Genomic DNA, 144,179 nt, shown 5'->3' on the forward strand with positions numbered 1-144,179 from the left:
TAAGACATCAGGGTTCTCTTTTGTTTTCTGATGTCATCTCCTCTTTTCTTCTTTTGGCTACTCTGCTCTACATTGGCTTCATTTCTACTCTGTGGCATCTAATCTTTTCAGATATGCCACCCCAGGCCTCTGCATTGGACTCTACTCTCAGCCTGGACCAGTTTTCCTTCATTAAGCTATATGACTAATCCTTCGTGAACATAAAACTTTTATTCAAATCTCATGTTCTCTGTGAGGCCTGTCACAGCATTTAATAACATTGCTGTACCCTGACTCTGGCATTCTGATGTTTCTACTCCTCTGGATTTCTATGATGTACTGACCACATCTACTTTTTATTCTTTGTCTCCTTCTAGTAGAATGTAAACTTTGTTTTTGCTGTTTTGGTCTCTGCTCTCTGGTAACCACCTGAAACATTTAATGTGACAAATTCCTAAATAAAGGAGTGACATCATAGGAAGATGATTGAGAAATAATCTCACCTTCAGTGTGATGTTTTGCATGTTTCAATGGAGATGCTTCTGCATAAACTGTGTGCTTGCAAGCTGCATTTCTGTGCTCTTAGTCAGGGATGCCTAGAGCACAGGCTTTGGGGAGACCTATTTGCACTGTTGTTCAATGTAACAAAAAAGCCAATACAGTAACTGTAGTATTTATTCAGTGCTTCTCAAGTTATTTGTGGTGAAGGACAGTGTGCTGTGTTCCACAGAAATATAGCTGCACTGTCAAACTTCCATGACAATTGATGACACGGCTTTTGTTTTCTATTCTGTGTCTTGAATGCCCTAGACTTTCAATGCGCCTCTCAGTTCTGCCTGCTGCTCCAGGTTATCTGAATTCTTTGTACAGTCCCAGCATCCTTCTGGGGAAGGCACCCAGAGGCTACCTGTGGAATCTGCAAAGCTCACCTGTGCAGAGGCCCACTGAGCTGATCGCTGGTATGATGGATAAAGCCTTATATTATCAAGCCCTTCTTTCTACTCTTCCACTGGGGAACAGTAAGGACTCTGCTTTTTAGCTTGTATATTTCTTAAAATGCAACATGGATAAAGTTTGTGAGTATATACCCTGGCACATGTGAAACATAAATCTAAAATTGTATCAATCTGTATGGATACAAGTAGGACTGTTTTCTTTATAGCATATGAGTCTAGTGCCGGGACATAAGAGCAACAAGTGCTGCATTCATAATGCAGATGCCCAAAACCATGGGAGGAAGTTGAAATATGATGTGGAGAATAAGAAAAGCAGAAAACCCCTCTTTCTCATTAAAAAAAAAAAAAAAAAAAAAAGGGCAGTGCACGGACACAGCACAGACTTTGGTGTGCTGCATTTTCCCTGTTTATAGCATCCCGCCTGAGTTTCTGCACTGTTCCCAGGTAGTTGCTTCAGTCTGCCTATGAGATTCTCCATGGAGACACATCCATAACACAAAGGCAACTAGTACAGAAAATGGCATGCAATGCCTTTTTTCTTCCAGTTTAATTAATGCTGTGACAACTGCCTGCCAGGAACTACAGTGGCGGGGAGGCCTCTGTAAGCAAGGCAGGCTACAAGCAGTAAGAAAACAGTCAAGTTGTTCCTGGATTCAGCATAGCAGGACCCAAAGCTGCCTTGAAGCTTCACTGGGGATAAGTTTCAAGGAGAATAGGTAACTCAAACTTGGGTTGCTCAGTGTAAAGAAAGGATGCTGGCCATGGCATGCACTGGAGTATTAACTACAGAGAAAGGATGCTGGCCATGGCAAGCACTGGAGTACTAACTATAGAGAAAGGATGCTGGCCATGGCAAGCACTGGAGTATTAACTACAGAGAAAGGATGCTGGCCATGGCAAGCACTGGAGTACTAACTACAGAGAAAGGATGCTGGCCATGGAATGCACTGGGGTACTAACTATAGAGAAAGGATGCTGGCCATGGCATGCACTGGAGTACTAACTACAGAGAAAGGATGCTGGCCATGGCAAGCATTGGAGTATTAACTATAGAGAAAGGATGCTGGCCATGGAATGCACTGGGGTACTAACTATAGAGAAAGGATGCTGGCCATGGAATGCACTGGGGTACTAACTATAGAGAAAGGATGCTAGCCATGGAATGCACTGGAGTACTAACTATAGAGAAAGGATGCTGGCCATGGAATGCACTGGAGTACTAACTATAGAGAAAGGATGCTGGCCATGGAATGCACTGGGGTACTAACTATAGAGAAAGGATGCTAGCCATGGAATGCACTGGGGTACTAACTATAGAGAAAGGATGCTGGCCATGGCAAGCAGTGGAGTATTAACTATAGAGAAAGAATGCTGGCCATGGCAAGCACTGGAGTACTAACTATAGAGAAAGGATGCTGGCCATAGCAAGCAGTGGAGTATTAACTATAGAGAAAGAATGCTGGCCATGGCATGCACTGGGGTACTAACTATAGAGAAAGGATGCTGGCCATGGCATGCACTGGGGTACTAACTATAGAGAAAGGATGCTGGCCATGGCAAGAACTGGGGTATTAACTATAGAGAAAGGATGCTGGCCATGGCAAGAACTGGAGTATTAACTATAGAGAAAGGATGCTGGCCATGGCAAGAACTGGGGCATTAACTATAGAGAAAGGATGCTGGCCATGGCAAGAACTGGGGCATTAACTATAGAGAAAGGATGCTGGCCATGGCAAGCACTGGGGTACTTAATGTGTCTTACATTCATAAAATGTGTTTCCTTACCTTTAGAGAAAAGCCAGTCTCAGTACCTACCCATGTTATGTGTTCTCAGCATCCTAAGTACGGTGAAGACATCATGATTCTTCCTCATCTGACCAGTGGTTTATTTTTATTCTATTGTATCTTGTGTATGTGTGTGTGTGATGGGGTGCTTCTGTTTGTGATCAGAGGTTGACACTGGGTATATTCCTCAATTGTTCCCTACATGTATTTATTTATTTATTTATATTTAAGAGAAGGTCTTTCACTGAACCCAGATATCTCTGCCTCCCCAGCACTGTAATTGCAGGCACATATTTCCACATGTGGCTTTTATGTGGGTGCTGGAAATCAAACTCAGGTCCTGCATGGCAAACATTTTTTTGTGTGACTGAGTCACTTCTCCAGGCTGAAGCACCTCTGTCTGCACTGGGTCTAATTCTTTGCTGTATAGAGAAAGTAGCCAGGGTGAGAAACCATAAGTGAATCTTCAGACTCAGTGTAGATGGAAGGAGAAAAGCTGGAGGGGAGGATGGGCTGTCCCGGGCTAGAGGATGAAGAGGCATGAGAACTGGGGAAGGTTTCTGATGCCTCCTCATTTTACTGTACATAAAATGACAGTCTTCTGACCTGTCAAGGGAAAGGAGAGAGTGGGACCACCTCTGTGTTCCAGCCTGGGGACAGTGAGCAAATGGGACTGAAAATGGAGCTTGTTTATTTTCTGAGTCTCACAAAGAGTAAAAGCTAGAGAGAAGGGGCAGAGCCAGCAGGTCGAGTTTGGCAGTAGGTGTGAGGGAGGAGGATACCTCAGCAGGGAGCCTCACCAGTGCTCTCTGTTCAGCAGGGCGAGGTCCCTTTGCACCCACAATATTTTCTAGTGGCCCTTTAATTGTCTTGTAACAAAATGCTTATGTGATGTAACCTTCACCAACAGTTTAAATAAAGTAAAATAATGCTCTAATTCTAGGAAAAAATACAAAGGCTATAATATTCACTTTCAGCTGTACAAAAAGTTATTATGGAGTAGTGGATTAGCTGGACTCTTATACTTCCACTGATCACTGTGGGTCAATAACCTGAAACATTAGCAGCAGTTTGAGTGTGTGCCATCATGGTGAATGTCAAATTTCTGAAATGGTGAGTGGCATTTGAAGAGTTCTGAACAGAAAAGTACAAATGTCACATAAGGTCAGAAATAGTTGTATTCTTGGATGATTTAGAATGTAGTAAAAAGACCTGTGAAAATCAGTTTACATGTTAAACAGAGGTAGGATTTAGTCAGACACTATAATTACTAGATTTCTCTTACTACAATTACTAAACTTCAGGACTTTGGAAATCCTTGTTGGACACAGGGTGATCCTGCACCAGGAGAGACTTTGCCCACCCCCAAACACCCTCATAAGCCTTAGGAGACAGCCACTTCCTTACACAGCCAAAGGCATTGACTGTGACCATGAAAGAAGTTGGGCGTTAGGAGTGATGCAGCTCTGAGCATCTCCATTAACCCCATTTTGTTCTACCCACCATGAGACAAGGAAAATGCTTTGCATATACTCTGTCTGGTGAAGTAGCCACTAGTCATGGGCCCTAGTTATCACTTGAAACGTAGCTCGTAAAGCCAGGAAGTGAAGTTTGAATGTAGTTTCCACTACTTAAATTTAAATAACCATACTAGGTAGGACTATACAGATAGACTCCTGCATTCCCTGTGGCTGCCTACCCTCCTCCTTAATTCCATAGCTACATCTTTTTGAGAAACTAAGTTCTTAGAAAAGTTGGACTTGAGGTACTGTGTCAAGACTTAATGACGGCCAAACAAAAGTAGTATGCAGTGGGGTCTTCCCCACAGGCTCTGTGTGGCCACCACTCTGAAGAAGCTCAGTTATGCTGGTCAGTTACCAGAGCACCAGAGGCATGTCACCCACAAGTGGGAGAAGAAACAGCAGTCAAGAAGGTTAGAGGGGCAGAGAGGAGTGACAGAGCAAAGCAAGCGATGCCTTGAAGGTCTCATACAGTAAAATGAGGAGGCATGAGAGACGTGAACCAGGACAAAGAATTCCCAGTCAGGGGATGCTCCCTGCTGAGACCTTTCCCTTGCTCTTTCTGAAAGATATGCTGCCTCTCCACTGCTCCACACTGCTCAGTACAGCTAGATCTGGGGAGATGGCACAGGGGTCAAGAGTTCACGCTGGTGCTGTCCATAGCCCGGTCATTGTTTAGGCAGCCATGTTGGTGAGACTTCATGGGGTGGCTTCTGACAGTTCTCTGGGACTCAGCCTCATGGCTAACTCCTTCTTCCCCTGGCTCTTACAATCCTCCTACCCCTTCTTCTGAAATGATCCCTGAGCTTCAGGAGTAGGAGTTATGTTGTAGATGTGTCAATCAGAGGGAGGAAAGAGAAAATAATGTTGACTATATTATAATCTCAAAAGAGCAGTTTAAAATCAACTAAATAGATATTTTTAGATCATGAAAACATCAGCAAGAATGCACACTGTTTAAAAAAAAGATTCAAGTTCAGATCCCATCACTCCTGTCACCTTCCTGTAACTCCAGACCCAGGGGACCAAGCATATTCGGCCTCCTCGAGTGCCTACACTCAGGTGCACATACCCACATACAGAAATAGACAGACAGGAAGACACACACACACACACACAGACGGGGCGGGGGGGGAGTCGTCTGGTGGCACATGAGGCAAGTGATCTCTGTGAGTTCGAGGCCAGCCTGGTCTGGTCTACAAAGTGAGTCCAGGACAGCCAAGGCTACACAGAGAAACCCTGTTTCAAAAACAACAACAAACAAACAAAAACAAACCCAAACCACCACCACCAACAGACCAAAACAACAGGAAACCTCTTACCTGTACTAAGGCCACATGGCATCATTTCACTATTTTTCCACCCCTGAGCCCTGTGTCCTCTCTCACAGTATCACTCAACCAGAAGCAAGAAAGCCACTCTTGACTCTGGTGGGTATGGCCTGTCTGCCCTTCTCCTGTACCAGTTTCCTTGATGGTGACACAGCACAAGAGTCTGCTTCCTGCATCCATCTCCATCACTGGGAGACACTTGTCAGCAAGGACAAGGGTCACTCACATGGAGGCATCAGATGAGGAGTATCCTACGGTCAGGCTAGGTCCCTGATGACCATGGTATTTTAGACCCTGGCAGCTTTGCTCTTTCACAAAGAGGAAGTCCTTATACAAGACACAAAATGCCTCATCCCAGGCTGTCTCTATCCTATTCCCTGAAACCTGGGGGTTCTCTTTCCCAGACAGACGGACCTTACAGATGAGACTAGATTGCAGCTAGAGAGCTGGGGAGGCTGCTGTGGGTCACTCAGGTGAGCTTAATGCAATCCCAAGTCTTCTCCTAAGGTAGAGGGAGAGGCCAGCGAGGCAGTGAGGAGGACAGACTAGGAGCTCTAAAGATGCTGTGCAGAGCCGGGCGTGGTGGCGCACGCCTTTAATCCCAGCACTCGGGAGGCAGAGGCAGGCGGATCGCTGTGAGTTCGAGGCCAGCCTGGTCTACAAAGTGAGTCCAGGACGGCCAAGGCTACACAGAGAAACCTTGTCTGGAAAACAAAAACAAAAACAAAAACAAAACAAAACAAAAAAAAAGATGCTGTGCAGGTGAGTTCGAAAATATAAAAAAGGACCAGGGCAAGGGACGCAGGGGGCCTCCAGAAGATGGAAAAGGAAACAGATTTTCCCCCAACCTCCAGGGAAGAGCTCAGCTCTAAGGGCATGTTGACATTAGCTACTGGAACAAGGTATGGATGCCTCCCTTCCAGAGCTAGTGTAACTAACTGATGTAACTAAGTACTAAAGAAAGGACAACATGTAACTAGGCTGATGACTAATGCACCCCACCTGCTCAGCAGAAGCCTGGGCTGCTCAGGGCAGCCTCAAGGGGCACTGTTCTCAACATCTTCATTAACCTTTTAAGTAACAGAGTGTTCTGGGTTCTCCAACATGTTTCCATTGGGGTGGAAAGGTTATTTTGGGGAGTGACCACAACCTTATACTTACTTATACTTTTCAAGGAACCCAGAGATAGCTCTTACACTGTGTATTGACAAACACAATTGATTATAACCAGCATTTTCAACTTTGATTTTGTGGCATATATATTACGTTAAATAATAATCTGTATTTTTCTATCAACTTTGCTCTTATTTGATTTGTACTGCAAACAGGAAGAGTAGGTGGAGCTTAATATAAATTATGTATATGTGGAGTGCAGGCAATCATGTTGTAATGTGTTTTTGTGCTGTAAACTGCTATCTGAGCGGAAAAACCCCTGGCTCTGGGGGCTAGAGAGATGGCTCAGAGGTCAAGAACACTTTCTGCCCCGGTGAAGGGCACAGTTGTAAAGTTCCCAGCACCCACACTATAGCCCACAAAACACTCCTAGATATAAAATAAAATGTAAAACCATAAATCAGAAACCCCCTTAACTAAAGCTCATCCCATTCAGCATCTTGTCCCATCTGCCATTCCCGACTTAGGTCCCTATGGCTACTCTGTACTCTTCTCTCATTCTTAAAATGAAAACACATTCAATTTTCAATAATCGCTTTGAAGAGATTTGCATTTCTCAACGCTCCGGTTTTCCAAATACCTTCTGTGCCACCCTATTCATTTCCTAAGGTTTCTGTAGCAAAGCACCATAGACTGGTCAGTTAAAGCAGTGGGGCCTGCATCAGGAGTTGTAGAGGTGGAAGCTGGATGTGGGCACTGACAGGACAGGCAGTCCCTGCTGAGCGCCCATGCCTCCCCCCTGTGTGCTGGCTGCCATCTTCATGATCACACAGCACTCTCCTGAACTTATGTCTGTGTCTTTTTTTTTTTTTTTAAAGATATTTATTTATTATGTATACAGTGCTCTGTCTACATGCCAGAAGAGGGCAGTAGATCACATTATAGATGGTTGTGAGCCACCATGTCATTGCTGGGAATTGAACTCAGGACCTCTAGAAGAGCATTCAGTGCTCTTAACCTCTGAGCCATCTCTCCAGCCCCTATGTCTGTGTCTTAATTCCTCTTTTATGAAGGTGTTAGTGATACTGGGCTACGCCTCACTCTAATGACCTCCTGGTAACTTCTTTTATCTGAATAGCTCTATTTCTAAATAAAGTCATATTCTAAGGTACTAGGGAATTCAGTGTATGACTCGTTCGGATGAGACAGTGGAGCTGATAACAGCTGTTTCCCTCTTGGAGTTAAGATGATCATACTGAATGAGTTAACCCAGAAGCAGAAAGACTCACATGGTATATACTCACTTATAATTGGGCACTAGCCCCAAAGGCATGTCCCACAAAAGTCTTCACTTACCAGGAGATTGGGATAGATGTGAGGACATCGTATTGGGACTCTAAGTAAGAGAAATATAGGAGATGGGGAAATAGAAGGATACAGAGGGTCCTAGAAATCTACAAGAAGAACATTGTGATGGGTGGATCGGGGCCCAGGGGGTCCTGCTAAAACTATTGCACTAACCAAGGACAAATAAAAGTAGTAAACATCAAACTCCTACTCTGATCTACCCAATGGACAGGACATTCTCCACAGTTGTGTGGAGAGTGGGGACTGACTCTGACATGAACTCTGGTGCCCCATATTTGACCACTTCCCCTTGACGGGGAGGCCTAGTGGCACTCAGAGGAAGAATAAGCAGGTGAGACTTGATAGCCTATGATCATATAGTGGGGGAGGAGGTCCCCCGTGGTCTTAGACCTAGGGGAGGGGAATAGGGTGAAAGCGGGAGGGAGGGAGGAACGGGAGGATACAAGTGATGGGATAACAATTGAGTTGTAATCTGAATAAATTAATTAAATAAAAAAATTAAATTAAAATAGCAAAAAAAAAAAAAAAAAAAAAAAAAAAGATTCTGGAATGTGAAACCAATCTTTATTCTTTATTCCCTTATCTGGAATTCATCCTTCAAGTCACTTCAATCTGCCTCTTAATCAACTTAAACTCAGAATGTCCTCAAGTTCCTCTAACCTACTTGTTAGGTTTAATCTATGCATTATATGCACACGCGGACACACACACGCGGACACACACACACACACACACACACACACACACACACACACACACACACGGGAAAAAAGACAGAGAGGGAGACAGAGAAAGCAGAGACTGATGGGGTGTCACTACTTAGCTTAGGCTGGCCTCAAACTCAGAATATTTCTGCCTAAGCCTCCTAAGTGCCTGGATTCCAGGTTCACACCACCTGCACCCACGCCTGCCTTGAGAGACAGATCTCTTCATTGGCATCCACGATGCAAACACCTATGGCTACACTCTGGGCTTCTCTTTATTTTACTACTCCTTTCTGCAGAATATCAGCAATGGCCACGACTTCCCTTATAACGCTTATAACCGCTGGCTCAGAATTTTGTCAAAAATACTAACTTAAAGATGACTCATTGTTGTAAGGGAAAGTTATACACAGAGAGAACTAAACCTGAACGATCCCAGATCATAAATCATGCTGCCCTGCCTGTGTCATTTGACAATGTCAGATTGCTTTCTGGCCCTGTTACCTAATATGACTGATTTTTCTAAACAGTCCTTACTTTTCACCAAAATTGCATGCCATAAATCTGTATTTGGTTTAGGTTTCTATAGGCATTAAAAAATGTAAGTAAGCATCCTCATTTAAATCTTTCATCACTGAGCTTGATGCAATTACCTGGCATGAGATGAGGCCCTGAAGGAAAAGAATTAACTGGAATGATTATACACATGACACTGAAAACCGTGCCCTGAGCTGCCTACTTAGATTGCCAGCTTGCCTCTGGAGGGTGATGTGCAAACTCCCCAATCTCCATCATCTGGCACACACTCTGGCACTTCAGTTTCTGGGTCTCTTTCAGCCAATAATAAATACTTAGTAGAACCTGGTTACAAAGACAATGTCCATAAGTGACACCCCTGAGTTCATCAAGGATACAGCTGAATGATCCTTAAAGAAAATAACTGTCAGACCTAGAAAGACTCGGATGGGTACCACTTTTTCCCAATGGTCTTTGGTTATTATTTGTTTATTTTTATTGTGTATTTTCTGTTATGGATTCTTCTTTCCTTTGTTTATAATTTCACTGCTGCTGCCCCTCTTACAATCAGAATTATCAAATCACAAATGTACTGTTTATCTTGGAAGCATTTACAAAATCTACCTCACTCAAGTCTTGACCTAACTCTCAGCCCCCAGAGCACACCACAATGTTCAGTGCTGCTGCTGGAGATCCTTTTGTGGACTTACTATTTTAATCGGTACGTTTTTAGATGTATGATTTACAAGAGGCTTTTCCCATATGGTTTTATCCTAATATACATATCTAACAATTGCTACTCATTACATCTGTGAGTCTACTGAGATAAGGCTATGACATTCTGGAAATAATTTTCAAAGTCTTGCTGTGTTCTTAATGAGTCCATTATGCCCTCTCAGCATTACGCAGTGCAGGTCTCTATAAGCAGTGCATTATGCTGAATACAGTTGCTTCCCATCTCTATCAGCATCTAACAATCAGATTCCCATGACAACTGACCCCCACGAGCCCCCGCCTGTTGCTCACGCCTTCCTGAGACAGAAGCTAAGCTGAGCTGCACTGCGGGGCCACAGCTTCAGCCGTGTCCCCTGCCTGACCCAAAAGCAAGTCCAGAAAGAGAAACACAGGCCTGGCTCGAACAGGTCAGTGGCCAGTTACTTCCCTTACTCTCTTCTGTCTGGTTGGTTTCGGGTTTTGAGCCCTGAGCTAGCAGTACTCATTGACTCAAGAAGATGGCTCAATATTATGTCAGCCACAGAACCATGGGACAGTTAAGGCTTCTTGTTGGTTTTATTAAGTCCAATGTGGAGTACATTAATTCCACTTAATTTCCAATGGCACCTCTGTAACGAGCACTTACATTATCCAGATAAAGGATGATTGTACCACTCCAGAAAGCTGCCATATCCCCTTTTAGTCACCACTACCACCTTCACAACGAACCACACCTAGAGGATGACCACAGATTAAAGTTTCCAGTTTTTGGCTTCTTTTAATTTTATATAATGTTTTACTTATGTGAAATAACAGTCTTATAGGAACATGTGGTTTTAAAATTCATTCTGTGAATATTTAATTGCTTTTAGTATTGAATATGATGACTAGAGCTGCTATGGACACTCTTTCTTTTTGTGTATGTGGTGGGGAAAGTGTACATATATGTGCATATGTATCACGTGTGTCCCGTGTGTGCAAATGTCGTCAGGAGTCTTCAAAGCTCTCCGCCGTACCAGTTCAAACCCCACTACACAACTTGAGCACTACTGAGCACGATCTGGAGAAACAGCACAATACCCAGGCTCATCATGGGGAAGAAAGGAGTTTGGCAATAAAAATATCCCATGTTAAACCTACTTCGAGGGAAAGTTTACATTTAATGGTAAAATTCACTATTTTTATACTTTAGGAGTGGGAAGAATGTAAATATTCAGAAGTAATTATCATTTGGGGTTTAATTAGCATCTTTAATCTGCGAAGTCAGTATTTAGAAGTCATCTCACTAGGGCTGGGGATGGCTCACACTGATATCTAAGACCATGATCCATTCAGATCTTCGCTGACATTTTCCTTGTTTTTTCACTTCCACAAAAACTACTTAAAGTTATAGTTATTAATAAGTTAATACTTGAAAATTTCATATTTAAAATTTGAATAGTAGTTGAGTCCTATTTTCCCATGGAGAATGACCACAGGTTTCTGACAGAGAGCAGGGGGGTCTACTTCTTAGAACTCCTGCGCCTCCCTGCCCCCTCCCCAGCAAATAGGTGCTGTTTCCTAATCACAGGGGTCAGCCACTATGTATACACTTTCTTCACATGTTTATATTTAAGCAATGGTAACCCCATGAATTTGTCTCTCCTCCTCATCTTCTTCTTCTTCCTTCCTTTCTTTCTTTCTTTTTGGTTTTTCGAGACAAGGTTTCTCTGTGTAACCTTGGCTGTCCTGGACTCGCTTTGTAGACCAGGCTAGCCTCAAACTCACAGTGATCCGCCTGCCTCTGCCTCCCTAGTGCTGGGATTAAAGGCGTGAGCCACCAGCCTGGGTTCCTTTGTTTCCCTTCTTTAGTGCTTCCTTCTAAACTTGACATTTGTTTTGAGGTTCCATTTAGATACTTTGTTAAATCTGTTTGTGCTGCTATAACAAAATACCTGATACAGGGTAGTTACAAATTAGTCTTTTTCTCACCATTTGTGGGCCTGGGCAGTCCAATATCAAGGTCCCAGCAACTGGTCTTTGGTGAGGGTTGCTCTCCACTTCTAGCATGGTATCATATGCTGCATCCTCCAAAAACAAAGTTCTTATGATGTCTCTATAGAAGTGGCAGAGGGCAAAAGAGACGATGCTATGTCCTCACAAGGCTCAAGGGAAAGTCAAAACAGAGTGAGGGTATCCTCTACTCCTTTTCTATGTTATTAATTCACTCACAAGAACTGAACTCTGCATCAACAGGCAGGAGGCAGAGGCAGAGGCAGGAAGATCCGATTTCAGTTTGAGGCCAGCCTGGTCTACAAATTGAGTCCAGGACAGCCATGGCTACACAGAGAAACCCTGTCTTGAAAAAAAACCAAAAGCCAGAAAGCAAACAAACACGCAGTTAAATGGATGGATTTAATATATTTTTCCATATTCTACCCTACTTCTCACTGTGCCTCATGAGCACATGCCACTACTGTAACATGTGTATTCAGGGCAGTTATCAGCAAGTGAGTCAAGTGTTGTTAACTTAAAAGGAAAGACGTCTTTGAGCCTTACTCATTACATTGGTGATGAGTTTCAACACGTGACTTTTGGAAGGCTAAACCACAGTTGACCTCTCTTTGCCCATATTTAACCCTCCTCTACTCAGTCTTCCTCAGCTCAGCAAGGGTCAACTGTCTTTCCAGACAACCTAGCCAAAAACTTGAAGTTACCAATTACTCTGCCCTTCACAATTAACATGCAATTATTTAACAAGTTGCACGGAACTTTCTTTCCAATTATGCCTAGAATCAAGATCTCACCACAACCACTTCTGGCACTTGTATCCGAGGCACTACTATTTCTCTGGTTTTCCTGTTTCCTGTGGCTCTGGAAGGCCTATTCTCTTTGTAGCAGGTAAAACCTACGCCTGATGTTTGAATCCTCTGCTTGTGCTATCTGCCTTCAGCTCACACAGCTGGAACCACGCTATGCAATGCCCACACCCTTCCTCACAGCCCGCTCTCAGCACCTCCACCTTCTCTGACACTCACCGTCCTTGCTTCCCGTGTCCTCCCCACACTGATCTGGATGCCCCTTGTGTTTGGGAAGCAGGGAAGGGAAAACATTTAGTGATCACACAGGGATCCAGCTGCCTCCACCATACTAACTGCAAATTTGACATGACATACTATTTTATGCATTTCTATTTTCAGTATATTATGCTCGGTGTAGTAACTTAATACGTCTACAAATTCTTGTATATGTCTTTCACCAAGTTGGCCTAATTGCTTTCCTTCTATGCAGGGGTAGTCAGTCACGGCCTAGGCAGACAGTGCTGAAAGTGCTGCCTGCTCGGGAAGCACAGCCTCTGACTACCACGCTGGCTCTCCCAGCCCATCGCCCAGCCATAAGAAAGGTGAGGAAACACAGGGAGCAACCATGTGATCCAAGGTTCTCCATGCAGCTGGGTTTGTTGTTTTCCTTTTGGGGCCATACATAAATAAATAGATCTTATTAGCTTCTTATGATAGCTTTGTGAACTGGAGGGAATGGGGGAGTGATATAAATAGTAGAGAGTTATTACTTTAAAAAGTATACATAATTCGCAGTTCTTGAAGAACAGTGGTTTCTCCCATTCATGGCATGGGTTTGAGGACTAAGATGTCTAAGTCATGAAATAACTTCATCTGTCCTGGTGGTGCTTCGCAACCTAGATCCAAGTAGCCACTTCACACAAGGTTCTCAATGCTGACATGTCTAAAACTGAACCCGTAATCTTCTCTGCCCCACAGGCTTAGGGGTCCCCAAGAGGTCCTGTTTCAAAGGCTGGCCCTACCAACACTGGTAGAACCTGTTTTCCACAGATCTGCCTCCAATGCTCACTTCTGTACCCCTTATACGTAAGGCATTATATGGCAAGTAGCTAGTATTTAGTTTTTATGCATGCATGCCGTATTAAGAAAATTATCATTATATCAGAGCCCCAACTTCTTGAAAGGGCAACGAAAGATTACTTTTATCTCAAACCCTAGCAGATCTTTAATGCCTCAAAAGCCCTGGCTCTTCCCACATCCCAAAGCCCCCGCTATTTACTCAAACAGTTGGAATGCCTTTGAAAAGTCCTGTCATTACTGTGCATCAACATGCAGTTAAATGAATGAATTGATTATAATTTTCTCTGCTCTACCAAATCCCTACTCCTCACACTGTGCCTCATGAATGCATGCCACTGCTGGAAAATGAGCTCTAACTGTGTATTCAGGGCAGTTAACGGCAAATTTGAGCAAAATGTTGTTATCTTGATAGGAAAAAAATTTTTGAGCTCTACTAAGCAGTTTTGAAAGCAAATTGTGTCAGCAGACTGAAATTACATGCAAAATTATCGACACTATTCACATATGATGGGCAACGACATGTAAAGATGCAGAATAGGAAGCCAGATTATCAGCTCCTGTCTAGTTGCCTCCAAGCCGGCATTCTGCTCAAGGGGAAGGTGTGAGCTGCAAACAATTACAGTGCACCACAACAAGAGGCTTCAGGTAGCAACGGAGGAAGTGGCACAGCTGACTGCACAGTCTTTCCTGTATTCTGTGTACTATTTTTAAAACATACTGGGTGCTTAATATGATAAAGGATGCATTGTTCCTAGACTTGGTACATTGGTTTTCTCTGTATGGTATGGGCAGAGTGATACATATTGAATGGATTCTTTTACTATGTTAGTTTTTCTCACCTTAGAAAATGTTAATTATATATATCAGCAGTTAGCTAGTTCAGCCGGTTAGACATACATTCTTAGCTTTCCAGTCATTATACTTGATGGCAAACAATGTAAGTCCTAGGCTACCTGTTTTCTGATTTGGTCTCTTTGCTAAACTTTCCACGTTCTCATTGGATCCTGAAAAACAAGTAAAATGGAAAAATTCTTCAGTCCTAAAAATAAAGAGACCCGATACTGTGAGCATGAGTAGCGCCACGTTTTTCAGGGATCATTTCTTGAGGTACAGCACTCCTTTCTGTAAGGACAGCTAACACTTAACACTTGTCACGTGCCTGGTACCCACTTAGGTTAGGACTTCTCAACCTTGGCACAATGCACATTCTTTTCTTTTAAATTGAAAACAATTTTAATCATACAATATGTTCCAGTTCATTTCCCCTCCCTCGACTCTTCAGATCCTATCTCCCTACCCATCCAGACATACGTCTTTTATTGCTCTTCTCATTATTAAACACAGGTCTCTTTAAAAATTAAGAAAAACGATTAAGATAAAATAAAAACAAACCTAAATTGGGGTTGGGGGAGACTAAAAAAAAGCACTAAAAAGACACACTCATATACACAGAAATCTCAAAAAGACATAAAATCTGAAACCATACTATATAAGTAAAAGACCTGTAAGGGGGAAATGGGAGACCAAAGTACTATGAATGAAAAACAAAACAACGACACCCAAAGAACAAAACCTAACCAAACCTAACCCTGCAAAAAACACCACTGGGTTCATCTGGTATTGGCTGTCTAACAGCTACGCTGGGACCTGCCCTGAAGGGTGGTTTCTATACCCAGTGAGACTCCATTGGAGAAAAATTTTTTTTCCTTTGTGAGTGGCTATTAATTGGAGATAGTTTCTGGGTTAGGGATGGAGGCTGTCTGCTTTCCCTTACAGTACTGGCATCCCATATGACTTAGACTTGTGCATGCTGCCAGTCTCTGTGGGTTCATATGTACATCAACCCTGCTGTCTAGAAGGCCTGTCTCCTTGGTGTCTTCCATCCTCACTGGCTCTTTAAAAATCTCTCCATCTCTTCTTCTGCAGAGTTCCCTGAGCCTGAAGGGAGAGATCTGATGAAGATTTTTTAGGACTGAATGTTCCAAGGTCTCTTACTCTCACTTCTCTAATGGTGGGTGGGCACTCCACCGATCTGAGCATAGCAGAATTGACCTTAAATCCAGTCACAGGGTGGTCAGTTACTCCCATAAGCTTTGTATCACTACTGTACCAGTGTATCTTGAAGGCAGGACTTCTCTGTAGACCGTAGGGTTTGTAGCTGGGTTGGTGTCTACATTTCTCCTCTGGTAGTTTGCAGAGTACCTTCCAACACCATGACCACTAGTCAGTAGGAGGGAAGGCTCTAGGTAGGCAACAGCTATGCATCTGTTTATTGAATTATGTGAGTGTTGTGTTCAGGAATAAGGCTTACCATGTGTTAGTGGAGAGCAATGAGTAGCCTTAGCAACAGCCTAGGTTGTAGGGATTTCCATGGAGTCCCTCTGGTCAACAAATCAATTGATTGTAACCCCTTCCTGGTAATGGAGGTTTTATTTGGTGGCAAGAAGTGTCTACTTAGAGCTTTCTCTCACCCATTATTTGGTGACTAATTTTGCTATAGAATATGTATTTTTAATATTTAGCAACATTCCTAGCCTCTCTGCTCCCTACAAGTGATCCAACTGGACAAGCTAAAACATCTCTAGAAATGCTAAATGTTTGCTGGCAGACTAATTTGCCCCCACTTGAAAAAAATCTGCTTTAGCTAATAAAGTTATTTAATCATGTGAACCAACTTCATGAGGTAGACTATATTCTCCAATGACTATCAGTCAGCTTTGCGTTACTGTAACAAAATGCCTTAAATGATCCATTAACAAGAGAAAAGGCTCACAGGTTGAGAGTTTCCGCTCAGAATTCAAGTCATTGGCCCAACTACTTTGGGAATTTGTGGCTGAACAGTATATTATGGAAGGAAATGCTCACTCATGACCACCAAGAAGCAAAGAGGGAGAAGGGGGTAGTCTTGGTACCACCTTCCAGGCTGTACTTTCAGTGACCTAGCTCCCTGTCACCATGCAGTAGTGCTGGAGAATGGTGACTAAGCCTTTAATGCATGATGTGACACTGACCTCAGCCACTGCAATGAAAAGACAAGAGGTGCGAAAGGGTTAACTAACTTGACTGAGGCCACAAACACACTGTAATATAGCTGGTTTGTCCCAAGGCAGTCCGACTCCATGACTTCCGAGCAAGTCACTGCCTTACTAAGGAGACTGATCCTTTGGTGACATTCAGGCTTAATGCAGTGTGGCTAGGTATGCTAGTGCCCTTTCCAGAGCTGCTGAAAAAGAACTTCCACATTTACGAAGGCTGGTCAGGGACTGCAATGACAAGAAAGGAGGGAGAGCGAGGGTGGCCTTTAGCCCTGTGGCCTGGCTCTTGGTAAATTAAGAAATGTGTGAAGTTGAAGAGCTACATATGAAAAGCTAAATATCCAGTCAGTAACTTTCATCATGAACCAACTACAGTACTTTTAGACCAGGCAGAGAAGGTAGAGAAGACAGCGTAAGGTGCCTCCTCTCTTAACAGAAATATCTGCTTACTAGCTAGTAAGACTCTCACTATAAGATTTCTTCCTGTAATTGGAGAAATTTATCTTCCAGAGAGAAGATTTCATTTGCAGATGACCCTTGTTAAAATGCTAATATGCGTATTAAGCTCTATTAGTCTTCATTTAAATAAATTGATCACATTACCGAGACATTTAGCAAAGCTATTAGAAAGTAAATTACAAAACAGCAAACTTCTGAAGGGTTTTACTGCAGAGTAACGTCACTAGGGAAGCATGGAGGGAAGCCACCTCTAGGGCTGGCACTATGCTGTGAGAAGGCTTATAAGACAGGTGACCAGGGGCAGTGAGGAACAGTGGTGTCTGCCACCGGAAACTCTGTCCCCTTCACTTCCTATCTGCCAACAGCTCTCCTTTCTGCTATCTCAGTTTCTACCTCACACTTCAGCTTGAAGCATGACAGGTCACTCAGCATGATTAGCAAAGTTGGAGGAGTCCAAACCACCTGTCCAGGAGGCACTGCTCTGGACCTACAGGACTGTCTACTCACCTGTCCAGGAGCCACTGCTCTGAATGGCCACTTACAGGGCTACCTACTGTCCACAGATCTCTATATTTAGAAACCCAAATGTGACTCTGTTCTGTGCTCAGCTTTTCCCTGGTCCTGCCTTCACCAAACATCCCGGGAAGCAATGAAACAAGTTCCTAGAAGAGAGTGAGGAAGGACACTCATTGGCTGTGGGGCTACCCTTCTGACTGGAAAGTTCCCATCTTACACAGGGAAGCATAACACAACATTATCCCTCCTCTTTCTTCTCCTTCCCTGAAAATAAAAGGAAGAGGAAAATGAGAAAGTGTCAGAAAATCACTACATAAAAAGGCTTCTTACCTAGGAATGCCTATTGTGAGAACTTTTCTTCAAAAAAATGGAATGAAGAAGAAAAATACCACCAGAATTTAAACTAGATTACAATTAAGCACTTTAAACCTGTTCAATTTTCATTTAATGGTAACAGTAAACTATGTAAAAAATATGAACAAGTAAAGTAGTCAGAACAAAGGCACATGACTAATGTTAAGAATTTTATTGTAGAGTGCTCAAAATCCAGCAACTTATAGGAAAGAAGGAAGGAAGGAAGGAAGGAAGGAAGGAAGGAAGGAAGGCAGGAAGGCAGGCAGGCAATATGCTGATAAGAAGCCATGAGCAGGCTGACTGTGAGCGTGAGCAGGAAAGCCTTTCCTTTCTAAGTACTGTCAAGCTAGCACGTGACATTAGACATAATGCTGGTTTGTGTACATAGAGCAAGTTGCCCTGTATTTGAGAAAATTAGGGTAAAAAGGTAAGCAGATACAGCTTAGATTTCAAAAATAGAATATACTTTCCCAACTATGATCTTTTAAAATAATGGCCTTAGGAAATCTGCTTTGGCAAGAGATGGCAGAGGCTCCTGTGGAGAGGAAGTGAAAAGCCTGGGCATATAAACAAGGGCTGCTGGCACATTCAAAGCGCAGGGGAGAGTTCATAGAGCAAAACATAGTCCTAAGTAAATGGGTTTCAGGCAATCTCAGTGTTAAGATAACATCATTAAGAGTAGAACAGATTGTGTTCAAACCCTGCTGTTTATAATTAACACGTTGCTTCCAAATACTCCCGGGCCCCTGGTAAATAGTCTTCTGCTCATATCTACCCAGACCAATCAGAGGATTTTCATCAGATTCCATGCTGGGCCAGCACCTGTTTGGACAAATCCAATAGAGCCAAAGAACTCCTTTCCCCGGCCAGCTGAGTAGTTGGATGAACACAGCTTGGCTTAGTCATTGTCACAGTGTCCATATGGCTTTGAAGCTTGTTTTCATAAGAAATCATACAAGTATTTTATTATGTCAAAGTTCACTGTCCTAGAAACAAAAACAGATAGCATGTTAGCATCCTCCCTCTATACTGATCAGCTCTGCATGACTGTAAGCCATGCAGCAAGCAGTTCACAGCTGGACAATGCTGTCAGATGCACCACAATAGGGACAGCACTAATTTTAAAAATGTAACTTAAATACGAAATTTTTAAACCATTTTTGACCAAACAGAAAGTTACTTTATTGCAAAACAAGTAAGTAAAAAGTTAGAGCTATTCAACATTCTGCATTTGAGCTTTATTGCAGGAAGTTTAGATTCTATTGGAAAGCTACTTGCTTTCTGCCTAATAATCAGAATAACATAATTAGAGATGCAAACATATTTAAATCTTGTTTGCTTCAGAACATTGTTTATCTTCCAAAACACCTGTTTTATCGTCACATAATGCACGGCTCATCTGTCCTCATTTGTAGCTTTCATTATCTCCAGTCTTAGCAGCGGCTGACCTGTATGCACATTTCAACTAAATCTGTATGATCCAAGCATATGATACAACAGACGACGTAGATGTATATTTTTATACTCTGGTGGCAGGCAGAATAAAATAACAGAGGAAGAGACATATAATTATTTTCCTTTCTCCAAACTCATTCTTCACTATAAATATTCAGACTTGGAGGTTTATTATTTGAATAAATGGTCAAAATAATTAGATATAATGATCTAACAATAAGTATAAAATTAAAGCCTTAAGTATTCAGTTCTGCAAAAATAATCATCCATGTGAGAACAGCCTTTTAGAGTCACTAATTGCACATTCTTACTTATTAAACTATCATCAATTACTCTTTTTGTCTATCACTTTGTAATACATTTTCTAAAAAAGTTTCTACACAAATGACTGACATGCCAAATATTTTTTTAAAATATGGATAGGGAGCTATAGATACCGATTTTGAAAACACATTTCAAAATAGCTTGATTTGTGAGATGCTCCGGCTACTGAGATACCCAACGTTGGACTGAAGACCATCTTTCGTTATAACACTGCCTCGCTGAGAGACACTAAACCTTTCTAAGCAAAGAGATACCTACCTGTCAGCATCAGCAGGCATAAGACTACAAAAGTGATCACTTCAACTAAGCCCTCTCTAGCACAGAGACCAGCTGTGGCTGCACCATGGCCCCATTCCCATGGCCTTCCCTCACTTCCCTCTCAATCCTACTGGCAATAAAGTCCCTATAAAGATGATCTTCAAAGAAAATGTCCCTTTCAGCCAGTAATCTTATTTATCAAGGGGCTTGAGAGAAACCAGATATGGCAGGCTACACTTTCTCACCCACACTAAGAGAAAGGTGTATCTATCTGTACATCTCTGAACACTCCTCTCTGATGGCATCAAATCCCCAACAAAGTAGCATGGATTTAATGCCTTGGTGGGTTTTTTGTTTTGTTTTGTTTTTTGGTGATGGTGGGAGATTTTTGGCCCTGAGAAAAAACAAAGAGCACTGAAGAAGTGAAAAACAACTTAAATTCCAACATTAGGAGGATCTCGATATTTCAAAGCATTTACTGGATAACATGATCAGCACAAACGAACATCTATAATACTAAGAATGCATAGAGAGAGCACAAAATCACAACTATGCTGCAGTAACCATTGAAAAATGCTGGGCTAATGGGCTAGGGCTAAAATAATGCAATGAATGAAGGTCACCTCTACAACAGGAAGCTGCCATATCTGCCCAGCCTTAACCTGCTTTCTGGTGGTCTGAACTCTTGTCCTTAAGCTGGTATGGAAATATTTATCTCATTGAGCCATCACCCCAGCCCTCCTACAGCTAATTCTTAAACCAGAATTTAGAACAACAGAACTAAATCATATAACATATATTTAAGGATTTAGTTTTAGCTGTATCTTTTTATTTCACTTTGTCAATTCTTTTACTCACAGAAAAGATTTTCTCATGTTTTCTAGATAGTTTTGAGCTTGGGTTCTGTTTCTTTTGACAAATTTTACCAATAAAAAACTTCATTTTTCAACCCTGAGGCATCTTGCAGGGTCTTTCCATTGATTATGGAGACCTGCAAATGCTTACTTTCCAGCCCGTCATAGAGTATTCCACAGACCACCCCCTCCAGCCCCACAACGGCTCCTTGCTTGTTCGTCTTCTTTACACCTTGCTCCACATTCTGGTTCCTTCCTGCAAGCTGCTTCCTGTGGCGTTCCTAACCAAGCCTTCCCACTGTTGAGGTCCTCTGTGCCTTCACTCAATCCCTCTTCTCTCCCTCTGGGCACTGACTGAAACATGGCTCTCCCTGAACTTCAGGGCACAGGCTTCTCTTCATTTCTCTATTACATGCCAGACAGTTCAGGCAGGGGAGTTTGGTACCCTTGTGTAAGAACCCTGCCCTTGCGACCCAGACCATTCTAGTCACTGCCCTTCTATCTACCTTGCCACCACTTCCTAGCCACTGAATAAAGTTAGCATCTTGTTTGGTTTCCCTTGCATCCGAAGATGTGTAAACTCACTACGTATTTGTCTTTTCATCTCTAAACACTCAGAATAAATATGCTGTGTCTCAAAACGTGCCCTCTGAGATGTTATTTGACCCATTTTGGATATCTGGGATACCTAGGCACAGTTAGATACCAACCCCTTCATTTTCTTCTGACTAGTGTCTATGTGCTAGGCATAAGACTCCTGGTCCTTGGTTGGCTTGCCTTCCTTTCTGCTCAGCTTAGGATCCAGGGTTCATCACACCAAGAGCTTACTTGCTAGCATCTACTGAACTCATCTGGCAAGACTCCAACATTATGTGATTTCAATTATTCTTCTCTGCAGCCCTAGTACCAGCATATGGACTGCTGCTGGAAAAGATCACAAGTCTCACAGACTGACACCACTGTAAACTCAAGGTCAAGAATCCCAAACCCTCTCAGCACGCTGCTCTTCCTGCAAGCACTGGCTCATGTGCCCATGGCCAGTGATTCCAATATTACACATTTTTCTCAATAGGAGCTGCTAATGCTTCTCTCTAGCCACAATTCTGCCTCCTCCTTCATGGAGGAAGCAGAAAGATCACGTGAGAATTTCCTCAACGTTTTGCTACAAGGTCAGTGTCTGGCTCCACCTCATTCAGTTCTAAAGCCACAGCACACTGCTGTCCAACTTGTGCCTTTCCAACTCCTTTTTACATGCCAGGCTGCAAATGTTTTGTGTTTTAAGTTAATTTTGTTTTGTATCAATAACTTTCCTCATTTTTCCCCCTCAGCATTTCTCTAGATTTACATCTTCAGAACAAAATCTAACTACATAGATAAACACATGCTGTAACTATGTCATAGTCTTTCTGTATCTCCTAGAGCCTAGCACAGTGTCTGAATACAGTGGGATTGTGAATGTTAAGTGCATGAAAGAACAGAAGCCAAACCTGTGCTTGCTGCATCGACTGACTTTCTTATCAGTAGTGCCTGAATGGACTGGAATGTGACGTCTGTCCTTTCACACCACTGCAGGTGCTGACATTACAAGTGAGTGCTCCTCACGGAAGCAGGGCCATGACTACTCTCTTCAGGCATGTGAGAGGCCTACATATATGCAATGCTATGCAACTGCTTTACTTACTTATGCTCTACCATGACATCTTCCCTGTGTTTTTTCCTTCAGAAGTAGAATTCCTAATAAATGCACAGTATCGTTCCTAAGAAAAGAAATTATTGATCAACCTAATAATTTATTGTTTGCCACTTTGCTGACAAGCTGTCATTGTCTTGCTCAACTGGGGACATCCCAGAGTGATCTTGAAAGAGGAAATCTCAACTGGTCTACAGATAAGTGTGTAGAGTGGTTTTACTTGTTTTCTTTCTTTCTTTCTTTCTTTTTTCAATTAATGATTGATATGGGTAGGCTCAGCCCACTGTAGATGGTGCTACCCACAGGCAGGTGGTCCTGGCTGGTATAAAAAGCCATAAATGTGTCATGGAAAGCAAGCCAGTAAGCAGAGCTCTGCCATGGTCCCTGCATGAGTTCCTGCCTCCAGGCTCCTGCCCTGCCTGACTTCCTGACTTGGCTCACCCCAATGATGGACTGTGATGAAAAGTGTGAGCCAAATAAACTCTCTCCTAACCAAGTTACTTTTGGCCATGATCTTTCTCACAGCAATTAGAAAGCAAATTAGGACAGCCCCAGATGCCTGAAAGTAAAACCAATAACCTCCCTAATAACTACCATAGTGACCTCTCCCTTCTACCACACCTCAATTTTGAGTAAGACTGTCTTCTCCACTCTATTTTTCTTAATGTCATCTCCAAAACAAATCCATATTATTCCTTTCTACCTAAGATTTTACTGATACTGGAAAGTACAAGGATATCTGTAATATCTGTATAGAACATACTAAGATTAAAGTACTGCACCAGGCATGACGACAGGTATAAGATATTCTGTGCTTTCAATTTCATGGACTAATTTTCAGAAAGATGAACTCTAATTATTCAGCTAACTCTTTAAACTGATAATCAAAATGGCATCCTGCAATTACAGAGGAAGTGGTGAGGATAGCAACATATGTCTGATAAGGCTTAAGAAATAGAAGTTCACACTGAAATACAAAGGCTAAACGATGAGCAGAAGTTTGGAAACATTGCAGTCAAGAAGTGGGGGAAGCAAATGGTGAGCATATAATAAAGGGAAGAGTGAGTCCAAAAGGGCAAAGGCCATATAATGTACAGGAAGATTTGCTACTAGGAGAGTGAAGTTAACTTTCTTTTTTAAAACTTTTTTATGTTTAGTTCTTTATTTCAATCAGATTGTTTAGGTGTGGCTCACTCCTTCTTTCATTGTATGTTGTTGATGCAGTCCCTCTAGTCATTTTTAAATAACCTTTAAAAAACAAACTATTGTTTATGTACCTAAAATATCTGCATTTTCCCCATTCTTATGTGGTAGTTTAGCTGAGTATAAAACCTAATTGAAGGATGACATTGATTACATTACTGCATCTATCATTGGTGATATGGCATCTGTTTATATCTAAATATTCCTTCTTCATATAAAGCTCTTCAGTTGCCCCTTTTGTTTTTTGTTATACTTATTTATTTATTTTATATCCCGATCATAGCCCCCTCCCTCCTCTCCTCCCAGTCCCACCCTCCTATCCTCTCCTCAGAAAAGGGGAGCCCACACCCCAGCACATCAAGTCACCTCAGGACTGAGGGCATCTTCTTCCACTGAGGCTGGGCAAGGCAGCCCGCCTGGAGGAAGTGACCGAAAAGCATGAAGCAGAGCACAGGATACACAAGACACAGCATAGTACTGATCATACAGGATAATCACACTACAATCCACAGACCCAAAGAAGCTGAGTAACAAGGAGGGCCCAAGGGAGGATGCTTGAATCTCATTCAGAAAAGGAAATAAAGTAGACAGGCAAAGTGGATACAGAGAGGGAACAGGGTAGGAGAGGGAGTGGGGAGGGAAATGAGGGCAGGGTCAGGTGGAGAAGAGCAGGGGCAGGAGGACAGAGGGCTTGGAGAGAGGAAGAAAACTGAGGGAGAAGGCATCGCTGAGACAAGCTGGAGACCTGTGACAGGGTGGGCACCTGGGAGGATGTGGGGAGGACTCCAGCTGAGACTCCTAGCAGCAGGGGTCATGCAGTCTGAAGAGGCCACCTTCTAGCTAAACATGATCTCTAGTGGAGGGAGGAGAACATCAACTCACCCACAAAAATCTTTGACCCAAAAATTATCCTGCTTACTATATGTGCAGGGATAAAGATAGAGCAGAGATTGAGGGAATGTCCAACCAATGCTTGGCCCAACCTGAGACCCATCCCATGGGAGAGAGCCACTGTTAATGATACTCTGCTATAGTTGCAGAGCCTTAATAAATGTAGCAGGGGCTTTCTCTGAAGTGAAGTTAAATTTTTATAGATAAGAACAGAGAAAATTAATTAGGAGGCTACTAATGTATGAGGCGTTGTAAAGTGATAAAGTCATGCATGGCTCATGGCTAAATGAGGAGTACAGATCCGACAGGGACAGTGTGGAAGAAGACAGTAACAAGATCACTGTCAAATTCTAGGCCTCTGAGACACGGCAGCCTGCAGGGCTGATTGCTGAAACAGGAAACACTGGAAGGAAAGACGAATCTTTCCTTTCTTATTTTGTGTGTGAAAACAAGTTAGAATTTCTGAGTTCAGTCTTGAGTTACACTATAATGTCCAATAAAGGTCAAAAATATAAAATATGAAAAAGGAATGGCCTTTAACAAGAAGGGGACTAACAACATGGTTGTTGGAGTTGTATGCATAGCTAAAATTGCCTAAGAAAAAAGGTGTATTATGAGGAAAGATGCCAGGATCAAGCCTCAGAGAACACCTCCAGTTAAAGGTCAGGTGTGGAAAGCAGGCTGGCAAGTGAACCTGAGCAAAACCAGCACCACAGAGTCATGGCTTCTAGAAGACGGCTTTAAGAATGAGTGGCCAGTGGTGTTAAGTACCACTGAAAAACAAGCAGCCTGAGGGGAAGGGGCTTTACAGAAATGGAGGAGGAAGAGGAACTTGGAGCACAGGAGAGTAAACCTTGAGGCAGGGATGGTCCCTATCGCCACCGTATACACATACAGGACAGGAAATAAAGATGGCCAGCACCAGCAAGGGCACACTGAAGGGGTTCTAAACCAATGGCTTCCATGAAAAGAGGGACTACAGGGAATAAGATGTGTGATTTAAATAATGTCAAGAATCTGGCAGGCAGGAGAGAATGCTATTAAAAACAAACAAACAAACACCAGCCACCCTCTCTCCCCGCCCCTCCCCCCCGCACACGTTAACACAAAAATTGTCATGGCTGGAAACCAGAAGCAGGGTAATCTTTCCTAAGGAGAACAAGGAAGTAGATGTAGATTACTACTCTTGGAGCTGCGGGCATGCACTACACAAGTCACGGAAATGATCTTGTGAAATGAAAGTCTCTAAGGACTCAGCTTGGAGAGCAGGAATTGCTGCAGGGACAGTAGTATACCCAGTGCTAGGTTTAGTTAAGAAGGAAGAGAATTGGAAGAAAGTTGTAGCTCATGCCATAGAGAGAGAAACAATAGGTTAAGTCAGCACAAAAAAAGCATAAAATGTTATGCAAGAATAGAAGAGGGCAGATGTGGGTAGAGGGTGTTTATGGTCCAAAGTGTCATGTTTTAATACACATGAGCTTTTGGTACCCAGTGATCTCTTATTTGCGCCTTCCCACAGTATTTCCGTAATTCCATTTCTGTCATCTGGCATGTTAGCTACTGCTACTTTAATTTTACATCACTGGTAAGCTTGATTAGAGGACGCTACAACGGAACTTATCCATTCTTGGCACTTAAGTCATCTTTTCTTGTTTAAATTACTTTTTTATTATGTTAGAAAGGATATTTTTTTTATTTAGCATATCATTTGCATAATTGTGTCATTTTTACATTAATAGATAATCTACACTTACCGTGCAATAGCTCTGATGAAATCTAGAGAAGCTGTGCATTTGTATTTTGGTCCATCAAGCTGATCATCATGACCAACTACGGTTAACAGCTGTAGGGTCACTAGGGAGGCAATCTAAAAATGAAAGAGATCTTTATGAGAAAATTCAATGAGACTAAATGATATTTTTATTTATTTATAGTGCTACTAGTAAAGGTGTAAATGAATCTGCAAAGAATACAAGTATTTCAAAACTGGTACACCCAAATTTGTATATACGTTTAAACACCTAGTTTAACATTGAAGGGTGCTCACTAAAAACTCCTAGTTTGTTAACAGATGATTTAAAATATTTATAACATTTCCCCACACAAACGACATTTCTGTGTGAGCATGTTCGTGTGTGTGTGCGTTTGTGTGTGTGTGTGTGTGTGTGTGTGTGTATGTATGTTTGTGTACACTTCAGTGTGTGTGTGTGCATGTGGAGGACAATGAAGAACTCGGGTGTCATTCCTCAGAAGTGACCCACCTTTTTATTTTTTTGAGACATGGTTCCTACTCTTAGGTTAGGCTGGCGGGCTAGCGAGCTCCAGGATCTGCCTGCCTCTGTGTCCAGGCTATGAGGTAACAAAGGTGTGCCATCGCACTCTGCTTTTCATGTGTGCGCTGGTGATCAAATCTGGATCCTCATACTGCAAGCCTTTTACTAAGGAGGCTAACTCCTGTCCTGACTAGAACCTTAGACGAGAGGGAAGAGATAATACAGTCTCCCACGGTGAAATTAAATAACTGTAACCCTTTCTATTTTCTATACAGAATTCATTTCCTAAAACACTTGAAATTTTACCACAAACCCCTTTTATTATTAGGGGCAGATCTCCTCTGTACTTTTTCTTTGAATATAAGAGAAAACATTAATTACCTCTTATTTTGCCACTGACATTTCCTTATATCTTCCTATTTTCCTATAAATTAAACACTATCTCATATTTAATTAGATTCTCATATTGCCTATTATTCTTTGGCCACAATTTTCATAGGCAAACATAATATGTGTCTTAGGTTAAAATTTCAAAAATATTTTCAGATGCCTCGGTTTATGCTGTTAGGATAGTCACAATGACTGTCACAATGACTGTCACAATGACTGTCACAATGACTGTCCAAAGGCTTGGAACAAGTGAACCACTTTGACATCACTCTCAGTTCCACCATTTATAAACTAATCACATAAACTGTGCAAAAGCACATTATCATTTCAAGATTTAACAGCCAAAGTCACTGCTGAAATAAGTACAATGATCAATCAACTCTTAGGGAGATGAGGCCTGATTGGAGAAAGCTAATATTAAAAAATTCCAAAGCTAAGCAAAATAATTCAACTAGATTTGCCTTTGTATACAAAAAGCATAATGTCAGGGGTTATTCATTCCACAACATTGTCATATGAGACCTATTAATACTAATATACAAATACATTGTTCACAAAAACATGTTACATAAAATAGTATATAAATATGCTGACACCTTAAGAGTACCTTCCCAGTTTATTAAAATGTTATTAGAGTAAAATCAGAACACCAAGCACAAAGATAATTTATGAGTTCAACATCTTAAATCTCAAACACATTAATTAAAAATTCTAAATGAAAACTTTTAGAAAAATATCAAAGCCTTTAGAAATTTATTGCTATTTGTGCACAAATATAAAAATATTTACTTTCTCCACTATCCCATCCTTAACTATCTAATTTTTATTTTAAATTGTATGTCCATTAAACTCTTGAGGACTTACTTTAGAATGTAAATATTCAAAGACATTGTCAAAAACTAATACCACAGAAATTATTTTTCTTGCTTAACTTCAAGTATTCGTGACAACCCAAGAAGCCCAGATTTCCATGTTAACACTCCAGCGGCACAGCTTGATGCAGTCGGTGTGCACATGACAGACATTTTTAGACACAGAAGCTCCCCTGACTCCTCAAGCACACAGGTGCAGGCATGCATAAGGCAAGGACAGGACCGTCTTTCCCATCCTGCTCCTCAGAACTCAGTGACAAATAGGAAAGAAAGACACACAAGAGTCATTCCTGTCTTTGTGCTCCTCGGAACAGAGATTCATTTGTACTGTCTCTAGTTCCAGCAAAGAAAAGGAAGATAGCAGAGTATATAGGTAATAAATTAACATCTTAGAGAATTTAATCTTTGTTGGCGAAAAGCTCCCTAAATAATAACAAAACATACTCTTCTTGAACATTAATGTAATCTCTCTTAGTACGTCTACTTTACAGAAGGCTTGCCATCCAATTGAGCTTTGAATTACCCTGAACATATTTCATAGTCAAATACTAACAAAAACTTATATGGTTTGGAAAATGATAACTACAGGAGAAAAAGCATTAGTTCCAGTAAGATGACATAGATTCAGATGCACTGCTTCTTTCTGTTGAACAACTAAAAACCTGGATATAACACAAGGGTCAACAAAGGAGACTGGGAAAAGTGGACAATGCAGGGAGACCCGGCCTCCAGGAGCAGTGCAGAGGTAAAAAGTTGGAAATTCTTTGCCCAACAATAGAGAGTAAGCTGGGCGTAGCATTATCAGTGTACAAGCCAGCAGCACAAGATTTATGGCCAGCCTTATTCTCCCCATGGACGGAAGGCAGTGCTGTGAAAATGAACTGATAAGTCTGTGTCTGGCAAACTATCATCTGCAAATGAAGTGGAAATAGACATTCTTAAACAACAGCAAATTAGAGGATTTACCACTGGCAGACCACCTTTAAATAATAGCCAAGAGCAGAACATTCTCCACAGTTGAGTGGAGAATGGGATGTGACTTTCTCACGTACTCTGGTGCCTCACATTTGACCATGTCCCCTGGAGGGGGAGACCTGGTAGCACTCAGAGGAAGGACAGCAGGTTACCAAGAAGAGACTTGATACCCTATGAGCATATACAGGGGGAGGTAATCCCCCTCAGGAACAGTCATAGGGAGGGGAATAAAGGGAAAATGGGAGGGAGGGAAGAATGGGAGGATACAAGGGATGGGATAACCATTGAGATGTAACAAGAATAAATTAATAAAAAAATTATAAAAAAAAAATAGCCAAGAGAAGTTCTTCAAACAAAAGTTTAAAAGGAGCCCTGAGCATCAAAAAGCAAAAAGAACAACAGAGAGCAGATAGACACTGATAGAAAACTGCCAACGCCTCCTTGTGAGTCTAATATGTGGTTAAGAATTTTAACAGCAACATATATTCAAGGCAATGCTATTTAATAAGTGTAGGCAGCAAGTGAGCAGCTTCATATAAAAGGCTGCACACCAAATTTCAGAGTAACTTCATTTATAAGAGCCAAAACAATAATAACCTCCACCAGCCTCCTCCAACTAAAACACCTGGGGAAACATGTATGTCCAATGGGTTAATGTTTATATTCTGGAACAGTCACACCATAGAGTACTGAGCAACTCTCAGTGGGCAAGTGCTTGCTTGCCAAGCTCACTGGACCCGAGAGCTGGTTAGGATATCCCAGCACCCACATAAAAAGCTGGTATGGTGGTGTGTACCTGCACTCCCATCTCTGGGGAGTGTAAAGACAAGAGGATCCCACGAGTTGGATGGCCATCTAGTCTAGTCAACTGGTGAAAAGAACCTGTCTAAGAAAACAAGGGACGGTGACAGAGAAAGATGCCTAACATTGACTTCTGGCATGCACACCCACACACAGCTGCACATGGCACAAACACACTACTGCTACCATACACAGGGAGGGAAAGGGAGATTTCAGATAATAGGGTTGGTCCTTATGAGGATGAAAATGGTTTGTACTGTGGTTGTGGTGATGAGTATGCAAACCTACAAAGGGAAAATGTTGTTCCTATGACTAAAGACACTGGTGTGCAAAAGGATGAAGAGATGTAGGGGCTGGAGGAGTGCTTCGGTGGCAGTGTCCCCATGGTCTATCCTTAATCCTTAGTACCAAAACCAAACAAACATTTTAAAAAGCAGAGTCCCTATATCCCCCTCCTGCAACAACAACAGCAACAACCCAAAACAACAGAAAATGATTACATGTAAAGTGCAGCATATACCAACTTCCTGACTGGGATACTTTCAGCTGGACTTTTTGCAAAATGTCCTTGCTGGGGTAAACTAGTGACGGGCACACAGGAAGAAAAGTTCTAGGCCACCTTTTATACATTCAACTGTAGGTGAATGCATCATTATCTAGAAAAAAGTTGAATTAAGAAAATACAGAAACACTGATAAGGTGTTCAGAGACCCTAAGACCCTTTATCTTTATTTCAAAAAGTTGACATTGTGTATGAAGCTACAAAAACTTTCTAAAATTAAAACATACTGGGCCCATATTTATCAGGATTTTAAAAAAGCATTCTGATACAATATGGCTGTACGTGGGAATGTCACAGAAGGCAAGCATTGCAATAGTGATATGCCACTGGAGTAGGGCTTTAAACAATACAGAAAGATTTTCTCCTTAAACACATAGTGAATTATGGTGTTGAAGCCTGGCCTTGGCCAACAGGTCAATGCTGTGAACCTGTATTGGTTTTCACAAATTTGCCAGAGTTCTGGAGCTAGTAAAACAGTCATTCATTCTTTTGTTTGTTTTTTGAGACAGGCTTCTCTGTGTAGCCTTAGCTGTCCTAGACCCACTTTATAGGCCAGGCTGGCCTCAAACTCACAGTAATCCTCCTGCCTCTGCCTCCCCACCCCCGAGTGCTGAGATTAAAGGCGTGCGCCACCACACCTGACAAAATATTATTTCTTAATACTGTAGAAGGGTTATGGTACAACCCCACCCCAAGTGTGTGTTTCCCCAATTCTTACCTTTTATTTCTATTCTTCAACACGACAAAGGTTCTGTTTTTGTTTAGGGACTATAAAAACTACTTTTATGTTAAGTATATTAAAGGGAATTTTCTAGCATAAAAATAATTACAAAAGAAAATTGTGAGGGCTGGAGAGAGATGACTTGGAAGTTAAGGGCACTTAACTTGCAGAAGATCCGGGTTCAGTTCCTAGTACCACACTGGGCAGTGCACAACTGGTAACTCCAGTTGCAGGAACAACATTCTCTCTTTTGGTGTCTGCATGCACAGTGGTGTGTATACACACAAAATAACTACACAAGCCTTTAAAAGGAAAATCTAAAGGAGTTCATGGACATGGACATGGGGCATTTTCAGTCCCCAGAAACCACCCGAGGCCGCCTAATAAACTTCCTAATTATTTAATGTGAAAGCCCAATGAAAGAGAATATAGCACATATGCCATCCTGGAGGTTTACTAGAAACATTTTAGAGTTCCTACCACAAAATTTCAAGTTCAGCACTTCAATGCCAGGGTTACTTTACATATTAACAGTGTTTAGCCAAAACAATGTCTGACTTTAGGTGCTGGTGACTACTGAAAAATGGTTTGCTAAGAGAACCACTACTGTTTACAGAAAGACCTCAGTGTTGGCCTCTGTTTTCATCTTTTCTTCTCTTTCACTTTTGCTAGACTAAAGTACATGTAACCGAGTATCACTCACTCCTCAGGCCCCAATCAAGGGCATGCCTACAGACAGCAAAGGAGCTATGAAAACAACCAACTACTATTGGTAACCATGGGACATTAGTGGTGTGGAAACACCTTATGTAGGCATTGTGCTAGGCACCTAAGTTTCTCTAGGACTCACATTCCCTGTAATTAAATACTAAAAATTGCCCCGCTCCCCAATACGGAAACAGCCACGAGTTAGTAAACTGCTGATGCTACTGAGCTAACAGCAGAGGAGCTGGGTTTGGCTGTTACTGGATCTATGACTGACACCTTACTCATCAGTCTCCACCTTATTCCTCTGAGCCAGGATCTCTGAACCTGGAGTTAGGCTGGTGGTGTTGGGGTTATGTGCACTTCTATGACCCCACCCATATTTCTGCATGGGTGCTGAGATCAGAACCCATATCTTCTGTGCTGCTACTGATGGCTTCTCTCAAAATAAAAACTGTCATTTCCCCCTCAGTTAGGGATATACAAAATTATCTATAAATTAGAAGCATCTTGCTAAAAACTGAATAGTATTCACCTAGCTATTTTGGAATTTGGGCATTGTTACTACTTTATTTTACCGTAGCTTAAAATAATATGATTAAAAACTTCAGTTTTTATATGACGTTATTTGCTGTGTCAGGGGTAGAGCCAGTACTCAGATCAGCCATGCACAGAAAGACAAGTTCCTGACCAGATGGAAAAGCTGGATGTATGGTTCTGCAAAAGGAGCATGTAGACTACAGGCCACATGATGCTAGGAAAGAGGGGCAGGACGAAGCCAGAGAGCAAACACCAAGATCCAACTAGACGGGGGATGGTGCCCTCATCACACGGCACAGCGAGTCGTGAGGCGCATGTACACAAAGGTCCTAACACAAACAAATGGTCAGCATGTAAGGAAAATGATGCCCGTTGCCCTGGTTTCACAATTATACCACAGTACACATTCAACTGTCACATGGTATCCCATAATATGCAGAACTGTGTCAACTAAAGTAAAATATTTAATGCAAGAAAACTGATGTATATAATCTTTTTCCTTTAGCTATTATACATTCACAAGGAAAATTTAAAAATGAGAATCTCTCTACTTATATCTCATGGCTTAAGTGGGGCCATATTTGCTTACTTCATCTCCGCTGTGTTATGTTGTGTTCTTTGTTCTCATCCATGAGGGAGAAGAGCTGCTTATTTATAGCTTAACAATAGGACTTCATGTACCACAGGGAGGGTTTTTTTCCTTAATCTGAGAGGCAGTCACTAACAAGCTTCAGCTGGAAATGCTTAATGTAAAAACAGTGTGAACCTCTTTCTGGGCTAATAAACTGCTCTTTCTGCCAACAAAAGAAAATCAATTTACAACTGTAATTAATTTTTAACAGGCTCATTATTTTTATAGTTTTATAGGATGGTATATAGGTCAACTGATTTCGAGAAATACCCCATATTCTAATCGTTCTGGAAAAAGCTTTATGATCTAAAGCACATTAAATTATTTAAATAAACTTAACACATGAGGTGTCAGTGTGTGAGCTCCACACAGCTCTGCAAGTACCATAATTGCTTGGTATCAAAGGTTGTGATGGTTTGTGGCAAAGTTAACTGTTCATCTTAGATTTATACACACACACACACACACACACACAGAGAGAGAGAGAGAGAGAGAGAGAGAGAGAGAGAGAGAGAGAGAGAGAGGGGTAAAGAGAAGTACTAGAAAGGCAGAGAAATGCTATCAGAGTACTTCATTGTGAAACTGCAATTGCCTCCAAAAGGATTACTCAGATAAGAAGAAAAAAAGCTGCACATTTTTTATACTAAGGAACTAAGAGATGATGGTAGTTCCTGGAAACAGTGGGAAACATTGAGTAGCTGGGAAGACCCTAAGTACACATAAGGAGTCATTCACTTACGGACCATGTATGGAAAAGTCTACACATTCAGGAGAGTTGGAGAAAGTAAACAGTAAATGGCAGCATTTAGGCGAGCGTTCTGCTTATGATATGAGTGAACACAACTATTTGATTCTAGAGAAGAGACTGAGGTAAAAGTCAATGGACTTACTGAGCTGTGCGATTAAGGGACAGACCATGATGCATAAGTGAACTGAACAGGAAAGACACTATATGCAGCCATACAAAGACAAGAAAACTTAGTACAAGACCAGAGAGGAAACAGCCTATTGTAAATGGGGTGGTGGAGAACCCAAGTGGCAAATACTGGATCAGACTCATCAAGGCTTCACAAGAAAGGCTATGCGATGGAAGAGTTGGTTCTTTTTTTATTTTTATTTTATATGTAATTAATTTATTCAGATTACATCTCAATTGTTATCCCCTCACTTGTATCCTCCTGTTCTTCTCTCCCCCTCTTTTACCGTATTCTCCACCCCTAGGTCTGTGACAGAAGGGGACCTCTTCCCCCACCATATCAAGTCTCATCTTGGCAGCCTGCTTATCCTTCCTCTGAGTGCCACCAGGCCTCCCCACTAAGGGGAGGTGGTCAAATATGGGGCACCAAAGTTGATGTGAGAGTCAGTCCTCACTCTGCACATAACTGTGGAGAGTGTCCTACCCATTGAGAAGAGTTGGTTCTTTATATAATCTAACTCATTAAAAAGTTTAAGAAGAAAAAAACAAAAACTAGGATTAAATTCAAGTTATACAGTTTATGCTGCTGACTTTATATTACGAGCCTGAGGGAAGCTGGTACAAGTAGCACTAAGAAATGATGGAACTCAGAGCAGCTGCAGTGTGGTGAAAAGAATGAAGTATATTTAATATTTAGGAGGAAAAAACCCATGTGGAATGTGGTCAATTTTAAAAAATCAGGAGTTATTTCTCCATTTGCTAAAGTAAATTAAAAACATTATATTACTTTTTCCAGTAGCAATGTGTCACATTACACACACACACACACACACACACACACACACACACACACCAGCACACACTCAATAAAGGGTAGCTGAATAGAGTACCAGTTTTTTTAATATGCAAATTTGTTTATTTTTATGACAAGTTTTAAAATTTAAGATTGAAACTCAACAAAAACATTTCAGGGAATGATGTGGTTTATCACACCAGTATGAGATATAGCTGGGATATTCAGATCAATTAAAATTCAGTCATTACTGAGGATGGAAATACTGGGTCAGACTCATAAGACTGTTCTTATTCTGAACAATTAGGGCTTGGCTACCTACCATTCTAAGAATTCAAGTCTCCACCAACATGCTGAGTGTCTAAAGGTGAGCGAGCACTTAGGTTCTAAAAGTGAGTTGGGCCCTAGATCTCTAGTTTTCTATCCAGAGGATATGAACGGGAGGAGCAGTCTGTTTATGAAAGTGCATGGTGGTAGCCAATCCCCTCCATGGAAAGAACGCCAATGAGGTGTATACTAAGTTGTCATGGAACCCCCTCAAGCAACACCGATTCTTCTACCATATACAAGTGTTTGAAAATGCAGCCACAGTTCCATAGTGGAGACCATCCTCAATCATTTCTCCCCTCACCAGTACTTATTCAAACCTCCTTTTCTCTTTCAAACAACCTAGCTCTAACACATAGATTTGCCTATGTAGTCACTATAGCAATAGTGTGGGATCTCTTAAATATACATTTTCTCTTTCCTGAACCAGGAGCATAATGGTAATGAACAGTATTAGCCTTCATGACGACAACAGTGCAGCTCTTGAACAATCGTCCGTCAACTCCACCGTCTCTGATCACAGAGCATCCTCAAACTGCCTTACACAGCCCTGAGATGGGAGCCTCCTGCACAGTGGTGGGTGGTACGACAGTACTACACCCACACCAAGGAAGGAGGAGATTTGAGAATCTCATTCGCGGAGGCTGAGCATCATGGTGGTGGTGCTCTTAGCTGCTAGGGAAGAGCCAGCCTCTTTCAAGGAGCATCCCTGCTGACCTATTCATCAGCACTGTGGACACTGAGTGAGCCTCTCCATTACCATATATGGAGTGGAATGCCACACAAACCTCTGTTGTGGCTGAGGGGGTAAAAAGACATAGCAAGAGTAGGAAATGTTAGTATTTATTTTCTGTGGTTTACATGATTTACCTGAATAGCAGCTAGCACTTCAGTTTACTGAGACAGAGGATGGTGGTGCAGGCCAGGCGAAACAGAACAAACAAGAGAAACCCTTCCACCTCATCTCACAGCAGACTACTATAAACAGGGGTACTTTTACACACAAACCCCACTGTAGTCACCAAGTTTAAAGCTGCAAAAGATAACACTATGACTCAAAATAGTTTATATGAGTATCTAATAGCAAGATTTTAGGATGTTACGTTTTATATGTACAAGGTCATATTTCATATCATCAATATATATATTAGCCTCTTAATGAAATATTTCTAGGTAGCCTGACTAGCATTTGATAATTGTAATTACTTTTGTAGAGATAGTCTGAGAACCACTATATAATATGTAAATTAATTTTTTGGGAAAAGTAAACTAATAAAAACATCAATTATTTGGTCAAAGTGCTTTTGATAAAGTTTAGAGACACATGAAATACTGCCAATGAAGTTGAGTCTAATTTTCATCCTAAGTTATGTGAAAGAGCAATGCAGCTTTCTAAAGAAAGCTACCAAATGCATAATAGATTATGTGAAATACGCTGTTTATATTCCCACATTGTCTGAAATTTATATATATATATAATTTAAAAGCTCCAAGTATCAACTGAAATTGTTTAACGATACAATTAAATATATACAAGCATTAATGAACACTTGTTAAACAATTGCTGCCTCAAACACTAAACTGAGGCATGTCAGAGAAAAGCGAACAGATTCATCACTTCCTAAGACACTTGGATGTCTCCGTTATCAACTATCAGGGACTCCTGGAGTGAGAGAAGAAGAGGAGTTTAAATCCACACCAGCACTCAAGCCTGCGAGATGAGTCCTTGGTCTAATGTCTGAGTGCTACATCCTCCAGCACTGTCCTGTTCTCAGAATAAATATGACCATCTCTGCCAGGACAGCTGACAGGCAGAGGAAGCTACAGACATACTTAGTTCCTCTCTTATTTTCTTCATCTAACACAGTGTTTGAAGTGTAGCAGACACAAATACCTACTAGATAAAATTTTAGGCAAACAAAGAAAAATTCAATTATAATCAAGGAAAGTATTGACTTTGAAACCTAACTCGATTAAAATAAATTGTATACGCTTCAGGACAAGAAAAAATATTAAACAACTCCCATCCTTTAAAAACCTGAAAATGAAACAAATACAGTGCACATCTATCTGTATTTGAGGGAAAATGTCCAAACTCTGCCTTGTAGTCATGGTGAACGAGAGACGGAGCACTTGCCTCACACACTGTGGCAGTGAAGAGTAAAACCTCATTTTGCTTTCCGAGCTCCTATTTAGCTAATAAAACAAGTCAGATGAACAGAAATCCTAAGAGTATTTAAATACAATTAATCAAACCTTTGAAGAAAAGATTAAGCTTTTAATACAAAAAAGTAGTGAAGCAAATAAATGCAAATCTACCCTAATAGGTTGGATAATGTCAATTAAAAAGAAAGTAGGAACATCTACATTAAATAAAATTTGTACTGTAAGTCATGCTCTAAAATATTTTCAATAATCACATAAGTAAAAAATAAATATACAGGAAATTCTAAATGTTTTTATTAAATTCTGTATAATTCAATATGAAATCACCCAGAAATTGCATATAATTGAAAATATAACTGCCAGCATGGTGCATGACAGAATGCTGTCTTATAAGAATGTTGTTTCCTTTCTTACCTCTCACTAGTTTCTTGCTATTAATTCCTCATAATATAATAACAAAATAACTGTCATGTTAAATAATTACATGTAAGAGTCACAATAAGTTTTCTTAAATTTATTTTTCAAAAACTAATACAATCGGTAATGTTAGGTAAATACGTACAATTCAATGCCTCTACTTCTTAAAAAAATAATTTTCCTTTTCAAAATCACTTTAATAACTTGGTACCAATGATTTTAGAAATAAACTAGCAATTTCACCCTTTGAGGAAAAATAAAGCTATGCAGCTTAATAATTTAAAGTAAATGAAATTTGACAACTGTAAAAAACTGCACTCGTGTTCTTGCATTGAAAAATGAAGTGTTCAAAATTGTCCAAATAAATTAATCATTGTTTTTTCAAATACGGGGAAAGAAAACACACACACACACACAGACACACAAACACACACAGACATACACAATCATAACGTGGATTTGATATGTTTTCGAAGAAAAGACGAGTCAATATTTTATCTTCGAAGAAGGTCTTCAAAAGTCCTATCTGATCAAAACCAAAATGTGAACGTCACGCCTGTGCTCTTCACCCACTGGCTGCTTGGACATGGTGTGACACACGCATCCACTCATGCAACAGGGAGGAGGAGAGCAGTAAGACAACAGGGTTAGTCCTGTCAGCTGCTCCACTCACACATGGGAAGGCCGCACCCGCCTTAATGAAAACTAAAGAGAATCATAAGAATGATGAAATGGTATGTAAGGATAAAAATTACGCGATTAATATCTAGGAGTCTGAAACATTTCCAATGTTTTAAGGTTTGGTAAATCTGAACATTGCCCCGATTTCAGTGTGCAGTGTGCTACTCCTCTGTCCACTCATCTGACAAGACAGCATTAGTGAGTAAGCGCAGAGCACCCACTACAGTCACCACCATGAATCAGTCTCAGAACTCAGACACTTCAATCTTCCTTAGGATGCTATTTTCAGAGCTTCAATATAGAAGTGATTTAAATGAGATAAAATAAAACAATTTTTCTTTTTGCTAACTCTAAATGTATATACCATAAATAATCAACTGCTATATGAACATTTTATATATAAACTTAAAGTAAGCTACAAAATAGCATGTTACTATAAAATAAATCTTTAAGATAATTGCATGTAGACTGACTGAACAGAAAAATAATACACTATCACCTCATACAGACAAACAACATAACTCTTTACCAATCATACTTTTCTTTCTAAAAATTTTTTATTATTTAATTAATTTATTCAGATTACATCTCAATTGTTTCCCCCTCATTTGTATCCACCCGTCCCTCGCTCCCACACTTTCACCCTATTCCCCTTCCCTAGGTCTACGACCGAGGGGGACCTCCTCCCCCACTATATGGTCACAGCCTATCAAGTCTCATCTTGGTAGCCTGCTTATCCTTTCTCTGAGTGCCACCAGGCCTCCCCACCAAGGGGACGTGGTCAAATATGGGGCAACAGAGTTCATGTCAGAGTCAGTCCCCGCTCTCCACACAACTGTGAGAATGCCCTGCCCATTGGCTAGATCTGGTTAGGGGTTCGATGTTCATACTTACTTTTCATAAGAGGGTTTTCATAAACACAATACACACAGCACACACTAAATTCCTTCAAGTCATTTTGCCTTTACTCAAACAAACCAAATGTGAAAAAATTTTAAAATCACTTTCTTTTTAAATATCAGAGACAATGTTAAGTTAAAGCCGCTTTCTACCCAACTGAACTGTACAACGCAACAACACTGTCATCTAGTGTTCATACCAAATGAGAACATCCAGTAAAAATGTTATGGCTGGTGTGGACACACTGAACAACATAGAAAAAGAGAAACAGAGCTGGGCATGACGAGTGCCTGCTGACCAAAGGCAAATGGACCGAGAGTCAGCCTCCTTTTGGACGTGATTCCCACTTGCCAGCTTTTGCTCCTCAATACTGTGCACATGTTTTTCTTTTCTTGGATGAGTTATTGACCAAGCAAAAGCAAAGGTCAAATCCTTAAGTCTAGGGTTATCTATCGCCTTGCTTTGCCCCATCCTTTATATCCTAATAAATGGAATGACCAATTCCTAAAAGACATTATAAAGAAACATATATGCGTATTCATTCACATGCTTTAAGTATTTGAAACACTGTAAATACCACATGTTAATGAGAAGAGATAACAACAACAACAAAAAAATCAACAACTTTCACTACCAAGAGAGAACAACCTTTTACTTCTTTCCAGATAAAGACACGGCTTGGGCCAAGCTGTTTCTAATACATTAGTGTGTGCACAGAGATTGGCAACACTGGTCACACTGTGCATCACAGTCAGGACCCCAGAACAGTCAGTCAGTCTGTACATCAGAAACTTCTCACTATCTGTGACTGTTTTATTTTTCCTTAGAGAGTAAAAGTGCTGAGTCTATTTCTAAACAAGTAGGATGCCCTAGTAGCCTGAGGCTCGGTGTGTGCTGGGGGGGGGGGGGTAGCACTGTCCACACAACAGTAGCACTGATGTTACAGAGATGGCTGCAGCAACCACTACTATCACGACACAGCCACATCCAATGCCAACCAAGCTCCGAGAACAGTAGGTGACAAAAGGAAAATTGATACTTTTGCTTAGTTCTCTAATTTTGGTCCTTTCCCCCTCTCCCTCGCGCATGGTCATCACTAAACTGTATCCACTCCAAAGGTCAACTGATTTCATCACTTTTCCCTTTTGCGCAATTATTGTCTAAGTAAATTAGATATACTACAGAACAAAACCACTCTGCTCACTCTTTCCAACCAAGCTCCGCTTTCCACCTTAACTGCTGTCTTCCGTACAGCCTGCCCATTGCAAAAGCAATCATTTTCTGCTCGTAGCCTTTCACAAGTGGTGTCAAGCATTCCTTTACAACCTTTTCATACTGTTTTTATGCATTCCCCCCCCAAAATAAGTTGCAAACTCCCAAAAGTAAAGTTTTAAAAAATTATCTTTGTTTGGTTCTCAGAAAGTTAATCTGGGGACCTAAGAATTACAGTCACATGCAATGTGATATTGCTTCTTTTCTGCTCGGCAGTCGCCTTCCTCCTGCTCCTCTTTAAGCCCAGCTGACTGTGTTTAGTGGTAATAGCAGCTGATGTCTACTTCAGTTACTGTGGTAACAAGAAGCATGTATGTTGCATGTAGAAGTTACTACCAGTAGCTGGACATGTGGTGTACACGTAGGTACCAGCACTCAGAAGGAGAAGGCGAAAGGATTGTGACTCAGTGTACATACGAACTTTCTATAAATGTTAATATCAAGTCATCAGTATAGATGCAATGCCAAGTGTTGAGACTACTATCATCTTCTTTAATGAATTAAAAGCTATTATCACATGTTACAAAATGAGCACACTTACCATGAAGTAATTATGATGTAACTTTCATTATTTCCATATTAGCAACTATAAAATAAGCTGCTTACTGCACATTGACATGACTATACTCTGAGATGCCAGCTACACCATTTTTCCTTTTCTATTCATAATGCATGCCAAGTCTTCCTGAACCATTTAAGAAATCTGGCATGACTATACAGAATTTTCTTTAAATGTCAATCAACTACTTAAAAACAAAACCCCAAAACCAAAATACTCCATTTCTACTTCTGGGCTTGTGCTGCCACCTAGTGGAACACTGAAAATTTAAGTTATTCTGGAAAACAGACCAAATGACAAAAGAGTACATCAACCCAAAAGCTGTATCTATGAGAAATAAAAACATTATTTATTACTTTCCTATACATTTAAAATGTTTCCATTTGCTCATGCTTATATAGTATAATTCATCAGTTTAATCATCAAGCCGCTTGTTTAATTAGCAATAATTGTTAAAATTCCTTTATTGAAAAAAAAGAAGAAGAATCAGAAGCATTAAATTGCTTTTGTCATCATTTACACTTATAAATTCTGTGATAACCCCGAAGAGTCTGTGTTTGGGCCTTTCGAGAAAGCTGCCCTCAGCATCCTCTGGCAGCTTGAAGGCCTCACAGACGCCAAGCTGAGGGTGCGTAAGCTCCGTGTATAAGACAGCATGTATTTACATGCAAAGAGCCTCATCGCAGTATATGTTAAAAATCTATTACTTATAGAGCATAAGTTAATGTAAATGCTATATAGATAGCTGTTATATTATATTTATACTTGTATTGAATAATAACAAGAAAAGGCCTGCATGTCCTCAGTACAGAAGCAAGTCACTGTTTTCTTTTTCTGACTATTGTTGGTTGAATCCATGAATCCAAACCTAGCTACACAAAGGGACAGCTGTACTTACTAAGAACAATATTCATTGTACCATTAAATATTAATATTTCTTGAGCAAAAAATCTATACCCAGATCTTTACCTACCACACTCTAAAGAGCTGCCTGGAAATGGCAGAGAAGAAGCCATGATGATGCCTACCTGGGAAAAGATGTTTGCTGTTGGAGCCACTCTGCTGTCCACTATACTATATAGGATTGCTAATAATCTGTCCAGTGGGAATGGCTTTGGTCCAAGAAGATGATTGCTTGTCTGTAGAGAAAAGGGAACATAAGACTTTTTCTTATACCTCGACATATGCTTTCTATACTATAAATTCCTAGTGGTAATATATTTATCGTTTTTTCCCTCAAACACTAACACATTTAACCTACAGACCTTAAAACATTTCCTGATATAATTTATCTTTCAACCTGTTCATAAGCATCTGTTAATTAATCACAACAATGTTTCATTATGACATTTACTACACAAAGCGCATGTAGATCGTACTCACACTTGCCCGTTCCCACTCTCCAGCTCCTGCAGGCCCTCTTCTCACTCTCTCGTCTTCCTTTCTGTCAGTGACTGTGTAAACCCAGTGGGTTTCATTATCATGCCATACAGCGCACAGGCGCATGGTTGCTGGGGCACAGCCACCTACCAGTGGCTATAGCACTGACCAACCGTCTCTCTGTCCTCCAGCACCTATCAACTGCCCACAAATCCTCAGGAAGGGGAGTCAAGATCCCCGCCAACTGCATATTGAAGGGCCCTATCTTCTGCAGATGCCATATCTTTTGTAAGTAATCTAAACATGTCTCTATACCCATAAACACGAAAGAACTCAGCCATTTGCACTCTTGAGCACTGCTATCTGCTGCTGACATTATCAGATGATTTTTCAAGATAATGTATAACCTTAACTACAATTTTTCTTTTTTTTTTTATTTGTGTGTGCATGCGCGTGCCCCTGAATGTATCCATGTGCACCAGAGGCATTCAGGCGCCTGCTGCAGATGCCCTGAACTGAAGTTACACATAGCTGTGAGCACCATGTGGGTTCTGAGGACTGAACCCAAGTGGTCTGCAGGAGCACCAAGTGCTCCTAACTGCTGAGCAACCTCTCTAGCACACGCCCCTCCCCAAACCAGGCTCTTAATACCTGGAGTAGAATATATTACTTAATTCCTACCATTCCTCTTCAGGCCAATTCCTGGAAAATATACTTGTTCAACATTTAGCTGACAACACAGTTACAAAAGAGTTAAACACAGTTTAACACGGTTCAATACAGGTTTTGAAAGGTCAGTAATTACAAATACGGTCTTAATTTAACAAAGTAATAGAACTGTCTAATTAGTGAATAAGCGGACAACCTGGAATAATTTAAAATATTAAAAACAAGACTAAATATTCATGGTTGTGGATATTTATATGGTACAATCGCGTCATTAGAAAAATCACAATACTTGAAATTCTATTCTATTTTAAAAGCAGGTTAAGATTTTAAGAACTTAGAGTTAGCTGTGGAAAATAAATTAGAAAAGTACATGCATGACAGTAAGTATGTACTTAGAAGAATGGCTTGCAAGCAAAAAAAACAAAAGCTGATCAAAGTATAAAAGTTCAGTATTTACTTTGGTTACTTAACTGCTAACACACAGTTAGAGATTACTTTTCTGTTCTTAAACTTTGCATGCTTTTTCTTCCAAATGCTTCAATCACTGGGCAAAGTAAGGGGCCTCGTATAATAAATACCAATGTATTCACCACCCAATTTTATCAAATCCAAATATTATACAATACACGCAGAGAAACAAAAAGTTAGACCGTATCCCTAGTAAGTTGAAAGCCCCTGAACCCTTTCCTAGCTCACTGTCCCTTCCTGTCCCTGGAGAGAATTCCAATCTAAACTGTGATGCTCTTACTCTCACACTGATTTTCACAATACTAGTGCTTACATATCTACTAGCAGTATGTAGCACTATCTGACTTTAAATTTCATATAAATTATATTACTTTGGATGCAATTTTTTTTACCACATTGCCTTTTCCTTTAACATTATGTTTTTTAAGTTTTACCCATAAGATATTTTAAATGGAGCTCTAATCCACTTTTTGTCTTTTCCATTTTTATAACTATATCATAATTAAAGCCATCACTACTATAGGTATGCTGCAACTGGCAATCTTGCACGTTTCTCCTTGTGCACACATGCACTTCTGCAGAAGAACAAAGACAATGCTGGGTGTTTTTCAACAGTGTATTTGTTTTTGTTTTTTTTCTTGGGCACATAGGAAGACTTTGTCTCCATTTTTGCAGGTGGATGGGGGCTACAAAATAGAGCCTGCCTACTCTGTAGGTTAACAGTATCTAATCAAATTAAATATGAAAGAAATTTGTATATTGGTCAAGGCTGAGTCTAGATTGCACTGCAGAAAAAAGGAATCTCAAAACTCTGGCGGCTGACCAGGACAGAGTTTATATCGTTGTCACAGTGAACTGAATGTGAGTTGCATGGCCTCTCCCATCCAACAGTGATGTCAAGTGAAATGCAGTGGCCTCTCAAGTTAACCACAAAGGGAGCAAGGAGAAAATGACCCAGCTTTGAAATGTTTTACACAGCCCAGCTGGCCTGAAACTCTATGTAGACCATGCTGGACTTGATCATGGGGATCTGTCTGTCTCTGGCTTCTGAGTACAAGTGCTGGGATTAAATACATTAAAAAGGTATACAAACCATTCACTTATAGCAATAATAAATAAGTTCATTTAAAAACCATTCTTTGTTGGGATCCTGCCATTTAATAAAGACAAGTTAATTTGTATACTAAAGAGATGTATTTGTTTACATTATAATCAAACCTTTGCGGAACATTTGATGCAGGATGTAAAGCACCTTCAATGTTCTGTAAAATTGGTCAATATTTTGATTTTATACTTGTTGTGTTGGGAACATAACTTTGCAAACACATATCAGCAAAATGGCAGAAGCCTGCTTAAGGGACTTTCAGAAATTACTTGAAATTCTTTTCTAAGCCTCATTTAACTCAAACAAGCAGATCAAACATTAATTTTATTGTTGTTGTTATTATTATTATTATTATTATTATTATTATTATTATTATTATTATTATTATTTTGGTTTTTTGAGACAGAGTTTCTCTGTGTAGCCTTAGCTTTCCTAAATTTGTAGACCAAGCTGGCCGTGAACTCAAGAGATCCACCTGCCTCGGCCTCCCTGAGTGCTGGGATTAAAGGTCTGTGCCACTGTGGCCAGCTTCAAACATTAGCTTTTAAAAAGCAAGTATTCTAAAATGAAACAAACCAAAGATAAAACTAAATTGATACTTATATGCTGAGAAAAAAAAAATGGTAGAAAAATAGCAAAGATTTTTGTTTCCTGTGATTAAGCTATAATATTTTTTAAGAGCAGGAAACTTGTATGTGTAATAAAAACACTGCAAATCCTAACAAATGACTGTCTTAACCCTGAACACATGAGCTTCCCAGAGCATGGTCACATGCCCAGTTCTGTGATGCAGCATGGGCCACCGCTCAGGTCATCGCATGTTTGATTATAAATGAGTTTTGGTTGCCGCACGTTTATAATCCTTTACTATTGACGTGGGGGTCAGGAACCATAGCTTAAACAAGTCTTGTGCTGCTCACTTCTAAGCATCACACTGCAGAACACTCTGACCTCCTACGTGTTTAAGGGTTTCCATTATTTCATCCATGGGTTTTTTTTTTTTTTTTGTGGGTTTGTAAGAGTGGAAAAGAAGAAAGTGACTGAGTTTAATCCATTGTGCTTAACTAAACAATGCAGAAGAGAATTTAAAACATAAATACCTTCTCATGTTTCTTTAGAAAGTTGGTTTTCTTGATTTTTCCATGATGCTGTAATTAGGGAAAATAACTTTTTTAGATTAAGAAGCTTAAACTGAAAAGACAATTTGTTGAAAATATGGAATATATATTCACATATATACACACATACGCATAAACCATTGGTATATATATACACACATATATATTCAGAAATTTTGTTTTACTTTGATATGTTTAGGTTTATCACTTAAAGGAGGATGGTAATTCATATACTACACATTGGTTGCGAATACTTGAGCCTGCAGACTCAGTAGTTGGGGTTATCCTTGCTCTTAAAAGACTAGTAACAAATTACCAAAAATTTTTTAAAAAAAATCAAAACAAACAATACTTAATTACTAAATGTTATAAGTTCAGAGAAAAAAGCAGACTGATGGCTTAGTGCTACATGAAGGCTGGAGTTCAGATGCTAGAAGGTACATAAACACCAGAAGGGCGTGGCACTGTGCCTCATTCCAGCCTTGGAAAGAAGAGGCAGGGGTGTCCAGCGCAAGCCTACTAGCAAAACTCAGCAGACAGGTGAGTTGAGGAATGATGGAGAGACCCGGGATGATTTCCTACATCAAACTCCACATGCATGTGTACACATATGCATGCTCACCTTGCCCCCACACATGTGCACACAAACATGAAAATATGCATACTCCATGAAAATGAGGAGGGGGGAGAATGTTCTAAGGGAGTGAAAAGGTTTTACACTAACAACTCGCACCCGATTTCTTCTCTTCTGTGAACAACCGAGTTCCTCCCAAAGCTCAGACTGTGACTGCAGAGCCATTAGCCAACAGACCCAACTGTGTATTTAGCAATCTCTTAGTCTAATTGCAGCCCATAACAAATTTATAGATACAGAGAACCATCAAAGCAGTCATTCCTTGGTCTCCACAGAGGACTGAAGACCATTCAGACAACACCACGCTCCATGGATGTTCAAGTTCCTTATGTAAAAATAAGTATGCTGGTTGTATATATAATTTGTTCTTTCAATCATCTTTAGAGTACTTAATATAATTTAAATATGCTAAAAACAGTTAATATTTTATACTGCTCATGGAATAATGACAAGAAATGTCTATCCATGTTCAATACACACACACACACACACACACACACACACACACACACACACACACACAATATTTTTGAAGCTTGTGTGTTTGAATCTGCAAGACCAACTTTACTCCTCGGATTTAAAAAAAAAAAAAAAACAGAAGTATGTTATAACTACCTTAAGGAAGAACCTCCTGTCAGTTCTTGCTGGGTTATAAGAAGCAAGGTATGCAGCAATAAGAATAAACTTGGAGTAATATGGAAGTTCCACATGGGTGTATGCCGAGAGACCTACGTAACAGAACATGACAGCACTCATCAGGCACCATCAGTGTTAGGCGTCCTCCCCAGCCTCCCTCTGCCTGTACTCTGCCACTGCTGCTGACACTGTACCACAGCATTGAATGTTGTCAATTCTGTTTGATATATGTGCTTGGCTCCTCCCAATTAGGAATGTAAGCTCTGTTATTTTTTCCTTTTAAGATTATTTTCTCCATTAAACTTTCCTTCAAGACCTTATATGACCACAAAACAGGAAACTTGAGCCCTACTCTAATTCCCCCACACACCATGTAGTATTATGTCATAGTTAAAAGCTACTTAGATAAAAATAATAAACCCTACTGAGACACTTTCCACTGAAGAAGCCAAATCTAGTTTGCTACTCCTGTGTGCCTACAATCCCATGTACATAAGAAAGGATTGGATCCTCACTATGTGTCACACACTGTGGGGGCCTCACATGAGTATCACTTAGAATCTTTGTAATAGTTTAAAGCTAGCTAGTCCTCTTGTTTTTAAAATGAACAAACAGCCCAGCTTGAAGCTACACAGGAAATAGTACAGATAAATTATAGCAGTTTTTTCTAACTCTAGTCATTTATTTTTCTCTCCTACAATGTGCTACTAGAAGTCACTTGAAAATCAGCTTAAGTGCTCAGAAACCAAGAGGAAAAAAACAATCTCAACACCATGACATCATGATCTTTCCTGAAGAGAAATCCTTACATTTTTGAAAAATAAAAGAATATTTTTGATATTTTTAAAATTAAAATATTTTCAGTTTGATAAAAATGCAAAATAATCTTAAAGAAAAACCAAAACATTTGAAAATATAAGCACTGAAGAGTATTCCTAATCTGTATCATATGCCGCATCATATAATTAAATTATTTAGGTGAAAACATCAAAAGAAATATTAATTGATTTTTCATATAATAGAATCCAATACTGAAAAAACACAAAATTGGTATTCAGTTGAAGGAAAATCACTAAGGAAAATACTGTAACTTGAAAAGTGATCTCTTTTCAAGCTCCACTTGCTACCAGAGGACCCTTTAATGTGGACCACCATATTTATGACAGTTTATACAGTGCCCTTGGTAACTGTCTCCTTTTTTTTTTTTTTTTTTTTTGGTACCTTTTAGCTGTCCTGGGTCTGTGCCATCTTCCTGTAACTTCTTCCACTGGGAACTGAAATAAAATAAAAGAACAAAGACGGACTGAAAATTTTAAGAAATCATTTGAGTCTTTCTGCTTCTGGGTTAACTCAGTATGATCATTTCTAGCTCCATCCATTTGTCCACAAATTTCGGGAATTCCTTGTTTTTAATAGCTGAGTAGTATTCCATAGTGTAAATATACACAGTTTCTTTATCCATTCTTCTACTGAAGGACATTTAAGTTGTTTCCATGTGCTGGCTATTATGAATAAGGCCGCTATGAACACGGTTGAGCATATGTCCCTGTTGTGTGCTGGAGCATCTTCTGAGTATATTCCAAGGAGTGGAATAGCTGGGTCCCCTTGAAGGGGAGGCCCGGTGACACTCAGAGGAAGGATAACAGGCTATCAACAAGAGATTTGATACCCTATGATTATATAGAGGAGGAGGAGGTCCCCCTTAGTCATAGACATAGGGGAGGGGAATAGGCTTCTTTTATCCCCAGGATGTTTTCTTTTCTCCAGAGTTAGGGTTTGCAAACAACCCATTGTTACTTATGTGAAGAAGGAAAGGAAGCATGTATACTTTGGTGCTACTGAAAAATTGGCTCAGATATGAAGTTTAAATAGGTTAGAAAGCTGAAGTATACTGGAGCTTAGATTTTGAAGCTTAAATAAGTAAATACAAATATCTTAAAAACAAAACTGAAAAACCTGATGCCTGTAACATTTTTAGCTCTAGGCACTTTGGATAAGTGATATGTAACATGTAAAACAAATATAATTACCTTGATACCTCCCTGAGATAAACAGTCTGCATTGCTTTTTTCAAGTGAGGTTCAATATTTCTCCACAGTTTGCGAGTATCACGCTCACCTGCTACTCCCAAGAGAAAAATTCAATAATTCAAATCTTGTAAGATTTTTCTCCAATGAAATTTTAATAATTATAGTTAGTTACCTTCTCCTTTAACTACAGGTTCACAGTACTTGGGGAAATTGAGCACTGCCTATGAATTTAAAAGAAGAGAAGACAAAAAAGCAGGATACAATTATTGTTAGGGACTTACAATTCACATAAAATGTTTATTACATACTACGTAACTTTATTTAAATTCAACTTTTAAAAGGTGTAATTTTAGCTTATTACTGCAATTAACAACAAAAATATGAATAATGGTAATACAATAGAATACACACTATTCGCTAAGTCCTACCTAATACATTAGGCTCATATAAACTAACAAGGCATAATTTGTACTCTTAGTCATAATGATGTTTAATAAAATGATCAAGGCCCGACAACTAACTGCTATTTTCCAGCATGTGAATACCATCATAAATTAAGCATCACCTAATTAAGGGTGATTTAAAGTGTGCGAGTGTGTGCACCAGTCGTTGCACATATGAGTTCTTAGCCCTATCCCAGGCATACTAGATCAGTCAGAGGAGAAGATGCAAGAATCTACTACATGTTATAGCAATTTCTGCAGACACCCTGTACGTTAGGAAGCATGAGAAGGACTAATCATGGCTATCTAATAGTTTTCCACACTAGAATTGTACTGAAATGTAATTTTATTGAATTGGTAAAAATGTGTGTCCGTGTATGATTCCATACAGAAGTGGCATTATTAACTTGATCTCAAATATTTTATGATGAAATGATTTAATAATGGAGCCTAGAGAAGAGACAGTTATAATGACTTAGCTGTGTAAATTCAAATTCAGAGGACAACGTAAAGAACTAAAATGACCTGCTGAGAAAGGAGTGAAAGAGAACTGTTCATTCCAGCTGATGTCGTGCCCTAGCTTTAGACTTCTGGCCCTAGGCACTGAACATAGTACTAAGGGATCACATTAACAAAGCCAGTTAGCAGCAGCCAAAGTCTGCACTGCTCTCCAGCATATCATGCCCACTCCTCCTACACTTAGTTCTCAAATATCAACACATTTCTCCCACTTTGTATTAGGATTTTGATGTATGAAGTTTATTGTATACATGTATAATAACACAGATTCATACATAAAGGGGGCTTTTATTAGACTAAAAGGGGAATAGTGAAGGAATGTCTTGTGTGAATATAGCGCTGTTAATAAAGAGATGATTGGCCAATCAGCTGGGCAGAAGGACAGGAAGGGGAGGGTGGGACTTCCTGGTAGGGAGAAAGGAACTCTGGGAAAGAAAAGTCTTTAAGCAGGAGGCAGGAAGACAGATGTGTTTGTGGATTCAGGGAGGTTAGCTAGCTATGTGGCTGAGTGAGGCAAGGTGGCCTGGTTAACTTGGGTGACATACATTAGAGTTTGACCAGCTAAGGCCTCTCTTTTGAAAATGTAAAAGGTCTTAGTGTCTTTAAAGGCCACCCTGGGACCTAGGTTTTTTCCTTTACTGGGAGATACAGCCTGTCATCTACAGGATTTTGTTTTAGTTAATTTTCTATTAATGTGACAAAGCACCACAATCAAGGCAATCATTAAAGAAAGCATTTAACTTGGGGCTCATATCTGCAGAGGGTTAGTCTGTGACCATCTCAGTGGCGGAGCATGGCAGCAGGCTAGGCAGGTGCTGGAGCAGTGGCTGAGAGCCATGCTCTCATCTGCAAGTAGAAGGCAGAAAGAGCTAACTGGGAATGACATGAGCCTTTCAGACCCTCAAAGTCCCAGTGATGCACGTCTTCTAACAAGACCTCACCTCCTAATCTTTTCCAAATCGGTCCACTAACTGGGAACTAAATATTCTAACATGTGAGCCTATGGGGACCATCCTCTCTCAAACCACCTCAGACTCTCTACAGCATAACAGAGATTCAAACTCACTAGTACCTTAAGCAGTATTGCTAGTTCCTAAGAAAAACAACATAAGGATGCTAATAAAAACCACAAAACTATTCCAAAATCAAGCAGAAACAATATCAGATAGGTTTTTATATTACAAATTTTTACACATCTTATGGCCCCTTGCCAGTTATCAAGTTTAAAATAAATTCTTACTGGTCTCATTAATAAACAGGAATGATGCAGAGCACAAGTGCGGCTTTATTAAACCCTGACAGCACGCTCACAACAGTAAGCGAAGCACACTCATTGGAAGCACAGCTGTCATGCTGCTGTTCACTCAACGCACTCATGTGCGTCATATGCCACCTGGCAGCTGAGGGAACAGAAGCAGAGGACAGGCTGCCTGCAAGCATGCAGGATTTGATTTACCTAGATTTTAGCTGTGAATCTGTGAGGTGATCAGAAAATTTATTTCTAGATCAACAAAGAACACATTTATTAAAGCCCAATTCAGGCAAAAAGAATATTTTCCAGAGTTTCAAAGGAGAGACTTGCATTACTTTAAGGAGTAAACCAATCTGTTATGAATACCGACAAGGACGCAAAGGGAGGGCTGGCAAATTAAGAAGCCTTCCTAACTCTTACTCATGAGATTTCATTATGATAGCAGGATTATTTGCTGGACGGTAGTCTGATACATGTTACCTGTAGTAAGAATTCTAAAGCAAAACCCTCAGACTCTGTCCTAACTTAGCATGACCACATAGTCTCCCAGCTCAATAAAATACTGATGTAGGTATTGCTGTGCAAAGATGCTGCAGATGAAATGAAGGTCCCAGAGACCATGCTACTGGGGAGCTACGACAGGGAGACTGTCAAGAGACCATGCTACTGGAGAGCTACGACAGGGAGACTGTCAAGAGACCATGCTACTGGAGAGCTACGACAGGGAGACTGTCAAGAGACCATGCTACTGGAGAGCTACGACAGGGAGATTGTCAAGAGACCATGCTACTGGGGAGCTACGACAGGGAGATTGTCAAGAGACCATGCTACTGGGGAGCTACGACAGGGAGATTGTCAAGAGACCATGCTACTGGAGAGCTACGACAGGGAGATTGTCAAGAGACCATGCTACTGGAGAGCTACGACAGGGAGACTGTCAAGAGACCATGCTACTGGAGAGCTACGACAGGGAGACTGTCAAGAGACCATGCTACTGGAGAGCTACGACAGGGAGACTGTCAAGAGACCATGCTACTGGAGAGCTACGACAGGGAGATTGTCAAGAGACCATGCTACTGGGGAGCTACGACAGGGAGATTGTCAAGAGACCATGCTACTGGGGAGCTACGACAGGGAGATTGTCAAGAGACCATGCTACTGGAGAGCTACGACAGGGAGATTGTCAAGAGACCATGCTACTGGGGAGCTACGACAGGGAGACTGTCAAGAGACCATGCTACTGGGGAGCTACGACAGGGAGACTGTCAAGAGACCATGCTACTGGGGAGCTACGACAGGGAGACTGTCAAGAGACCATGCTACTGGGGAGCTACGACAGGGAGATTGTCAAGAGACCATGCTACTGGGGAGCTACGACAGGGAGATTGTCAAGAGACCATGCTACTGGGGAGCTACGACAGGGAGACTGTCAAGAGACCATGCTACTGGGGAGCTACGACAGGGAGACTGTCAAGAGGATCAGAGCTAATCATAAGAGAAACTGGTTGGTCACAGAAGTCAGCGATCGCAGGGGAATCAAGCACTGTCACTGGCTTGTAGATGGGGCTGACCAATGCACCTTCTCTAGGAGGCCTGAGGGAGACAAATACCATCAGCCACCATGGCCACGAAATGTTATTCTCACAAGGCAAAGGAACAGACGAGTGCACCTAGAAGCGGATGTGCCACAGAACCTCAAGATGAAAATTCATTCCAGCAGAATTTTGGTTTCAGCTTTATAAACACTGAACAGAGAACCTAGCAACACAGTGCCTGGTTACAACCTACAGAATAGTGAGAAATATGTGTTGGTTAAGATACTGAATATGACAATTTTATATGTAGCAATAGAAAACCAATGTATACAATGAAGGATAAAGCCAAGCAAACACAATTTGAATTACTCTGCCTGTTTAGAATCTCTGTATCTATTTCTCAAATACTGAAGGGGAAGAATCAGAACAACACCTGAATCAACACTCACTGACTCACAGGAACTTGAGCCGAGCCGTGAGGGCTTTCCATGTCCCACAGCTCCCCACTCTAAGTGCTCCATGCATATTAGCTCGCTCAGTTCTTCAGAACACCCTATGTGATAGATGTAACCACTGCGCCCACTTTAGGGATGCTTTAAGTCTGCAGTAACCACAGAAAACTCTGCTTTCTAACCATCAGGGGTTAGGACAGATCCAGCCTTTCTGTCATAATCAACTTATCTTAAAATGGATATCCAAAGACAGCCTGAAAGGAGAAAATAAGCCTAAAGTAACCAAGTGTAAAACTGCTTCCCCAACTAAATACATATTAATTACAAGGGAAAATAGACATCATCCTAATTGAGTAGTAAAAGCGAATGGGATTGACCATCAGTACATGACAATACAGGACAAAATAGTGTGAGAAAAACTGACTTCCTGTGCCCCTTGACAGGAAGCAAGGAAAACACCAGGACATTAATGTGACATTCTTGTCAAATGTACAGAAGGAAGCACAGCAGATGCAAGCAGAATTCTACAGATCAAGTAGATTTTAATCTCTAACAGTTTCATAATCATGAAAATTAAAAACAAGAATTGTTTTCAGGTCAAAATAAATTAAGAGACTGAACAATTAAACGCAACGTATAACTCTGTATTGGATTCTTTTATTTTAAAACATATTCATTGGGGCAACTAACATATATGCAACTAGTCTGTGGTAAAAAAAAATGTTCTTTTGTATGTACATGTGTGTGACACACATGCAAGCGTACACCTGCAGACCAGAGGACAATCTGGAATATCATCCCTCAGGTGCTCTTGACACTTCTTTGAGCTGTGGCACTGGCCAAGCAGGCTACACTGGCTGATCAGGGAGCCCGGGGATCTTGCTGTCTCTGTCTCAACTCTGGGATAACAAGCATTTGTCGATTATAGTCGCGCCCCCCCCCCACACACACAGCGGGGGTGGAGGGTGGTCCTGAGGATCAAATTCAGGTCTTCATGCTTAAAAGTCATGCACTTTACCAGCTGAGCCATCTTGCCAGTTCTCCCGCATCTCTTAACCACAATCCTGGTTTTTGACGGGAGTACTGTAGTTAGGTAGGAGTGTGTTCTGGTAAGAAAGACATGCTAAAGTATTCTGAGATAGTACAGTGTCAGGGAACTGCTTACTCTCAAGTGATTTGAGAAATCAAGGGGTGAGTTCTTTTTCTAAACTTGCAACTTTTCTAAAAATTAAAACCTGGTTTCAAATTTGTAAAATAAAAAATTTTATTACTGAATACTTTCATTATCTTGTAAAGTAATTACAGCAAATGTCAACACCATCAAATATAGTAGTGAACTACATTTTAGTAGCTGGTCATTTTACGAATTATCCTTGTGACACCCGCTCAGTCACTAAGCCACTGGCTCTCTCCATTATTTAACGAGACAAAGAAAATGAGGCAGCCTAAGCAGACACTACTATTGCATTGGAACAGACTGCCAACAATTCAGTCATCTCTGAGTGATTTCTCATCATTCTAATTCTCATTTTGGTATTTTGGAGGAATTTAAATATAGGACATGTTTTAAAACTATGCAAAACTAAGGTTAAGCAAAAGGCTATTCTGTGTTCGGTGTTTAGAAGAATATAAAAATAACCTGTTTGGCTGGGTTTTCTAGCAATTATAATTACTTTGCACTACCAAATGTATTGTCAGAGAAAGCAAAGCTAAATGAATATTCAAAATATCACTTTATTTTCTCCTGTCTTTGCTGCCTATATAGGCCACCTATGAAATATAATTACACAAATAGCAGCTCCTACCGCAGATTTAAAAGCACACACAGAAAAGATGCTGGAAGAGGCCTTGTGTAGGCTATTTATATCATCTTCAAGAAATACGCCATCTATAAGCTTTGAAACAAGTAACAGCACACATCTGATGGAGAATAAATGTCTTGACTCCTCTATGTCGTAGACATGGAAAAACATAGAACACTTTGTGCAGTATTTTCTTCAATACATAAAGACTTTTTAAATTTGTTGGGATCACACACGGTATAAAGATTTAAAGCATACTTCAAACTGATGAATACGATGTTCAGAAAAACTGTACTGTTATTCTTAAAATTTAGCCCTCAGGAAAGCCCAAAGGAATATTAAAACTTCCGTATTTAAGTAGGTACTTTCTTTTCCTAAAGATGTTTTCCTTGATTTATCCCTCTTGCACAGATTCCTAGGAACTGTGTGGCACACAGGTTACTTCCCAGGAGACGGAGGAGCAGCGTCTGCCTCACAGGGCAAGCGTCTTCTACTTCCCTACTGCCTCTCTGAATGTCTCTCTACCGTCATTTCCTCGAGGGGCCCTAACAACACCCAGCTTCTGGGGGGCTGCTGATGGCCTTGTCTCAACTAAGATGCTTAGAATCTACATGAAAACAAGAAGGACCCGGAAACCTAAAGCTTCCAAAGCCACAGGAAAGGTGAACACAGTTTTAAGTGGTCATCTTTCCCTGTAGATTCAAATGCATACCAAATTCTTGTAAGTACTACTTTTCAAAGCAAAGAAAGGAAAAGAAGAAAAGACACTAAGTAATTTACTAATTGAAAGTAACGGTTTTTCAGCCTTGAATATACTATTTTTTTAATCACATGAACACAAAAACACAGCTCTTACCGCAAAGGAAATAAGAGACAGTTTATTCTGGAGACAAATTCTAGTGGCCAGTTACCCCAGATGCCATGTGCAATGTGTAATCAATGTCATAAACAACGTACTTTGAGAACGCACTGGTAGAAACACAAAGTGGCCACTAGAGTACAGGTAGCAGGTCTCAGCTACCGGCAGCAAATGCTACCTGATGACTCTTCACTTTTTGAGTGGCAGAATAAAGGTTTTGATCTGTAGTCAGGATGTTAGGCCCGAGACAGTCAGGGGAAGGGAGTCAAGGAATGACCGCTGGATGAGCTGAAGGCAGCCCAAGGTAAGTTGTGATTAGGTCTGGGCCTGCAACTTTGCAAACTCGCCATAGCTGCTGAGATTTCAGCCAGCCAATGAGTACCCACAGCTTCTTTCCAGGAATTTTATCTGCAGAGATAAAGTCTTAAGTATTAACTGAAATGTTTTGTTTGTTTGTTGGCCAGGGTCTCTCAATGAACCTGGGGCTCACCGTTTAGACTGCTCGACTATAGAGCCCTACGATCTGCCTGTCTCCACTCCCAGCATTAGATACAAATGTATATGGTGTCACACAGCTTACCCACTGCGTCATCTCCCGCAGCCCCTTAACTGAAGGCTTACGGAGGAAACCAGATATTCTTGTAGCCTTCCTTTCACAAAACTAAGTAATGGATAAAAAGCATGGTCGTTTCCCAAAATTCTAGCAAAATACAAACAACTATTCTAGTCTTTTCTCAAAGTTAAAGCCTTTTATACAAAATCACCAACCCCAGATAAGTGGCCAATGAAGTTCTATAATTACAGCTTCTCACTACATACAAATGGTATTCTTACATATATATGTGGTGTGTGTGGTGTGATGTGTGTGCACACGCACGAAGTGCTCACTCACCAGATGCCTGAGCTCATTCAGATCTCGACAGACCGTGTAGAAGACTCCAAGGAGAATATTAATGTAGGCAGCATAAAAGTCAGCTGAGTACTCAGGAGGATGATCATGGGACAGGATCTTCTGAAGGCTCCCTGGTCATGAGACACAAACTTAAATGATCAGGACAGAATCAACAGTCATTTTGTCCCAGAATTTTATAAATGTTTTTAGAAAAACAAATACTCAGATCCAACAATAATTAAGGAAAATAAAGTGGCTACCAGTTAGAACAGTGTAATTTCGTGATAGAATTATTTGTGTTTCTTTTTTTTTTTCCCCCATGGCATAAAACTTCAGCTGGGTTAAGCATCTCCCACTAAGTCCCTTCTAAACACACTGAGCTTGCACCAATGAGGTGACCCACTGGCAGCTCTAGATGGCTTACTGGTGCGAACAGCTGCTGGAGCTCCTACTTGCTGGCCTTCAGAGAAGAGAAAGGCTAAAGGCCAAATTCTTCCCCAATGGGCAATGACGCAGTCAAGTGTACCTATGTGGAAGAAGCTCCATGAACATCCCGAAGTGATGGAGTTCAGATGCAGTGCAGTCTGGTAAGTGAATCCACATGCTGGGTGGTAACACCTCAACTCCACTGGGGCAGGGCTTCTGGGCATGGGACCTCCCTGAACCTGTTCTGTAGCTCTTCATCAAACTGTTCATATCTGTTTTGCTTTCTTTTAATCTTTTAATCTTGAGTAGTAAGTGTAGTTGTAAGAAAGGCCAGTGCTTCCTTGAATTCTGTGAGCCCTACAGGCAAACTGTAAAACCAAAAGAGAGGACCATGGGAGCCCAAAGCAGCCGGTTTTCAGACGTCAGCTCTGCCCTTGGAGCTGGCACCTGCAGAAGCAGCTCCAGGAGATTTAACCTGTGTTTCCACACCAACTCCTGGAAGACAATTCCAACGGAATTGACAAGCAACTTTCAGACTGGATCAAGGTATTGAAGAATTGATTACAGTATGGAAAAAACAAAACCCACAGTACTTGTTACCAGAAAGTGTTTTTAGTAGAAATAATTCAGAAAAAGTGATAAGTAAAGCTAAAAAAAACCCCCACAAATGTTCTAAAAAGAAGCATTAAATGATGACAACAAATATAAAACAATGGCACTCATAGAGGAGCTCAGCATTCTTACTACTGACAAAGTAAAGATCAAAGTGGAAAAGTAATATGGGTTTTAGTTTAATTGTTTGTGCTTATTAAGTATTATCAACTAGAAAAAGAATGAATAACACACATAAGCCCCCAACAAACCAGGAAATGCTCTTCATTACATAGAAAATCAAAATACTTCATTAAATATATTTTTAGAACAATTACCACCTAATGTCAACTTTCTCATTACTCCTTTTATAAGATGTGTGGTAAAGATAACAAAATTGCTTCTTCCACAATTTCCTCATATATTACATGTTTAAGGTCTTAACCTTATTTCCCACCATGCTGAAAATATCAAGAAGCACAGTTAGCTGGGCGGGGGTGGTACACGCCTTTAATCCCAGCACCTGGGAGGCAGAGACAGGCAGACATCTGAGTTCAAGGCCAGCCTGGTCTACACCGTAGGCCCCAGGACAGCCAGGGACACAGAGTGAAACCCTGTTTCAAAAATATCAAATAAATAAGTAAAACTGAAAAGAAATAAGCAGTTATCATTCAAAATTTCCTAGCCAGAGCACATGAGCAGTAATGCACTCATCACTGCAGCACCCTCTGCCTTCACTCTGCCATCTCCCCTCACACGTGTTGGTTAGAACGTCTGAAGTACAGTGAAAACCTTACGCTGTTCTCCAAAGGGGCAGGTCTTCTCCATAACTTCAGGTATAAAGGAATCTGGGGTTTTCTGATTTTGTTAATTTCATTTTAATTAGTTGTCATTAGTCAAATATTTTTACCATGCTACCTACCAGCAGATCTGGATTAGCTACTCTCTCACTTGTGACATTATTTAATATAGCTACAGAATCAAACAAGGAATTAACAATGCACACTCAGCTAAAGTTAAATATTATACCAACGGGATGTGCTAAATATAGCAGGCTCACTCTTACAGCACTGCCTACAGCAGGCTCACTGTTACAGCACTGCCTACAGCAGGCTCACTCTTACAGCACTGCCTACAGCAGGCTCACTCTTACAGCACTGCCTACAGCAGGCTCACTGTTACAGCACTGCCTACAGCAGGCTCACTCTTACAGCACTGCCTACAGCAGGCTCACTCTTACAGCACTGCCTACAGCAGGCTCACTGTTACAGCACTGCCTACAGCAGGCTCACTGTTACAGCACTGCCTACAGCAGGCTCACTGTTACGGCACTGCCTACAGCAGGCTCACTGTTACAGCACTGCCTACAGCAGGCTCACTCTTACAGCACTGCCTACAGCAGGCTCACTCTTACAGCACTGCCTACAGCAGGCTCACTGTTACGGCACTGCCTACAGCAGGCTCACTGTTACAGCACTGCCTACAGCAGGCTCACTCTTACAGCACTGCCTACAGCAGGCTCACTCTTACAGCACTGCCTACAGCAGGCTCACTGTTACAGCACTGCCTACAGCAGGCTCACTGTTACAGCACTGCCTACAGCAGGCTCACTGTTACAGCACTGCCTACAGCAGGCTCACTGTTACAGCACTGCCTACAGCAGGCTCACTCTTACAGCACTGCCTACAGCAGGCTCACTCTTACAGCACTGCCTACAGCAGGCTCACTCTTACAGCACTGCCTACAGCAGGCTCACTGTTACGGCACTGCCTACAGCAGGCTCACTGTTACAGCACTGCCTACAGCAGGCTCACTCTTACAGCACTGCCTACAGCAGGCTCACTCTTACAGCACTGCCTACAGCAGGCTCACTCTTACAGCACTGCCTACAGCAGGCTCACTCTTACAGCACTGCCTACAGCAGGCTCACTGTTACAGCACTGCCTACAGCAGGCTCACTCTTACAGCACTGCCTACAGCAGGCTCACTGTTACAGCACTGCCTACAGCAGGCTCACTCTTACAGCACTGCCTACAGCAGGCTCACTCTTACAGCACTGCCTACAGCAGGCTCACTGTTACAGCACTGCCTACAGCAGGCTCACTGTTACAGCACTGCCTACAGCAGGCTCACTGTTACAGCACTGCCTACAGCAGGCTCACTGTTACAGCACTGCCTACAGCAGGCTCACTCTTACAGCACTGCCTACAGCAGGCTCACTCTTACAGCACTGCCTACAGCAGGCTCACTCTTACAGCACTGCCTACAGCAGGCTCACTGTTACGGCACTGCCTACAGCAGGCTCACTGTTACAGCACTGCCTACAGCAGGCTCACTCTTACAGCACTGCCTACAGCAGGCTCACTGTTACGGCACTGCCTACAGCAGGCTCACTGTTACGGCACTGCCTACAGCAGGCTCACTCTTACAGCACTGCCTACAGCAGGCTCACTGTTACAGCACTGCCTACAGCAGGCTCACTCTTACAGCACTGCCTACAGCAGGCTCACTCTTACAGCACTGCCTACAGCAGGCTCACTCTTACAGCACTGCCTACAGCAGGCTCACTGTTACAGCACTGCCTACAGCAGGCTCACTGTTACAGCACTGCCTACAGCAGGCTCACTGTTACAGCACTGCCTACAGCAGGCTCACTGTTACAGCACTGCCTACAGCAGGCTCACTCTTACAGCACTGCCTACAGCAGGCTCACTGTTACAGCACAGCCTACAGCAGGCTCACTCTTACAGCACTGCCTACAGCAGGCTCACTGTTACAGCACTGCCTACAGCAGGCTCACTGTTACAGCACTGCCTACAGCAGGCTCACTGTTACAGCACTGCCTACAGCAGGCTCACTCTTACAGCACTGCCTACAGCAGGCTCACTCTTACAGCACTGCCTACAGCAGGCTCACTCTTACAGCACTGCCTACAGCAGGCTCACTGTTACAGCACAGCCTACAGCAGGCTCACTGTTACAGCACTGCCTACAGCAGGCTCACTCTTACAGCACTGCCTACAGCAGGCTCACTGTTACAGCACTGCCTACAGCAGGCTCACTCTTACAGCACTACCTAAGGGGATAATAATAGATGGAAGATTTTCCTTTTCACAACAAAACTACTAAGAAAAAAAAAATCCACAAAGTTAAAACTTGACTTTGAAGCCCATATACTTTCATATTCTACTCGCAAACTTTAAATATAATGAATTTCACTATGCCTTTTATAAAACTATGCTTAGAAAATATTTGGTACTGAAAAAAATTTCCAATTACAAATAAAGATATTTATGTATAAAAGCTACCAAATAACTGGATGGATAGAAAGAAGAGCAAAAAGGAGGAGACAGGTGGTTGGATTAACACAGAAAAGCTGGTGTATAAATGCACGGATGAGACAGTGGTGTTTCCAATTCAAGCCTGCACTCCGGGAGCACCATGGACACTGCAGGACATATCCCTCCCATAACTCTGGCTTCACATAACAGAGTTCATTAGATATCACCCTTGGCCCATTTCAGGCAGGAGGAACACTCTTGGTGGATTACTATACAACTGCTATAAAAACAAGCTATCTGCTTGAGTACAGACTACATACATACAAGGAGCAAGGTCTACTGTACCCAAATCATGTCTAATCTACTAGCCTAGGCCTTCTCAAAGTAATGGGGAAAAATAAATCATCTCATTCCTAACAAATGCTGAACTACCAGGTAGCAAACAAAGGGAAAGGAGAATCTTTTGGTCTAAGTCTTTTACAATTTTGCTTCTAGGGCATGATCTACCACAGAAAGAGCCACCCTAACAGACAGAACTTCACTGTAATGAACAATTAACAGTGGGTGGATACAATCAAAGTTAGAGCAGCAAGCAATAAAGGACCATGGTGCCTGAAAAGCTAAATTTAGCCCTGGAATAATAAAACAGGCTGACTCCTACCATCAACCAGTTCCCGTGTGTTTCTTCTCTCTCTCCTCTCTCCTCTCCTCTCCTCTCCTCTCTTCCCTCCCTCCCTCTCTCTCTCCCTGTCCTCCCTCCCTCTCTCAGGTCTCTTTATGTAGCCTTGGCTATCCTGAAACTCTATATAGAGCAGACTGGTATTGCGCTCAGAGAGCCACCTGACTCTGTCTCCCAAGTGCGGAAATTAAAGTCATGTACCAACCACTACACCTGGCTCAACCAGGTTTTCCAACCAGAGTGCAGTACAAAAAGAGGCCCAAAGGAGCTCCATAATCTCACCAAGTTGAGGAGAAAGAGGATGGAAAAGAGTTAACACACTTGAATTTACAGGCAGTGCGTGTATCCAAGGGCATAGGACTATGCTAGAGTGATGAAAAAGGGGCGGAGCATGACAGAAACCTGCCAAAGGGTCTTAAGATTATATAAATTTGCATATGTACAGAGTCAAACATCATAAGGCCAAAGAAGAACAATTTCTGGGCATCAGAGAAAAGGACGACGACCAATTATTGAGAACTAAAGATCAGACAATTCCCAGCTCACATAGATTTATTAATATTTCATGTTACTTTAGTCAAAATGCATAGACCATAATGAATACATGGGGCACTCAGTAAAGATTCCAAAGGTGTGAAGTTTTAGAGAAAAAAAGCTAAAAGTTAGCCCTGAAATAGAAAATATTCTAGATCCCGTCTCCCAGAATACAAACATAGCCTAAAAATGTTCAAATCACATGTCTAGAATTCAGCTTTAGATAGCAGCTGAATGAAGCATGACACTCAGGAGAAACAGGGTCAACAGAGAGACAGTGAAGGAGCGAATGGGTTGGAGTGTTATAAATATGTCCATGTGCTCAACAATATAAAGGGAAAGCAAAAGAGCTCTGTCATGAGAAAGCCCAGAGGACAGCAGGGTCAACTGCAGGGAGGAAAGGACACTGAATTTAAAGACAGAGAAATAAAACCTAAGCCAAAAAAAAAATGAAAAGAAACGTGATTTTAAGAATAAATAAACTGCAATGGGACAATGTCACATGACATAAACAAATAATACAGTCCTAGGAAAAATTTAAGTTGTAAGTGGGGACAAAGCATATAAAGAAATGGCTGAGTCTTGCGTAGATTAGTGGTTTTAACCTGTGGGTTGTGGCCTCTTTGGGAGCTGAACGGTCCTTTCACAGGGGTCACCTAAGACCACCAGAAAACATAGATATTTACATTGCAACTCATAACAGTAGCAAAATTATCTTAGCTATGAAGTAGCAACAAAAATATAGTGCCAGAGCATAAGGAACTATGTTAAAGGATCACAGAATTAGGAAGGCTGAGAGCCCCAGCTTAGATGAAGCTACACACTTATAGATCTAGAATAACAAAAACATACTAGAACATACGATAAAAGGTATTTTCTTTCTCATATTTATATCTAATTAGAGCCAAAAGAATATTATGGGATTCTAATAAATAGTGCCAAGGGGCTTATAATAAGGAAGGAAAACATAGGATGTAGATGGAACACAGTTGTGACGAGGAAAATTGTAAGTCACTGAATATTTCAAATTGTTATAGAGCAGGACTTAACCTACACTGACAATAACTAAACGGAATCCAATCAACCTTATTCCAATCTCTTCAAGGAAAGAACAAAACAAACCCATTGCTAAAAGACAGTTATCTCTTCCATGCAGCAAAGACCAGAAAACAAGACTGTGAAATTGGAGCCGTGGAAAGAAGGTATCCTTAAAACCAAAACCATAAAAATGACAGGCCTATCAAGTTAGCACGACAGGCCACCATTAACCAGTAATCCCTTTGCCTGATTCCATGCTTCCAATAACTTAGTTTATATCCAATTATGCTATAAGCCTAGATATGATTAAATATAGTTGTATTATATTATATTTAAACACTATATATGATTGTAGTGTTTAAAAGGTCCTAAAACTTAATAACATGGCTCCATTTATCAGTTAATAGCTCTCGCTTTTGTACACTACAACCCTAGAAAGATTGTTATATTTAATTTTGTCTTGACATTTCATCCATGCTATTTTATATCTTAAAAAACAAAACAATACAGAGTTTAAGATTATATCACACTTGTACGTTCTTGATGTAGAAAAACCAATACAATGTCATAACTTCTTAACTTTGAAATAGCTTTAGTCATTTCAGTGATGACACAGATCCAAAGCAACTGTTTAATGAAATCCTTTGATTAAAGCTTTCTTTCCTATTCTTTCCTCTCCCCTCACCCATTCTATGATTTCTATAGATGAGAAGCTATTAAAAAATAAGGTCTTTGTCTATTTTGAGTTCCTTTAAATTAAAAAAAAAAAAACAGTTAATTAAAACAAGAGGTGTTATTTGGCATCTGTTCTTGTGAAAACAGGCAAAAATGTGTTGCTCTTGGCAATAAGTGTTTATAGCTCCTTAGCTGAGAGGGACAGTGCTGACGAGGCCAAGACCACAGGATGCTATTTTCTCACAGCCTGCTACTCCATCTTATGCTTCACAGCTATAATCTGAATCAGAGGTATCATTTCTGTACAGTGACAGCACGAAATTCAACAATACAGAAGGAAAATATTAGAATCTATAAAATTTAAAATTAAATATAAGCCCCAAGAAAATAGACAAGAGAAGTAGCCACTGGCACAGTAAGAGTTACAGCAATGACAAATAAAATCAAGACATATTCCGCATGGCACTTGACCCACGTATGTGATGATAAAGCTTTCCCTAAGACTCTGTTACCAATCTAGTGTGAGTCTTACTTGTGTGGATATTATAATCACAGTACACATACACATTCATGAGTCAAAGCTGTTTAAGTACACCATTAACAAGCACATGAAACCTGCTCATTTAATGAGTATGAGATAGTCCCTTCACAGTTGAAAAATATAATTTCTGTATATGCAGAAATACAAGCATTTCATTTGAAGACGGGCAACAAACAGTTGGGGATACCAAAGTATTTCACTGTAAACATGCTATAGCTTAACATTTTGAACAAAAACACTTCATAAGGATTATTTCTTCAAACAATTAAAACTCACCTATGCTATAATCAGGAAAATATAAGACAAATGGCTCAAAGCATCCAGTATTTGGACGAAATTTTTCCCAAATAATCTCACTGAGAAGGATGACAGTCACGTTTCTGTCAGCCTGTAAAGGAAAAGGGAAAGAAGTAACTTAGTATTTAGGGATCTGAGGGCAGAAACTCCCTTTGGAGGTATCTTCAACAAAATTCAAAAGCTTAATATATATAACAAGTTATTTTCATATTAATAAACCATATTAGAAAACCTAATCAGAAAACAACCATTGCACATTTTCATACATAATTGCTTGGAATACCCATAAAACTGTAGGATAATCAACATTTCAGTTATTCATGAACACTACAGCAGCCACACGAGAGTTTATTTTATAGAATTAAAAGCCATGACTGCTTGTAAAAATTAAGACAAAATCTTTTTATGATAATTTTTTAAAGCACAGGCTGTTAATCAATTAACAACAACAAAAGAAAATTTCGCATTTCCTATCATTAAAATAGTTATAGCAACTCAGAGGGAAAAAAACCATGGAGTTGGGTAAAGTAGATCTGCCACACTGTGTATCTTCATATTATTAAAAAATATTAAAGTTTTCTGTTTGTTTTCAAATTATTGAGAAAAACCAATGGCTGCCATATAGTAAAAATACAAATAACTACGGTTAATATCCCCCAAGTCACCAATGCTAAGTAAGAGAGGTAGGTTTTGAAATTTACTTAAATATTACATTTAGTAAATGAAAGCTAAACATGTTCATTATCCTTTAAGAGACTTATCACGAATGCCTGTACAGGCCATGTGGAGTTATCAGCAAACGCCTTTGCATTTCCCATGCAGTTTTATTTCCCTGTATTCTTTTCGGCACCCTGTGGCCAACGGTGCAGGTATGGTATATGCTCCTGTCTACACTGCATTTCTTTTGTGATGATTAGCTATTTGACTCCTAGCCAAGCATGCTTCATGCCTGCTGTTTTGCATTGCTTAGAAAAGTTAATTCCTTTGACTAACAAAAAACACTTGAATTAATGAATGAATCAGTCCATAAAAAAATTGATCATCTTTATAAGAGAAAGGAAGATGTTGGGGCACAAAGTTTCTTGTACAGAAAATCACTGCTTATCATGCAGGAGGTGTCTCCTCAATGGAGGAGACTAGATCAAACACCTACACTCGATCCAAAGAGCTGAGAGTGGATTTTGTTAGTGACCTGATCATCTTTTTGCTATCTGTAGAGAAAGACCTCACCCACCTTTTGCTACAGAGCTAGACCTCACCCAAATTCCCCAGAATAACTAGCCCAGACGCTTCCCGCCCTAAACTGTTACTCATCTTAGGGGAGATGTCACATTCACTTACTTTATGGCCTGCTGACCTCTCTGCTATTGGTCACTCTAGGCCTTTTAGCTATAGAATCCACCCCGATGGTCACATGTACTTTGTAAAGGAGTTTTTATGTAGTCACACCTTAAGCTTCATTGTGTACCTGGAATTGCACTAACTGGAGTGACTGTTGCCTGGAAACCCTTTTCCAAATTATATTGTGTTCTATAATGCTGGCGACAAAGCCCCTGGCAGTAGCCCCCTAGGTCTGACCCAGGCTGCTGAAGTCAATCTGCACCAGGTGCTCATTTCCATCTCTTCACAGGACTTGCTCCCTTGCCTCAGTCCCTGCAGGGAACCCCCCGGGAAGACTGCATTTCTCGCAAATCTAATGCCAAGGATCTGCCACTGAGCTGTACATCAGCCCCAAAGGAAAGACTTCTCAAATGCCTTTAGCTTAGAAACTCACTGTTTGTTTTTATAACTCTGAATTTATTTAGGCTTTAAAAGGATGTTCTATCTACACTCTTGATAATAAAACTCATGGGAAACCAACAGACTTTTTTTTACGTATTTAGTGTGTTCACATGTGTAGCCCCACTTGAGCACCACGGCATGACTGTGGAAGTCAGAGAACAAGTTGCTGGAGTTGGATCTCTTCTTGGACCACATAATGAACTTGGACACCAGGCTTGACAGCAAGTACTCTTAACACTGAGCCATCTTGCCAGTTCAAAAGGCATTTATCAAATTAAACAAACAAACAAACAAAATCAATGATTTTTAAATTAGTAATGTTTTCAACTGTTCATCTTAAAATACTTCCAGTACACAACAAGTTTCATCATAATTTCAATTTCCTTTGACTCAGATACTTACTGTAAAAAACAGAAAATGTTTTTATTACGTTACTCTGAAATGACATGCAATTGAGAATCAAGTATCTTTTCAGAAATGTTAAGCTAGTAGTCCTTTTCCCAGCAGAGATTACAGTAAAGCATACATTTCCTCCAAACTGTTTCTATGATTAAACTAAAACCAGAGTAAAAGGCCTAATTACGGCCACGGCTGCAGAGAAATGTGACAACACAACCTACTGCACAGGGAACAGAGCGTCTGATCTATGATGAGGGAAACCACTCTCATATGTTTATTCCTTACCAATTCCTGCAGCCTGAGGAACCCAGGCAGAAGATTTGCTTCCATATCTCTTAGATATTCCGCTTTATCTAGAACCTGTAAGAAGAGATGCCTATGTCAAAATCAATTCATAACGTATTTTATAAAGCATGACACACTGTAAGGTTTTTTAAAACTTTCCATACTATAAAGAAAAAATTGTAAATTTATTTATTTGCAAAAATATATTTCAAACATATTTAGCTAAAAACCAGACTATTAATAGCATATTTTATTCCAAATATTCAAAGAGAACACAAAAATGTCTCATTAGTATCATAATGAGTCAAGATTCATGAATGTGTAAGTTCATATAGGACCAAAGGAAAAATACTTGATTCCCTAATTATCAATTTTTCTGAGTTTGTGCTCCCCCCTTTTTAAATAATATTACTACAGACCTAATGCTTAAAATACTTAAAATTTGTTTTCTCAGGTTCTTGAAAGTCAAGAACCTTAAGACAGTTTCATTGCGCATTAAGGCATAAGCAGAACAGTGGTAACTCCAGTGGCTGCTGGGGAGATTCATTTCCTGCCTTTTCCAGCTTCTGCTAGCCTGGCCCAGAGACATGGCTGCTGTGCTGGAAGGATGACGCTTGCTACCCACATCATTCCAATCTTTCGGACTGAGCTCCTTCAGCTTTCCTGTCCTGTCTGTCTGTGCAGTGCACTTATGTATACTTCTGTTCCTCCTGTCCTCCTTCAGATGTGAAGACCATTTTTCCAAGTAAAGTATATTTTCAAATGTTAGGACCTGCTATCCTCATGGGGCTATTACTTGCCTAAGTGCAGTGCAAGAAACTACGTTCTCAAGGTAACGAACAAAATGGTGTTTTGTGATTTTGAACCATTTAATATGTTTCTATTCATTTAACTCATTAAACATTTTTAAGTTAATTCTTTGAGAACGTCATATGTGTAGGCAATATATTTCAACCATGTACATCTCACATTTCTCAAACTCCTATTCCTGAACTGCCTTCTACCCACGTCCTGCTGCTAACGTCATGCCTTTTTTCCCCTGGTTCCTTTTAAATAACGCAATGAGTCCAGGTAGTGCTGCCTGATGAGCATGGGGTCACTCACTGGAAAATAACCATATTTAAAAATATTTAAATATTTAATTACTATTTAGTTTAAACCAACTAAAGCTACAACTTACTGCAATAAAGATATACATTAGTTTTTCCACTACACATTCATATTAGGAAATTTCCCATCAATGTCCATTTAAATAACTCTCTAATCTAGAACTCAGACTAACTCAAAAGAAATCAATCCACTTTAATGAAAATAACATAAAACAGAAACAGCAAACATCCATTCTTTTCATCTGATAAGGATTAACTGCTATAATTTATGATTTCATTATTCTAATTAATGATCCTTCTTTAAAAGCTATTATCAGATAACTATGATTCAAAAGGAAGACTGTGGTGAAAATACTTTTCTTAACGATTACAGTAATGTATTCTAATAGATTCTCAATTATTTGTAAGCCATTTTCGCAAGCAGAAAAATTCGTAGGCAACTTTCTGAATTATATCCTAAGTAGTAAAGCCTACAGATCTATAGCTACAGCTCACTCTATAAACTTACTCTGAAAACTGTTCCACACCAAACACCAGTACACTTTTCTACCCTTAATGTTTAGCCAAGTAACAAATGCTTGCTGTGTACTTCCTTTGCTCTATGGGATATGAAAAATGAATATTTTCCCATGCTCACCTTGGCTCGCTCTCTTTTCTAATCTCCCTAGCCCTGCAAATTCTATTTACTAAAGCCAGCCATATACTCTGGGGCCAATCCTCCTTAAAGTCTATCAATTACATCTCTTAATCATCCCTCTCTAAGCCAACGTCTATGTATTTAGATATTTCAAGTTTTACAGAGATGGCCCTCTGGGTCTTAAACTGGGTTCTTACATTATGAAACTATTTTCATAACACTAAAATGGAATTTGCTTTTTCATCATGTTGAAAATGTGCACTATTGTTATAAAAGCAACAGTGAGTTACACAAGAGTCATCTTAGCATGCATCAAAATGATGGTAATTGTTAGTAGTCATTGCATTCTTTACTCTGCATTTGCATTAACAATTTAAAAATTTATTTCGGGCTGGAGATATGGCTCAGAGGTTAAGAGCAATTGCTGCTCTTCCAGATGAACAGGGTTGGATCTCCACCACCCACATGGAAGCATTCAACCATCTATAACTCCAGTTCCTGGGGATCCAATGCTCTCTTCTGCCCTCTGCAGGCTTCAGGCAGGCAGGCAAAATACCCATACACATAAAATAAATAAATTTTTTAATTAAAATAAATTGACTTCCACTTCTTTTTTGTTTTTTTAAGACAGGGTTTCTCTGTGTAGCCTTGGCTGTCCTGGACTTGCTTTGTAGACCAGGCTGGCCTCGAACTCACAGCCACATGCCTGCTTCTGCCTCCTTGAGTGCTGGGATTAAAGGCTTATGCCACCACACCCAGCTAGCTGACTCCCACTTCTTACAAAAAAGAAAAGATGTGTTTTGTCCTAATTGCCTGCTAAGTCAAACAGGGACACTGAATATTGTATAAAACAAATCTCTGAAAGATACAGTGACACATTAGGGATTTTCTCATGACGTAGTTTGTGTTTTTGTCTCACATACTTCAGACATGTTCTGAATATGCCAGCAATGAAGGAAAACCAGTGGGAACAGACCAGAAGAGCCCCAAGAAGAAAGTGTGGGAAAGGGAAAGCCTGCAAGGCTTCTAAGACGCTGCACACTAAGCATATTTAGCACATTGCTACCGTCTCATTCGTCACGTTTGTTCTTCCTGAGCACTGGCACGTTCACTAACACACGGCACGCCATGTGACTCAGGCCCAAGACTCGTCTGTGTTACAGCTAGCTGTACTAGTGACTTAACCGAGTCTCATAGCTTTACATAGTGCCCATATGTTCACCACTCCAAAATCAAATCCCCAAGCTGGACCACTAAGCAAAATCAGCCTGTTCTCCTGAAGAGGCTTTTTTGTTACGTACTTGATTCCAACAAGGAGAAAAGTAACTAACATCCCTACTCACTCCTTTTGGTCAATCTCAGATCGTATCACCTCATGAAGCTGTGCCAGATCACTAACATCGTCCTTGCCCTCATGCCAGGGCTAGCACTTCCTATACTCCACAGTTGTCTTACATGCATGGCTGTTATAACTCTTCTACTAAGCAAAGCTCCCTTTTGATAGCAGCTCTGACACAAAAGCACCGTCCACAGAGCACTATACAAAATAAGACTCAAAATAAATATATGGAAATGTATCTACTGCACAATTAGTTTCAGATTAAATTACTTACAATATATACAGTCTGATCCTTGAGTTGTTCAGCACTCGTCACTTGTTTAAATAGTCGAACAAAATCATTAAATGTTTCACAGGTCATTTCTGTAGGACATCTGGCCTCTGAAGAATTAAGATGACTCAGCTTGTTTAAAATTTGTTCCAAAAGTAGCCTCAAAGTAAAGCATTCAACACAATTCACATAGGCATGCGGGAGCTGAAAACCAAAACCAAAACAGGATAAACATACGCATGATAAAGTTTGTTGGACAGCCTCTAATTCCCTCACTGAATCTACACCCTACTGCTCTCCATGTACCCTGTGCCCCAGGAACCTCACCATGTAGATGACATCATCAGGCCTGGCTGGAGAAGTCCACAGGAAGCGACAGCCAGGGCCTGAGCAGAGCTGTGGGGGGAAGCAGCTCACTGTCTCTTCCCTTCACACTCCACTTGGGCAGAGTCTACAGGCGGCAGGCACACCTTTTTCTAAGGCTACTGGTCTTGCTGGGCCTGGCACCCTTGATTCTGAGGTTCCCTGAGGTCTGGGGTGATAAAAGCCATGATGAATTACTGTCCCTTTTTGACTCCCTTAAAAGTGCTGCAGCCTTTATAAACAGTCCCTTCACTAAATTGCTTCAGTAATTTGAGTTTGTTACTTGTCCTCTAGGACACAAAGTAAACTTGTATTTCTTTTTTTTTAAAATATATTTTATTAATTTATTCATATTACATCTCAATGGTTATCCAATCCCTTGTATCCTCCCATTCTTCCCTCCCTCCCATTTTCCCCTTACTCCCCTCCCCTATGACTGTGACTGAGGCGGACCTCCTCCCCCTGTATATGCTCATAGGGTATCAAGTCTCTCCTTGGTAGCCTGCTATCCTTCCTCTGAGTGACACCAGGTCTCCCCATCCAAGGGATGTGGTCAAATATGAGGCACCAGAGTACGTGTGAAAGTCATACCCCACTCTCCACTCAACTGTGGAGAATGTCCTGTCCATTGGGTAGATCTGGGTAGGAGTTCAAAGTTTACTGCACATATTGTCCTTGGCTGGTGCCATAGTTTGAGCAGGACCCCTAAGCCCAGATCCGCCCGTCATAATGTTCTTGTAGGTTTCTAGGACCCTCTGAATCCTTCTATTTCCCCATTCTCCCTTGCTTATCTCACCTAGAGTCCCAATAGGATGTCCTCCCCTCTGTCCCACTTTCCTGATAAGTGAAGACTTTCATGGGACATGCCCCTTGGGCTAGTGTCCAGATATAAGTGAGTATATACCATTTGAATCTTTCTGCTTCTGGGTTAACTCACTCATTATGATCACTTCTAGTTCAATCCATTTGTCCACAAATTTCGGGAATTCCTTGTTTTTAATAGCTGAATAGTATCCCATAGTGTAAATGTACCACAGTTTCTTTATCCATTCTTCTATCGAGGGACACTTAGGCTCCAACAGCCCAGGCCTTAAGGTCAACAATTAATAAATGGGACCTCATGAGGCTGAGAAGCTTCTGTAAGGTAGGAGACACTGTCAAGAGAACAAAGCGACAGCCTACAGACTGGGAAAAGATCTTCACCAACCCTACATCTGACAAAGGTCTAATATCCAAAATATATAAAGAACACAAGAAATTAAACACCACCAAACCAAATAACCCAATTGAGAAATGGGGCTTGGAACTAAACAGAGAATTCTCAACAGAGGAATATCAAATGGCTGAGAAACACTTAAAGAAATGCTCAACCTCCTTAGTCATCAGGGAAATGCAAATCAAAACAACTCTGAGAGTCCATCTTACACCCATCAGAATGGCCAAGATCAAAAATTCAAGCGACACCACATGCTGGCGAGGATGTGGGGAGAGAGGAACACTCCTTCATTGCTGGTGGGAATGCAAACTAGTACAGCCACTTTGGAAATCTATCTGGTGCTATCTCAGAAAACTGGGAATAGGGCTTCCTCAAGACCCAGCTATTCCACTCCTTGGAATATACCCAGAAGATGCTCCAGCACACAACAAGAACATTTGCTCAACCATGTTCATAGCAGCCTTATTCATAATAGCCAGAACATGCAAACGTATATTTCATCTAAAAGTATTATTGTAAAGAAGCCAAATAGCTTCTGAATGCTGACATTCCTGGTGAGACGTCTAGTCACTGGAGACTTTACTCACTAGTTACACTCATTGACTAGAGAGGTGTCTTCAATATTTGCTGACCCGACACTCACAATGTCTTCTAAGAATAAATATCTTCATTACTTTTGTGTTATTCTTGACTCAAATAATACCGTGTTTTCTAAGCATGTGTTTGAGTATCTATAACAGAAGCTGTAATAATCCTATCATATATTAATTAAGTTGTTGCAAAAACACCACAATGTTAAAAATGCAATACATCCCTTAAATGTAAAACTTCCTTACTGGACTTCCAGGCTTTTCCTCAACATGTATCACCTGGATACTTCATACACAAGCTTGCAAGTGCTAACCAGGGACCAAAGCCCTTCTACACTCAGATTCTGAAGTCAGATATGAAACCCAGGCACCTGTGCCTAAAATGCCACTTGATCTTTGGGATCAAAGACTAGGGTCTAAAACATTACCTGTGTTAGATACTGTGCTTGTGGGAACAATATATTTTTAAAAAATTACATCCAGGAAGCACACACACACATACACACACACATACATACACACACACATACACATACACACACACACACACACACACACACAGAGAGAGAGAAACAGCTGAGAAGACTAAATATTATGATGCAAGAAGGAGAAGTGTTAAAGCCACAACACAGGGTGCATCTTATCACAGCATTACAAGTCAGGAAGCACCTTCAGGAAGAGAAGTAGAAAAAAAAAGGCTAAATAAGCACTTGTCAAAAAAGAGGATAGTACAAGGAGAGCTGGTAAGTAGCGGAAAGCCATTCCCAGGAGTAGAAGCGACAAAGACCTTAGTTTGAAACAGAAGTATGTGTAATTCGGCAGGCCGTCCTAACCATGCATCCGTGGAGCCAAGGCAGGACTGGAGACAGCAAACTGAAGCTTGTGGCCTGCACATCAGTTTCTGTGTGTGCAGTTGCTGCAGATCATAGCTGTGCCCATTCAAATAGGACATAAACAGGTGCATGGTAATGTTCATAAATAGCACTAAACTTTAATAACTACTTCTAATACTATACTGTAATGCACTTTTCATGTGTTAACATTTACTTATCATAACAATCCCAAAGGTTGACTACTTGTCCCAGTCTGCAGATAGAGAAGGCATTAAGTGGGGAATCCAGAAGAGGGAAATGAGTCTACCAGACGCTACATCGGGCAAATCACCTGAATACTGCCCTGAAGGGGTTAAGGAATATTTGCATGAGTAGATTACAGGATGAAGGATAGATAATGATTAGAAGACATATAGACATACTAGGAAAAAACAATGCTATGTGAAACTGAGATAGCAATGGCCAAGAGTAAATACAGATAAAGTCATGACTTTACAATGGAATACATTATTAGGTTGGTTTAGTACAAACGGTATATACTCACTTATATCAAAACACTAGTCCAAGGGATTCGTACCATGAAAAACTTTACTTACCAAGAAAGTGGGTCAGAGGAGAGGACATCCTATTGAGACTTTAGGCGAGAGTAGCATGGAAGAATGGGGAAATAGTAGGACCCACAGGGTCCTGGAAACCTACAAGAAGAACTTTATGACAGGCAGATCTGGGTCCTGGGGTCCTCCTCAAACTAAGGCACCAGCCAAGGAGAATATAGGCAGTAAGCTTTGAACCCCTACCAACACCTAGCCGACGAACAGGATATTCTCCACCGTTGAGTGGAGAGTGAGATCTGACTCTCACATGAACTCTGGTGCCCCTTTTCTGACCACGCCCCCTGGATGGGGAGACCTGGCAGCACTCAGAGGAAGGATAGCAAGTTACCAAGAAGAGACTCGATATTCTAAGAGCATATATGGGGGAGGAGGTCTCCCTCAATCACAGACATAGGGGAAGGGAGAAGGGGGGAAGTGGGAGGGAGGGAAGAATGGGAGGAAACAGGGGAAGGGCTAATAATCGAGATGTAATATGAATAAAATAATAAAATGGAAAAAAAAAGAGTATATTTAAAAAATTCAGCCAATTATACTAATGGTGAAGATTATTCAAATAGGAACTATGGAAAGAACAAGACAAAAGGATGTGCAGTTTTATGTATGGAAAAGAAAATTATCAGAATCAATATTACAAGTGGAAAGTGAAAAAAGAAACATTTTATCATGTTAAAAAGCAAATTCTAGTTTTTTTTAAAAGAAGCTATTACTTGTGTGTCCAACTATCAGGCAACAAGAGAGAGAAAAATTTGGCTCAACTTAAAACTTTTTAACGTCCGAGTTCAAGTTATTTAGGATTTGAAGTTTATACCCACTGAAAATATTCCAACAAAATCTGGGCTTTACGTAGAGGATACTGCAGAGAAAGGTAAGCTGGAATCAATCGTCCAGATTCACCTGTCTGCAGCAACTCGGGAAACAGGTCCTATACACCGGCTCAGAGCTGTTCTCACCTCTAAGGTCTTCAGCAAGGTCTGCGTCACGTAGGTCTTCCCACTGGCAGTGTGTCCATAGATAAAGATGGATGGGAAGCTGAAATGATGTCGCTAGGAAAGAAAAGACACAGCTGCCTGTATGAAACCATAAATGAACATTTACCAACTGTAAGAAAGTTTTATTGATACAGTGTCACACAAAATCCAATTTCAGTGTGCATACATATAAATTCTTAATATTCTGAACTTAAATTCAACTCGAAGTGTTTTCCCTCATAAAATTATCTTGTAAAACTATGTGTGGCCATTATTTGCTATATATTATATAACCATGTTTTTACTATTTAATATGTTTCCATATGCAAACTCTTGTATTCTCAGCTTTCTAAGAGACTTAAGGGAATTTTCAAGGATAATTTTGTCTATATTACATTTTACCTTCCTCTTTCTCAAAGAATCTACAAAACATTTTAATGTTTGAGAGTAAAACAATGCAACACATGAGACATTTTTAAGATCTTATTCTTAGGAAATCTTAAAGAGTACTTCTGAATTATGCATAGTCATTTGCCTTGGCATACATAAGTGTACATATTTCATCAAACCAAACCCTGATGAATTTATACAGCAATATATATGTATATGTATATATATGTATATAGGCTATAGGGTGTATATGTGTGTGTGTGTGTGTGTGTGTGTGTGTGTGTATCTATTGGCTATAGGGTATTATTCAGTGGTAAATCACATACTAAGAATGTGCAAAGACCAGATTTGATCCCTATAGCAAGATGAAAAAGTTAACCAAAATGCGTATGCACAACATGTTTTGTAATACATTAAGCCAGAAGCAAACTGTCAAGGTATCACTGGCCTAGCCAATAATGCCGCTATGCATTATTTATTTGATGAACATCAACATTTATGAGTTAGCCATTAAACACACAAAATTAAGATACTGAGCAGCACAGACACCAGTTTAAGACAGGTTAGATTCTGAGGGATTCATAATCTACTGCAGAGACATAAACTTTAAGAATAATTTCAGATATCATTTTATAACCAACAAAGAAGCTTATGACAACCTTCAACAGTTTTGTTTTTTGTTTTTTTCTTCAAAGCTACATGAGATCTGCTTTTCTGGAATGCTATCACACTTGTCTACATCTACTATTGGGTAGTCCCAGCCCTAACAGGCTTCTATCGCTGTGATAAACAGCGTGACTGGAAGCAGCTTGGGGGAGAAGAGGGATTACTGCTGCCTACAGTTATAGATCATCATGCAGGGAAGTTGGGACAGGAATTCAAGGCAAGAACTTAGAAACAGAAACTGAAGCCAAGGCCATGGAGGAAGGCCTCCTACTGACTTGCTTCCTAAGGCTTGCTCAGCTTGCTTCAGTTACCGCCCAGACCGCCTTCCCAGGGGTGGCACCATCCCCAGTGGGCAAGCCCTCTCACATCACCCAACCAAGGAAATGCCCTACAGACTTGCCTGCACTCTCTCTGTTGGAGGTCTTTTTTTCAATCGCAGTTCTCTTCTCAGATACTTTAAGGGTGTCAAACTGACAACAAAACCAACCAGCACACCCCCCTTAACAGTAGCAGCTTTTATATTGTTACCTAGAGTTAAAATGGACTCTTACACTGTTGCTTAACTTTTCCCCTTCATAAGCCTCGCCAACATCTACAACAAGACAGAATCTCGCACAATACCATACACAGAGAAGGTGCTCACCAAATACATGCTTGCTAAACATACGAACAAATCATCTAAGAAAAATGCACTGGGCCTCTCTCGGCCTCTTCTCGCCCCCCTTGCCCCCCTCCGTGTGTGTGTGTGTGTGTGTCTGTGTGTGTGTGTGTTTTGTAATTGTTTGCCATAGTGGGTATTTTCAACATGCAAACTTTCTTGAAGAAAAATATTTTTGCTAAATATAATTTAAAGTAAGAGCAAATGTGAAAACCTGTCCTGTGATCCACTACTAAATCTGCAGTCCCTTATTTGATAATAAAGTACTCCTCTTTTTCAGGATTTTTTGCTCGAAGTAATCTGGTTCTAGCAAGTTCAATGAAGGAATATATAGAGCATATATTTCAATAATCTAGATAAGTATAAACGAAAGCACTATAGAAAACTACACATGCAGTTAGTTGCCCTCTACCTTAATAGAGGAAGGTACTTCCTCATTAATAGTTCACCGATGGCCTCAGACCCACGCCCAACACTCAGCTGGATTAAAGTACGTCTATAAAATGGAAACTAAATGCTATTTGTAGTTATTCGCCTTCCAGGAAAGAGCCAAGTGCAATTAATTCTAATTAATGAGTGCAGTGCAAAAAGGCGAATGAGGAAATGAATGCTACCCCGCCTACGAAAAGGAATCTCAGTAGCTTTCATTTCGGAGCACGACCTCTCCCGCCTAAAGCATCTCATCCGCCAGGCGGGGAGAGAAACCCAGCTGAGACCTCTCTCCCGACTGTTACAATTCTGGGAAAGCTGCAGGATTTTACAGGCTAAAGCACAGCGTCATCCCTAAGTGGCCTTGAAGCCAACCACCTCTCCGTGTCTGACTTAACCTGTACCTCACTTCAACGGGTGAGCTTGCATTTAGTAAACACGCTGCAAACAAACTTACTTAACTCCCGCTCAGTAGGAACTTGGCAGTAGCTATTTGGAGCTCACATAATCTCCAAAGTATGGTCCAAGTAAAAGGACCACTTCCTAGCCAATGCCCTGTAGAGCGGACCAGCCCTTACTTCGCAGTCTCCTTTGAAATGGACTGGGAAGTTTCTTTGGGTAAGTGTGGGACAAGCCTACAGCACTACCATCTTAAGATGACAGCCTACCACCTCGGCAATCCACACACTACTCCCCCAAACTGGAACAGACCAAGAACACGTTCGCCTCTGGAATTTGAAAACCGTCTGACCACAATACCTCTCCAAACAGGGACTGCAAGATGGATACTTGGGCCTCTCGACAGAGCACTATGCTCTCCAAATGAGACATTTTGGCGGGTACCAGCCGAAACTGCGTAGCAGCTGACCGCCAGTCAGCCGGTCTCCTCTGTATAGTTCACGCTATCCAACTGCAAGCTTTGCTGCCGGAAGCCTGGGCTGCGGGGGAGGAGGGGGTGGGCCGGCGCGGTCTAGTGACGTCACGAACCCGCGCACTTTGGGCGCCGCTCTAGTCTCTCACGACGCTAGCTCTCGGTGGTCGGCGCCGCTCTAGTCTCTTAGCCAGCTCTTCGTGGCTAAGCCCGCCAGCCCTGTGCTTCCAGTCCTACATGAAGGGCGGCGAGGCGTTCTTGGGGTGTCTCACCGTCCACTTTCGGTAATTTCAGTTCCCTCCAGGAAGCTGCACATGTCAAAGTACCGAAGAACGAGTGTTCTTAAAAAACAAACAAACAAACAAAACAAAAAACGAGACTTTAAACTCTGGCCAGAAGGTGGGCAGTGGGAACTCATTGAGCGCGAAAGGGAACTCTGTGAGACTGAATAAGCTTAGAGTAATTTTTTCTTTGACGTCGCAAGCTAGATGTGGAAGTGAGAACAATAGGAGTAAAAGTAACGCTGTCCTTACACGTGTATTTACTTGTAGGACACCTAGAAGCAAGATGTTAAAAGAGCCTTGAAATTAAAGAATGTATATAAATAAGAAAATTCGTGTTAAAAGAGGGCTTTGGGGTCCTGAAAAATTTGGTCTAGGGGACATTCACTAAACTGTTTCAGAACGTGGAGACGTTGGGAGAATCTTTGTACGATTTATTTAAACTTCCTTATATACAAAACAAGGACGATGGTAGATTATTGCTAGCAATAAAAGACGAAGCACGTTGGAGCTTGAGAGATTTCTTAGAGGTTGAGAGCACTAACTACTCTTCCAAGAGTTCATTTCTCAGCAACCACGCAGTGGCTTACAACCATCTATAATGAGATCTGGTGCCCTCTTCTGGTGGGTGTACATGCAAACAAAACACTGTATACATAATAAAAAAATAGATAACACAGCTACACATAGATTTCATAACCAATGCAAAAAATACAAAGAAAAAACGCACCCAGATTAGAAAGAGTCCAACTACGTAAAGCAATACAGCTGTGGATGACATCTAATTGCTTGTCCAAAAAACCAAAACAAAACCCACTAACTGTTGACAAGTAAGCTTATGAAGGGTTCCAGGCTTAAGACAACTCTGTAGACATCAACAACAAAGCAACTATCATGTACTTAGGAACAAAATGGACCAAACATGTATAAGACATGCACACTAAAAAAAAAAAAAAATTACTGAAAGGAATTAGAGAAGATATTTTAAAAACAATTATACTGCATTGTAAGAATTATGTTTTAAAAAAATTAACCTGGTTTTTTTCAAATCAATACATAGATTCAATGAAAACAAACAAATAAAAAACAACAAAAATGTTTTGTATTTTGTTCTTGCTTATAGTGGCTTGAGTGAGAATGGCCCCCATCACTAATAGAGAGAATGGAACTATTAGGGAGTGTGGCCTTGGAACAGAAGGTGTGGCCATTTTTGGAGGAAGTGTGTCACGGTGGTAGGGGTGGGCTTTGATGTTTCAAATGTTCAAGCCTGGCCCAGTCTCTCCACTGCCTGCCCATCCAAGTGTAGAAATCTAAGCTCCCCGAGCACCATGTCTGCTTGCATGTCACCATGCTTCCCACCATGGTAATAATGAACTACATCTCTGAACCTGTAAGCCAGTTCCAATTAAGTGTTTTTACTGATAAGAGTTGACATGATCTGGTATCTCTTCACAGCAATAGAAACTCTAAGACATTGCTTGTTTGTTTGTTTGCTTGTTTGTTTTGGTACAAATTGATACAGATGTGCTAAAGATTCAACAGCTATTTCAGGAAGAAAAGTTGCGCCGATCACAAGCACATTAAAAATGTTCCGGAACTGGGGATATGCTTGAAATAGGTAGCCCTGCGGGTTCGAGGACACTCATGTCAGATGCCTAATGTAGGTGGCTCAATGCTAGCCCAGGCTATCTCTGGGGAGGTAGAAACAGAAGCATACCTGAGGTTTGTTGGCCAGTCTAGCTAAATCATGAGTTCCAGAGTCAGTGAGAGACCTGGCTGTAAAAACTAAGGTAACAATCCATTGAAAAAGACACCCAGTGTCAGCAGCTGCATCACCCATACACATATAAACACACAGAACACTTAACACATACACCACATACATATGCCAAAAAAGTCAGCTTTTTAGTTATCAGGGAAATGCATTCTAAAGCTACCACTACTTAATTATGAGAAAACCTAAAATTAGAAAGATTATCCTAAGGGTTGGCTGGAATGCAAAACGACTGGAATTTTCATATTGTGTTGAAAAGAATATAAAATGGTTGCAACTATTGTTAGGAAACTGGCAGTTTCTTAAAAAAAAATTTACGCACATGCCATGTGACTGAGCCATTTCACTTCTAGATTTCTAAAAGATATATTTTAAATTATCTGTATATGTATGACTTTGTATAAGGGTATATACAAGTCAGTGCAGATGCCATAGGGCCCAGGGGAATTGGATCTCTGTAGCTAGGTACAGGTGGTTGCGAATAGCTCTCCGTGGGTGCTGGAAACTAAACTTGGGTCTTCTGGAAGAGCAGTAATATTAGCTCTTAATTGCTGGACCATCCTCCAGTCTCCAATTTTAATTTTTTAAAAAAATATTTGTTTACTTTTATATATGTGTATTCCATCTGCGTGTATATCTGCACACTGGAAGACAGAATCAGACAGCTGTGAGCTGCCATGCGGATGCTGGGAATTGAACTCAGGACCTTCAGAAGACCATGAGGGCTTTTTAACCACTGAGCCATTTCTCCAGCCCCCACCTCGCTAGATTTTAAAGAAAAACTAACATATGTACAAAGACCGTATCTGCATTATCTATTGTAGTTTTATTTAAAATAGTCCCAAACTAGAAACATCCCGAACTTTATTAGGTTAAATGTTAGTTTACTCATGCAGTCGAATGATTTTTCAGCAATAAAAAGGAATGCACTAAGTGGAAGAAGTCAGCAGCACTCCGCCATGAGAGTACAGTTGTTGCTCCACATGTGCAAGTTCATGCGGACTCTGCCCACCTCAAACCAAATACTTGGAGTGTGTTGCAGTTCCAGCTCCAGTAGTTGGCATGTGGCTAGCATGTAGGAGCCTCTAGATTCCATCTCCAGCATTTACACACATTGTACTGAGATACAGACGTAAACAATATATTCTAACAACTATTTACAGAGTGTTTACATTTTTATATTAGTGTTATTAATGTAGAAATATTTAAAGTACATACGATGAAGTGGTGGGGTTATGTACAAGTACTAAGGCCCTTTTGCATAAAAGACTTTAATAATCACAGGTATAGTGTTTACGGAAGTGGTCCTGAGCCAAACCCTCAGGAATTGAGGGGTGACTGTTTTCATTGTATGCTTCCATTTTTTTAAATAAATCTTAGAAACATAACCTATAATTAAAGTATGAGCTGATTTCCTGGTGTGATGATTTGAAAAAGATATGTCCCGTCCCTCATTGTCTCAGGTATTTGAAAACTTGGCCACCAACTGGTGGTGATATTTTGGAGGCTTACTGGATGTAGCTTTGTTGAAGTAAATATGTCACTATTTCCAGCTTTCTGTCTGTTTCAGGCTCATGGCTTTAGATGTGAGCTCCCAGCTTCCTGCTCCAGCTTCCAGCTTTCTGTCTGTTTCAGGCTCATGGCTTAAGATGTGAGCTCCCAGCTTCCTGCTCCAGGCACCATGCTTCCAAGCTGTCACTCTTCTCCGCTCAGGTGATGGACTCATTCCTCCAGAAACCTAAGCCCAATAAACCCTTTCTTCTAGAAATGTCTTAGGTCATGGTGTTATAGCACAGCAATAGAAATGTCAATATGCAAATGGTGATGGGGAAAAGGACCAAGAAAGGAAGATCAGGAAGACGTTTGTGAACACCCAGGAAACGGTGACTATTATAGGAAACAAGGTCTTACAAACCTAAGACCAATCTGATCCTGTACATTATTCCAGTGGCACTGGGGTTTTTATAAGAGACCACAGGAAGGTACAGAGACAGGAGGATGCCAAGTGGGATGTGGAGATAGGAGTGGCATGGAGGCATGCTAAGGGTTGTACAGCTTCATCAGAAACTAGGTTGTAGCCATGAGCAGCACCACCCTCAGAGATCTCAGAGATCAACACTCAACACCCTAGGCTTGCACTTCCAGCCTGTGCAACAGCTGGACAACACATTTTGTGTGCTCCAAATCACCCTGTTTATGGTATGTTGTAGCCTAGGAAATGACAATAGATACATTAATCATTGTAATGGATTTATGTGTGTATATTATCAAAGTCTATACTTTGAATATGTGCAGTTACTTGCATGACAATCATACCTCAAAACTTTACATTAAAATTGTGCTACTGGTGATCATGTGTAGTGGCTGTAATACCAAATAATTCTATTCCTATGGGGATTTATTTAAAAATCATTCATTTAGATTAATGTTTGTCTTATTTACTGTCTCTAGTATGTAACTGCTTTATCACCTACAATCACTCTTTTTGATATTTACTATCCATACCCAAATTTAATTAGGTATTTACTTGTCAAATGAATGGAGTCCTGCCTTCAAATAAAAGGATTCTCACAGGCTTATGTTCTTAGCTACCTATGCCTTCAGACAACTTGAACCTGTCCAGCTCTGCCTCTAAAACTGTTTATAATTAACATTAAGCTAGGCTGTTCTAGACATTTTTAATGAAAAAAAAAGTTGTTTTCATACAAAATATTCTGATCATGAGTCTCCCCTCTCCCACTTCCCTGCCCACCCAACTCCGTGTGCTTTTTTTCTCTCTCTCTTTTTAAAAAACAAACAATAAACAAAACCAAGAAACAAATACAAAATCCACAAAACCAAAACTTGAAAACCAATACATATATGTATATATATACACATATCTATGTATATGTATATATGTATATGTGTGTGTATATACATACACACACACACATTGGTGAGACAAGAAATATTCAAACAAAACTATCTGAGACAGCAAGTTGACAAAAACCTTCTACTGTCCTGGGCTTGGGAGCTACTGATCAGGACTTCCTTATCCACAAGTTTTGGTCCTTTTATCCCTCAGTTGGGAAAAGTGCTGTAGCACAGGAAGCAGCTTTAACGTTTCCCAGAGTTGAAAAACGATCAAGGTTTTGATCTTACTGGTTGTCGATGCTGGGAATGCCACTTCACATATATATGTAGTTTAAACTGGCCGAAGCGTAAGCCCCCTACACAGATGTAGCCAATGGGCAGCTCGGTCTTCATGTGGGTCCTCCAGAAAGGGGAGTGGGGGCTTCTGAGGAGGACTCTATTGCCTGCTTTTTGATCACTTCCTACTGGTGAGGCTGCCTCACCAGGCCACAGGGGAAGAGGATGTGCTCAGTCTTGATGGCACTTGATGTCCTAAGGTGGGTGGGTGGAGGGGGGGCCTCCCTTTTTCTGAGGAGTAGGGGAAGGGGGATGGGGGAAAGATGGAGGGAGAGTAGGACTGGGAGGAGAGGAGGGAGGGGCTGCAATCAAGATGTTAATTAATTAATTAACTAAGTAATTAATTTAAAAAACGAAAATCGCAGAAGTGTACCTAGGGACATTTCAAAAATTGTTAATTGTGATCTTGTCCCAAGCAAAAATGAATTGTACAAATTTTTTAAAAATAAAAATGAAATTATTAGCTCATATGGTAATTTTAAAAATAAAGTCTCTAATGCAAAGTTATGTTAATTTGATATTTTCATATCAAGAAACAGCAGGAAAAACCATTTTTAGTATATATATGTTATTTTTCGTAATTAAACCATTATGTTTCTGTAAGAGCAGAAAATTTTGTATGCACAGCAAAAGCATTGTAATACATAAAATGAAGTGTGTCAATTATGAGTGGAAGCAGTGTTGTTGATATTGCCCAGTGCTGTGTGTCTGGAACCAAGTCTGCAGTGAGGTGAATTATACAACATGTGTGAGTGCTGACAGAAATGTCTCAGGCTCATTGCATATTTGATTTTGAATGACATTTTGGTCATTCCACATTCACAAAACTTAGAATCAAGAGTTGCTTATGTGGTCACATACGGGTCACGACCTATAGTTTAAGTTGATGAATTCTAGGAAACCAAACCTAAGAAGTCCATACTACTTTTCAGTCCAAGCTCCAACACCATGACACGTCTCCAATTTTCTAAAAAAACCAAAATCTCCTAAGTTCCAACACTTGATTGTTTATACTCACATCGCACCTAAAATCTTGACCTTGTATCCTGCTTGTATTTTGGGTCTCCAACTAAATTCAAACATTCTGATTTGTTTACAAATCACATCACTCATTAATGTGGCATCTACTGAGGAACAAGCATGTATTGCACCAGGGATGCTTTATAGCCAAGGAAGAGACTGTCACTGCTCTCGTGGGACCTCCAGTCTGCGGGCAGACAGCCTGAAGATGGAGAAATGCTTATTGAGGACAACTCATCTTGAACCTCAGAAAACAGCAACTGTTAGAGAAGTTTAACAAGTGTGTGGGAAATCCACTTTGCATAATCACTTTCCTCTTTACATTACATTTGGCTTAAAACATTTTGGATTTTCATTCAATATGGTCCCACAAAACATTTGTTTTTTTGTTTTGTTTTTTGTTTTTTTTTTTTTTTTGGATAAATTGTCAAATGTAGCTTTAAGTGTTGTATCCTTATTGCAGGACCACAGTTTCCATACATTGTATTTTCTGAGAAGTACTAGGATTCTCTAAAAGTCTTACATCCCATTGGATAGAGAAAATATGTTTCAGTTCATCTTAACTCTAAAATTATTTCACTTATTTAAGTACTCTAGTTCTTTAAAAAAAAAAAGAATCTCAAAATATAAATAAAGGATGCAATAAAAAGAAAGTCAAAAGATTTATTATTATAAGTAAATTTATAAAACTCCAGCATCAGAGTGAAAATAAATCAAATTAAACTGAAAAGGGAAGTTTAGTTAACTTTTCCACTGCAAAGCCAGATCAATTTTTAATATAGCTTCTTCTAAAAGCATTTAATATTGCATGTGTAAGGACAGCTTGGCAGGCTAACTCAGCACATTAAAATTCTGTATTTAGTTTTACTAGCAAATATACATGAATATATTATTCAGAAGATAAATAATAAAGCATAGCCTTTAGGCTACAAGAGATTTAGGTCACAATCTTGTCTCAATAGCCAGGCAACTCATGTCCAGTATCTTTATTTTCTAAAGCTTGGCTTCCTCATCTGTAATGTGTGTGTGTGTGTGTGTGTGTGTGTGTCTGTGTGTGTGCACATATGTGCTTAAAACTAATAATAATATCTCACAAAGTAGAAATCTCAGAGTCCTCCGAATGAGTTTATTTCTGTCCCAAGGGACGTCCCTCCAATGCAAGTACTTCAAAAGATGGCCGGGTTTGTGTGTTTTTGCTCGTACTGGATCTCCTGAGCCTGCAACAGCAACTAGCACACAGGACACTCTCAGTTTGTGGAAAGGGAATGTGTATGGTCTGCTTTACATAAAGCCCATCCCCTGTGGCAATATACAATAAGCATTATTATTATTTTATTGATTCATTACCCTGGCCTAACTCAGACGTTGACTCTTGATCTTCTGCTCCCACAGTCTTTCCATTTCACTAAATTAACACTATGTTTTTCCTAGTGGCTCAAAGAAAGTAGAGATCTTGTATTCATTCATCTTGTTTAATACCTACCAAGTCCTTCATAAGTCCTGGATTTTTCCTTAAAATACAGTTGAAAGACACTGTTGTAGAGGGCTCTACTTGAAAGCAAGGCATCAATGACTCTTTGCCCTGGGTTTTGCTTTCCAGGCTGCTTATCTAACAGACAGCTTTAGAAGACAGATAAAGTGCCTCCGCTGGGAACAAGGAGATAAACATGCACTCTGTCTCGCATGGAAAGACAATGCCTTCCTCAGAAGCAAGGAGTAGGTCTGTTACCATTAAATATATATGTATGTATGCATATATGTATTCCCAGCACCCACATAAAACCTGGGTATGGGAGAGAGGCCCTGTAACCATGGAGCAGGGGTTGATGGGTAGAGAGGTGTGGATCTCTGGTACAATGATGTTATATCACAGCAACAGACAACTAACTAATACACCAAGCGTATGCTGCCCATCAAATCTAGCTAAAACACCAAACTCCAGGTGGGGTGTGGTAGAGGAAGACATTTGCATTGACTTCTAGCCTTCACCCACCCACTCACCCACCCACCCACACAAGCACACATACACACATATATCAAATGCCACACACACACACAATAATCAGGCATCACCTGTGCAGTGGCTTCTTCATTTCTTAAACAGGCAAATTGGCTTTGTTTGAACCCATTTCACAGCTCTAAATTGTAGGGTACAAGGTCTGAGCCCACTTCCAGGTTGGAAAACCTACCAAACCCCACCAATCCCTGGGCTTGGCTTGAAATCTCACCAATTCCCGATGTGGAATTCTCCACCCTGGAAAGCTCCTCCCCAAAGAAACACTATATAATCCTCTACTGCTCAGATCTCTGCTTCTTCTCGCCCAAGCAGAGAGCCCGATCTTGTGTGAGGTTTGTTGTGTGGCTTGCCTCTGTGCTACTTATTCCTTGGCTTCTGTCACTGACTTTCCCTTCACAGCTGTAACGCTGCCTTGGGGAAACCTTTCCCCTCAGAGCTGTAACACATTGGTTCCGTGACACGGATAGGCTCTCCAGGTTCCTGTGCTCCCCTTCGGAGTCTGAGCCCCACTGGGACCCTATCCCTCATCTCTAATACACCTGCAACAGACTCTGCTTCCATTTCACTGACCACTCGGCACCCCATGCATCAGCGGCAGTCCAGTAAGTTTTCCTTTGGTCAGTGTTAGTAATCAGGCAACTCCGTGGACCAAATTATTTGCCTTTTATTTCTTTCTCTGCTCCAGCTGAATCTTCTTCATCTCTCCTGCACCTCTGCCTAACTGAATCACCTACTGAATCCCACACTTCCTCTTCTAATTCCTCCTCTCCTACCTGGCCGGAAGTCCCATCCTATTCTCTCTCTCTCTCTCTCTCTCATCCATCCTCCTCTCTCCCTCTCTCTCTCTCTCTCTCTCTCTCTCTCTCTCTCTCTCTCTCTCTCTCTCTCTCTGCTCAGTGATTGGCTGTAAACTGCTTTACATCAGGGGACAATTGAGGAGCAGGGTTTACCAACATTTAGGCAAGAGTTTCTCAGACCGAGGATTGCAACCAGATTTGGGGGACACAGAAATCAGTATTTGAATTATACAATAACCTTATGCCAACACAGGGGTTTCCAAACACTGTCCCGCTTCTAAAGTTCTCTCTCTTCAGGTACAGTTTCTGACCTCCGATTAAGAGCGCATTGATAGAGGACCCTATACTTACGTTCTAGCCATACCTACCTCTTAACATTTCAGAGCTCCTCCCCTTACCAATCCCAGGATGGAGACCCTGAATGACTTACTACCTCATTCCATAATTATACATGAGGGAGCACTATCTCAAGCCACCTACACTTGATACACAGATGATATCTTTGTGTAGGAAGCTCTGTGACGGAGACCAAAAAGTAGGATATGCCATTGTCTCCGAAAAGCAGGCCCTTACAGCATGAACTGCAATTCAAAAAGGCCAAAATAATAGCTCTTACTTGTGCCTTGCAACTAGCAAAGGGACAATCCGTGATCCTTTATACAGACTCCAAGTGAGCTTTTCACATTCTCTCGTCACATGCAGTTGCTTGGAAGGAGCATGGATTACTAACAAGAGGAGGGTCCATAGCCAATCCAGATGAAGGAAAGGACCTGACAGTGGCCTCTCATCTTCCCCTGGCCACAGGAATCGTCCACTCCTGATCACAACAAGTGAACAATTCCATTGTCTCCAAGGGAAATAACTGAGATGGTGAGATGGCTGGAACCACATCCCTCAGAAGCCTACATCCCTCTCACATACAGGACAACTAACTTCACGCTACATCACCTGTACTATTACTCCCCAGACGCTTGAGAAATTCTATCTTATCTGCACCAGTTCTTTCACCCCAACAGCCAGGCTCATTTCATTGAAATCTATTTGCACCCCGCCTCTGAGGACATATCTTTTCTAACAGCTATTACTGCTTCCTGTAAAAAATTGTCAAACTCATTAAGCTTAGGAATCCCTCCCTGGGTCAGACTGCAGCTTGAACTCACCCACCTGGCCAGATAACTTTTGGTCCTGTAGACACATTCTCTGGATGGGTGGAAGCTTTCCCCACCATTAACAAAAAATCACAGGCAATCTCTGATCCTCTTCCTGCTTTGGAGGTCCAAATTCCCTTTGATCAGACAATGACCCTGAGTTTATTTCTCAAATCTCTCAAACTTTACAGCTCTCAACGTCTCACGGCATTTGCATATCACCCATCATTCCCAGGCTCCAGGCAAGGTCAAGTGAAACAACTTCTCTCTCAAAAACTTATCAAACTCTCCCAAGACCTTCATCCTGATTGGAGAAAACTCCCACCACTGGCTCTCCTTCAACTAAGAGCCCTCCCAGAGAAACATTTTCAAGCTCATGTGAGGACTGCCAGTGCTGCCTGGTGGCCTCATGTCTCGGATGTCACCTCCCCCTTTGTTACACTGTCTTCGCTTTCTCCTTTGGAACTTCACACACCACTGTTGGCCCCAGCCCCATCCTGATCCCCTTTCCTCTTTAATCAACACTGAAGACTTGTTCCTCCTCTCAAGATAGTCTCCCTTTTTACACTTTGATCCCAACGGGACCTTGCTCCTTTAAATTTCATAAGATGCCAACTTGCTTCCAGTCTCAGAAGAGTGAGGTCTCACACATCTGCCGAGACCTGAGTCTGACCCTATTGGGCCATGCCCTATCTTTGTATCTCTTCCTACTTACTCCAGTGAGTAACAAGGCTTCTGTATGGAGATTTGAGGTTTAAGGAACTTCCACTCAGCAATTCTTCCAGACCACCTGTGCGGAGATTGCTCACCAGCTGGTTACCAAAAGGAGATACTTATCCCTATAATGCCTAACTCGTTTTCTAAAGCACCTGCCCACTAGGCTTGCTTTCTCTATGACCAGGCGAGAGATTCCTGTGGACACTGGCCAGAGACTTATGGAGGCTGTCCTTATTGGTCCTGTAGGAGCTATAATGTATATTCAGAAAGACATTCTACCTTTTATGCAGAATGGGGGAATTTTTATATCCTAATGAAGGACTGAATGGCACGCAGATGAGGGATGGGAGTCATGGGTAAGTTTTCTAAAGCATCTATCACAGCCTTCCATCAGGCATGATCAAATACAAAGGGTGTGGCCCAATTCTCTCAAGCCTTAGGTATAGACAAGGTAGGAAGTTGTCTAGCGCTCCTCAAAGGTCCTTACATCCCTACCATCACTCCTCTTAGGTGATATCAATCCTACCTCTGCATATCAACTACTAAACAACACTCTGTCTGGCTGCTTTGGAGAAATGTTAGTGTGTTCACTGGTAGGTTGTCTTTGTCAATGAAATGAGCCAATTCAAACCAAGTTAAAGCATAACCCTTGGTTGAGTGCCCAGTCCCAAAGAAAGAGGCCAATGAAGTCACCAAGCAGAGACAGAGGGAAGGAGGAAGAGAAAGAGTGCATGCAAAGAGAAAGAGAGAGAAATGCAGAAAGAGGGAGCACGCAAGGTGTCTCGATTATACAGTGAAGAGTTTCTAGGGAAGAGGAGAAAGAGAGAGAGAGAGAGACAGAGAGAGAGAGAGAGAGAGAGAGAGAGAGAGAGAGAGAGAGAGAGAGAGAGAGAGAGAGAGAGAGAGAGAGAGAGAGAGACAGAGACAGAGAGACAGAGAGAGCGCTAAAATGTCTGAATTATATAGTGAAGAGTTTCCAGGGAAGAGGAAGCCCAGCTCCTGGTCTGGAAAGTTCAAGGTAGAGAGCAGGGTATGACAGTCATGCCCTGTCACAGGTATGGACTGAGGAATGCTGGGATAACCTGAAAGCCCAGTCCATTTTAGTATGTTAAATAGGTATCTCAGCTACTTGTCCTGGGTCTGAAACCCCACGTTCCTCCTAGGTCAAACTTGCCACCACCATTCATAGCCTCACCCATTGGACTACTAGACTCACTCCACCACTCATTAATTGCTCGGAGACAAATTCACTTCCACTCATCATCTCTCCTACAAATCTCTCTTCTGTATGTCAAACTATATAAACTCCTCAGGAGCACACTTTCTGGGCACACTGGATTCCTCACACTGTAATAATACTTTGCCCCTGAGCACTGCCATCCAGCTCCTATGTCTGAACAATCACAACGCTTAGATTCTCTACCACTGCCTACCCTCTGGGTGGTATGGGACTTGTGTCCTGGTGTTTCTTTCCCCAAAATTAGGACTGATACCTGGCAAGAAACTCTTGCCACTTCCTATCACAGGGCTTATACTGGCATGACATGACAAAGGAGTGGTTCAGGTCTTATTCCCCTTTGTGGTCCTGGGAATAACTGCTGGTGTTGCCCCAGTAACAGTATGTCTCACTACTACTTCCTTTTCTATTATCAGTTTTCCTGCCAATTTATCCAGCATCTCCAATGGGTGGCTGAGACCATCCTCACCCTCCAGGACCAAACAGACTCACTGGCTACTGTAGTGTTACCAAATTGGCGAGGCTAACATATACCAACAGCAGGGAGAGGTGGCCTTTGCCTCTTCCTCAGGGAGGAATGTTGCTTTCATGTTAACCAATCAGATGCAGTAAAAGACAAGGTCCAACAACTCCAGATGGAGCTTTGGAAATGTAGGCAAGAGTTTGATGCCTCTGGCCAATGGATCCTTTGGCAGGCCAGTATGGAATTGGATCCTGCCTTTCTTAACTGCCTTCTCTTCCTTTTCTTAATGCTACTAGTCACACCCTGCCTTATTCTTGCCTTGTCTAGAGTTCTTCAACCACAGAAGATTTCTGATGAGATGTTTAATCAGTTGTTTTTGCAGGATTACTGGCCCCTAGCTACAGAGCTGGAGGCAGTGACTCCCAGTTCTACCTTGATGGTGAAGGTCAAGTTCTCCCCAAGGACGTTGATGACCCCAGTTAGCAGGGAGCACTCTAATGACAAGACTGCCCCCTTTCCCAACCCGAAGTAATTTATCAATAGTAAACAAAAAAAAGGAGAGAATGTAGTGGTCCTAGACCACTTCCGGGTTTGAAAATCTGCTAACCCCCACCAATCTAAGGGCTGGAAAGTCCAGCAGTCCCTGGGCTTGGCTTGAAATCTCACCAATCCCTATCCTGGAAAACTCCTCCCCCAAAGAAACCCTATCTAAGCATGTCTCCTGCTCAGTCCCCTACTGCTTCTCACCCTAGCAGAGACAACCACCTTCTTGTGTCCCCCAGTAAATCTCTTGTGTGTGATTTGTTGTGTGGTGTGACCTGATGGTATTCCTTGGCTCCAGACTGCAGGGTACCTTTCCTGTCAGAGCAGTAATACTTACACTGTTAATGAATGTCTCCCGCTGTGAGTGGTTGATGGAAATATCTGTATGGAGAGTCAGACTCTGTGGACATGACCTAGCTCTTGCTTCTTTGGGGTGTGGGATGGTGACTGTGTAACCCACACCTCTCTTTTTATACCTTTTGCATGTGAGACTGACAGAAAGACTGAATATACATGTTCACTTCCTATATGGGACACTAAGTGGTGCTTCTTTCCACCCTTTTTAAAAATCAGAAATGAAATACAGAAGTCTGCAAAAAGTCCCATGACTAAGCAAGTTAAAAAGAGTCTGAAGAACACATATCTTTACAAAATTCTTTTGGCTGGGTGAGATGAGGTGGTGGCACATGCCTTTAACCCCAGCACTCCGAAGGCAGAGGCAGAGCCAAATTCTATGAGTTTAAGGCCAGCCTGGTCTACAGAGTGAGTTCCAGGACAGCCAGGGTTACACAGAGAAACCCTGTCTTGAAAAAAATAACAAAAAGAAGTTCTTCTGAACCAGGCATGGTAGTGTACATCTTTAGTTCCAGCACTCAGGAGGTAGAGGCAGGTGGATCTCTGTGAGTTGGACGCCAGCCTGGTCTACAAATTGAGTGCAGGACAGCCAGGTCTACCACACAGAGAAACCCTGTCTCGAAAAACCAAACCAAACCAAAACCAAAACCAAACAAAACAACAAAAAATGAAAACAAACAAAAAAGTCAAACAAACAAAACCAAAAGTTCTATTTACATTTATTTATCAATTATTTCTTGAGAACAGGATAATGCAGATACTTCAGCATTTTGCTCTTAGATGTCTGTTTAAGTTACTTTTCTGTCAGATGTAAGTAAAATTCTTTATTTTAATTTAAATTACATTTGTTTATTGTGTGTATACATGTGTGCATATGTTTGTGTGTGTGTATGTGTGTGTGTGTGTGTGTGTGTGTGTGTGTGTGTGTGTACACAAGAATGTAACACACAGTGCTTCGGGATGTCAGAGGACAGCTCATAGGAATTGGTCTCTTCTTCCACCAAGTGGGTTCTGACATGGGGTACTTGGGATTGTCGGGTTTGGCAGTATGCACTCTTACTTCCTGAGCCCTCCTGAGGGCCTCACAAGAAGGTAAAATTCATTACATGACAACAGGCAAAGCAGTGGGAGTCTGAGGGCTCTGCACTCCACCAGTCACAACTTACCCATTAGTAGACAATCCAGCACCAGGAAGAGATTTGAAATGAAGACAAGAACACACATTAGAAAGCTCCTTAGAAGGCAGAATTGACAGGTTCATTTAAGGAGGAGACAAGAATGATGTCCAGGGTTCTGAGAGAAGCAGGAGATGCCAAGAAAACACTTTACGGAGGATGGAGATGGAGGAGTTCAGTTTCCAGCAGGCAGAACTTTAGGGACCTGGAAGACATCCAAATGGTGATGCTTCCTTGACTAAATGGTTCTGGAGCTCAGCGAAAGCCATTTAAGCTAAACATTTCAGATTTGAGTCATTAACATTTAGATAGTTGTTAAATCATGCAGGCTAGACCACTCAAGGAGAGCGGATACAAAGGGAAGTTAGGACAGTATGGGAAGAAATGTGACAGTTAGCTGAACAGGGGACTTCTGCTTTGAACCAGGCAGTGCGGCAAGTGGTCACAGGTCATTCATGCTGCCTGGTTCCAGGTAAGTAAGGGGACAGCCCCTGTAGAGAGAGGCCTGCAAGATAGCCCAGCAGGTAAAAGCATTTGCTGCATAAGCCTCATGACCTGAATTAGGTCCCTAGAACCTACACATCGTGAACACACATGCAATAATAATGTTCTTTTTACTAATCTGACAAGGACTCAATAGATTAAATTCAACCAATTACAGAGCCTGCCTTTGCAACACAAATCGTTAGACTGACCAATGAGGATGGGCGGGCATGCCCTCCTAGTTCCCAAGCTAAAGTGCTTCAGCCTGAGGCTGCACCATCTGAAGCAGCTTGTGAAGAAGTAATGTCCCTGTTAGTTTCCTTAATTCTCTATTTAATTTCTATCTCAGTGATCTGCCCATTGGTGAAGTGGGGGTGTTGAAGTCTCCTACTATTAATATGTGAGGTTCAATATGTGGTTTAAGGTTTAATACTTTTTAATACTTTTTTTTTTTTTTAACAAAGCAGGTGCCCTTGTGTTTGGGGCATAGACAGATGTTCAGGATTGAGATGTCCTCATGGTGGATTTTTCCTTTGATGATAATGAAGTATCCTTCTTTATTAATTTTGGTTAAAAGTCTATTTTATTAGATATTAGGATGTGTACCCCAGCTTGCTTCTTGGGTCTCTTTGTTTGGAAAACCTTTTTTCAGCACTTTACTCTGAAGCAATGTCTATCTTTGCTGCTGAGGTGTGTTTCTTACCCAGACTACAAGATATGCAGGGATAGAGATGGAGCAGAGATGGAGGTAATGTCCAACCAATGCCTGTCCCAACCTGAGACCCACCCCACGGGAGAGACCCAACCCTTGACACTATTAACTATACCCTGTTATGCTTGTAGACAGGAGCCTCGCATAGCTGTTCCCTGAGAGGCTCCACCCAGAAGTGGATCAAACCAGATGCTGAGACTCACAGCCAAACACTGGGCGATACGTAGGGAGTCTTGTGCAAAAGTGAGGGGAAGGATAGAAGGACTTGGAGCTGACAGGAGCTGACCAGAAGGTCAACAGAGACAACTAACCAGGGCCCAGAGGGGTTTTCTGAGATTGAAGCACCAACCAAGGACCAAGCATAGACTGGACCTACATGTATGTGGCGGATGGGCAGCTCAGGCTTCATGCGGGTCCCCTAGTAAGGGGAGCAGTGGCTGTCTCTGACAGATTCTTTTGGCTGCTTTTTGATCACTTCCCTCTGGCAGGCTGCATGGCCAGGCAGGGGAAGAGGATGTGCTCAGTCCAGATTAGACTTGATGAGCTGAGTTGGTGGGGGGTGGGGCTCCCTTCTCTGAGGAACAGGAGGGGTGATGGGAGAGGAGGGAGGGAGGGAGGGTGAGACCAGGAGGAGAGGAGTGAGGGAGGGTGGGACTAGGAGGAGAGGAGGGAGGGAGGGTAGGACCAGGAGGAAAGGAGGGAGGGGGTGTAGGACCTGGAGGAGAGGAGGGAGGAGCCTATGGTGGGAATGTCAACTGAATAAACAAATTAATCAATTTAAAAAAAAAAAAAAAAGAAGTAACATCCTTCAATCAAGCGGAGGGGCTGTTGAGACTCGTGAGTTCTTGCACCTGGACTGAGATCCCCCGAATATTCCTAGGCTACCATGGCTGTAGCAAGGAGAAAGAAAGTACAAAAAGATCCAAGGATCTCTGAGCAGAACCACAAGTGTTGCTGGCCCGGAGAGAAACGAGAAACACGAAAGTTGGTTTTCAGAGTGAAAACCCCGCAACCTTTTGGAAGGCCAGTGAGGAGGGAAGAAAAGCCATGAGAAAGACCATCACAAAGGATGTTGAAGAGACTTGGCAATTCTGTTTCCTTTAAGATGAGGAAACATTGTTCGGGCCTTCCAAGGACTTGCGCCCTGGTCCAGGAAGATGACAGTAACTCGCTCAGCGGTAGCTTTGCTTTGCAGGCACCTGAGGAGACTAGTGAAGGAAAAGGGCGGGGCTCAGTTGCCTTCCCTCACCACCCCTGTACCCCTGCGATGCCTAAGCTTTCTTCCTTGAGGTAATACTGACTCAACTCAGCAGGCTTAAGCTTGGAGCCTTTGGCTGAACTGTGAGAGTTTACCGAGGTTCCCAAAGAATGACGTTTAGCACGGAGGCCTGTCTGTATAGACTGTGGTCTGTAAAGTGAAGAGGTAGCCAGAAGCTGGCCCTGTGCCCCACCAGGAGTCCCTGTCACCTGGCAAAGGGGACTTCAGCTGTTGGCTTCAGGAACCGGGCCAGGGAGGGAGCCTCACAGCTGTACTTTTCTGCCTCTAGATGTCACTCTTGGAATCAAAATAACAATCCCTGGATCCAGGAAAAAATCCTTAACTCTTAAGAGAAGGCAGCAGAAGCTTGCTGCTGGACAATAAGAAAACATTAACTACAGATGACTCCTTACTTTCTTCTTAAGTCAGATATGTGACAAGAAAGATTAGCGAGTGGAGATGCAGCTCATCAGTAAATCAGCTGTGACTCTGGAAGTCTGTCTCTCTCACGTGTTCCAGTTTGGTGGGGAGCTGCTCTGACTTCCGGTAAAGAACTTCCAAAACAGTGTCTCAGAAAACTTCTGTAAATAGCCAGTGTGTGAATTAACATTTCCAGAAGCCAAAGAGCCTATTGGCTCACCCAACAGCCCAGGAGGAAAAAGCTAAAGCTAAGAGCCAGAAATCTAAAGAGCCGCTTCTTCTTCTTCTTCTTCTTCTTCTTCTTCTTCTTCTTCTTCTTCTTCTTCTTCTTCTTCTTCTTCTTCTTCTCTTCTCCATGTTGTCTGAAATACCCTTCTCTCAAAGTCTCTCCTATCTACTTAATCCCTGCCAGCTGGTTTCTTGCTCTGCCTCTTGACCTAGGGTTGACTTTATTAAATCCTATGTACAGAAAGCTTTTGGATGAAAGGTGTGTGCTAGAGCTGAGCCACAGCATAATCACCTCTTTACAATAAGCAGAAAGTTCTAGGATTAAAGGTGTGTAATCGGGCTGAACCACGCCAAACAAGAAGCTTGTTTTTATAGTTCACAGTCTTGAGGTTCACAATGGAATCAAATATTCTCCAACTATGTAGTATTATTTGCTACAATAAACATTAGGATACATATATTTGTGCCCTTTTTGTGATTATTCCTACAGGATAGATTCTTAGAAATGTATCAAATAATATATGCAATTTAAATTTTCATAGGTACAAATGAGTTTTCCTTCAACTCACAATTATACAGAATATATATTTCCTTCATACTCCTCAACAATAAATATTAAATATCTCTTGGCATTTTAAGCTGATAAGCAAAATGAATTTTAAAATTCATCATTTTGGATTATTAAGGAAGTACCTTCTTGTAATTTATTGCCTATTGACTTATTTTTTTGTGAATTTGCTATGCATATCTTTTATTTACTTTTATTTGTGTTTAGACCTGTTTGAGCTAATATAATATGTTTTTGAATGTAGAGCTCACATATTTGCAGTATATAATTGGATAAATTTTGAAGAGTATCTGTGAACTGTAGGCTTTGAACTTTCACAAACCTACTTTATTTGGTGTTTTTTAATGCTTATACCTCCCTTCCAACCCACCTACCCTAGATAGGAGAGAAAAGAGGTTAAAGGGGACAGGAGAAGTAGACCTTTTTAGACTCAGTTACTTGGCTGGATTCCACTCTTTGCCCTCAGGATTCCATCAGACCCATTAAACAGCAAACCAGGAGTTCATCATAAGTGACCACAACTGGCAGCAGCTGGAACCCAGAGCAATAGCTGACATCAGGAACCTCGAAGCTTTCTCTGGAGCATTTCTCTCTGGGAGCATCTCAAAGTGGCGTGATGAATAGCCAAACAGTAGAAAGAGATGCAAGAACCAAAAGCCAAGCCTCTGGTTTGGGGCTCATATATACTCCTCTCAGAGTCTGTACCAGGATGTTTATTGGCTGACAAATGCGATGCCCACACAAGAGGCAGTTCCTCTTCTAGAGAACAAATGCCATGTGTCCTCTCACAAGTCTGATTCCAGAGGGCAAACAGCGCAAACCCTCGCACAAATCTGTTTCACATCCCACATTTGTGATCAAAACAAAACCATATTTCCATCCGCTACAGTGAAGTTGCTACCACAGTCATCATAATGACTATACCTATCACCTCTTGAAGATTTATTATGACTTTTCTTTATTGCCCCTCCTGTGCTCTGCTCCAGCTCACACTGATCTGTTTCTGTTACTGAAAATTAGATTGTAGTTTCTAGAGTTTCATATAAGTGAGCTTATACTTGTTTTATGTAGATGGACCTGGATTATTTACAAAAATTGTATCTTTAAAATTTTATTTTTATTTATTTTACCTTTTTACTGATTCTTTGTGAGTTTCACATCATGCACCCCAGTCCCATTCATTCTCCCATCCCCTCATATCCGCCCTCTGTTCTTCCAACTTCCCCTCCAAAAGAAAATTTAAAAATACCTAAACAACAACAACATCGACAAAATAAACAAAACAAAACATAGAAAGCATCTCATCATGGAAGCTGCAGTGTGTCACAGTGTGTCCCACAGTGCACCTCTCTGTCCACGTATCTTCACTTGCAGACATCCACTGCAATGAATCATTGGTCTGGTTCGAGGCCTCTGGCTTCTGTGACACCCTCCATGTTGGATCCTCACCAGGACTCCTCCCATTGTCCTGTTGTTGCCCTGTCCCATGGAGATCCTGTGGCTTTGGATCAACAGGGATGGCTATTTCACAAGGTCCAACAGTTCGTAGATGATGTAAATTTTGGAGTGGGTCAACTCTAAGGCCTGAATGGGCCTGGGTGGTAGCCAAGCTGGACAGCCTGCAGGCTCTCCAGCATCCTCGACACCAGGGCGAGATCTCCAGCGCTGCTCCAGTTAGGCCGCCCACAGGCATAGTTTCTTTTGATTTGGCCTTTTGCGCTTAGCATAATTATTTTAAAATACATTTGTGTTACTGCTGATGAAGAGTGTTCTTCCTATATTATTAATAAATAATAGTCTTTTTCTGTTACATATAAAACAAAGATGTTCTTATGATTCTGTTGGATCTTTTTGTGGTTTGGGAAAGTAGATTTTTCAATTGCAAGAGATTAATTTTTAAATAGAAATCTCTATTAGTATTTTGTTTTATGACTTGAATTTTGGGTTTAGGTTCATAATTAAAACGAATACTTCACTCCAAATTTAAAAATGAAGAGCCTAGAATTTCCTAATTTGTTTAAATTGGAGTTATAGAATCTATGTTAATGATGAACGCACAATCACCAGTCATGAACAGACACAGAAAGCAGTCATGTGGTTGATCGCTGATCATGATGCTCAGCTTGTGGACTGTGCACTGCATGCACTCACCGTTAACACTCCCCAATGACTGAAACGGGAGACAAAGTGTTGGGAAACTTGCTTTTAAATACTGTGTGTAACTGATACTTATGCAGATTAGAACTATCCAAAGTGAGGACTGGTTAGTGTATTGTAGTGTTGCTGATATCTATGAAAACACAGAGCAGCAATAAAATGTACATCACAATATAATTATTAAGTTGGTAAAAGAAACACAGGAAGATTGTAATTCATGTAAATAGAGTAAAAATGAAAAGAAAAATGTTTATTAAAAATTATATATTAGTGAAAGACATAATGAGAGATATGAAGAAATGGTGACAGCAAAATCCAATATTCTACAAGTATTAATTCTCCCTCCAAATATAAATTCTATGTAATTCCAATTTAAACAAATTAGGAAATTCTAGGCTCTTCATTCGCAGGAAGCTCGCTTTCTCTAGAGGACAGGAAGTAGTAGGCTGAGAAGTCCTAGTATAAATCTGGACTTTTTTCCTCTGGGGAAGACTGACAACTATGCACTGTTCCTTGTTAACAACAATTCCTGTTTAAATCCTGTGGCCCATTAGGGATGTGGAATGCTGGCTGGTTGATATGCTGATGGTGCCTTCATGGGTTACACCTGTGAAGTCCTGGGAACATTGTTCTGTCTCCAGCCTTCATATATGACTACTAAGGCTCACTCTTCATCTACCTTTTCCCTGAAAAGCTCTAACACTACCTAGTAATGTTGAACATGGGTTATCTCTTGGGATATGGATTGATTGAAGAAAATTCACCCTTATTCTCACATCTCCCAGTGTTATTTGTTGTCAGCCCAACATCACAGAGAGTATAGACCCATCAATTGCCCGTTCCCAAACTGGATTCTGGAAGCCACACCCTAGGCCAAGCCTGAGCCCCTTGTGGGAGAGGAAAGAGTAGTCAGTGTCCTCCAGTAGAAGCATAAACAATGTGCTTTACTGGTTTGTTTGGTTTACTGTTTCATCTTATTTATTTGTTTGTTTGTTTGTTTAATATATATGAGTGCTCTATCTGCATGTACACCTGTATTCCAGAAGAGGGCATCAGATCCACCATGTGGATGCTGGGAATTGAACTCAGGACCTCTGGAAGAGCAGCCAGTGCTCTTAGCTGCTGAGCCATCTCTCCAGCCCTACTGTTTCATCTTATATACAGTCAATTCTGGCTTTCAAATGTTCATCTAGTTTTGTCTTATTGGGTCATATCATACGTTGTGAGAAAGATTGTTCTTCATCAAGAAACAAGACTAGTATAACGGAGGACATAAAAGGAAGTGGGAAATATGAGAGGTAAAAATACACATCACTTGTAGATTTTGAAAGTACGACGATGATATGTCTATAAAAAGTAGCCAAAATACGTGTAGAAGGCAAGAGCTAGAGTTTGATAAATTAATAATAACAAATACGAATCTACACATTGAAATGTGAAAAATTATTACCTCACTTGATTTTTAACCTAATTAAATACAAGTTTATCCCCAGTTAACAGATGATTTAATCTCAGTCATAGTGAAATGCCTCATCCTCTTCATCCCTAAAGTGCATGTGGGACCTTGAAAGATAAGGATAGGGGGCCCCTCCTTCCTTTACTTAGCCCAGGTCACAACTGCTAGTCCTATCGTCCTTGCTGGGCTTTTGCAAGACTCTTCTAATTCTTTTTTGTCTGTTTAATTTAACGTTTAAAATGTTTATTCGTTTATGTTTATGAGTGTTTGTTTGCACATCTGCGCAGCATGTTTGTGCAGTGCCCGTGGAGGCCAGAAGACGGCCTGAGTTCCTTGGAACTGGAGTGAAAGATGGTAGTGAGCACCCAGACTGGTGCTGGGAACTGAGCCTGGATCTCTGCAAGGGCAGCAAGTGTCTTAACTTGCTGAGCCATCTTATCCTCTTTTCTGATTCTTTGCACGTGTGAATCTCTGCCAAAGCTAGACGGTAAGGCGGAGAGACTCCCTCCCAACTTCTGTTACTGCCATAATCGAAACTCAGGTCGCAGTTCTGTGGAGCCCGTTGGCTTCCGAATTCTCTCCTGGCTTTGAACAATCTACTCTATTTGCTTCCCTTGCTCAGTCACCAAACTGTCACTTTTCATTCATTTCCAATTCAAGCTTTTGGAAAACAAATATAAGTGACGCAGGTTGTCTACACAGAAGAGAGGAACATATGGGGATTGACAACCTTCTTGGAACTGGAGTGGAGAGATCCCTGAGTGAAGTTATAAGTCAACATTAAAAAAAAAAAAAAAAAAGCCAAGCTATCATTTACATTAAATTCAAAGAAATCTTGCATAACCCATCCAAACTCATCACCATAAAAAAGCCACACACGGTGACATAGGAATAGGTACTTAGGTTCCTCGGACACTGCAGGGCAAGTGAAGATCCTGGCTGTAGATTCCCAATAAGTGGTGTAAAGAGCTTGGCAGACTTTTAGCCAACCCTAGTTAAATCACTAACCAGGGCAACCAGCACTGGTCAGCAGCTCATCAGTGGCTACTGTCTTTAATACAGCCCCACAGTTTAAAAAAAAAAAAAAAAAAAAAAAAAAAAAAAAAGAATAGAGGAAGATCTGAAAAACCGAAACTTTCTATATCTTGCAAGAAGTTGTTAATCTGACTTGAAGCAATGGAAGCTCTTTGATTATGCCATGTGACTATCTTTCTATCCTGCTGGAAAAAAAGAGCGGTGTGTTTGTTTATCCGGTGTTGTTCTAGACTTGCTGGGAGTATTAAATCATGCATGGTCTATATACTACACTTCTTTATAAAATCTCCAAAATTATGAATTCCAAGATTTAACTAGAAAGATTTTAGAAAGAGGACTGTAGACCATACTTTTGTCTTATTGGCTCACATACAGAACAACTGTCCCAGATAAACTTAAGTCATTATTCTCAACCAGAGGGAAACAAAACATTCAAGCAGAGGCTAGGGGCAATCACTCTGGAGGTTGGTTAGCTTGAAATCCTGGAGCAGAGACTCATGAGGGTGGGTGTTATGTGGCTGGGAATCCTGTGCTCTCTACAGAGGAAAGAAACCTACTAGCCAAGGAGACGATATATGCCTGTTGGCTGGATGTGCTCAGGCGTTGGAGACTGAAGTGGAGAAAGAGGTTATACTCTGTAACTTAATGGAAACGTAATTTGCATATTGTATGCTGGCAGAAACTTAAAATCATTTTGTTTGATATTTATTTAATGTATTATACATGGACAGCTTATTTGAAAAGGTGAACTTGTTCAGGATGGTCAAAAATAGAAATTGGTAGTTGGTCACTTATAAATCTTACTAGATACTGAATTACTTAATTATAGAATAAGCTTCATTTAGTTTTTTGTATATGTTTTCAAATGAATAGATAGATGATAGATAGAATAGACAGATAGATGGTCTTCAAACACTTCAGAGATCCACAGAAAATGGCATTTAATAATAAAGGGCTTTTATGACAGAGAGACTAATGATGTGGGCATCAAGAAATGATAGTAACAGATAGCCACTGGACTGAGGACCTCTGCGTATCTCTACTGCTGATGACAGAATGACCATGCACTATGATCAAGTCTGATACTGAGAAACTGGCTGCCTAACCTCGCAGAGACCAGGTGGACTAGTCCTTCAAGATTCCTGTTTCAGAGCAGTCTGTGAGGTGCATTGGGCTGGCTGGCTGAAGGTGGGATGCACCTATGATGGAGAGAAACTTGTGACTGTCCAGACAGTCAGCTCTCTGTCCTTTTGGAAGTTGCTTGCCTACGCTTTCTTCATATTAGATAGTTTTTCCTTCTGGGGCCTCTGAGGGGGTTGAAGACTAGATAGCCACAGTATTAAAATAAGTTTAGTTAAAAGAATCAGTAGCATAGGATAGTGGAATAATTTCTTAAAAATAGTTAACTACAAATGGACTGGTCCTTGCAAATGGTTGACTTAATGGATAATTCTTATTTTGTTGTATATAGCTTATTTTACTAAATAGAAAGGGGGAGTAGAAGGAGAGATAAACTTGTTTTATATGATCCCAAGTGTGGGATCGGAACGGTCTTGTGAGAGAACAGGTGAGGTTAATCCACTAGAATACCAACCTCGTGCAGGAGCTTGATTGTTGCCAGCTGAAAAGATCCTGTGAACAGCCTCTGGGAGGAGATATATAAATGAGCCCAGAACCGGAGGCGGGGCTTTTGGAGACTTGGGATAGTTTTGGCTGTTCATGGCTGCTCTTCAAGACACTCCTAGAGAGAACCGTTCGAGGGAAGGCTTCGGGGCTCCGGTTCCTGCTGAGGTTCCGGCAGAAGAAATCCTGCTGATTACGCCAGTAGAATCGTTCCTCGGAACTGATATCCTTACAGTTTTGTTATTGTGTTCATTAATTCTCTTTCTCTTATTGGTTTGGTTAGTCGGATTATAAGTGACATATACTCTGTTAATAAGTGGTAATAAAATATATTGGTTAAGAAAACTGAGCCTACAGTGACTTTTCAGAGAAAGGCAAGGGGTAGGAAAAGCGAGGATCCAGTCATGTGACCCAGCCTGCAGCTTATTAGTCAAAAGCAATATTTCAGGATTTGGAACAAATATCTAGGTCTCTCAGCCACCCACACGGCTGCTTAGAGAGACAGGCCACACTGTTGCTATATATGAAAAAAAAGTAGTCTTTGGGAAAAAGAAATCAGTGAAGAAAATTGAGTAGGACTGCACTTCTGTCAGAAATGGTTTTTGTTTTTTGTTTTTGTTTTTGTTTTTTTGTTTGTTTGTTTTGTTTTTAAGTAGAGGAGACCAGAGCTGAGATTTAAAGAGATGTTCCAAAAAGATGTAGACAAGAATCTGAGAAAAGCAAGGAGAGAGATGCCGGCGAAGAGGCCCTTCTTACAGCTAGTTCACAGCATGGAGCGACGTCTAGGGCTTAGTTTCACAGCTTGAAAACACATGTACAACGTGGGGGCTATTTTATGAGAAAGTTTTAATTTCATTGCTGCCAGTGCTCTGGTGCGCAGGGTAGATATAAATACACAACACACGTAATTTAAAATGTTTACTGTAATATACATGGGCTTTTCTTATTTTGGAAATTTTCGGTATGCTCCTTACGTAACAGCGTTCCTTCGATCTGTAAAAATTCACCACAGCGTTGGCTAGCTAAGACTCTTGCATCACCTGTCTACCGTGTACAGATTCTTGTTAACGCTACACACTGGACTAGCGTTGGCTCCCTGACGCCCAGTCACATGACCCAGGCAGAGAAGGAAGTGGAATCATTACAGGCTTACTTGCTAAACATATCGAGTGAGATTTAGGCAGTTTCCAGTTTCCTACCTCAGATGTGTCTCCCCTAGCACCTCCCCACCCCAAGAGGCCCAGTGGCAGGTTTCCAGGACAAGCTGTGGAAAGGGCCCTTGACCTACTTTCACATGCTGCTAGGCTCTTAGCTGACATTACTCCCAGCATCTTGCTAATGTCGTTACTTTCTGCTTCTGGCTGTTTTCTCACTCTTGCTTGGCTGCCTCCTGAGGTTGCCGTCTGTTCACCCTTGCTTTGTGTTTTGTTCTCTGGCTGTGGAATTCCATACCTCTTGCAAGCCTGGTTCTCATCAGGGGCCTCTAGGCATCCTGACCATCCTTCTGAGCGATATGGCGTTTCAGAGTTTGCTTTGGTTAGCGTTCTGTGCTGTGCTGGCCTATCCAGCGTCTCCTTACTTATATATATGACAGAGACTGCCATACAAGTCCCTTAGAGCCCGTATAATACATACTACACAACTCAGTGAACTTTTTGCCAAATTAAAAACCAAACCAGCCAAATCAGTTTTTCCATTGTTCCCAACCAGTCCATTCCCAGGTATTGAAAATAAAATAAGTGAGGGCTATGATTTTTATTTTATTTTATTTTATTTTTACAAAATGAAGTAGGATGTGACAGAGTGGAAAATATCACCCTGTGTCACGAAACCAGAATGCTATTTTGTGAAACTGATGCTTCACAGAAGTTGAGAGTCATAGAATGCAACTGTGTTAATAGTGTAGGTTATAAGTGGAACTTTTGAAGCCTGTGGTGGTTAATTCTGGTTGTCAGCCTGATGGGATCGGGATTCAACTGAGGGGCATGCCTCTGGGTGGTGGCATAGGGGTATTTGTAGAAAGGGTTAACTACATGGAGAACATCCCCTGGGAAATGAATAGCTCTAAATGGATACCATGGTGAAAAGAGCAGCACTGCTTACCCAAAGCAGGATTATTAGGGGTGTGGGGGGGGTTGCTATGCCTCCTTTCACTTCTAATAATCTATTAGGGGTTTCTACCCTCCTTTAGACCAGTTAGTTCCAGAATAAAAGTCACAGAGACTTGCTAGATTTATAATAAGCTTTAAAGCACAGAGCTAGGCAGCTTTCAACCCTCTAAACTATGTCCCCTAATGTGTTACTTGCCATCTTAGTCCTGTGTGGGCTGCTTCTGCTCCTCCAGGCCAGCCCTCATGGCCTTGTGCTCAGGGTCCATACTCTGCCCCTGGTGACTTCCTTCTCTGCCTCCTCCTCCTCCTCCTCTTCCTCCTCCTCCCCAGCCTTGTGGACCCTACCTGGGAATTGAAGTCCTCTCTAGCTCTCTTCTTCCTAGTTACAGGCTGCCCAGCTTTTCTTTATTACCCAGTCACAGATAATTGAGGAACAAAGTGTACACAACATTGTTTGGCAGGGCCCAGATTTTAGCACTTGAATGCACAGAGCACAGGACCTGCATTTCTTTCTTTCTTTCTTTCTATTTATTTATTTGTTTGTTTATTTGTTTATTTTCGTTGGTGAGTGCGTCTGTGCCTGTTGCTGCTGCTGCTTTCCTTTGCTGACATCACACTCCAGCCTCTTCTGTATTCACATGTGAGCCAAAGACTAGCAGCTTCACTGGCCTCTCCCAAGTCTTTAGCCTAAGGTTGGCATTGCTGAGACATCCAGCTTTTACACATAAGCAGCTCTCAGGTTTTCAGGTCCTTTAGCATGTAGATGGATATTGCTAGGCTTTCTGGTCTCTAACATGCCAGCCCATCTAATGCCTCCCCACCCCCTTATAAACAAGTGTGTGCACACGTTATCCATTTCATTTGTCTGGAAAACCTTACTAATATAAAGGCATGAATTAGACTGCAGAGTAGGTTAGTTATTAAGAAGACATTTGTTCATTTTGTATATCTACTTTATTTCTGGCAATAGAACCATTTCTGAGCATAGTTCCTTGGGCCGTCCTCATCATTTGAAGACACGTGTGAGACAGCAGTCAATGCAGGAAGAATCCTCCTTGGGATTTCATAAGCTTCATGTTCCAGACGAGTAGGACCAAACCATCCCTTCCATCAGAGTGCATTAAGTAGTCAAATTAAAGGCTAGCCATGGATATATTAAAGAGACTTGGCAGAAGGGTGATGCTCCCAGTTCTAAGTATTATTTGGAGCCTTTCTACTGTATTAAGAAAGCCTTCCTTCCTTCCTTCCTTCCTTTCTGTCTTTCACTTTAAATGGTTTACTCTGTATATTTTCCCCTCTGCAGCCCAGAGGATCCTAGCTAATATAAGAGATCATGGAGGAGGAGTTAGAAAAATATGTATTTGGGCCTACCAGTGCCACACACTGGATAAGATTCATGGGAAATCTCAAAAACTTCTACCACCCTCAGTTTATTTCTTGTCTAAAATAAGGGAAGTGGCTCAGGTTGGTAGTTCACTGTCCTTGACTATTCTCACAGTTCCAGGATATACCAAAATGAAGATGGGAAGACCAGAGATGCCTAAGCTCCATGCAAGCCTTTTCTGAATCAGAAGCTAGGTAAGTGTAGCTAAAGCTGGTACTTGCAATTATTTTTAGTTTATGTATGTGGGTGTGTGGCTTACATGTGTATCTGTACTACATGCGCCCTTTTTGCTCTTGGAGGCCAGAAGAAGGTCTTGGATCTCCTAGAACTGTAGTTGTCAATTGACAACAGGTGGTTGTCAGTTCCTGTGTAGGGTGCTGGAAAATGAACTTGGGTTCTCTGGAAGAGAAGCCAGCGCTTTTAACTACTGGGTCATTTTTCCAGCACCAGGCAGTGGTAAATATTAAAATGACCCTAGATGATTCTGACCAATAACCAAGCTGGATAAGTCTGAACTATATCACTTCTATAGAGCTTCCACATTTAATAATGCTCACTTCCTGTGTTCCCAAGGTTGTGAGTTTCACTAAAGTCTTAGCAATTGATACAGCAGGAAATGTAGAACACAAACTCTATTTTTGTCTGTCTTAAGATAAGTGGTGCAATCCAGATGACCGTGATGATGATGACGATGACTAATGAGGACATGTGCTATCGCTATTCCAAATTTGGCTTCTAGAAAAGTAACACCAAAAAAGGAATTAAGAGTTTTCAGTGCACCCAAGCTGCAGGGTGGTCTGCGCAGTAACAAGCTTTCATTCAAGTAGTAAGGGTGTTTAAGGAGGATGATGTGGAAACAAGGGAGGAGCGTGCAGGGAAATTGGATGATTACATTTGCGTTGTGTCATTATGAAGATTAATAATATCCAGGAGCTCCACATTCACGGTGTCAGAGCATGAATGTAAATTAGAGATGTGACACAAGTGGTAACACAAAGCCTCATGATCTTTCCTAAGCAATTTTCTCCTGCCCCAAGTTTTTACTCTGTATGAAAAAAAAATCACATATTTCTGTCATTAGTTTAAGAAAACCCACAGAGAAAAGTCTCATTACCCCTACGGATTTGTGTCTATTTTCCTCTTTAATATGCTTCAGGATAATTTATTAGTCTGTTCATTGTTTTTCACAAGAACACTAAGCTGACAGGCAGACTTGGACCCCTTTGTCTGGGAGGGGGTGCCTCAATCTATTTTCACTCTTCTTCTTTCACTGCTCCCTTAGGGACAACTGCAGTGAGCTATGGGACAGCTGTAGAGACACACTGTCATCAACTGCGTACACGTACCTCTTCTGTGTCCTGGGGGTGCTGAGGCAGTGGCCACAGAGGCGAGAAGAATATGTAGTCTCCATTTGTGAAGAGTTAGAAAGACCTTTTGGGAGAAGAGAGTCAGGCGCATTGGGGCCGTCAAGCAGGCAGAATACAGCAAAGGAAGTAAGAGACAATTTTTGCACCTAAGGAAATAACTATTTTTGAAACATTAGAGTAACTTGTCAGCCTTGACTATTTTTTTTTTCAGATTCCCAGGAAACTAAGATGAGTAATTATAGGCAGTGACTGTCATTGTCAAGATAGCTCCATAATTAGAGAAATACAAACTATGCCTCACTTAGAGGCACCTCAAATAGAGCTGCTTGGGCAGCTGTCAATTAGGAAAGGTTAATAAAGTCAGAGCAGCCAGATGGTGGGGAAATTGAAGACCGTAGATGCTCTGTCCTCCTCCAAACACAGGGACTCTTTGCTTCAGCAAACTTAGATGGAGAAATGGGTCCTGAATGCTACAATAAATCTGATGGCATGGCTGTGGGGTATCTGCCAGTGAAGATTGCTCCGATATGGGTTTAAGCCAATAGCAAGTCTTTATTAGCCAGCAGGCAACTACACTGGGTGTTCAGAATCCCAGTATAGCACTGAGCTATACTGGGTGAGATTTTACACACATAATTCATGTTCTGGGTTGACATAACTTCAGTTAACAAGAACAGTTAGCCAGAAGCAGAACTACAGAAGCTAAAAAGCAAGGGTAGTATGTTTTGAGACTTTCTCAGAACTATGAACTTTGATAGATTAGGTTTTTATTTTAGTTTTGGCAGGTGATGCTGTCAGCTTGCTGAGTTTTACACACCTGAATGGTACTTCCATCATGGAGTCAGCTGTGCTATGGTCTGGGGCCCTGTTACAGGTTAAAGTTTTTCCTATAGACTCATGATGCATTTGGACACCATCTTCACTTGTATAAATGTCATGAACTGGCTTTGACAAGGTACCCTGCTATCTTAGCTGATTTTCCTGATGTCGTGATAAAATCTCCCAACAAAAGCAACTGCAGGCAGGAAGGGTTTATTTTGGTTCACATTTCCAGGTGAAGTCTATCTCTGCAGGGAAGTCTTAGCCCTCCAAATTCCTCCAAGGAGGTCAGGGAAGCTGGATGTAATGCATCTACAATCAGGAAGCAGAGAGCGATGGGTGCTGGTACTCAGTTAGTTTTTTTTTTTTTTTTTTTTTTTTTTTTTTTTTTAAGCAACCGAGGAATCAAGCTGCAGAATGTGTTGCCCACTGTTTGGATGGGTCCTCCCACCTCAACTAACTTAGTGAGATGATCTACCACAGTCATGGCCAGAGACTGATGTAATCTAGATAATCTCTCATTGTTTACCCAACAGCTTGTCACCTAGGAAATTGTCATGCCTGTCTAGCTGATAATTAATGTTAACCACCATGTTGTCTAAACAGTTCTAATAAGCTGGATATAAAACAAAAAGTCTGTCCCACGATCTGAAATATAAACCAGAGATCTTCATCCAAAAAAGTAAATATATTGAACCAAGGTGCTGTTTGGAGTTATGTAATTGTTTACTTCAGAAACAGGAGAAGCATGTGAATACAGTTGCCTTTAGGCATTAGGCCCATCTTCACTGATGCCCAAATAGACATCCTATATGCTAGTAAACAGACATGATCAGGTTGCACACTCTATGTGTGGTTTTGCTTTATTTCAAAACCTAGAAAAATCTCTTATTTTTACCACACAAATATAGACGCTTAAAATAACATATACTCCTATGCTTAAAACTTTCATAATATTTGGAAAGTCCACAGTAGCTGAAGTTTGCTGCAAAACCTGGTGTGATCGTTTCTTCTTCCCTTCTTCCTTTCCTGTGTGTTGTATATTTAGGATCTGAAGTCTGTATAAGTAAAATGTGAGAACTATGTGAAAATTAGATTAAAATAAATTTTTGCTCAAGACGGCTTTATTCATCAGCTACAAATAGATGTGATATTTAGATGCTAACAATCATATCGTAGTTTGCACATCAGAATAATTTTAGAAGGTAGGCTTAAAAAGGAAACCACATTGTTAAGTTGATGAGAGGCATCTGCCCACGTGCAACTGTTTCCATTCTCTTTCATATGCATGCAACAGTGTCCACTTTGATTCTGTGCTGAAGTCGATGACAACGGCATCAGCCTTAGCAGATGACTGTGTTATCTGCCAGGAGGTCCCCACGGAGCAAGGTGAATATCACTAAAGGTCAATATGTAATTGTAGTTGTGATTTTCAAAAACAGAAGTAGCTAGCATTTAAATTGTTGTGGCCTAGTACATTGATTAAGTTTAACATCTCTGGTTCAAACAGAAATGTTAATTACTTTTTTAAAAAAAAAAAAAAGAAAGAAAGTGAAAATGGTGTACTTCATAATTACAACCTTGTATTTGAAAGCCTTTGGCATAAAGTACCTTTGGATATGTTCTATTTCTGCTGATTGACCTTCTCCACTCAGAAGCTGGAAAATTACCTCTATAGATAGCTAAATATAGTTTCAAGGCTTTTCTAGCTGCAAACACGTGGGAGCTGCTTTTTTATTCCTCAGATGTATATTGAGATTCTGGGGGAGAGGAAGGAAGAAAACACAATGGTCTCTCTTGTCAAGAAGCCCATTTAGTCAAGAAAAACATTTACAAACACAGTTGTGTAAAATTCTTACATGGAAACAGACATGAGTGCTGAAGAAGTCCAGTTCTGAGTAGGGGAGCAGGGTGTGGTTAGAAGTCTCAGCACAGGTAGAAGTGTCCCAGAAACATGGAGGGTTTGAATAAAGACATGAGTATTTGAAAGCATCAAGCAGTTGAGTTTGGCTACTAAAAACAAAGAAATCATGAAATTTGCAGGCAAATGGATCGATCTAGGAACAATCAGCCTGAGTGAGGGACCCAGACCCAGACCCAGAAAGACACACATGGTATGTACTCACTTATAAGTGGACTGCAGCCATATAATACAGGATAAACATCCTACAGTGCACAGACCCAAAGAAGATAAGTAGCAAGGGGGAACCAAGGAAGGATGCACAAATACCACTCAGGAGGGGAAATAGACAAGACAGAGAGAGTGGTAGAAGAGAGGGAAGAAGGTAGGAAAGGGAACACAGAGAGATATGAGGGTGAAGTTCAACCTGAGGAGGGACTCCTAGTAAAGGGAGGGGAATACCAGCCCACCCACAAAAAACTTTGACCCAAAATTTACCTTGTCTATACAATGTGCAAGGATAAAGATAGAGCAGAATTTGAGGGAATGGCCATTGCCTGGTCCAGCCCAAGACCCACCCTGAGGGAGAGAGCCAACCCTTGACACTACTAATAAGACTCTGCTATGCTTGCAGACAAGAGCCTAGCAGAGTTCTTCTCTGAGAGGCTCCACCCAGCAGCGGTTTGAAACAGATGCTGAGACTCACAGCCAAATATTGGGTGATGCATAGGAAGTCTTATAGAAAAGTGGAGAAAAGGAAAAAAGGACCTACAGGTGACAGGAGCTCCACCAGAAGACCAACAGAGCCAACTAACCAGGGCCCATAGGGGCTTGCTGAGACTGAAATACCAACCATGGTCCATGCATGGCCTGGACCTAGGCCCCCTACACAGATGTAGCCAGCAGGCAGATCTGGCTTTGTGTGAATCCTCTAGTAAGGGGAGTGACATGCTATCTCTGACATGGACTCTAATGCTAGCTTTTTTATCACTCCTCTCTGGTAGGACTGCCTTGCCATGCCACAGCAGAAGAGGACATGCTCAGCTCTGATGTGACTTGATAAGCTGGGGTGGATAGGAAGGGGAGGTGCCCTTTTCTGAGGACTAAGGGAGGGGAGAGGATGGTGAGACTGGGAGGAGAGGAGAAATGGGGCTATGACCAGGATGTAAAATGAATAAAAAATAAATTAATTAAAAAAAAAAAAAGAAGTTGAGTTTGGTTAGAATGTGGTTGAAAGATTAGAGAGTAACCAAAGAGGAAAAGGGACAGATGGATGGAAACCAGGTCCCTTGGCCCCGATGCTCAGCCTCAGCCAGTATGCCAAATGTCATACCACACACAGAAAATCAATACTATTCACAGACTCCCATCACACTCCTCACCTTCCGCCAAAGTCTTCAGGTATCAACTGTTAGAGGCAGTGGAGGCTGTTCCTATGGCAGTGTGGAGACGGTTACATGGTAAGCTCTTGTGTATCAGGTTTGGAGAGGGACTGACTAGAGACTTCAGATGGGCTCCCATACTGCACCAGTTCAGTATTTTAAAATCTGCCCCCTCCCCCCCGTTTCCACGGGTAATCAGAACGTTTAGCTGACAGGCGGCACGTGTGTATCTTTGGTTCCTAGCACAGTTTCTTCAACCTCCTGTCCTACCAATTGACTGTCCTCCTGACCCCTGACCTTTTGACTCACTGCCACTCCAATTAGGATTTCTCATTTGGCAGGGAGCTGCGGAGTAGTAATCAGTTACACGCTTCGCTTTGGCACAGCCTCGAGGCTTTTCACATCAATGGGTATTTTTCATGGATGGCACATACGAGATTTCTCTAGTCCCTTGATCTGGTCCCAGACAGTAAGGAGGTGAATTTACTGTAGGTAAAGCTGACAGAAGAATAAGAAGACAGCAGTGCTGTAGGCTTCACCTGCAGAACAGGTAGAGTACGGCTCAGCCACCGATTGGATGCAGAGTACGAAGGTGACAATGGCGAGGCTTGATGACTTCCAGGTTTCCAACATGAGAGACTGAGACGCTTGAAAATGATCAGAAGGAAAGTTTCCCTCAGCTCATCAGGGTCAGGAGGCATGTCTGCTTGTCTGCTCAATACGGATGAGTGCTACAGTCAGGTTTGCTTGCCTTACCTCACCTTTATATCTAGACTCCGTGCAATAGCATCCATTCTTGTAGCTCCAGCCACCACCTGCTTGCGTGCCCGTCTCTCTGCTGCTGGGATTTCCTCACTCCATCTAGGTAGGAGGAGCTCAATGAGCCTTCACTGAGTAAATGAATTGTGCTTGAGTGGCTCCTTATTACATGCTTTTCCAATAGTTATTTTTCTAATACTTATATACGTTAGCCTATTTTTTTCTAACACGGAGGCATTTATGAGTCTGACATTCAAGATTATAGTCATTTTTTGAGTTGAGATTCATTGTTGGCTAATTGAAGCGTATAATATCAGCAATGGATTAGTTGACTCATGGAGAATATCTGCAGAAGCAAGGCAGTAATGTGTCAGTAATACTGAAGGCTTAAAGACAGGAAAGTGAGATAGGGCAAGTTCTCGAGAAAAGAATAAAGGGGATGGTGAGGTAAAATCAGGGTATAAGGACAGAGGCAATTTAGATGAAAGGCCTATGTTTGGCCAGCACTTTAGCCACTGAGCTGTCCCCAAACCTTGGAGTGTTACAGCTTGAATATGAAACATAGGCTTAGGTGCTTGAGCACGTAGTCTACAACCTGATGGTACTTCTTGAGGTGCTTCTAAGAGGTGGAAGTGCATTGGAAAAGGATAGCCATTGGGGGCACTGCTTGAATCCTTATAGCATATCGACTCTTCCTGTGTGTGCTCTGTCTGCTCTGGTACAGTGTGACAAGCCACCTCGTAGTCACCTCTAAATCACGCCCTCCTTGTCATGGCAGACTGTATACCTTCTCAAACCATAAGATCAAATAACCCGCAGCTTCCCTAAGTTGCTGTTGCCTGGTACTTTGTAACAGCGATGAGAAAAGTAACTAATAAGAAGCATGGCCGGCATGTATACTTACAGACAGTGTTTTACAATGATTCAGTGCAGAAGAGAATTCAGTAGGGTGCTGTGTTCCCAGAAGGAAGGACAGATGGTTCCAACAATCAAACAGTGTGAGCAGGAGTGGAGTGACTGTATTTGGTAACTGTAACCTGAGTGACTGCCACCACTTTACATGGGAGGAATTTAAAAATATATATATATTTTATTAATTTATTCATATTACATCTCTATGGTTATCCCATCTCTTGTATCCTCTCATTACTCCCTCCCTCCCATTTCCCCCTTACTCCCCTCCCCTATGACTGTGACTGAGGGGGACTTCCTCCCCCTGTATATGCTCATAGCGTATCAAGTCTCTTCTTGGTAGCCTGCTATCCTTCCTCTGAGTGCCACCAGGTCTCCCCATCCAGGGGACGTGGTCAAATATGAGGCACCAGCATTCGTGTGAAAGTCAGACCCCACTCTCCACTCAACTGTCCATTGGCTAGATCTGGGTAGGGGTTAGAAGTTTACTGAACGTATTATCCTTGGCTGGTGCCATAGTTTGAGCAGGACCCCTGGGCCCAGATCCGCCCATCATAATGTTCTTCTTGTGGTTTCTAGGGCCCTCTGGATCTTTCTATTTCCCTATTCTTCCATGGGAGGAATTTGGTGTGTCGTATCTTTACAGTGGTAATCTTGTAGACATAGAAGTAATGATTCTGAGAGGGGAAAATATGCACACTGCAAAACAAAGAGGAAGTCTGTTTTACTTCAAACTATGACTGCTGTCTTGGCACCTCTGAGAGTGCCTATGATGGAGAATCACCACATCACCACTGGCAGTTGACTCTGATTTTTTTTTTAAAGAAAAGGCAATGCTGAAGGTTGGAGCAGGAAGGGGTGTATTCTAAATGTAGATGACCAGCTCTGATATCAGCTGGTGCGTTCTTGTCCTCAGAGTGATATGATGCCAAGGCCAGCAGAATCACACACCGAGGATGAGGAACTCGAATGGAAAGTGAGGGCAGACTGTGATGGTATCCTTTGCCTCTTTGAGATCGTAGTTCATCCTGTGTCCTGTTATGTTTTCCCATGTGGCATAGTCCAGAAGAACCCAAGGGCTGATTCTAAAACACATGAGGAAAGATGTCCAACTGCACCAATTGTCCACCCAACTAGATACCGGGGGACACTCTCCAGATCCCTCTTTGCTGATGGTTTGTTGACCTACTGTTTGCAGACAGCCTTCACTTCAAGGTCCCCTCAAGGATTGGCTCAGCAGCCTGCTCTCATGGCCGGCCATGACTCTTCCAGGCCAGTTAATACTAATTGACGTAGGCATATAAAGGCCTGGGCATCTTGACCCAATCCAGGTCACGTTGCAGGTCTGTGTTCACCTCAGTATTTCCTCTTGGTTGTCCAGAGTTGGCACTAGGGCTTCTCCTTCAATCCAGACCTGCTTTCTGCCTCTCCCTTCCACAGCGACTAATATCAAGGATTCTTCTTCTTACTTACGTGGTAAACTCAGAGTCTGCCCTGAGGATCTCAACTCATGACATTTCATTTCAGGTCTTCACATATAATACACTTCCATCCCTCAGGAGCCCAACTTCTGGTGTTAGTTTCAGAAACAACATTCAGAAGGGATGACTGAACATGTCCCAGCCCATCTGTCCCTCACCCCCCACAACTGCAGAAGAAGACTCCTGTCATACTTTCCTAAAAGTGCTTCATTCTTGAGTCTAGATGCAGAATAACATTTATTATCCCCTGGGCTAGTCTCAGAGCCTGGTGTATGAGGATGATTGTGCCAACCAATATATTCAAGGACAAGCACTAGTCCCAGGAATAATCCTATATGTTGTGGGCGCCCTTGAGGGCGAGTGATGCTCAGAGGCCATTTTCCCTGGCCCATATCTCATCAGGATGTGACGAAGGAAAATCAGAAATCTGACCCTAGATAAGCAAGGTCATATTTGACATTTTACGTTGTCACATGAATATTACTCTAAGCGGTCAAACTTTGCAGGGTGTCTATTTTTTAAAGTTTTACTTTATTATAATTTATTCAGATTGCATGCTGATTGTTATTCACTCACTTAGTTTATTTTATGAGAATAATAGTTTCAATTCCTCCCTGGTTAATAGGAGGATTCTAGAACCTGTCGACTTGTTGATAAAATAAGTATGTGAATACAGTTTCTCGAGCTGGTCGACTGAAAGCTCATGAGTTCATTTCATTAAAATAAAGCCAAAATAATTAAACTAATGATCTCAGCCACATAGCCCACAGACACGGTTGGTTTTTGACACAACTATGGTTTAAACTTTAAATGAATGACAGTCCTCTACGGACCTAATGCCTGTCAGACTTTATTAATTTCCTTAAGCTGCTCAGCTCTGAGGACTTTTGAGTTTGTAGTCTTGCTTAGGGAAATATAAATTGCTGTTATTAGTAATGTTTTAAAAGAAATATGCAATGTGATTCACAATGATACATGCAACATTACAAATGTCTAATAAAGTATATGTAAATCTCTCTGTGTATTGACTACAGATGCTTGCTGTTTGTTGGTGAGCTTACAGGGTCAATGTAGTGTGTCTGTATTGTGCTCATTGCTTTTTCTCCAAAGCCCAAGAAAGTGTCTGGGACAATGTCAATGTTCTATAAGGATTTGTTGGGCCTAATTTAACCAGCTCGGGAAGAAAGTAGGTCGTTAAGATAGGTAGATATTCAGGAGAAGCAGATACAGACCTGAAGAGAATACTAGAAGTAAAACAAATGTGGAGATAAGTTGCCAAGAGGAACTTGTAATTAATCTCAATAAGAGAACATAGAGGCATTAAAGCAGCAAAGACTCGGCACCAATCTTACACAGCACTCAGTCCCCAGGGCAGCTGGGCCTCCAGCTTGTGAGGCTCTAGGAAGAGAAAATAGAATACGTTTCTTAACACCCCAAGCAACAAATCACAGAGGGCCCATGTTAACAAAGCAGAGCCGCTGGGCATTAATCTTTATCAAGCACTACCTGGGAGTATTAGAAAAGCTGGCATCGGGCTAACTGGAAGCCACCTGCTACATGTGTGCACCAGATTAAGAATTATGGCATCAGCTACCTGGCTGCTGGCATGAGATGCCTGTCGAGAAATGGCAGCTTTCGGTCCATTTGTGCACTGTAAATGAATTGCCTAAATGAGATTATGTCACCCAACGCAGCCTGTCCTGGTGTGGGCACACTAGGCAGACTGGCCACCTTTATCAGCTTCTAAACTTTCACTTTCTTGTCTGTAATTCATGAGGCTATTTGAGTACCCTGTGTGGTAAGCCACAACCTTGATTGGAGCATTGCTTTCCTCAAGCCATGCCTAGGCTACTGATTTAGCAATCTCTTGCCTTTAAGACCCAAACTGCTTCCTGCCTCATACATATGTATTTATTTATTTTTGAGACAGGGTTTCTCTGTGCAGTCACTCTGTAGACCAGGCTGTCTCTGAACTGAAGAATGGATAAAGAAACTGTGGTACATTTACACAATGGAATACTACTCAGCTATTAGAAACAAGGAAATCTTGTAACTTGCAGGCAAATAGATGGAACTAGAAAAGATCATCCTGAGTGAGGTAACACAGAGCCAGAAAGACAAGCATGGTATGTACTCATTTATAAAGTGGATATTAGCCACATAATACAGGATAACCACACTACTAAACACAGACTGAAAGAAGCTAAATAACAAGGAGGAGCCTAGGGAGGATGCTTAATTCTCACATAGAAGGGAAAATAGAATAGACACCAGAAGTGGTTGAAGAGAAGGAAAAGGATGGGAGCCTACCACAGAGATCCTCAGAAAGACTCCACCCAGCAGAGAGCAGATGCTGAGACTCACAGTCAAACTTTGAGGTGGAGCACAGGATGCCTTATAGAAGACTTGGGGGATAGAAGGAACTGGAAGGGACAAGAGCTTCACAAGGAGAACGACAGAGCCAATAAATCTGGGCCATTGGGGTGTGTGTGAAGGGGGCTGCAGAGACTGATGCACCAACCAAGGACCATACATGGTGAGGTCCTAGACCTCCTGCTCAGATGTAGTAGATAGGCAGCTCAGTCTCCTTGTGGGTCCCATAATATGGGAAGTAGGGGCTACTTCTGACATGGATTCTGGTGCTCACTTGTTGATCAGATCCCCCTGGCGGGGTGGCCTTGCCAGGCAACAGAGGAAGAGGATGTAGGTAATCTTGATGAGACTTGATAAGCTGGGATCAAATGATAAGGGAGGAGGGCTCCCACTTTCTGAAGATTAGGGGAGGTAGGATGAGGGAGGGTGGGACTGGGAGGAGATGAAGGAGAGGACTACAGTCCAGATGTAAAGTGAATAAATTAAAAACAACAAAAAATAGGATTTTAAAAAATGGAGGCTGCTCAAGAGCCATGGACTTCCCTCACTGCAAGCCCACACAGAGAAGATGTAGGATTTCTGATAGAATGACAGGCATTCATCCAAGAAACATTTTTAAGTGCACCAGATGAGCAGCGAAATCTAGACATGATTTATATTTTATGTGATGGAAAGGGTATTTCGATGTCTCTTCTCCTCAACATGCTGATTCTTATTTAAAGTTTTACTCTACAAGGGTACTGTCAAAAAACGCTCGTCAAACTTTCTTGAAGAGGTTTTAAGGAGATGTGGCCTCTTTAGGGAAAGCCACAGCTCCTGTCCTGCTGCAGGGCTCGGCATGGAGCTGTTGCTAGACAGTAGTAGGGAAGTGAGTGCTGAATGAATGAGCTTTCTTCTCTGGTAGCAGAAAATTTTATTTAAAATATGTTGTCTGAAAACATATGCAAACTTGAATTTCACAATGTTCATAGCTTCATGGCTAATGAAATAACAGCCAGGGGGCATGTTTGTTTAGAGAGCACTCTTGTATTTTCAGGGAGATTATTGAAAAGCAGGAACTGATACAGGGGCTCATTGGAGCCATTCTGGTATACTGCAAAAAGTGGCCTGCCCCAGAGCAGAGAAGAGCACCAGAGTCCAGGGAAGCAGAAGCAGCCTTGACGTAGAACACAATCTATGCTGAGACATTTCCTTTGATCTACTTTTTTCTTCTCTTTTTTCATTTCTTTTAAAGACGGGTTTGGCTGTCCTAGAACTTGCTCTGTAGACCAGGTTAACCCTGAACTGAGAGATTTGCCTGACTCAGCCTCTAGAGTAGTTGGGTATGGTAGAGATTGCTTTTTGGAGTATCTCTGTGAGTTGACCAACCTGGTCTGCTAAGCAAGTTCACACACACACACACACACACACACACACACACACACTGGCCTCTCTGTTTCTCACTTCAGTTCAGTGTGAGATTCCCTAGTAGGGGAGGTTGCTGCTCAGATCTACACTTGAGTTTTTGTGGAGACAGCCTGATCTGCTTATGAAGAATCAGGAGTGTACTTTTCTGGAGAGAGGTCATCAGCTCCCATCAGGCCTCCCAAGAGTGGTACTCCATCACTCCACCATGGCTGTGAACCCAGATCTTGGATGTAGACCTGTCTATGCTGCACACTCTTAGATCTGCTCAGTGCTCCCCCGCTATCATCACCGCGCACTAGAGCACTTTCAGGGAGCACTAGCAGCACAGGGTAAGCACTTTCTAGTTCTCAGGGAATTGCTTAAAATGTAATGTTTCCATAAAAGAGGTATAAACTGTCACTGGAGAAAATTTAGAAACTGAGGAGAAATAGGAAGATCAAACAGGAAAATGTGTATGTGCCATTTTAGTAGTGGGGTGCCATGGTTAAAAGGCAGTTTCCTCACTTTCAAAATGGGCACGCTCACAGCATCTATACCATATGGCACTGCCTCCACACTTGGCAGATTCAGCTACATGGTTGGCACCAAGTATATTAACTATGCTCTTACTTACATGCCTGGGTTCCTTTTTCTACGAAGTTGGGACAATTTCCCACAATCTGAATGCCATGTATTACATAGTACCTTTTCCCATGGTAGGTCTCTGGTAGGGTTTTAAACATGAAAGATACCCAATCTAAAGCTTTATAGCCCATGATCCGATGCCCAGATACATGAAGAATTAGGCAAATCTAAGCACTAACAGTGCTTGGCCATGGCGACGGCCTCTTTGCAGCAAAGCAGTAAGCTGGCTTTTCTGAGAGGTATCAGATTCAGAGGGCAGGATTTCTCATTATCTTCCCTAGGTGAACAATAAGTAAGATAGATCCTTTCCATAACATCTAGGCATAGTTTTACACCAGAAAAGCAAAGAAATGTTCATGCTCAGAGATGAAGGGTTTTCCTAGTCAGGATGCCCAGGATCGTATTTCTTACCAACAGCACAGAACCTGAGCTGGCTGGAGAGCTCTATCCATGGAGTCTGTAGGTCTCTGTGGCCGACACCTCTAACCTCCACCCTCCGCCTCCACTTTCCAATCCCATCAACCTCCTAGAAGCTGAGAAGACTGTGAGCACTGAGTTTTTCACTCATGGGTCAGAGTCTCAGGGGAATTCAGACTCAGTGGCAAAGGGTCATGTGGAAATGCTTTTCCAGTCCAACTGGTTGGTGCATCAGACCCGACATGAAAGAGAAAACTGTGAAGAATGCGCAGGCCAGTCACCCTGTGGCCTTGCTGTCTCTGGAGGGTTATTTACTCACTTGACCTTATTGGTCTTTCAATACTTGAAATATTTCCTTGCACTCTTCCTGCCCCTCCCTCCCTGTCTCTCTTCCTTCTGTGCCAGGGTAGTTCTTACTTTAGTCTTCTCTAATTAAGGTGTTTTTCTTTCCTCTTTAGCTTCTTTAATGTTTTACTTGCCTACAGTACCTGTCTGTTCGTGCATGTCGTCAACTTTCTCTAGTTGAGTCCTTATCATACTAGCGTGAAAGTCTGTGATCTCACAATTCTAGAAGAAATCTTACACAATTCTGGTTCCGATTCTTGCTTTACTCTTTTAGGTTGTTTTTTACCCTTATCTTTTAGCTTTCATTATAATTTTTTTCCTTGAAGTCCAGACACGATGTATCAGTTAGAAAGACCTTCAGTGTGAGATTTTATGTCAGTCTGGCTAGAAACTGGGCTGTGTTTAGTGGCTTATTAATTTGTTGTTGTTGTTGTTTTTTGAAACAGAGTTTCTCTGTGTAGCCTTGGCTATCTTGGAACTCATTCCCTGGGTCCGCCTACCTTTGCCTCCTGAGCGCTGGAATTAAAGGCGTGTGCCACTGTTGCCTGGCATTTAACGGTTTCTTAATTATATATGCCAAGCTTACATTTATTTTCATCCTGTGGGTTTTTCTTTTTTGTTGTTGTCTGATTTCTTCCATGGTTGTCTTTTGGACTTCTTAAGAACTAGTGTGTGTGTGTGTGTGTGTGTGTGTGTGTGTGTGTGTGTGCAGGTGCATGTGCACATGTGTCTGTGTCTGTATGTGTCTCTGTGTGTAGTGTACATGGTAGATGTGCACATGTTTTGTGGGTGCATGTGACTAGATGCACACAGCGGCCAGAGGAGGACATCAGGAGTCCTGCTCGATCATCCTCTTCCTTCCTCACTTGATACAGAGTCTCTCCTTCAACCTAGAGGTAGGCTGGAAGCCAACAAGCCTGGGGATTCCCACCCCCCACAGCTCTGTGATTACACATGTGGGCACCCACATGGGACTTTTTTCTATTTTAATATTTTTGTTTCCATGAACTATATTCTGATCACAGTTTGCCTTCCCTCACCTCCTCCCAGATCCATCCCCATCTTCTCACCTATTTGGCTCCATCGTTTTTTCTCTCTTTTTACAAAACAAACAGGCCAATAAAAACAAACAAACAAGTCAGAATAAAACAAGGCAAGCAGAAAAAAACAAAGAAAAAGCACAAGACACACACACCTATAAAAACACAAAATTGGAAACCATTATACATAAGCAAAAGACAAGCAAGGTTTAAAAATTGTCCAAACAAGGCATTATGAGAAATTGCATCCCAAAATGCCATTGAGTTGATTTTGTGTTGGCTGTCTACTGCTGGGTAAGGGGCCTGGCCATAAGTGTGGCTTGTACACCCAGTGAGACTCCACTGGAGACAACTATTTTGTCCCTTGTGAGAAGTTGTCAATTGCAGGTAGCTTCTGGGCTAGGGATGGAGGCTTGTGTCCACTTCCTCCCTCAGTGCTGGGACCCCATCTGGCTTGGACACACACCTGATTTTTTACACAAGTGTTTGGAATCTGAACTCGGGTCCTTATTATTTGCCCATGGAGCCGCCTTTGCAGCTCCAAGAACTACTTTAGAAATAAAATGCAAACCTTGCGTTCTTTTTTCCCATTTTAATCCCCATTTATGGTGTGAATGCCAGTTTCTAACATGGTAAGCTGAGAGTACAGGGAGCAGGCTAATAGCCTGGAACTTACCTTTGTCTTTTATTGAGCCAGAGTCCCTGGACTATGTCAAACGGAAGTGTTTCTGCTCCTCTGCAGTCCCCTTTCTTGAGAATGAAAGGCTCAAAGAGGCTGCAGTTGCCCAGTTTCTGGCTGGGTGTTTTAAAGGATACTCTTGGCATCTGATAAAGAGGCCATTTCCCCATCCCTTATGTTGAAATAGGAGGAGTTTTCTCAGGTGATGTGAACACTGTGAGGTTCCTATAGGCATGACGCGTGGAAGTATGGGATTACTCCATCATTGGTTTCTAGCAGTTTCTCATTTCAGGCCAATTCATGATTATTCTCCTGCAATTTGTAAAACTTGACATTTAGCATTCCTGTTGGCTTTGGCCCCAACTGATCCTGGTCTACAACATATCTGCTTCTTAACTGTTACCGTCTGGACTTGCCCTTTCCTAGATTTCAAGGTGTCACTTTGCTCTATGACTTCAGCTCTCTGTGGGGTTAAGAAAGGCGCACCTCTTCTTGGTCAGGATGGGAGTCATGACTTTCAAGGTCTTTTGGCATTGGGGCCTGAGTTCTCCCCGATCTAGTCATTATTAACTTAGCGCATGTCCTCAAGCAGCCTCATGCTGCTCTGACTCCCTGGGTTCTGTCCTTCAGAGGAACATAGTTTAGACCGCCATTCTGTAATTTCTATCTATTCTTTGTCTGCTTGTTTGCTGAGATAGGAATTTTTCAGATTAAACGTGGCATTCAGGCTTTCTACTGCGTCTTCAGTACCTGTGATTCTCTCTCCCATAGCCCGTGCACTGTTGGTGAAGTTTGCTTCTGGGTTTCCCATTTGAGTTCAATTTTTATTTCCAGACTTCCCTCAGTTTGGGTTTTCTTTGTTGACTCCATTTCTACTTTCAGGTCTTGAGCTGTGTTACTCACTTCCTGCCACTGTTTATATTCTCATAGTTTTCTTTAAGGGATTTATTTATTTCCTCTTTAAGGGCCACAATACTATTAATCGAAGCTATTTTTAAGGCCTTTGTCTTGTGCTTCAACTATGCTGCTTTTCTCAGGGCCTCCTGTGCTAGAGTTGCTGGGCTCTAAGGAGCCATCGTTTCCTGGCCGTTATTGATTATGTGTTTATGCTGGCCTCTAGGCATCTGTGTTTAGAGAGACTGTAATTCTAGGTGCTGCTACCTGGCCTTGTCTTTATGGGGTGGGTATTTTGTTCCTTGGTTTCTGCTGTCTTCTCTGGCTCTCCACAAAGTGCAGCAGCTGTGTGTTGCCTGGTAGGGAATGTTTCTGAGATCCTGCCAGTTGTGGCCACTGGGGGTTCCAGGCAAAAAGTGTTTCTGGTTATTGGGGGCTGACACCCAAGCTATAAGGAGGACCTAGGGGTCCCTCCCAGGAGGGAAGAAAGCAGAGTGTTCCACCGGGATCTGGTTAGGCCATTGGAATGGGGTCATAGATTGAGGCGAGGCCCCTGCAGGTGGTCTGCTATAGAGCTGCGGGGGTTGGACTTGGAAGAAGGTTGAGTGAAGATCTACACTTAACCCACCTGCTTTGCAGTTAGTGTGGGCTGTAAGTTCTCAGGGAATGCATGCTGGATTTAGGACCTGACATAAAGTATTAAGTATGAAAGTGAGTTGGGGGGTGCATAGGTCTTTGTGGTGTATTGGAAAAGGGAATGGGGGAGAAAAGGAGACTGCAGCAGGTGGTCTGTTACAGAGCTGGGGTGAGAATGGAGAGCTGGATTTGGAGAAGCTGAGGGAGAGGTAAAAATCTGCCCTTACTCTACCTGCTTCCTGGCCCAAGTAGCCTATGAGTTTCAGGTGAGTATCTCAGGTCTAAATATTTTTCAAATCCACTTATACTACAAGGAATGCTCAGCAAACGTTGTTAAGGGCGCCTTAACTAAGCAGTTCTTATACTCCTATTGATCTTAAACACAATAATATTACTTTGAAAATTTCATAATTGTCCAGACTTTTCTGGTCAGCTGTTTTACATGTTAACTCTTTATCCCTAATAGGATTTCTTTTTTCCTCTCAGCAGAATAGCTAGAAATAACATATTCTACATAGATGGAGAAGTACTGTCTAAAATTAAGTGAGTAATAGAAGAGAAAAATCAGGACTCCAAATGCAAAATAATCTACTTCTCTGATTTTTATTCATGAAAATTAGAAAGAATCGAAGTATTTTAAATTACTTTACATACATAGTAATAAGTATATTTAAGTATGGAATGTCCCCATGAAACCAAAAGAATCACAAATAAATGTTGATAGTCAAGGAACAGTTAATAATAGCAATTAATATTTATAGTAACTGTCATATAGCTATAAACTATTACTGATTGTTATGGCTAGTAAATAAAACCCAATGTACTTCCTCAGGACTAGTGCAATACTGTCATATTCTGAAAATTATGTTATAAAACTGTAATCACTCTGTCCTAAATAGAGAATTCTGAATCATATAGTCCTATCAGAATTGTATGAATAGAAATAGAAAATGGGAACATCAGAGGCAGGTGGATATGTGAGCTCCAGGTCAACTAGTTCTACATAGTGAGACTCTGTCTTGGGAGAAAGAAAGAAAGAAAGAAAGAAGGAAAGAAAGAAAGAAAGAAAAGAAAGAGGAAAGGGAAAGATGACTACAGGTGCCATCTATAGGTTATGATAGACTGTACAAGGGTTAGTACTACGAGTGTCTAGTTAACAAGGAACTAACAGATTTGTGACTTTCTGGAACCTTCGACATGTAAAGAGCAAGGTCTCAAAACGTAAAGCAAAGCACAGAATTACAGATCTAGTTAATCATTATTTTTGTGTGTTGACTGAATAATTTATTCCAATTAGTCAGCTTCCACATTCACTTACATTTGATAAGTTTTCTGCGTGCCAAACCAAATGAAAACTTACTGAATATAAAACTTTCATGTTTGTTACCATTTCCAGGAATCATTTGAATGAAATGAAGGCTTCTCAAAACATGGACTTAAAATAGACCTAGCGTCAAGCCCGACTATTGCATATTATTTTATAATATTGGATGACTATGGTTAAGAGTATGGCAGTATAGTTGAATTTTCTCCTTCCCCCCAGTTCTTTCCCTCGCCTTTATGGTCAGAGCCTACCCTCCAGCTTCTCTATTGTCTGTCTTTTGTCTTCTGTCTCCCTCTGCCTCTTCTCTTCAACTCCTCCCTTCACTTCCCACAGTCAATGTTCACCTTCATCCTACTGCTGTAAGACATTCACAAACCATGCACTTCTCAACCTCAATGAGATGTTAACACAATGACACACAGTTTCAAATCTTTCATTATTATTATTTCCATGATTGTGATTGGGATCTTTCATGCTTTCCGTTTGCCCAACATAAAGACTCTTGACAACCTTGATACTTAACTAATTTTCAGTTATTCACTCATTGGCTCACCAGTCAAAAGACTCCCATGTGGTTTAGATTTACAAGAGAGCAGCTGTAAGTATGGGCAACACCTAGCGGGCATGGTAATTTAGCATATACCCACCCATTTTTTCCCTCCCTTCCTTGTTGAATTTTACTAGAGAACTGATGGCTCTCCCTATTCCACCAAACTCCAAGTTTCTCAAACATATTTCCTTTAAAATCCTTACATATTTAACTCTCCCTTTGTACCTGCTTCTAAAAAGACCCAGATTAACACAAGAGTTGTTGAGCTCTGAGGGGAGACAGTGGCTACAAGGCTGAGCATCTACAGCAGAGGTAGCAACACCATTACGGTGCGGTTCTGGCAAGGCTGGATGAGAGCTGTGCAGACATTTCTTTACCCTGAAGAATAGATCAAGGCAGCTTCTCCAGAGGATTAGCATCAAACCACATTTGCCAGCCTTTCAATACCCTAATATATAACAGTGCATCCTAATGAGTAAGAACTCTTTATACAGAAATCAGTTTAAAAGGCTCAAGCAACCAAACCACAAACCAAACAAACAGAATATCTGGAGTGGCTTGTATGAACCAGTTGGGCCAGTGACCCTGAAAGTCTAGCTCATTCTAGACGCAAGACTCTGCTGTCACATGACACAAACGTAGCCATAAAAGAGATAGTTCAATTAGCAAGTGGAATTCACACCTACAGCCAGTTAGAATAAAGTGCTCATCTTAAAAACTAGCATTTAACCTTATTTATTTATTTATTTATTTGTGAGGGTGGGGATTGAACCCAGGGACTCTAGAATATAGTAACCTCTTTATTACTGAGTCACATCATATCCACCTTTCGGTAACTAAGAAAAAGCATGAAACCCAGTTGAAATTATCTATGGATAATTTCAGATGCTTCAGATGCACACACTCTCTAAGTCTTCCTCCAGGAGAAGGATCATCTGCTCTGTGTGAGCACTACCCCTGCCTTGAAGGGAGAGGGTGACCCATGATCTCATGATTGCTTCCTCTAGGAGAAGCTAACGGTTCTTTGGCCATGCCTGTACTATTCCTGTTGCTCCCACGATTTTCCTTTGATCCTGAGCTAAGGATCCTGAGCTAATTAAATGTAAACTCAACCCCAAGCATTAGAGTGTCACGTACCAAAAGAAGTAAAACATGTCACTAATCTGTGAGAGAGGAAGGGAAGACAGAAGGGAGGGAGAGAAGGACAGAAAGAGGGAAGGGGCTTCTAAATGAGATAAAGAGGGAATGTGTAATTTTTATTGACCTAAGCTTATCAATATGGGAATATCTACCAGAGTTTCTGGGTTGTTTGAAGATGTTAAACTGCTATCATCTGCTGTGAATTCTTAGCACATCCCCCAGTAAAGAGCCTCTGGATGAGCAGGAAGGCAAGGCGGCACACGTTCCTCTGCAAGTTCATAACTTATTGGCTCATAGAAGACAACCAAGTCAGTCAGAGTGGGATTCTATCACTGGAGGTTGAGAAATCCTGGCTCCTACAGCATACATCTTTAATCGCAAAGGCCAGCCGCCAGGTGTGCTAGTCAGAGCCTTCGAGAAGAGCAACCACCAGGACACGTGCACATGCAGGGATGCTTGCTTTGTAAGTTGACTTATGTACTTATGAACTTTGGCAAGCCCAGAAACTGCAGTATGCACTAAGAGGCCAGAGACTGAGGGAAACTCAGTCCTGCAGTTCAGCTCCAAAGGCTGTTGACTGCAGAATGCCCCCTGGGCAGAGCCTCCTCCTGCTCCTCCTCTTCCTTGTGCTCCTCCTCTTGCCCCTCCTCCTCCTCCTCCTGCTCCTCTTCCTCCTCCTCCTGTTCCTCTTCCTCCTTCTCTAGTATGGCCTCCAGATGATTGTGTGAAGCCCACTAACATAATGCAGGCTACAACATGCCATACTGAAAGCCCACCATTTTAAATATGTCTCTGATCAAGGAACATCCTTACAACAGGATCAAATTCATGTTTAACTGCACATATTTGAGCACATCCTGTCAAGCTGATAAAGTTAACTCTCGCAGCAAGTAAATAAAGTTTCTTTTTTTTTTCTTTTTTTTTTTAATTAATTTATTCTTGTTACATCTCAATGTTTATCCCATCCCTTGTATCCTCCCATTCCTCCCCCCCCCCCCATTTTCCCATTATTCCCCTCCCCTATGACTGTTCCTGAGGGGGATTACGTCCCCCTATATATTCTCATAGGGTATCAAGTCTCTTCTTGGCTACTTGCTGTCCTTCCTCTGAGTGCCACCAGGTCTCCCCCTCCAGGGGACATGGTCAAATGTGAGGCACCAGAGTACGTGAGAAAGTCGTATCACACTCTCCACTCAACTGTGGAGAATATTCTGACCATTGTCTAGATCTGGGAAGGGGTTTAAAGTTTACCGCCTGTATTGTCCTTGGCTGGTGCCTTAGTTTGAGCGGGACCCCTGGGCCCAAATCTGCCTATCATATTGTTCTACTTGTAGATTTCTAGGACCCTCTGGATCCTTTTATTTTGCTGTTCTCCCATGCGTCTCTCATTTAGAGTCCCAATAGGATGCCTTCCCCTCTGTCCCAGTTTCCTGGTAAGTGAAGGCTTTCGTGGGACATGCCCCTTGGGCTAGTATGCAGATATAAGTGAGTATATACCATTTGATTCTTTCTGCTTCTGGGTTAACTCACTCATTATGATCCTTTCTAGCTCAATCCATTTATCCACAAATTTCGGGAATTCCTTCTTTTTAATAGCTGAGTAGTATTCCATAGTGTATATGTACCACAGTTTCTTTATCCACTCTTCTACTGAGGGACACTTAGGCTGTTTCCATGTTCTGGCTATTATGAATAAGGCTGCTATGAACATGGTTGAGCAAATTTTCTTGTTGTGTGCTGGAGCATCTTCTGGGTATATTCCAAGGAGTGGGATAGCTGGGTCTTGAGGAAGCCCTATTCCCATTTTTCTGAGATAGCACCAGATAGATTTCCAAAGGGGCTGTACTAGTTTGCATTCCCACCAGCAATGAAGGAGTGTTCCTCTCTCCCCACATCCTCGCCAGCATGTGGTGTCACTTGAGTTTTTGATCTTTGCCATTCTGATGGGTGTAAGATGGAATCTCAGAGTTGTTTTGATTTGCATTTCCCTGATGACTAAGGAGGTTGAGCATTTCTTTAAGTGTTTCTCAGCCATTTGATACTCCTCTGTTGAGAATTCTCTGTTTAGTTCCAAGCCCCATTTCTCAATTGGGTTATTCGGTTTGGTGGTGTTTAATTTCTTGAGTTCTTTATATATTTTGGATATTAGACCTTTGTCAGATGTAGGGTTGGTGAAGATCTTTTCCCAGTCTGTAGGCTATCGCTTTGTTTTCTTGACAGTGTCTCCTGCCTTACAGAAGCTTCTCAGCCTCATGAGGTCCCATTTATTAATGGTTAACATTAAGGCCTGGGCCGTTGGTGTTCTGTTCAGGAAGTTGTCTCCTGTGCCAATATGTTCCAGGCTCTTTCCCACTTTTTCTTCTAAGTGGCTTAGTGTCTCTGGTTTTATGTTGAGGTCTTTAATCCACTTGGATTTGAGTTTTGTGCAAGGTGACAAATATGGGTCCAGTTTCATTTTTTTACACACAGACCTCCAGTTAGACCAGCACCATTTGTTGAAGATGCTATCCTTTTTCCATTGAATGGATTTGGCTTCTTTGTCAAAAATCAAGTGACCATATGTGTGTGGATTCATATCTGGGTCTTCGATTCGATTCCACTGATCAACCAGCCTGTTGCTGTGCCAGTACCATGCTGTTTTAATTACTATTGCTTTATAGTACAGTTTGAGATCAGGTATGGAGATTCCTCCGGAGCACCTTTTATTGTACAAGATTGTTTTAGCTATTCTGGGTTTTTTGTTTTTCCATATGAAGTTCAGAATTGAACTTTCAATGTCTTTAAAAAATTGTGTAGGTATTTTGATAGGGATTGCATTGAATCTGTAGATTGCTTTTGGTAGGATGGCCATTTTTACTATGTTAATTCTCCCGATCCATGAGCAAGGAAGATCATGCCATCTTCTCAGGTCATCTTCAATCTCTTTCTTCAGAGTTTTGAAATTTTTTTCATACAAGTCCTTCACTTGCTTAGTTAAGGTAACTCCTAGATATTTTATATTGCTTGTGGCTAATGTGAAGGGTGTGGTTTTCCTAATTTCTTCCTCTGCAAGCTTGTCATTTGTGTATAGGAAGGCTACAGACTTTTTTGAGTTACTTTTGTATCCAGCCAATTTGCTGAAGGTGTTTATCAGCTGTAGGACTTCTCTGGTGGAATTTTGAGGGTCACTTATGTACACTATCATATCATCTGCAAATAGGGATAATTTGACTTCCTCCTTTCCCATTTGGATACCATTGATCTCCTTTTGTTGTCTTATTGCTCTGGCTAGAACTTCGAGTACTATATTGAAGAGATATGGAGAGAGTGGGCAGCCTTGCCTTGTTCCCGATTTTAGAGGAATTTCCTTGAGTATCTCACCATTTACTTTGATTTTGGCCATTGGCTTGCTGTATATAGCCTTTATTATGTTGAGGAAAGTGCCTTGTATCCCCGATCTCTCTAAAACTTTAAACATGAATGGGTGTTGAATTTTATCAAATGCTTTCTCTGCATCCAAGGAGATGATCATGTGGTTTTTTATTTTCAGTTTGTTTATATGGTGGATTACATTGATGGATTTCCGTATATTAAACCATCCCTGCATGCCTGGAATGAAGCCTACTTGGTCATGATGAATGATATCTTTGATGTGCTCCTGTATTCGTTTTGCAAGTATTTTATTTAGTATTTTTGCATCTATGTTCATAAGAGAAATTGGTCTGAAATTCTCTTTCTTTGTTGAGTCTTTGTGAGGTTTAGGTATCAATGAGACTATGGCCTCATAGAATGAATTTGGTAATTTTCCATCCATTTCTATCTTTTGGAGTAGTTTGAAGAGTATCGGTATTAGCTCGCCTTTAAAGGTCTGGTAGAATTCTGTACTGAAACCATCTGGCCCTGGGCTTTTTTTGGTTGGGAGACCATCGATGATTGCTTCTATTTCTGTAGGGGAAATGGGACTATTTAGCTTGTTTATCTGTTCTTCATTCAACTTTGGCAAGTGAAATTGTTCAAGAAAATTGTCCATTTCCTTTAGATTTTCAAATTTTGTGGCATATATGCCTTCAAAGTAGGATCTTATGATTCTTTGAATTTCTTCAGTGTCTGTTGTTATGTCTCCCTTTTCATTTCTGATTTTGTTGATTTCAATACTGTCTCTCTGCCTTTTAGTTAGTTTGGCTAATGGTCTGTCTATCTTGTTGATTTTCTCAAAGAACCAGCTTTTGGTTTTGTTGATTCTTTGGACTGTTTTCTTAGTTTCTAACTTGTTAATTTCAGCCCTGAGTTTGATTATTTCCAGGCGTCTACTCCTCTTGGGTGTTTCTGCTTCTTTTTTTTCTAGGGCTTCCAGTTGTGTTGTTAAGATGCCTATGTGCGATGTTTCCAATTTCTTTTTAAAGGCACTTAGTGCTATGAATTTTCCTCTTAGCACTGCTTTCAATGTATCCCACAAATTTGGGTATGTTGTTTCTTCATTTTCATTGAATTTCAGAAACTCCTTGATTTCTTTCTTTATTTCTTCCCTGACCCATGTGTCATTTAGCAGGGAGTTGTTTAGTTTCCACGTACGTGTAGGCTTTTTGTTATTTCTGTTGTTGTTGAATTGCAGCCTAAGAGCATGGTGATCTGATAGGATACAAGGTATTATTTCAATCCTCTTGTATCTATTGAGACTTGCTTTGTGACCTACGATGTGATCAATTTTGGAGAAGGTTCCATGGGGTGCAGAGAAGAAGGTGTATTCTTTCTTGTTTGGGTGAAAGGTTCTATAGATATCTGTTAGATCCATTTGACCCATGGCATTGGTTAATGATGTTATTTCTCGGCTTAGTTTCTGTTTCAATGACTTATCCTTCAGTGAGAGTGGGGTGTTGAAGTCTCCCACTATTATTGTGTGGGGATCGATGTGTGGTTTAAGCTTTTTTAGGAGATCTTTTACAAATGTGGGTGCCCTTGTATTGGGAGCATAGATGTTCAGAATTGTGATGTCATCTTGGTTGACTTTACCTTTGATGAGTATGAAGTGTCCTTCCTCATCCCTTTTGATTAATTTTGGTTGAAAGTCTATTTTGTTCGATACTAAAATGGCTACACCTGCTTGCTTCTTGTGACCATTTGCTTGGAATATTTTTTTCCAACCTTTTACCCTGAGGTAATGCCTTTCATTATGGGTGAGATGTGTTTCTTGGATGCAGAAGAATGTTGGATCTTGTTTATGTACCCATTCAGTTAGTCTGTGTCTTTTTATTGGAGAATTGAGGCCATTGATGTTGAGAGATATTAATGACCAGTGACTGTTAAGAGTCTTAATTTTGATGCTGTTTCCAGTCAAGCGTTTGTGTAGTTGTGTTTTTGCCATGGGATAGTTATCTATTTCCTGGGTAGTTTTGGTTGTAGCTTGACCCTTTGGGATGGAGTTTTCCTTCTAGTACCTTCTGTAAAGCTGGATTTGTGGATAGGTACTGTTTGAATTTGTTTTTGTCATGGAATATTTTGTTTTCTCCATCAATGGTTATTGATAATTTTGCTGGGTAAAGTAGTCTGGCCTGGCATCTGTGTTCTCTTAGGGTTTGCAGGATCTCTGTCCAGGCCCTCTGGCTTTTATGGTCTCTGCTGAGAAGTCGGGTGTAATTCTGATAGGTTTACCATTAAATGTTATTTGGCCCTTTTCCCTTGCAGCTTTTAATATTTTTTCTTTGTTCTGCATGTTTTGTGTTTTGATTATTATGTAGCGGGCAGTTTTTCTTTTCTGGTCAATTCTATTTGGTGTTCTGTAGGCCTCTTATATGTTTATAGGCATTTCTTTCTTTAGATTGGGGAAATTTTCTTCTATGATTTTGTTGAGAATAGTTTCTGGGCCCTGGAGTCTGATGTCTTCTCTTTCTTCAATGCCTATTATCCTCAGATTTCTTCTTTTCATGGTGTCCTTAATTTCTTGGATGTTTTGTGTCAGGAGTTTTCCAGATTTGGCATTTTCTTTAATGGTTGATTCAATATCTGTGATTGTATCTTCTAGCCCTGAGATTCGTTCTTCCATCTCTTGGATTCTGTTAGAAAAGCTCACCTCTGTGTTGCTTGCCTTCTTCTCTGAGGTCTCACGTTCTCGTTTTTCTTCTGTCTGTGTGTTTATCATTGAATCCATTTTCATTTTCAGATCTTGAACTGATTTTTTGATTTCTTTCATCTGATTTTTTGTATATTCCTGAGTTTCTTCCATTGCCTCTTTATAGGTCTTCAGAGCTTGAACCGTTTTATCTATTTCCTTCATCTGGTTGTTTGCATTTTCCTGCAATTTTTCCAGTTCCACTCTATGTGCTTCTTTTATATCTCTCACCTGTTTGTCTGCGTCTTCCTGCATTTGATTACGAATTTTATTTGTTTCCTCCATTATCATCCTCATTACTAAGGATTTGAGGTCATTTTCTTGTATTTCCGTTGTATTTGAGTTCTCTGGGTTGTTTTCTTTGGGATAGCTGGAAACTGGAGACGCCATGTTGTTTTGGGGTTTTTTGCGTATGCTTTTTCGTTGTCCTTTAGACATCTTGCCGTCTTTGTTTTTGTTGGGTAGCTTCCAGAGTTGAATGGAGGGTGTCTGACGATAGATTCACTTGTTATCACACGATTTTCCTAGGCTGGGAGCTCAAAGCTTCACTGGTGTGGATGTTAGGAGGTTAGCCCTGTTGTTCTGGTCTCTCACAGCCAGTGATCCTCAGCCCCCCTCTTCCGTGGATCCTGCAATTGATCTGGGTCTCTGAATGAGCGTTGGGTCAGGCCAAGGTATCCACAGCCTTCTGTGTTCCCTGCCAAGTCCAGCCAGGAGCACTGGGACCGAACCACAGGGTGAACTCAGCTAGATTCTCAGGGCCTGAACCGTCTGCCAAGCTCAGCTAGGGATTCTGGGCCCAAAATACACACAGGGTCCAGCCAGAATTTTTGGGCTGGGACTACGCACCAAGCTCCACTAGGGCCTTTTGGCCCAAAGTGCGTGCTGTGGTCAGTTATTGACTCAGGGCCCGAACTGACCACCAATCTCAGCCAGGAATTCTGGATTCAAACTGCACACTGTGTCCAACCAGAGTCTTAGAGCTGGTGGAACCGAGAGCTCTGTCCAGCCTGCGCCACAGCAGGAGAACTGCGGCTGCTTTGAGTTAGCGCCAGTGGTGGAACAAGTGCTCCACCCAGACTGTGTCACCGCAAGGGAGCTGCTGCTGAGCTGAGGCGGTGCCTAGGATGGAACTGAGCACGTCATCAAGCCTGCGCCACAGCAGGAGAACTGCGGCTGCTCTGAGTTAGCGCCAATGGTGGAACCAAGTGCTCTGCCCAGACTGTGTCACTGCTGGGGAGCTGCCACTGAGCTGAGGTGGCGCCTAGCGTGGAACTGAGTGCTAGGCCAGGCCTGCGCCACAGCAGGAGAACTGCAGCAGGAGAACTGCAGCTGCTCTGAGTTAGCGCCTGTGGTGAAACCAAGTGCTCCGCCCAGACTGTGTCACCGCAGGGGAGCTGCCGCTGAGCTGAGGTGCTGCCTAGTGTGGAGCAGCGTGCTCAACTAACCCTGCGCCACAGCAGGGGAGCTGTGGCTGGAGCTGAGTTAGTGCCTCAGGCAGAATTGCTTGCTGGACCGGGCCAGTACCCAGGACTCTGGGGCCGAACTGTCTGCCGAGTCCAGTCTGGGTCCGAAGGCTCCACGCGACCCAAATCCTGCCCCGAGTCCCCTCTCCCGCAGCAACTCCCACCAGCCACCACACCAATCGCCTCCACCGGAAGGCTATGAGCTGCAAACCTCAGCCACCGCTGCTGGTGCCGCTGGTGCTGCTGCCTCTGCCGCTGCCGCTCCGATCAGAGAAAAACCACGCTCCTCCCGTGTGCAGGGGCACGCAGGTCCTCCGCACCCTGGTTCCTCCGAACCGTGGAGCACTCCCGCTGCCGTGATATTCGGACCTCGGTGTTCCTGGCTCAGAAATCTGTGCAATTCCCTGAATTGTTCACTGGAGCCTCCAAACGCGGTCCACACTGCTCGCCGCCATCTTGGATCTTTTCTAAAGTTTCTTTGTGAGAGGAATTTTGATGACTTGGCATTACAAATTAACACTTATTTCTATAGACTATTACATTATTTTCTTAAGGGATCTAAGAAGTGAATCACTAAGACCATGGAACTTGTAGCCAGTTTAAAATGTTGGATTCAAGTGCCAAAGAATTTTGTACTACACATTTAAAACTTGCTGGCTCTATTGATTAACAGAATAGGTGGGCCACAGGATAAGATGCCTGGTTCAGACGTAAACAGAGCCTGTGGAGGGTGATGGGCAAACACTTAGACTCCAAGGCTCTGTGCCGTGGAGTCATCAGGCTATTGCTCTGGCTGGGCTGTATTTGTCTCGCTGCTGGAAACCATGGATATGCCTTCTTTGTGTATGCCGCTAGACAATAACTGCAAAACCAAAAAGTGGCTCGTACGGTTCAGTGAGAGACAAGCACATAAAATTATTTGAGGTTTAGGTACCAGTTTTTTTCCCCTAGACAAATGGAGATTCAATAAAGAAATAATATTCTTTTCCTTTCACTTAGTCAATGTTATTTTTTCCACTGATGTTAGGGTGATAAAGGCCCTATAAATAATACTCATAAAAATTTCTGCCAAATACACACACTCCAGTGAGATATAGAAAGTCGATGAATTAAATTATCCTACTGAAAGCAGCTTCATTATGATGAAAATCTGTAGAAAAAGGTGAGTTATCTGTCTGCATTGTGATATAATTATTTGACCTTCCTTGAACTGAGAATCTCAAGGACTCTGGAAGCCAGAGGAAAATCTATTTAGTTTCACTGAAGGTTTTGTAAGGAAGATTATTTTAAAAACTAGGCTTGGACTCAGTGTTCAAGATGATTATTGTTTAGTGAGTCAGAACAGGATTGTGCCACTGACATCAATGCTATGCCAGGCACACTGGGTTCCTACCAGGCTTGCCGTGTCTGAGTCCACAAGCAGTCTCCAATCTTGCCTTTGAACAAGCTTGGTTAGTCTCAAAGCTGTCACAGCAGTAAATATACAAACTCACCTTTAATGCTTCCCTTCCCAACAATTACCCTGTAAGATTTCTTTGAAACCATCCTCAGTATTTTACTAATAGAGGTGGGAATGGCAGGATATGACATTGTCTTCTTTCCTAGTTCATAAAATGCCCACGTAGTTTGTGGCTTCTGCACTAGGTGGCAGTGTTCTAAAACTTCCTCCTTTTGCAAATAGGATGTCTGGGTGATTATAACCAGGCTGTCTGTCTGTCTGTCTGTCTGTCTGTCTGTCTGTCTATCTATCTATCTATCTATCTATCTATCTATCTATCTATCTATCTACCTATATCTACATCTAAATATAAATCTATACATTAGTCTATATAAAACAGCCATGCTTCGGTTTTCTCGCTTGTTTCTTCCTGGAGAGCAAGGGAACTTATCTTTGCTAAATTCACATGTGTTAGAGAGGGAGAACATAAGCTACTTGGGATCTGGAAAGGCCAGGGTCCAGTTGGATTAATGGTGGATGGCAGTGAGATTAATAGAGCTGAGATAGCTTGATTTAATGTACTTTAAACATAGAATGCTAGAGCCCAGGTAGCACCGTGTCTTTAAAAGAACCCAGCAGTGGAATACAGTAGAAGACAAACTAAATATCATCTAAATACTGGACATTTATTAGACCCAGAAAAGGTGGACTTATTCTAGTCATTGAAAAGTATTTCTAGCACCCAGGTTTACACTGGAAATCTTTAAGATATGCTTTTGGCTGAGTGTTTTGTAGAACCAGTCATATTCTACTTATTTTCATTGACTATAATAGATAAATATATCCCTCCTTTTATCTTAAAAACAATTAAGTATTTTGTTTTTAATCAGCATGTCTGGTTTTTTTTTACTATATAGATATAATGAAAATAAACTTTTCCATTGCCTCCATAAATAGATGAAGGGTTCTATAAAGAGAGGGAAATGATTTATGAGGGTTTCTAGTAGACTGGTATGAGTCTTAATTAGTATTTATTTATTTTTTCAGAAGAAATTTATCTTATCATTTGAGGATTTCAGACATGCAGATAGTATCTTGTGAGTACCCCCAAGCCCTCCCTCTCCTACCAAGTAGGCATTTTGTGGAATCCATTTTTACAGTCTGGCCTTTTATTCTTCTAGCACTGCCTACATACAAAACAAAAAACATTTTAATAACTGGCTTCAAGTGATGATTCTCTAAACTGCTTTATTCATGCTCCAAATATTTTTTTCTTGTTTTAAATGAACTCCTGTGCCATGCCCTTGATACCACTTCCTACTAATTTGGGAGATCTCTGTTTCCATAATTATCCTTTCTATGTTTTCTTTCAACCTCTTGTTCATTGGTGGTGTCTCATCCATGAAACACCAGTCTTGCCAATTTTAAATAATAATTTTTAAAAATGCCTATTTCTTGATAATCTCATTTTGTTGTTGCCTATATTGAACTTTAACTGCTATAACAATATATACATACATATATATATTAGTATGCCTCTCAATATATATATATTTATATTTATAACTTTATCTATTTTATCTACCTGTATGTACATGGCTGTGTATGTGCTGTACCATGTGTGGAGGTCAGTGAGAACCTCAGGGACTTCGCTCTCTCCTTCCACAGTTGGGGTTATTAGGCTTGCCAGCAGGCACTTTCACCTACTCAGCCACCTGTCAATCTCTGACTGAATGGTTTAGACAACAGAATTCTAAGAGCCCTGGAGACTAGAGGTTGGAGAACAAGTTCACAGCATGGCTAGTTTCTGGTGAGATTCACTTCCTTGATGGTTGATGCCACTTTTTCTTTTTTAAAATTAGATTATTTGGTTCAAAGTCTTAGTATATATCCCATACTGGCTTCACAGTCTTTTTCTTCTTCCTCCTCCTCCTCTTCTTCTTCTTCACCTTCTTCTTCTTCTTTGTCTTCTTTTTAAAGATTCACTTATTTATTTTGTGTAAATGAGTACTTTTTCTGCATGTACAGCTGCATGCCAGAAGACGGCATCAGATCACATTATAGATGGTTGTGAGCCACCATGCGGTTACTGGGAATTGAACTCAGGACCTCTAGAAGAGCAGACAGTGCCCTTAACCTCTGAGCCATCTCCTCAGCCCTGGGTTCAAATTCTTGATCCTTTAAGTCTCCCAAATGCATTTACAATCACTTCTGGCTCATTCTTTTGTTTAATTTAACTATTTATTTATATATTTATGCTTATTTAAGTATAAGACATTTAACTATATTTTAACTGACATATAAAACCACAGAAACTATACGTACTACATGATGGTTCAGTGTGTGTAATCATTGTTTCATCTGGGTAAACGTACCTATGTCTTCAGAAACTGATAATTTATTCAAAGCAAATATGTTTTAAAAATGCCTTCTAACTTTTTGAGATGTGTAGTACACAAGTACTATTTGATCACTGTGCCTTACAATAGCAAATCAAAACTTTTTACACATGTCTAAATATACTTTAGTACCCATTGGACAACTATCAATCTCCTTCTCATTCTGTGAAGCCACGAATCCTACCATAGTGTCCCTGCCACCGTGACCTAATTTAAGCTTAATTTTCTCACTAACACCCCATCTCCAAATATCATCGCACAATAGCTTAGGGCTTCAGCACAAGTTTGAAGTTGGGAGGAACACAAATGTTAAGGCCACGATGTTGCTCCTGTTTCCTTCCCCTGGAGGTTTTCAGATAATAATTTAGAATAAAAATAGCCTTCATAGATCCCCTTTCTCACCTTTCATGTTCTCACAACCTCCACCACATGGTCTATGTGTTCCTGAGTTGCTAATCACAGATGTCCTTCTTTCTGTCAAGGCCATAGTCTGGGGTTCTTATCTTTCCTGGCTGCTCAAGCAGCCAATGCTGCTTTCCATTTTATTCTGTCTTGGTCTTTTTTTTTTTCACTTCTAGAAATGATACTGTCTTCCTTTTTTGATCTCCTCTGATTCCAGCTGTATCCTTTCCAGTCACTTCCCCAGGTTGGTAGTTATGTACACAGATATATTTATCTTTATTTATTTATACTGGCATAGTATCAAGGAAATTGAAACCAGATAGAGGTATGAAATTTATTATTATTATTATTATTATTAATATATCATCATTTTATTACAAGTCCAATTTTCAGTGAAACTGGTAGTCTTTCAGGAGATTGTCAATTTGCCAAATGCAAGTGAATTTGCTAAAATATTTACTTCTACTTACAGAAAGTACATAGCCTTCTTAGACATCTCAATATATACCTGTAAGCTACTCTTTAGGAATGTGCTATCCATTACCACTCAGGCATGCAAGTTTACTTGGGTAGAAAGTTACAGTGCCCAACACAACATTAGAGAACCCTGTATTGGCAAAAGTAAATGGTTCAGGAGTTGGCATATGGAGATCGTTTCATCTTCAACTTCATGGTGATGTGGCTTACAGTTTGCACATCTCACATAGCGTCAAGATCAGATAGTGCCAACTTGGCTTAAGAATCTTCACCATCTTCATGTAAAAGCAATGGCTTATTGGTAAACAGTAGCTTCAGGGACCGTAAAGTGAGTGGCAATCACTAGATTTTAGGTTTTAGTAAAAACAGGCTATGAGACAAGGAGCATGATTAAGTTTCTCTACAAAGCAGCTTCTGGAGAGGCTACTAGATCAAAAATTCATGCTCAGGTACAGCTGTGTGCATGCTCAGAGCACAAAACAATTGCAGAAGCAGCAGCACTTGGGTTTGTATGTGGATGGCTGTAATACTGTGTTTCATTTTGTATGTGGGTTTGGTCTTGTCGTGTTTGATCTTGTATGAGGGTGTTTGGGTTTGTATGTGGGTGTCTGTAATGTCATGTTTGGGTTTGTATGTGTGTGTGTCTATAATGTCTGTCATGTTTGGGTTTGTATGTGGGTGTTTGGGTTTGTATGCAGGTGTCTATAACATGTGTCTTAAACGTAAGAAGAGATAGATTTCAAGTTGTACGTGGTGTTCACTGATTCAAGTAAGTGATATTACAGCAATCTTTTATCTATAAACAGTCTGTAGTCTGTTAATCTTAAAATAAGCTGGAATGCTTAATAAAGACCCATGCTGGTTTTGGGGAGAGCCAAATTTGCATTGTAAATGCATTAAAAAAAATACAGGACCACATGGTAGATGATGAGAGGAAGAATAGGCTAAGCTGTTCCATGATTCCCAGAGTTGTGGAAATCAACCTCTTTACTTCTAGAAATGATAAAAGAAGAAGCATATACATACACACAGAGATATAATGCATATTATACATCTCTGTATATAAATATGTATTAAGCATTGGCTATTAATTGTACTTTAACCCAGTTGCATATTGAATAGCTGTTTCATTCCTTCAAGATTTACGTAATGCAGCAGTATGCTTTATTTACAAAGAGCTTCTTTGATGTTCTCTTTGAGACAGCTATATGTCTTTCATCCAAATACTGTTTAATTTAAATCTCAAATTCGGTGCTCTGCTCACGTGCATCTGCCTTGGGTTTGGGACATATATAGACCTTATGCCAGCTGACCTCTTTGGACCCCTTAAGGCTTATTTATTACCATGGCTTCTTTATTACTATGGTTCACTGAAGGCAGATTGGCATATACCCTATGATGCTTCTCTATACAGGATCCATGCATTATCCCACCAGGTATGCCCCGGTTTTGCTCTAGAGCAATGTTTCTCAACCTTCAGGTTGCACATCAGATATCCCACCTATCAGATGTTTGCATTATGATTCTTAGCAGCAACAAAATTACAGTTATGACATAGCAATGAGATACTTTTCTGGTCGAGGATCACGACAACATGAGGACCTGTATTAGATGGTTGCAGTGCTAGGAAGGTTGAGAACCTCTGCTCTAGAGGATTAGCCTTCCCTCAACGGCACAGACTGCTTAAGATGCCATGCAATCCCTAAGCAAAAAGGGATCTCCTGATAGCCATGGGGTGAGCCAGCCTAGACCATTGGAGACTAACTTGAGCAGAGACATACATGGAAGTGGATTATTGAAGTGATAGCCGTCTGAAGAAATTATTACTGGTCTTTGCTAGATCTAGAGCCTTACCATTCTCTGGATCAACTTCTTTACTTATTTTAGTTTGTAAACCAACTGATCAGTACTGCTCTTTTCCCTCCCTCCCTCCCCCCCCTCTCCTTTCATCCTCTCCTTCCTTCCCTTTCTCTTTCCTTCCTTTACACTTTCTTTGTATCTTTATATGTATGGGTGTTTTGCCTGCATTTATATCTGTATACCATGTGCATATCTAGTGGCCATTGAGGCCGGAAGATGTCATCAGAGTTCCTGGAACTAGAGTTAGAGACCATTGTGAGCTGCCACGTGGGGGCTGGAAACTGAACTCTGGTGCTCATGATGAGCCATCTTGATTCTTTTTCTGATTAAGTGACTATTTTTCTCTTGCCTATAAATAGAGACCGCCCCCCCCCCCGCCCTGCAACATCTGAGTTTTGTTGCTCAGTCTGTAGAACCTTCCTCTCTGGAATACCTGCCTCAAGCTCCACACCCTCTACTTTCTCCACAGTCTTCATTACTTGATGGGTGGCCTGAGGACACAAAGTGGAGATTTTACAAAAGAATATGGTAAGGACAGGAAAGGAGATGAATAAAGATCTTCATAGCAAAAAGTTAATATTTTAGGCATCACTTTCTTTTAAGATAACTAAGATTGGACTTCCTTAAACTTCTGAACTCCTGACACACCAAAATTAGATCCAACCTCATCGGTAATTCAAATAAGAGGTTCATCACAGACCATCAGCAATTCAAATAAGCACCTGGCACAGTACCAAAGGACTCCATATGTCCCTGCTGCTTTTAGAAGTAATCCCTACTTAATTCTTTCCAGCAAAATGACTGTGTGGTGGCCAGGCGTGGGTGAGTGATAGCCCATCAGAGATGGTCTGGAACCATCTCTGTGAATACCAAGATGTCTCTTTTGACAGTTTCTCCTTCCCTGAATTCCCTCTTATATTTTCTTGCTGTTCAGTTTTTCTGTTTTTACCTTTTCTGGACATTGGACTTGGGGAAACAGAGCTGGTGTGCAGTATTTTTGTTTTTGTTTTTAAAGAGGTATTGTCTTTTGAATTTCTTATTATTCATCAAACTCTTTGATACCCAGCATGTTTTCCGATGTTATTAGAACATGGTAAAGCTTCACCACATTTCAAGTTACGAGTATATGAATCACTGTAAATCCCAAAGACATTCTTTAAACTATGGATCAAAGCCCATTCATTTGTGGGTTGTGACACCAATGATATAGATGTATCCAGAATTTTGACAGTGGGGCTCCATTGCCAAGGACAACTTTCCATTGAGCTCATTGAACATAGACAGGTAGAGCTGATTCGGGCTCAGAGCCTTCACCCCACATTCTAGTCTCTTTGGCATGAGAAGGTGTGCTTCAGGCTACAGAAGAAGAAACCTGGACACCAATCCAGCCCCAAAGCCCTCCATCTACAATCTGTCTTACCTGCCAAATGTGCTGGGACAATGGTGGTAGAGAACTTGTGGAAGTGGCCAACCGATGTTTCCATTAACTTGAGGCCTATGTTCTACTCTTTCTGGATGGTCAGTAACTGAAGACTGGATAGCCCAAAGACCTAAGGTAGAGCCAAACACCACTGGCAGAAAAGGGTCGTAAAATGATTCCTAATGATATTCTGCTATATTCATAATTTGGTGCACTGTCCAACCATCATCAGAGACACTTCTTCCAGTTGTAGATGGGAGCATGTGCAGAGATCTATGGTCAAACACACTGTGGAGAGAGAGGCGGGGAGAGAGAGAGAGTCTAAATTGGAGGTCTTTATTGGGTCCCCCTCCGTGGAGATTGGGGAACCCTGAATAAGAGAGGGAGGAAAGATAGTAGAAGTCCAAGGGGATGGAGGACACCCGGAGACCATAGCCCACTGAACCAACTAAGCAGGGCTCACATGGGCTCATAGAGACTGAAATGGCAAACATGGGGCATGCATGGATCTGCATCATGCCCTCTGTATAGATGCTGTGGCTGTTAGCTTGGTGTTTTTGTGGGGCTCCTAACAGTGGCAGCAGGTGTGTCTCTGACTCCTTTGCCTACTCTTGGTACTCTCCTCATATTGGGTTCCTCCTAGTCACAGTATGAAGTCATTCACCTGATCTTATTGTATCTTGTTTTGTTGTGTTTGGTTGTTAGCTCTTGGGACCTGCTCTTTTCTGAAGGAAATGGAGGGGGAATGGTTCTAGGGGAGAGGGGAAGTGGGGAGGAGCTAGGGGTGGAGGGAGAGGAACTGTGGTTGGGATGTATTGTCTGAGAGAAGAATCCATTTTCAGTAAAAGATTTCTCTCACACACTCACACAAGTAGAGTAGAACTGAACGCACTCTTTAAAAAAATAGAATATTTTACAATGTTATCTTTTGTTGTTGTTTCCAGCACTAAGGACCAGAGACAAACACTCTACCATTGAGCCCAGGCCCCATCCTTTCACTCCTAAAATGTCTAACTTTTCTGAACCAAAGCTTTGTTTCAATGCTGGGAAAAATCACAGTCTAGTCTGTTTGATGAAGTCAAGACCCAGGTGGAATATTGGATCGACATTGTCTTTTCTGGTTGCCTTATCCTCCATGTAGCCTGTTTGCCTCAGCGGAAGACATTGTGGGGCTTTGTATGATGGGAGAGAGGTATGAGTGGAGCCCTTCAAGCTCAGCACTAAATAAGAGAGCAGACAGTAATTTTACAAGGGTTCCTTTCAGTACAATAACGTGGCTACCAAAGCTACTGTCTGGATGATTCCCTTTATACCAGAAGCTCCATCTCAGGATTTTGTGTTCTTGCTATGAATTTCCAGCCTCTCAGCCACACCCCTGATATTTGCATACCCAGATGCAGTGGGATGATAGTGGAAGAGAATAGTCACCTTAATTTAATATCTATTGTTAGATGCCTCAGATGGATGTTACCAAGCTGATAGTGCTAAGCTAGTTTTCCAAAGGAGAGTTTTGGCATGATGGCCTCTAAATTCAACTCAAGATTACATAATTTCAAGACCATCTGTCCCGTTTCTTCTTCAAACTCCACCACTACAGATGTCTCCACCTTTCTAAGGCCTCAGCACCCCTTTGTTGCTATTTTGGGGTTTATTTCGTTGACTAGTGACTGATCCACACCTTCCACAGTATTTTCTTTCTGGTGGAAAAAATTGTTTTAAGTCCCTTTCTGTCTTTAAAGTGATTTGATGCTCTGCTTCCCTTCAGTTTC

The 144,179-nt window shown here is 41.3% G+C and overlaps 1 protein-coding gene across 1 annotated transcript; it reads right to left on the reverse strand.

Annotated features, from left to right (window-relative positions):
• Positions 1-18,407: 18,407 nt before the first annotated feature.
• Positions 18,408-78,675, reverse strand: Orc5 (origin recognition complex subunit 5). The gene is made up of 14 exons (XM_051152120.1): positions 78,550-78,675; positions 75,630-75,722; positions 71,067-71,267; positions 67,708-67,782; positions 65,221-65,332; positions 57,181-57,311; positions 49,599-49,647; positions 49,427-49,517; positions 48,618-48,670; positions 47,376-47,488; positions 46,109-46,156; positions 42,415-42,525; positions 26,640-26,752; positions 18,408-19,196 (listed from the first exon to the last, which is right to left on the reverse strand). Exons 1-14 carry the CDS (start codon positions 78,619-78,621, stop codon positions 19,151-19,153), a joined length of 1,308 nt encoding a protein of 435 aa, XP_051008077.1. The 5' UTR covers positions 78,622-78,675; the 3' UTR covers positions 18,408-19,150.
• Positions 78,676-144,179: the final 65,504 nt, after the last annotated feature.

The sequence above is a fragment of the Acomys russatus genome, chromosome 10, assembly GCF_903995435.1.
Source record: "Acomys russatus chromosome 10, mAcoRus1.1, whole genome shotgun sequence".
Lineage (NCBI taxonomy): Eukaryota > Metazoa > Chordata > Mammalia > Rodentia > Muridae > Acomys > Acomys russatus.

Excerpts from the sequence above, each read along its gene's own strand:
- Orc5 (XM_051152120.1), bottom strand. The coding sequence starts at position 78,621 with ATGTCTCATTTGGAGAGCATAGTGCTCTGTCGAGAGGCCCAAGTATCC. Across the intron at positions 71,268-75,629 it reads CCTTGCTGAAGACCTTAGAG|CTCCCGCATGCCTATGTGAA; the intron begins GTGAGAACAGCT and ends TTTGGTTTTCAG. Across the intron at positions 49,648-57,180 it reads TGAATGAGCTCAGGCATCTG|GCAGTGCTCAATTTCCCCAA; the intron begins GTGAGTGAGCAC and ends TTAAATTCATAG.